Here is a 141,475-nt window from a genome sequence, read left to right as displayed (position 1 = left end):
GAATCATAGACTCAAAGAATGTTAGGGGTTGGAAGGGAGCTCCAGAGAGCAGAGTCCAACCCTCCTGCCCCAGCAGGACCACCTAGGGCAGGTCACACAGGAATGCATCCAGGTGGGGTTTGAAAGCCTCCAGAGAGGGAGACTCCACAAGCTCTCTGGGCAGCCTGCTCCAGGGCTTCAGCACCCTCACAGCAAAGAAGGTTCTCCTCACACTGAGGTAGAAGTTTCAGGGTTCAGGTTTGTAGCTGCTGCTCCTTGCCTTGTTGCTGTGGACCACTGAGAAGAGCTTGGCCTCATCCACTGACACCCACCCCCAGATATTTATAGGCACTGATCAGATGCCCTCCCAGCCCTCTCCTCCCCACACTAACCAGCCCCAGGGCCCCCAGTTGTTCTGCACAGCAGAGATCTTCCAGTCCATTCATCATCCTCATAGCTCTCCATTGGACTGTCTCCAGCAGATCCTCCTCTCCCTTGGACTGGGGGGCCCAAAACTGGACACAGCATTTCAGGTGTGGTCTCAGCAGGGCAGAGAGGAGGAGAAGGAAAGCATCTGCCTTCACAACTGAATTCTTACAGGGTGGGCATCAGCCTGCTGCCTCTAGGCAGGTTGTCACCAGCACAGAGAGCAAAACCAAGGAAGGTGTTGTGGACAGAGAAATCAGTGCAGCCTCAGCAAGTCTGCAGATGGCACCAAGCTGTGTGGCACAGTCGACTTGCTAGAGGGCAGAGATAAATCCAGAGCGACCTGGACAGGCTGCAGAGCTGTGCCCAGGCCAACCTCAGGGCATTCAATAAGGTCAAATGTAAGGTCCTGCACCTGGGTGGGTGCAATCCCAAGCACAGCTCCAGGCTGGGTGGGGAATGGCTGAGAGCAGCCCTGAGGAACAGGACCTGGGGCTCTGGGGTGGTGAAAAGCTCAACAGGAGCCTGCAGTGTGAGTGCAGCCCAGACACAACCCTGTGCTGGGCTGCAGCCAGAGCAGTGTGGGCACAGGGCAAGGGAGAGGATTCTGCCCCTTGGCTCTGCTCTCCTCACACCCCACCTGCAGTCCTGGGGGCAGCTCTGCAGCCCCCAGCACAAGCAGCACATGGAAGTGTTTGAGCCAGTGCAGAGGAGGCCACCAAGATGCTGAGAGGGCTGCAGCAGCTCTGCTCTGAGCACAGGCTGAGAGAGTTGGGGCTGTGCAGGCTGGAGAGGAGAAGGCTTCCAGGAGAGCTTGGAGTGGCCTTGCAGGATCTGCAGGAGGCTCCAGGAGGGCTGGGGAGGGACTATTGACAAGGTCTGATAATGACAGGATGAGGGGGAATGGGTTTGAACTGGCAGAGGGGAGATTGAAAGTGGATGTGAGGAAGAAGTTGTTTGCAGTGAGGGTGGTGAGACACTGGCACAGGTTTCCCAGGGAGGTTGTGGAGCACAGAAGCCCCCAGTGTGATCAAAGATCACATTGGGGGCTTCTGTGCTCCACAACCTCCCTAGAGGTGTTCAAGGCCAGGCTGGATGAGGCCTTGAGCAACCTGTTCTAGTGGAGGTGTCCCTGCCTATGGCAGGAGGGTTGGAACTGGCTGATCCTTGAGGTCCCTCCCAACCTAAACCCTTCTATGTTTCACCCTCCCAGGAGGCTATGCTGTGGGGCACTCTCCCATCAGGATGAGCTGCAGGGAAGGTTACTCACACAAGTGGTCTGGACTTGTGCAAGTAAGGCACTGAGGCTTAGCCTGCAGCACTCCAGCCTAGATTGCAGGCTGCTGGCTCCCTGTAAGTGGATCCCCTTTGGGCGCTGGAGATGCACTCCAGGCTGCGCTGAATTATTCCACTGCTGTTACAGTTCAGCAAGAAGCCTTCCCCGTTGCAGGGCTCGTGGCTATTTTTGGATGTAACCTAAATATTGAATGTGGAGTCACAGAGAGGTCACTACACTCTGAATACAGCAATATCTGGCAGCCCTCTGGAGCAGCACAATGGCCAACAGCAGCAAACAAAAGGGTTGCAGCCATCCGCAGCCACCTCACGGTCCCAGAAGTGCTCTGTGACATGCTGCCTGCTGGAGCTAGCCATGGAATGGGTCAGGTTGGAAGGGACCTTCAGGATCCTACTGTGTCCAGTTCTGGGCTCCTCAAGTCAAGAGAGAAGTTGAGATATTGGAACATGTCCAGAGAAGGGTGATGAAGCTGGTGAGGGGCCTGGAGCACAGCCCTGTGAGGAGAGGCTGAGGGAGCTGGGGGTGAGGGCAGGCAGGCAGAGAGGGCCCTGGGGAGCCTGGGTGGCAGAGAGGAGCTGCAGAGGAGGCAGCAGTGTGCCCAGGTGGGCAGCAGAGCCAAGGGCATCCTGGGCTGGCTCAGGAGCAGTGTGGGCAACAGGACAAGGGAGGCTGTAGCCAGCTGGGATTGGGCTCTGCTGCCAGGCAGCCAGAGACAGAAGAAGGGGCCCCAGGCTGAAGCTGTGGCAGGGCAGGTCTGGGCTGGCTGTGAGGAGGAAGCTGCTGGCAGAGAGAGTGATTGGCATTGGAATGGGCTGCCCAGGGAGGGGGTGGAGTGGCTGTGGCTGGAGGTGATGGAGCCAAGCCTGGCTGGGGCACTTAGTGCCATGGTCTGGTTGGTTGGGCAGGGCTGGGTGCTAGGCTGGGCTGGGGGAGCTTGGAGCTCTCTTCCAACCTGCCGATTCTATGTTTCTACGATCATGCAGTGCCATTCCCCTGCCATGGGCAGGGACACCTCCCACCAGCCCAGGTTGCTCAATGCCTCATCCAAGCCAACCTTGACCACCTCCAAGGACAGGGCATTCACAACCTCTCTGGACAACCTGTTCCAGGGTGGTGTCTCACCAACCTCACAGGGAAGAATTCCTTCCACATCTGCTGTCTACATCTCTCCTCTCCCAGCTCAAAGCCATTGTTTCTCACCCTCTTACTACAAGTCCTTCCACAGCTCTCCTGTAGCTCCTTCAGGTACTGGAAGGCTGCTCTGAGGTTTTCTTGGAGCCTTCTCTTCACCAGGCTCAACAGCCCCAACAGCCTGTCCCCACAAGGGGAGGTTCTCCAGCCTCAGATCATCTTCATGGCCTCCTCTGGACTAGCTCCAGCAGCTCCATGTCCACTTATGCTGGGAACACCAGAGCTGGAGGCAGTGCTGCAGGTGGGGTCTAATCAGAGCAGAGGGGCAGAATCCCCTCCCTGTGCTGCTGCTCTCCCTGCTCTGGATGCAGCCAGCACACAACTGTGAGCTGCCAGCAACCAGTGCTAGCTCCTGGGCAGTTTGTCAGCAACTGACACCCTCAAGTCCTTCTCCTCCAGCCTACTCTCAAGCCACTCCCTGCCCAGGCTTTGGATTTGGATTGCCCTGACCTAACACAGGACTTTGCACTTGGCCTTGTTTTACTTTATGATGTCTCTAAATATCTAAGGGGAGGCTGTCAAGTGGATGAGGCCAAGCTCCTTTCAGTGGCCCACAGCAATAAGCCAAGGAGCAGCAGCTACAAACTGCAACAGAGAAGGTTTCAGCTCAGCATGAGGAGAAATTTCTTTACAGGGAGGGTGCCAGAGGCCTGGAGCAGGCTGCCCAGAGAGGCTGTGGAGCCTCCTTCTCTGGAGACTATCAGACCCCTCCTGGATGCATTCCTGTGTGAACTACCCAAGGGGATCCTGCTTAGCAGGGGGGTTGGACTTAATGATCTTTGAAGGTCACTTCCAACCTCCAAGGTTCTGTGATTCTGTTGGCTTGAGCCCACCTCCCAAGCCTGTCCAAGTCCCCCTGGGTAGCATTCCTTCCACTAGCCCAGATTGCTCCAGGCCTCATCCAACCTGGCCCTCAGCACCTCCAAGGAGGAGACATCCATGGCCTTCCTGGGCAACCTGTTCCAGTAATCCCACTGGCACCTTCTTGTCTCTAATGCAGCACAGCAGCAGGGACACTGTCCTGTGCTTTTTTATTTTGCTGTCAGTTGTGCTGTGCTGCAGAAAGACACAGGGAAAGGCTAAAGGAGCTAGAACTGGAGTTACTGTCCTGATGGTACAGCCCAATGTAGTTCTCTTTCAGCTCAAACACAAATGGAAGACATAAAAGCATGAAAGGGTCTCAGGCATCTGTTACAATTCTCAAAGCACAGAATTGTTTCAGTTGGAAAAGCTTCCTGAGATCATCCAGTCCAAATCATCAACCCAACACCACCATGGCCACGGAGCAGTGTCCCAAAGGGCCATATCCCACATCTCCTGAACAGCTCCAGGCACTGTCACTCCACCAGCAACCTGCTCCACTGCCTGACCATTCTTTGAGTCAATAATTTACTCCTAATATCCAACCTAACCCTCCCCTGGCACAACTTCAGGACATTTCCTCTCCTTCTGTCTCTTGACACTAGAGAGAAGAGATCAACCCCATCTCACTGCCACCTCGTTCCAGGGAGCTGCAGAGAATCATTCAAGCCTGATGTATAATTCAGTAGTAAAATAAGAACAAGAAGAAGGAAGTTAACCTAAATCTTGAAAATATGCTCCATTTCTGGGATTTCAGTTACCTCTGGACACATGTGGCCAAGAGAGCCAATGGCATCCTGGCCTGCATCAGGAGCAGTGTGGCCAGTAGGTCAAGGGAGGTTATTCTGCCCCTGTACTCAGCACTGGTCAGACCACACCTCGAGTGCTGTGTCCAGTTCTGGGCTCCTCAATTCAAGAAGGATGTTGAGGTGCTGGAACATGTCCAGAGAAGGGCAACAAAGCTGGTGAGGGGCCTGGAGCACAAATCCTATGAGGAGAGGCTGAGGGAGCTGGGCCTGTTCAGCCTGGAGAAGAGGAGGCTCAGGGGTGATCTTATTACTGTCTACAACTACCTGAAGGGACATTGTAGCCAGGTGGGAGGTGGCCTCTTCTCCCAGGTAACCAGCAATAGAACAAGGGGACACAGTCTCAAGTTGTGTCAGGGTAGGTATAGGCTGGATATTAGGAAGAAGTTCTTCACAGAGAGAGTGATTGGCATTGGAATGGGCTGCCCAGGGAGGTGGTGGAGGCACCGTCCCCGGGGGTCTTCAAGAAAAGCCTGGATGAGGCACTTAGTGCCATGGTCTGGTTAACTGGATAGGGCTGAGTGCTAGGTTGGACTGGCTGAGCTTGGAGGTCTCTTCCAACCTGCTTGATTCTATGATTCTATACACCTTCTGATGCCTTCCACACACTAAAAGCTGTAATCTCCCCCTCAGAAACACACAAACTCCCAGGGAGACCCCAACCCTTAAGTTCCACTGAAATGGAGCAATCTCCTGTGCCCTGACTGGAACTGTTCCCAGTGCCTTTTCAATAGAATCACAGAATGGCTTAGATCAGGGGGGACTCAGAGATCTTCCACTCCAGTCCCCCCCTGCCATGACTTGGGATGCCTCCCAACTAGACTGGGTTGCCCAAGACCTCATCCAGCCTGGCCGTGAACACCTCCAGGGAGGAGGCATCCATGACCTCCCTGGGCAACCTATTCCAGAGTCTCAGCACACTCACGCTGAAGAACTCCTTCCTCATCTCCAGTCTAACTCTGCTCTGCCTCAGCTTCAAACCATTTCCCCTTGTCCTGTCTCTAGACACCCTTAGGAAAGGTCCCTCTGCAGCATTCCTGTAGGATTCCTTCAGAAGGCAGCTCTAAGGTCCCTCTGGAGTCTTCTCTTCTCCAGGCTGAACACTGCCAGCTCCCTCAACCTATCCTCACAGCAGAGGTGCTCCAGCCCTTGGATCATCCTTGTGGCCCTCATCTGGACTCAAACAGTTCTATGTCCTGATGCAGGACAGAATTGGATGCAGTACAGATGTAAAATGTAGTGGATTCTCCACTTGGTTCTCTGGAATCATCATCTCCAGATTAATAACAGCTGATATGTTTGAGCCTGCAGGGTGAGTGCAGCCCAGACAGCAACTCTGTACTGGGCTGCAGCAAGAGCAGAGTGGCCAGCAGGGCAAGGGAGGGGATTCTGCTCCTTGCCTCTGCTCTCCTCAGACCCCACCTGGAGTGCCAGGGGAGGTTCAGACTGGATGTGAGGAGTAAGTTGTTGGCAGAGAGAGTGATTGGCATTGGAATGGGCTGCCCAGGGAGGTGGTGGAGTGGCCATGGCTGGAGGGGTTGAAGCCAAGGCTGGCTGGGCACTGAGTGCCATGGTCTGGTTGATTGGCCAGGGCTGGGTGCTAGGTTGGGCTGGATGAGCTTGGAGCTCTCTTTCAACCTGGCTGATTCTATGATTTGCCCTCAAAACACATGGAACAGCTCTTATCACTGAGCATTGGTCTAGAAGGGACCTCAAGAGATCATCAAGCAGGACCCCCTAGGGCAGTTCACACAAGAATGCATCCAGGTGGGTTTTGAAAGTCTCCAGAGAAGGAGACTCCACAACCTCTCTGGGCAGCAAAACATCTCAGAAGTTCAAAAAGCTACAGAAATAAACTCACAGCACCTATTGAAAACTACAACCAGCCTTAGTGTGCATCTATGAAAACTGAATCATGGACAAGCGAGACAGCAACACCCCCACAGATCAGACCTGCAGTCATATTCCACCTTGCAGCCCTACTCTGCGGTGAAAGTGAGATACTTTCTGCTGCAAATTCATCCATCACACTGCTGAGAGGAAAGCAGCTTGGTGGGAGGCTCCCCAGAGGCTGACAAAGGCTGTGGCTTGTTTGGAGAGAGAGATGAGCACTACAACTTATGCTCCCTAAAGTAGTGCTGGGTATTGAATTCCTGCTCTTTCGCCTCAGACCCATCCCCGCCAGTGTAAACGAGCACCTCGAGTAAGCAAACTACTCACATGTGGGGGGAGGGAGGGAGGGAGGGAGGGAGGGAGGGAGGGAGGGAGGGAGGAAGGAAGGAAGGGAGGAAGGGAGGGAGGGAGGGAGGGAGGGAAGGAAGGAGGGAAGGAGGGAAGGAGGGAAGGAGGGAAGGAGGGAAGGAGGGAAGGAGGGAAGGAGGGAAGGAGGGAAGGAGGGAAGGAAGGAAGGAAGGAAGGAAGGAAGGAAGGAAGGAAGGAAGGAAGGAAGGAAGGGAGGAAGGAAGGGAGGAAGGAAGGGAGGAAGGAAGGGAGGAAGGAAGGGAGGAAGGAAGGGAGGAAGGGAGGGAGGAAGGGAGGGAGGAAGGAAGGGAGGAAGGAAGGGAGGAAGGAAGGGAGGAAGGAAGGGAGGAAGGAAGGGAGGAAGGAAGGGAGGAAGGAAGGGAGGAAGGAAGGGAGGAAGGAAGGAAGGGAGGGAGGGAGGGAGGGAGGGAGGGAGGGAGGGAGGGAGGGAGGGAGGGAGGGAGGGAGGGAAGGAGGGAAGGAGGGAAGGAGGGAAGGAAGGAAGGAAGGAAGGAAGGAAGGAAGGAAGGAAGGAAGGAAGGAAGGAAGGAAGGAAGGAAGGAAGGGAGGAAGGGAGGGAGGAAGGGAGGGAGGAAGGGAGGAAGGAAGGGAGGAAGGAAGGGAGGAAGGAAGGGAGGAAGGAAGGGAGGAAGGAAGGGAGGAAGGAAGGGAGGAAGGAAGGGAGGAAGGAAGGGAGGAAGGAAGGGAGGAAGAAGGAAGGGAGGAAGAAGGAAGGGAGGAAGAAGGAAGGGAGGAAGAAGGAAGGGAGGAAGGAAGAGAGGAAGGAAGGAAGGAAGGGAGGAAGGAAGGGAGGAAGGAAGGAAGGAAGGGAGGGAAGAAGGAAAGGAGGGAAGAAGGAAGGGAGGGAGGAAGAAGGAAGGGAGGAAGGAAGAGATGGAGGAAGGACGGGAGGAAGGGAGGAAGGGAGGAAGGAAGGGAGGAAGGAAGGGAGGAAGGAAGGGAGGAAGGAAGGGAGGAAGGAAGGGAGGAAGGAAGGGAGGAAGGGAGGAAGAAGGAAGGGAGGAAGGGAGGAAGAAGGAAGGGAGGAAGGGAGGAAGAAGGAAGGGAGGAAGAAGGAAGGGAGGAAGGAAGGAAGTCAGTTTACAGTCTCCGCAGAGTGTAAATCAGAACCACCCATGGATTAGAAACTTGCAGTCTGTTACCTTGCCTCTAGTTAGCTAACTGCAGGCAATGGCTCAGCTTCCAGCTTTAGTTCTCACATTTTCTTTATGGTGTTTCTCACTTATCTCTTCTCTACCTAAATATCTGGGTGTGGGGAATCATTTTTGTCATCTCATAACCAATTTCACCCACAAAGATCTTGGCTTTGAGGAGGATACACAAGGAGCAGGCGCCACAAAATGACACCAACCCTCCTGGCAATACCCTCAGTACCTTCCTCCACGGTGACACAAACCCAGTGTAAACACAAGGCCATGTGCCTGGGGGAGAGGCAAAGCGAAAAGAAGCAGTACTTACCACGAGGACAGCGCTCAAACGGTCACTTTGGACCTGCTGCACTTGGATGCAAGGTCCTGGCACTTGTAACCTTGAGCCACTGCGAACGTTCCCAGCATCACCATTTGGGACGTTGCTGTTAGGCCCGAGACCAAGAGATGCCCTGTACAAGTAGGTGTGAGTCAGTTTCCCCACACCAGTGACCTCCAGCATATCCGGCGGGAGGTGGGAGCTGGGAAGCATGTGCACACTATAGCAGTACTTTTTATACTCATCAGCCGGGCAACAGCAGGCACAAGCCTGGCAGCGGCAGAGCCGCACGACGGCGAAGAAGAGGAGGAACGCCACGAAGACGAAGGAGACGCAGGCGAGGGAGGCGATCAAGTAGATGTTGGTAGCGTTGAGCAGCGGTGGGGGCTGCCCGCTGTCGTCAAAGTCAGGCAGCACCTGGGGCAAGGTGTCGGCCAGCAGGATGCCCACCGTCACCGTAGAGGAGAGCGGCGGATCCCCGTGGTCCTGCACCACCACGACCACCTTGTGCTTGAGGAAGTCGGTGGAGCTCATGGAGCGGGTGGTGCGCAGCTCGCCGGTGTGCGGCGACAGGCGGAACAGGGTGGAGTCGGAGGAGTAGGTAAGGTGATAGGAAAGCCAAGCGTTCTCTGCATTGTCCTCATCATCTGCCACCACTTTGGTCACCAGGTAGTCCTCATCAGCCAGGCGGGGCACAACCTCGACAGCTACTGAGCCGTTCTGGCTGGTGGGGTACAGGATGGCTGGAGCGTTGTCGTTCTGGTCTGAGATGTAAACATTCACAGTTATGGCAGCACTCAAAGCTGGTAACCCACTGTCCTTGGCTTCCACTTGGAAAGAGAAGCTCTTCAGCTGCTCGAAGTCAAAGGCACGTTTTGCATAGATGCTTCCGTTGGCCGTGCTCACAGACAGAAGGCTGGCCAAGGGACTGCCTGCAACTGTGGAGTTCCTGAGCGTGTAGGAGACCCGTCCGTTCTCCCCGGTATCAGGATCAGATGCTGAGACCTGGTAAAGAAAAGCACCGAGTGGATTGTTCTCCTCCACAAACACATCAAAGTTGTCAGCACTGAAGACAGGAGGATTGTCGTTGACGTCAGAAATCTGCACCCAAAGTGTCTTCTGAGTGCTGATGGGTGGAGAACCCAAGTCTGTGGCAGTAATGGTGATGTTGTACTCGCTGAACAGCTCTCGGTCCAGAAGCCCACTGGTGACCAGGCTGTAGTAGTTTTCAAGGGAAGGCTTTAGCTGGAAGGGAAGGTTGTCAGGGATTTTGCAGGTGATTTTCCCATTCTCCCCAGGGTCCTTATCCAAAATGCTTAGCAGAGCTATCACTGTGCCAGGAACAGCATCCTCAGGAATGGGACTGGAAAGGGTCGTAACTGTTATCTCTGGGCCGTGGTTGTTCACATCAGTGATCTCCACCAGTAGCTTGGCTGTGCTGGACATGCCAAACGCTCCATTATCCTTTGCTTCGATGAGCAGCTCGAGGAGAGGTCTCTGAACAGCTAAAACGCCATTGACTGTCACCTCCCCGGTGTGCGGGTGAATGGAGAACATTCGCTGCAGATCAGCAGAAGTAGTATTGCTAAACGAGTACCTGATCTCTCCGTTTGGACCCTCATCCAAGTCCGTGGCGTGCACTTGCGCTACCAAAGTGCCGCTGGGGGAGTTTTCCAAGACACTCGCCCTGTAGACCGAGTGCTCGAATTCTGGGGCATTGTCATTGGTATCCAGCACGGTCACAATGACCGAGGCGTTACCGGACTTCGGGGGATCCCCACCGTCTTTGGCTGTAAGGACAAGCCTGTGGGTGGCTTGCTGCTCCCTGTCTAAGGCTTTTTTCAGCACCAATTCAGGATATTTACTCCCATCCCCACGTGTCTGCATTTCCAAAAGGAAATGTCCATCGGAGCTCAGAGTGTAATTCCGGACGCTGTTGGTACCTTCATCAAGATCCTGGGCACTGGGGAGCGTAAACCGTGCCCCGGGTGACAGGAACTCAGGCATACTTATATGATACTCACTCAAGGGAAAGATGGGGGAGTTGTCATTTACGTCCAAGACTTTAAATTCCATCCTGTAAAGCTCCAGAGGGTTTTCTAACACGAGTTCATAATTCAGAAGACAGGCAGACTTCAACTCGCAAAGCTGCTCTCTGTCTATGGGCTCGTTAACCGACAAAGCCCCCGTGCTGGCATTGACAGTAAAATACTGCTTACTTGAACCGGTGAGCATGCGAAATTTCCGAGCTGCGAGCGTAGCTGCCTCTATCCCTAAATCCTTCGCTATGTTCCCTACTGGCGCTCCGCGCTCCGTCTCCTCGGCGATGGAATACACCACTTGCCCGTCCACGGTGCAGCAAATAAGGCAGAAGACCATCCAGGAGACCCGCATTCTTCCTCCCCTGGCTCAGCTCCCCGCAGACCGGCTCAGCAGGACCATAATCCAGAACTCCAGCGGTTCCCCTCAAACAAGTTCCCAGCGCGGGGGGAACAGGCAACCGCGGGGCGCAGCGGGGCGGCGAGGCGAGAAGTTTGAGGGTGCGGGCGCGGGCGGCGCCGGGGCTCCGCGGCGGCTCCCCCGCCGCCGCCGCTCGCTCTGACCGGCGCCGGGGCTCTGAGGAGAGCGGGGCCGCCGCTCCGGTCACACCGAGCGGCGGCCGCGCCCCCTGCAGGCGGCGGCGGCAACTGCGCTGCCGGAGGAGGGGGATGAGCTCCCCTCACTGCTGCCGACTCGCAGGACGGTAACTGCTCTCCTCCCTCACTCCCCTTTCTGGGTCTTTTTTCCCCCTGCCTTGACGCAGATCGGCGACGGGGGGCTCCGAGCCCCCCAGTCCGCGGCACGGCTGCGTTTCGTGAAGGGGGGATGAGAAGCAGCATCCCCCCCGCCGCGTCCTCCTTCCCTCCGCTCCTTGCGGGAGAGGCAGCGAGAGGATGCGCTGCCGCCGCTGCCAGGGTTCGGCGGTGGAGGGGAAACGCGGATGAGAAGTGACAGGCGTCGGCTAAACATGGGTCAGCACAGTCCAGGCACGCTCCGGCTGAGCACAACATCTCCCAGAGGGGTTTTAAGAGCACAATTAGAGCAGGCAGTCGACTCTATCCCTCTTCAACGTATTTTAAAAAAACAATAATAATAATAAAGGGGACCGAGAGGAATAATGAGGAGGGGAAGGAAAAAGGGAGAAGGGGGAAGTAAAAAGGAAATAGAAAGAAGGGGGGAAAGGAAAGGAAATGAAAGGAGAAAAGAAAAGAGAGGAAAAGTAGGGAAAGAGTGAAAAAAATATTAAGAGGTAAAAAACGGAGGCGAGCGGGAGGAGGCAAAGCCTCTTTTCTGTTTCTCCTTCTGACCAAGGTAAATCAGTACAGATTATCGGAGACAAGAAGGGTCTCTCCTCTGACAACCCCCAGTCGTGTTCCCCGCAGCCACAGACGATCTCCCATTCAGCCCATTCAAGCAGGATGGGGATGGTTCGAGGGTGGCGGGGGCAAGCAGGAGGCTTCAGCTGCCGAACTACAGGCAGAGAAATAAAATTCGGCGCCAGAGAAGGTTTTGTGTTTAGGACGTGCCCAGGAACCAGGAGACGAGCTCGCAGAGGTCTCCACTCCCAGACTTCCTGCACAGTTAGCAATCGTCCCCGAAGGAGGTGGGAGAGGGTAGAAAGCTTTTCAGTATCTCCTCGATTGACCTTCGGCAGTAATTTACACAGAAGAACCTCCAACCCTGGCAGCCCCTTCAGGCTTCTCCATTTACAGCTTTCTTCTATGAGGATTTATTGTCATGAGATACTTGATCGATTAAAAGCAAGAGGCTATAAACGTATGGGAAACGCCAGTTCTTAACCCTTCCTGTGTTCGTTGTGGGGTTTATGCACCTGAGAATTTCCGAGCAAGTGAAAAAGAATGCTTCAATTGCACACAGTATCAGGAGTTTTCAAGAAATAAGGAAAAGAAAACAAGGAAAATAAAAAATGAGGGGGGGGGGGGAGGAAAAGAAAAAAGGAATGAAAAACAAAGGAAGAGAAAAAAAAGGAAAAGAAATTAAGAAAAGGGGGGGGGAAGAACACAAAGGAAAAGAAAAAGATAAAGAAGAAAAAAGGAAAAGAAGAAAAAAGGAAAAGAAGAAAAAAGGAAAAGAAGAAAAAAGGAAAAGAAGAAAAAAGGAAAAGAAGAAAAAAGGAAAAGAAGAAAAAAGGAAAAGAAGAAAAAAGGAAAAGAAGAAAAAAGGAAAAGAAGAAAACAGGAAAAGAAGAAAACAGGAAAAGAAGAAAACAGGAAAAGAAGAAAAAAGGAAAAGAAGAAAAAAGGAAAAGAAGAAAAAAGGAAAAGAAGAAAAAAGGAAAAGAAGAAAAAAGGAAAAGAAGAAAAAAGGAAAAGAAGAAAAAGGGAAAAGAAGAAAAAAGGAAAAGAAGAAAAAGGGAAAAGAAGAAAAAAGGAAAAGAAGAAAAAAGGAAAAGAAGAAAAAAGGAAAAGAAGAAAAAAAGGAAAAGACGAAAAAATGAAAAGACGAAAAAGGAAAAAAGGAAATGGAAATAAAGGAAAAGGAAAAAGAGGAAAGGAAATAAAGGAAAGGGAAATAAAGGAAAGGGAAAAAGAGGAAAGGAAATAAAGGAAATGACAAAAAGGGAAAAGACAAGAGGAAAGGGGGGAAAAAGGAAAAGGAAAAAAGGAAAATGAAAAGGGAAATTAAAAAATAAAGGAGCACAGAAAAAAAAAGTCTATTCAAATGGAAAGGGAAAAATAAAACTGATACATCTGTTTGCTTCCTCAGACTCAGCAAAACCTGCCTCGCTTTGGGTCAGTCCCAGCACAACTATCTGCAGATACTACGATTTGGTTTTTAAACTCCAGTTGCTCACTGCGGTACCTGGATGCGTTTTACTTCTACTGCATAAGTCAGAGCTGGGGGAGTGGGTACTGGGTCTGAGTTCAGGAGCTGGGGAGCTCGTTTGTAACCACCCTAATTCACACAGTAGGTAAATTCGTTCCGTGGAGCGTTAGGCACAGCGTGAGGATTCACAGTATGCTGTTTGCCCTGTTTGGAGTCGGTTTTTTTTTTCCTTGATCCTTAACTGTAGAAAACCACAGTTCCAAACTCCTCACCAAAAAAAATGTGACCCAGATCCCCCCCCGCCCCAAATTCACCCTAGATTCCTCTTCTGGCAAGCTACGTCACCTACAATACGTGAAAGGTGCTCTGCAGTAACGCGGTATCATTACAAATACCCTGACCCTACACAGTTAACACCCATTGAAGCCACAGCAAAGACTGCTAAACTTCTGTTAACACTGCAGAGAAGACCAATACCAAATCCACCCCTCTGGAAAGGGCAGCAGATGTTGCTGTCCCAGCCCCACACACACATGTTAAACACTCAGACTCTACTTACAACAAAGAAACGCAAAGAATTCGGGGTCCGAGGCGCTCAGGAAAACCCACTCAAAGGCAGATTTCTTTTAAATCTTAGTATTGGATTAACATTGGTTACCGGTGCCTGAAACACCACCAGCGCAGAAATGGATTAACAAAGAATAACCAAAATCAGTCAAAAAAATTGCAAGTTTGCCTCTTTCCAGGATACACTCACATTTTGAAAAGGATCTGTCAGCCTACTGCCAGATTTTATCTTTAATTAATTCATTTGCTACTCATTTACCATCGAAACAACCTCTTCAGCTTTCTGCTACAGCTCTTAAATTGCATAGCTTTGTCTAATGCTTGTTCGTAGTGGTCTAAAGGAACTTGTCTTTGATTCTCTTTCTCCTTAACAATATTTTAAGCCTTACAAGCCTTCTCTGTTTGGCATCCCTTATCCTAACGTCATTTCCCACACTGCCTGTGGACAGTGTGTTCCAAACAGTCAGATACTGGAACACGTTTATTGCCAGCACCATCTCCACACGCAGCTCCCACCACAGCATCTTCCTAGTCCATCCTGGACTGGATACACATTGCTCAGGTAGACAGCTCTGGGTCACGGCCAAAATCCAGTGCTTGGCAATATTACGTATCCAGGGTCAGTATCCACCACATGGGCGTCCCTGCCACGAAGGGAGTAACACTGTGAAGGCAGAATTCAGCCGTGGCTGGTGTGTGGTCTCCATTCTCGAAGACTTCCTCTCCTCTCTCATTTACCCTAATTACGTTATCTGCACATCTATTAGAGGTATTCAACACCTCTAATGTAGACACTTCCCTTGGTTATCAGAGCAGATAACGCAATGTTAACTCACTCTTAGACATCATTTTATCCGAGTCGATGATGAATTCAACTTTTATGAGCTCCCGAGAGCAGGATGTCTGACGTCACACCTACTCACAGCCCTTCTCATCATCTCCTACTTCCCGACGTGCTCATGAAGTGCTTTCTCCACGTCCCTCCGCCCGACAGGCACCACCTCAGAGCCCCAGGTATCCCTTAGGTATTCTTTCCCCCACCCCATCTTCCATTTGCAGCCAGTAATCTCTTCTTCTGGCAAGCAGACGTCATTACTCCAGCCGCGCACGTCATGTTCAGAACAATGTTGCTGGCCAGAAGAAACTGCCTTAGAATCATAGAATAGTTTCATTTGGAAAGGACCTTAAAGAGCATCTAGTTCCACCACCCCCCCCACGGGCAGGGACACCTCTCACTACACCAGGTTGTTCAAAGCCTCATCTAGCCTGGTCTTAAAACTCCCAGCAATGAGGTGTCCCAACTTCTCTGGGCAACCCGTTCCAGTGTCTCCCCACCCTCACCGTAAAGGACTTTCTCCTAACGTCCAATCTAAATCTACCGTGTTCTGCTTCGAAACTATCCTCCCCTGTCCCGTCGCCACAGGTCCTTTTAAGTAGCGAAAAGTGAAAGGTAAATGATAATAAACCCTAGTTACCTCGGGGCTGCAGGGCACACGGCTGCACCACGCGAACAGCCGCTCGTGTTTGTGTGTCATCGGCTACGTCAGAGACAGATTTAAGGCGCCGTTTCTTCGGACAATACACGAAAAGCCGCCTACGGGTGCCTTTAGAAGAGCTTTACAGGACGCGTCCTGTTCGGTACTGAGGATTGGGAAAATCCCAGGGACGCTCACCAGAAACCAAGGGACTTCCACTAGAACCCAGCGGGATTCGTTCGGGGAAGTAGTGGGAACGCGGAGTCCTGCGGTTTCACCTCCAAGAGGAGCCGATGGGCTCTCCGTGTCGGCAGCTGTCCCCGGACCGCCTGGCAGCCCCAGTCCTCATCTGTTCCCACGGAAATGAGCACACAAAAAGCTCGTACACTGACGAGAGCCTGACAATTAAAAGCATCTACCTACGAGCTGGAGAAGACGCCCCCTCCTCCTCGAACCGAGCAAAAATCGCCAGCGCGGGGCCGCCGCCGGCGGTGCAGAGACTCCGTTATCGCCCCTCGCCTGTGGGCTGCTCCGGGCAGAGATGAGAGCAACGGCAGTCGTACCGACACTTGCCACTCCTCTCGCTGGGCACCCGGCGTGGCAGGCAGCCCGAGCTGCCCCTCCTGGGTCCTATCGTCCCGTGCCCCCTACACACACACCCACACACCTCCCCCGGCAGAAGGAACGGACGAAGCAGCTCTGCTCCTGGCACAGCTCCGGGATGATTCGTAACTGTTCTCAGAGGTCCGACACCACCACCCCCCCGTCCGTAGAGGCAGCCCGTGCCTCCGGCAACGCAGGCAGCAGTGCCAGGATGCCCTCCAGCAAGCCATGGAAGCTCGCAGATGCAGTGTGGGGACAGAGGGAGCCGAGACGACTAAAAGGAGCTCGGGGGAACGTTCTCATACGCAGAGGATTTCTAGATTTCGGCAAACCTCATGGAAGTTCTCATTCTCCACATCAAGCGGCAGACGTCCGGAGCCACGACGTGCTATTCAGTACATCGCAGGCAAGAACTCAGTTCTTGAACGCGAGTGCAAACCCGATTCTGTTTGACCCAAGTCAGAGACCACAGGACTCGGAAGAAGCTGCTGAGGGGGACATCAGCAACAGCGGATTGATAGAGATGAGATCCGCTCTTCTCGCAGAGCAGCTCCTGCCATCTCTCACAACTCCCCTGGCAGCCTTGCCGGGCATTTCCCTGCCTGTAAAATCTCCGGTTGTACGGCTGCAAAACAGCCTCCCACCAGCACGGTGGCACAGGCGCTGCAGCCTCTGCTCCGCCGCTCCCCGCGCTCCTCCCCCCGCCAATGAACCACCGCACGGCGCGCCCAGCCGCCAGCCTGGATTCGGCCACCTCCATTCACACGGCGCCTGGTGACGTCGCTGCTTGTCAGCATCATTCTCCAGGACAACGTGCAGGAGGAATGAGAGATTGGTCTGGCGGCAGCTGACAGCCCTGCGCAAACACGTTCTCTTTTATTCAAAATGCTAACGGCATATTCTAGAGCCTTCCACTTCTCCTGCCCAGACTATGCCACGAAGTTAAAGCATCCACGAGCTCTGTTTCTAAAGCCAGGATTGCTTCATATCCATAAAGAAATACGGATCAACATCTCCTGACAGTGACAACCAACAATAAATCTCGTTCAGACCTTCAGTTAATTGCTGCAGTCACAGAAACGAAGAAAAATGGTACGGAAGGCAAAGCTTCCCCTGCCCAAACGACCAGCATGCCGAGACCCTTAATCACAGCCCAAGGACACGAATTGTTTCCCAGCCCTGTGTGCAAGTGCTGTTTTTCCATCTTCTTCAACAGAATTAGCTAAACCTTGATAGAAACATAACCAGAGGATTTTCCTCTAGGAGGTCGCCGTTTGCTGTTCCTGCCTCTACCATGCCCGTGTGAATCAGGGAAAGAAAGCGCTCTACAGCTCTGGGATTAGCCCTGCTACTCGCCAGTGAAGGTAGTCCACACATATTTAAGAATGCACTGACCCTAAGCCCATAATTGAGCACGAACATAATCAAAGAAGATGCCAGCAGATAACAGAAAGAACTGGAAACCCAATCCCTTACTAAATCACTTGAAATAGAAATAGGAAATAAAAAAAAATGAGTGTGACAGGTCCAAATGGATCAGTGGGAGATGACTCACTCCTACGATTTTTTTAATTGGACATGTTTTTACCTTTTTTTTACCGGTTTCCAACACCCTTATAAGCATCTTTCTTGTCAATTAACAACGAACGACCTGAGATTTTACTTTTTTAGTCCATTTCTTTCCTCTAAGACCTATCTAAAGTGAAAAAGAATGACACCAAAGTGCTACTGGTTCTTAATACGGCGGCAGCCCTACATATTTCGATTTTAAGCTATGAAGAAATTGAAACGGATCTACAGCTTTTCTTCTCCTTGTAGAAGATGGATCCAGTTTCAAACATCGAGAAAGGATCATAAACACTACCTCAAACTCCCATTTCAAACCGAGATATAGAGCTTCGATACTCGTCTCAATGAGAATGGAGGTGACTCAAGTGTTATCAGTGCGCGGCCAGAATCATCTGCTTCGATAGTGGTGTTTAAACAACTCGGTAATTAATCAATCGCTCTGCACGCAGGGAAATCACTGTGGGAAGGAACACGGGAAAGGTTTTTGTAGCAGAACAATCTGGTTTTCTGCTTCTTCTGCTTTCCTGGCAGTTGAATCAGAAGTTTTCCACCTACCACCTCTGGAGTATTCAATACTGCAGGCAGAACTTCTCCCTTTCTACTTTCCCCTCGCTCTCCCTTTCTCGATTCCCACGCTAGTTTCCACAGCGCATTTTCACCGGGGGTAGGCGGAGAAGGCTTATGAAGACACCGGGATCAAGTCGTGGGAAGAAGCACAAGCGGATAGGGAGCACCCCGTCCCTCAAACACTCTATCCTGAAGCATCCCGTATCACGCTCCACTTTCCCCCACGTTTTCCCCGAACTTCCAGAGGTGAAACGGTTCGCGCGACCTCATTAAAGTTTCTTGTCCTCACCGCAGAGTTTTCCCTGCATCTATTTCAGCTCCATGAACTCGGCGAAATCCAAATCCAGTAAGTTTCTAAATTCATAACATTTTCAACGAACATAGGCACACGACTTTCATCAACCCAACCGTACTCTTGGTTCTAGAGACATTCAGTACCCTAATCATAGTCACCCTGAAGGAATTGCCAAGCACCTGCCGGATGTTTTCACACCTTGAAAAGTAGAACAAAAGGGAAATTGAAGATCCGCTAACATCCACTAGTGCTGTCAGATGCCTACCAGGGAGAGGGGAGAAAATTATAATGCCGAGAATATGCTTAACAAAAACGTTCTACGAATGCAGAAATAAAACCAAATGAACATCAAAATATCGAACAGACTAGACGAAAAATTGACATTAATCATCAATGAAATCTCGAGAGGTGAGCACGATTGTCTGACGCAGATCACTACGGCCACACAAGGCTGTAACAACTCAGATAACATTATTCCTCCGGAAAAGATGCTATGGTAGCTAGATAATCGATGAAAACTACTAAACAGACAAAAACAGGCAAGGGGCGAAGGAAAAAAAATCACACGTTACCGAATACACTTACCAAGCCTGAAGTGAGTGGGGAAGGAGACGGCCCATTCCCGGTAGAACCGTTTTCCGCCGCGGGACCGGACGGTGGCGGCGGCAAGTTGGGGCTGAAAACTATCAGGTCGCTCTTGCCCGCCCCATCCGCCACGCACAGGCTCCGGCTCTGGCGCTGCGAGTACGACCAGCTGCCCACTTCGCTGGCGCACACCAGCGTCGCCGCGGCGGGCCCCGACAGCACGGCCGCCCGCGGAGCACAGCGCGACGCCCCGTACAGCACCAGCGCCAGCACGAACACGCTCGACACCGCGCAGATGGACACCACCAGCCACACGTTGGTCGACGCCGAAGCCATGCCCACCGCTGCGCCGCTCTCCGACGGCAACAGCACACCCGGCAGCGACGATGAGCCCGCCACTGCCAGCGCCTTCTCGCCGCCCTCCACCAGAGACACGCTCAGCGTGGCCGTGGCCGAGCGCGGCGGCTCGCCGTGGTCCCGCACCACGATCACCAGCCGCTGACGCGGGCCATCCGCCTCCTCCAGCGCCCGCGCCGTGCTCACCTCGCCGCTGTACACACCCACGCGGAACGGGCCCTTCCCCCGCGGCTCCAACACCTCGTAGCGCAGCCACGCGTTGTAGCCCGAGTCCGCGTCCACCGCACGGATCTTCGCCACCACCTGACCTGCCCCAGCGCCCCACGCCGCCCACGCCCACAGCGTCTCCGAGTTCGGCCCCGGCACCTCCTCTACTGGCGACCCGAGAAACGGATCCAGACCCGGAGCACCGCCCGCGGCCGGCAGCAGCACCGGAGCGTTGTCGTTCTCGTCCACCACGAACAGCTGCACCGTCGCGTTGCCCACCAGCGCAGGCTCCCCCGCGTCCACCGCGCGCACCTCGAACTGCAGCACCTGCAGCTCCTCGTAGTCCAGCGCCTGCACCGCCCACACGCGCCCGCTCTCCCCATCCACCGACACGTAGCTCGACGCCGGGCGCCACCCCACCGCCGCCACCGACGCACCTCCAGCGCCGCCCTCCCACAGCGAGTACCTCACGCGACCGTTCTCCGCCTCGTCCGGGTCCCGCGCCCACACCCGCGCCACCTCCGCGCCCGCCGCGTTGTTCTCCCGCACCAGCACCGTGTACACGGCCTGCGAGAACGCCGGCGCGTTGTCGTTCACGTCACACACCGGCACACGCACAACGCGCCTCGCACGCAGCGGCGGCTTCCCGCCGTCCTCCGCACGCACCTCCACCTCGTACTCCCGCACCCGCTCCCGGTCCAGCGCCTCCCGCAGCACCAGCGAGAACGAGCCCGGGAACCTCGACTCCAGAACGAACGGCGACGGCGGCCACACCGAGCACTGCACTCGCCCGTTCGCCCCCGAGTCGCGGTCCGACACGCTCAGCAGCGCCACCACCGTCCCCACCGACGCGTCCTCCGACACCGGCACCGACAGCGACGTCACCCACACCTCGGGCGCGTTGTCGTTCACGTCCAACACCTCCAACAACACCTTGCAATGTCCCGAGAGCGGAGGAGTCCCCTTATCTCTCGCTTCTATTGTTATCTCGTAATTATCCATTTCTTCGTAGTCTAATTTCCCCCTCAGTCTTATTTCCCCTTTGTTTTCGTCGATGCTGAACATTTCTTTAACTTGAGTACCAACACGCCTGCTAAACAAATACAAAACGTCACTATTGCTCCCTTCGTCCAAATCCGTAGCACTCAGAGTTATTATTGGTGTTCCAACTTCGGAGTCCTCTAACACTTTAATTCTATACACCGACTGGTTGAACTGGGGCGCGTTGTCATTGGCGTCCAGCACCGAGATCACCAGCTCCATAGTGCCGGTCAGAGATGGCCTGCCCCCGTCCGTCGCCGTCAACACCAGCCGGTGCACAGGCACCGTCTCCCTGTCCAGAGGTTTTGTTAGAACAAGAGCCATGGAATCGCTCTGGTCATCAGTCCTCTGGTGATCCAGTCGGAAATGCTCGCTGGGGCTGAGCGTGTAGGAGAGCTGCGCGTTCGCTCCGATATCTGCATCCGAGGCGCCCTCCAGCGGGAAACGGGAGCCCGGCAGAGACAGTTCCGCGATGTTAAAGGCTTCTTCGCTCACGGGGAAGAGCGGGGCGTTGTCGTTAATGTCGGTCACCTCCAGCTCCACGTGGAAGACGCGCAGCGGCCGCTCCTGCAGCAGCTCCAGGCGCAGCGAGCAGGGAGCGCTCTTCCCGCACAGCTCCTCCCGGTCCACACGCGAGCTCACCACCAGCGCCCCGCTCGCCCCGCTCACCTCCACGCCCGCCCGCCGGCCCTGCCACACCACACGCAGCCGCCGCGCCTCCGCATCGCCCACACCCAGCTCCTGCGCCAGCCGCCCCACCACCGTCCCGACCTTGGCTTCCTCCGGCACCGAGTACCGCACCTGCCCCGCCACCAGCGACCAGGTCCGCATCAGCACCAGCAGGCTCACTGCGGCCCTCCTACCCGCTCCCATCGCCATGGCCGCCGGGCCCCTCACGGGCCACGCCGTTGCTTGAATGCCTGCCTTAACGGCCTCCGATCAGAGCCGGGGGCCCTCTCCGCTCACCGCTGCCCCTCCCGGCCCTGCTCGCCGCATCCTGCATCCTCCAGCCTCTTCTCTTGCGCCGCTCGGTGACGCCGCCGTTGACCGCGGCTCGGGGAGGAGCTGCCGCATCCCCCCGCGGCGAGTTCACGTCGTCTTCGCGGACAACAGCGGCACCTGGTGTGCGGCCGCCGCTCCGCGTCGCGGCGTTCGCCGTTAAAGGAAGAGCTGTCGCTAAGCTCCGTTGACCAACAACCTCCTCAATTTCCCTTCGCAGCATTTCCCTTCCTCAAAACCAGCAACAGCTGCTGTTTCTCCTTCTCTTCCCTCTTTTATCTTGTCTTCGTTTCTATATGCTTCACAGCAAAAAGCCAATTCAACTCCTGATCTCTTGGGTTTGTCTTGCCTACACGTTGCTGAGGCTGTATCACTCAGTTTGATCGCTCTTTTCTTTTTTCAAGAGGAGAACTTCAGTTTCCTCTACAGAAAGTGGCTGTACTTCTGGTCTCCCATGTATGGAAGATACCCAGGCCTCCAGAAGACATGGATTCACACAGCATTAATTTGTGCCTCTTGCAGCAACACTAAAACCAAGCAGAAAGGGATTGTTTTCCCATGGATTCATGGCAATGGTGTGGCTGAGCAACGCTATGCACTCACTTTTCTTACAGGATATAAAAGGCAGACATGGCAGTCAATGTCTGCATCTGTAACAGATCAGGTTTGCCTTTTGATGTGTAGATCCAACCTAAGAAACCAGCAAGGAATACAAATTCCAAAGACTTTCCAACTCCACCAGTGACTCTGTGTCAGACTAAACACAACCCACAAATCTTCTTGAAAGTGAACCTGAGCTCTCTGCTCGTGTTTATGTGCCTGAGTAAAGCCTTTCCTGTCACTTTGGTGCCCCTCATGCAACTGCACAACGAATGACAAATTTTTTCTTACATTTTTAGGCAGATTGTCACTCACCATGGACACATTACTGATGAAGACTAGGGGCTGCAGGATGTAAAACATCATCCATCCATAAAATAACTGAGGACAACTCATAGCCCATTTTGCCTTACATGTTCCCCAGGATCCTCCACTGGTATAAACACACCAGGGGCTCTTCTCCACACAGCTACATCTGCTTGCTGCTGTCCCACCACTCAGGCCAGGCAGCAAAACAGAACAGATGATTTCATACAACAGTGAGTTGCTGGTTGTACCATAGGAGCATCAATGATGCAACAGGAGGTTAAAACAACATTAAGATATCAAATGCTAAAAAAAAACAAAACAAACAGGTAGGTCTGTTGATAGATCATTTAAAATTACATTTTCCATCATTGAAACAGAGATCTTGATTTATTTCTAGGTCTTCATTGTCAGGGGGTTATTCAAGAACCACTGTTCAAGATTCCAGGGAAGCAGGGTTGGAAAAGCAAGCAAGTTTTCTTCAGCTTCCCAGACGCCTGCTGTATCACCAGCGTTTCTCTACCCACTACCATGAAAGCAGAAACAGAAATTAAGCTCTTGAGTTAAACCTCATCTCAAGAGGCTAAAAGAGAGTGAGCCACCATGATAGCAAGGGGCCATCTGAAATCCAGCAGTTAACAGTATCTGCCAGTATGGCTCTCACCCACAGTTGCTGACATATCTGCTGAGAAAGGCAAGCTAAGCCATGGGGCTTTTTTATTTGGGGCGGGGGGGAGGCAATTAGGAGCGTCAGGTGTTGTCCCAGTACATACTCACATCATTATCACAAAGCACACAATGAGTCATAAAGTAACAATTTATTTTTAGAACTATTCTCAGGAAGGAAAAAACAAAGCAAAGTAAATGCAAAGGCTACCACTGCAGGGCACTTGGATCTAGCAGTCAAGAATTATAGCTGAGGAGCTTCTACAAACATGTTAAGTCATCAGAATCAAGTCTTTTAGCAACACAACCTGCCTAACATAGCTCTACAGATGCACGGGTTTCACACTTACCTTGGTTTATGCTTAAGCCATCAAGTATCATAGAATCAAGCAGGTTGGAAGAGACCTCCAAGCTCATCCAGCCCAACCTAGCACCCAGCCCTATCCAATTAACTAGACCATGGCACTAAGTGTCCCATCCAAGCTTTTCTTGAACACCTCCAGGGACGGAGACTCCACCACCTCCCTGGGCAGCCCATTCCAATGCCAATCACTCTCTCTGCCAACAACTTCCTCCTAACATCCAGCCTGTACCTCCCCTGACACAACTTGAGGCTGTGTCCCCTTGTTCTGCTGCTGATTGCCTGGCAGAAGAGCCCAACCCCCACGTGGATACAGCCTCCCTTCAGGTTGTTGTAGACAGCAAAGTATTTTGCGTTGGGAAGTATATCTATGTCATACTTGAAAAGGGGCAACGTGAAACACTTCTACAACCATTTCCATGTTCTGTAGTATCCCATTCTATAGTATCCCAGAATCTAGTATCTACCATGCTAGGTGAACAGAGAAGAACTCAGAGAACCAACTGCAGGCACCTTCCCATGACCTCTGTTTCAGAGGAAAACCAAAAAGCAGGACAGAATTCTGACTAAGACCAGAAACAAGGAGTTCACAGCAGCCAAAGGCAAAAAGTTCATTACAGCTCTCTTGTAACATACACAGATGAAAGCACTTCCTACAGACTTAAGGAAGGCTGAAAGGGGCTATTTGAGCTGTGATTGACTACACGGGTGGCAGAAAAAGCAAAGCTGGTCACTGAAGCAAGACAATAAGGTTAATGCTGAGATCAGAGAAAGGGTTTTTATGGAAAATTAATAGCTCACCAAGAACCACAACAAGTCATCGAAAGAGATCATAGAATCATAGAATCAGACAGGTTGGAAGAGACCTCCAAGATCATCCAGTCCAACCTAGCACCCAGCCCTATCCAGTCAACCAGACCATGGCACTAAGTGCCTTTTCCAGTCTTTTCTTGAAGACCCCCAGGGACGGTGCCTCCACCACCTCCCTGGGCAGCCCATTCCAATGCCAATCACTCTCTCTGTGAAGAACTTCTTGCTAATATCCAGCCTATACCTACCCTGGCACAACTTGAGACTGTGTCCCCTTGTTCTATTGCTGGTTGCCTGGGAGAAGAGGCCAACCCCCACCTGGCTACAATGCCCCTTCAGGTAATTGTAGACAGTAATAAGATCACCTCTGAGCCTCCTCTTCTGCAGGCTAAACAGGCCCAGCTCCCTCAACCTCTCCTCATAGGATTTGTGCTCCAGGCCCCTCACCAGCTTTGTTGCCCTTCTCTGGACATGTTCCAGCACCTCAACATCTTTCTTGAATTGAGGGGCCCAGAACTGGACACAGTACTCAAGGTGTGGCCTGACCAGTGCTGAGTACAGGGGAAGAATAACCTCCCTTGTCCTGCTGCCCACACTGTTCCTGATGCAGGCCAGGATGCCATTGGCTCTCTTGGCCACCTGGGCACACTGCTGGCTCATCTTCAGCTTACTATCTATCAGTTCCCCCATAGATGCAAGGAAGATTACAGGAGAGATTACTCCACAGAGCAGAGTTAAAATATAGGTCTAGTGAGATCTGCAAAGACATTTAACCAACCTGAAGACCCAGGTGGAAGAATGGTAAAAGATTTTCCATGCAAAACACTACTAAGGTTTTTCAGGCAAGGAAAAAAAAATTACTTCGACAAAGGCTGTGACTGACATTAAATCAACTTCTTAAGGTACTGCAATGACATCTTTGGCTGAGAGAACATAGTGACATGGATATAGATTGGTCTGTTCTCAGTGCCTATGAAAAGACCAAGGAAGAAAAGAGCATTTCAGCCATGTTTGCAGAAACAAAAGGTTCACCAAAACTCTGAATACGTTCCTGATGTCCTCTTCTTAATATGGCAACAACGAGGGTGGCAACAAGAAGAGCTTCAGAAGTAGCCAGGAAGATGATCAAAGTTTTAGAACACCTTCACTTTCCAGAATATATCCTCGTATTAAAAACGAACGACACACACAAGCAAACAAACCAACCAATCATAAGCCTCTTACAAAACACACCCAAACCCCCACCAAAACCCAACACCAAATCAGACAAAAAGGAAATAGCATAGAGGTTTTTGAGACAGAAGTACCCCTTTTGATCACAGTTAATGTTCTCGATTTCCCGACCTGCTCCACATAAACAGGGGCTAGGAATGAAGCAATCCACCCTGTCACACCTCATTCAGAAAGTAGCAAACGATCACATCACCATGGTCAGGACACAACACTACAAGAAATGGACGGAGAACGGCTCCCAAACTCCCAATCCCTGAGGCAATAAATGTTGGAAGACAAAACGAGCTTGAAGAGCCACAAGACACAAGGAACACTGAATAAGCACTGAAAAAGAGCCTCTATAAAGTCCCTACAGCAGAGAGATTACGGGTTCCGATAGCGTCTACTCGGGGGAAACCGAGAAGTGAGAGGGTGGAGAAGGGGAGTCTTAGGATGCGGGGGCAAGCAAGAAAGCAAGGAAGGAAAGGTGGGAGGGTGCGTGGGTGAAGAGACAAGGAAGGGAGGACCACTAACCGTGTCCAGCAGAGCGGAACACTCCGCCTGAGAGGTGTCCTTAGGTGCGGGGACGGAAGGTGGTGGCGGCAAGTTGGGGCTGAAAACCATCAGGTCGCTCTTGCCCGCCCCATCCGCCACGCACAGGCTCCGGCTCTGGCGCTGCGAGTACGACCAGCTGCCCACTTCGCTGGCGCACACCAGCGTCGCCGCGGCGGGCCCCGACAGCACGGCCGCCCGCGGAGCACAGCGCGACGCCCCGTACAGCACCAGCGCCAGCACGAACACGCTCGACACCGCGCAGATGGACACCACCAGCCACATGTTCGTTGACGCAGAGGCCATGCCCGCCGCTGCGCCGCCCTCCGAAGGCAACAGCACACCCGGCACAGAGGATGAGCCCGCCACTGCCAGCGCCTTCTCGCCGCCCTCCACCAGAGACACGCTCAGCGTGGCCGTGGCCGAGCGCGGCGGCTCGCCGTGGTCCCGCACCACGATCACCAGCCGCTGACGCGGGCCGTCCGCCTCCTCCAGCGCCCGCGCCGTGCTCACCTCGCCGCTGTACACACCCACGCGGAACGGGCCCTTCCCCCGCGGCTCCAACACCTCGTAGCGCAGCCACGCGTTGTAGCCCGAGTCCGCGTCCACCGCACGGATCTTCGCCACCACCTGACCTGCCCCAGCGCCCCACGCCGCCCACGCCCACAGCGTCTCTGAGTTCGGCCCCGGCACCTCCTCTACTGGCGACCCGAGAAACGGATCGAGCCCCGGAGCACCGCCCGCGGCCGGCAGCAGCACCGGAGCGTTGTCGTTCTCGTCCACCACGAACAGCTGCACCGTCGCGTTGCCCACCAGCGCAGGCTCCCCCGCGTCCACCGCGCGCACCTCGAACTGCAGCACCTGCAGCTCCTCGTAGTCCAGCGCCTGCACCGCCCACACGCGCCCGCTCTCCCCATCCACCGACACGTAGCTCGACGCCGGGCGCCACCCCACCGCCGCCACCGACGCACCTCCAGCGCCGCCCTCCCACAGCGAGTACCTCACGCGACCGTTCTCCGCCTCGTCCGGGTCCCGCGCCCACACCCGCGCCACCTCCGCGCCCGCCGCGTTGTTCTCCCGCACCAGCACCGTGTACACGGCCTGCGAGAACGCCGGCGCGTTGTCGTTCACGTCACACACCGGCACACGCACAACGCGCCTCGCACGCAGCGGCGGCTTCCCGCCGTCCTCCGCACGCACCTCCACCTCGTACTCCCGCACCCGCTCCCGGTCCAGCGCCTCCCGCAGCACCAGCGAGAACGAGCCCGGGAACCTCGACTCCAGAGCGAACGGCATCGACGGCCACACCGAGCACTGCACTCGCCCGTTCGCCCCCGAGTCGCGGTCCGACACGCTCAGCAGCGCCACCACCGTCCCCACCGACGCGTCCTCCGACACCGGCACCGATAGCGACGTCACCCACACCTCGGGCGCGTTGTCGTTCACGTCTAGCACCTCCACCACCACCTTGCAGTGACCGGACAGCGGCGCGTTTCCCTGATCTGCTGCGTCCACTTGAAGGCGATATAGACCAACATCCTCAAAGTCCAGGTCACCCCTCAGGCGGATCTCGCCGCTCTGTCTATCAATCTCGAATACGTCCCTCCCATCATGAGGGAACAGCTTCTGGAGAGAGTAATCGATATTGCTATTTGTTCCCTCATCCAAATCGGTGGCATTCAGTCTGAGCACCAAAGTGTCACGTTCCGTATTTTCCGGCAGCTGCACTTTATACACTGACTGGTTGAACTGAGGAGCGTTGTCATTCACGTCCAGCACCGTGATCACCAGTTCCATCGTGCCGGTCAGAGAGGGGCGGCCCTCGTCACTCGCCGTCAGAACCAATCGGTGCACAGGCACCGCCTCCCGGTCCAGAGGTTTCCTGAGCACCAGGAATAAGGACTCGGCGTCTTCCTCTGCTTTTTGTAAATCCAAAGCGAAATGCTCGCTGGGGCTGAGCGTGTAGGAGAGCTGCGCGTTCGCTCCGACATCTGCATCCGAGGCGCCCTCCAGAGGGAAACGGGAACCGGGTGGGGAGTTCTCCGATAAACTGATGTTTTTCCGCGCGGCGGGGAAGAGCGGGGCGTTGTCGTTAATGTCGGTCACCTCCAGCTCCACATGGAAGACGCGCAGCGGCCGCTCCTGCAGCAGCTCCAGGCGCAGCGAGCAGGGAGCGCTCTTCCCGCACAGCTCCTCCCGGTCCACACGCGAGCTCACCACCAGCGCCCCGCTCGCCCCGCTCACCTCCACGCCCGCCCGCCGGCCCTGCCACACCACACGTAGCCGCCGCGCCTCCGCATCGCCCACACCCAGCTCCTGCGCCAGCCGCCCCACCACCGTCCCGACCTTGGCTTCCTCCGGCACCGAGTACCGCACCTGCCCCGCCACCAGCGACCAGGTCCGCACCAGCACCAGCAGACGAACCGCGGCACCCCAACGCACGCCCATCACTACCCATGGGCCCTGCATGGCTCCCCGCTGCTTTCCGCAAGCGCTGTTTCTCCTGCCTGATCTGCCTTTACGGCGCCGCTCCTCCCCACGCTCATAGCCGTGCTCTCCGCCGCACCGGGGCGGAGCCGCCGAGCCGTTCAGTCGCCGTTTCTGAGCCTGCAGCGACACCGTGTGCTGCTGCGCCTCCTCGCACGCTGCCGACATTAAGAGCGTGGGGGGGTTGTTTGTTTTAATATACATACATATATATTTTTATTTCCGTTTTTCTTCCATTTGCTTTATTTTTTTTAATAGACTTCTGTCTTTCTTCCACCTTACCTCCTCTGCCCTGCTCTTACACCTTGTTCTCTCTGTGTCGTCTTCTCTTTTCTTCTTTAGTCTCTTCGGTTTCATTTCCTTTCTTGCTCTGCTGTCTTTGCTTTTTTCTCCTTCCCCTTCCCTTATCTTTCCAGCCTCTCTCTAATTAATGCCTCTGTCTCAGCTCCCCAGTCGCGGCGGCACAGATCCTCAAAGTTGGCGCTGTCAGCGCTAAGTACCGGCTATCAGCGGTGATTACGGGACAGCAACTCTGAAGCGCGGTTTTCTAACCAGGGCAGAGGCTGTTAGTGTCCGGAGGTAAGGTCCGTGCATCCTGGTCACCTTTACGGTTTCTCTACTTTCTCCTCTTTATCATCTTCCTTATTTCTTTGCTTCATTCCTTTCTAGCATCTTTATTTCTTCCTTTCTTTCTCCTCCCTTTATCTTTCTCCTTCCTTCTTTCATCACTCATCACATTTCTGTCTACAGTGGCAGCCCTGCTATCACTTATCACATCTTGTTTTTCCTCTTTTTGTTTTCTGTTGCTGGCTTCGTCCTTCTTTACTGTTCTTTCTTTGCATTGTTCCCTCCTTCCTTCAATTGTATTATTTCCCTCACTTCTCCTTGTCTTCTCTCCATGTCATGTCCTCGCCTCCTCCTTTCTTTGCCTGTGCTTTGTCTTCTTAACCAACACATTTACTATCTGATTCTATCACTCTCGCCATGAAGCACAGACACGTCCTTTGCCACAACTTCTCATTTCTCTTCCCTGACACCTTCCATTTCTCCAGACAACGAACAACCTTCCTTCTTTCCTGCTGTCCATGCAAGAGAGACTGCCTCTGCACTTTCCCTTCTAGAAGAAGACCACACCCTTCAGCCCCCATCCTCTGAAGGAATAGAAGTCACTACCCTGTGCAACAGAAGACCAAGCCCCTGGTACTTGGTCATCCACACAAATAGACTCCAATGAATCCAAATAACCCAGGGCAGTCTTTTGTTTGCAAAATCAAACCTGTCACAGACCAGCACACTGATTCTCTAGAAATGTGAAGAATCGTGAAGCAGCCACAAGTCCCAAGCCCTCTTCGTGTTCCTCTGACCTCATTTTTCAGCTGCATGATGACTGTCGGGCTCTTACTTTCCCTTTCAGGCTGGCACGCTCTGCCAGAGGAACACAGCAAGAACCCCTCATACCCAGGGCCATTAATTCCCACAGAACGCTTGTTACTCATTAGCCTGAGTCACACATCAAAATCCACAAAGGTCACACCGTGCACCATTTTCACTGGGAATACCTCCTTGAGACCCAACACTTCCACTCTGAATAACACATTCTGGGCCCTCCTCCATCTGTGTTTGCTGCCAGTTACTCACACTGTGCCTGGAGCAGCAAGAAAGGAATCAGAGCACACAGCAGTGCTTTGTTGGTCCAGCAACGGAATATCTCAAGTTGCAGGGAACTCCTAGGGGTCATCAATGCCTACTCCCAACCCAGTCAACATTCAGTCAATCCAAGAGGATGACACCAGGACTAAACAGGAATAAAAGTGCATCCATCTCTCAGACTTACATTCTTTAGGTTGGAGCAACTTACCGGTAGCATTGCTGGCTCCTTCTTCAGAAAATCAACATTTTCATGGGAGGGGAATTGGTTGTAAGGAACAGTTCATTTTAATGTTATGATAACACTAATGGGCAGACTTCTTGAGAAGACGGATAAAGGAAGTTGACTCACATCCTGTAAAGGCTCTGAAATCACTGGACAGTGCACAGTACCTCTGTGAACATTTCTATCACAGGAGAAGCAGGAGGGACACCTGGAAGCTAAGAACATTTTCTCAATGGCAGTGCCAGCTCAAGAGGAAAAGCCACCCTGACATTGATGCCTGAGACTCTGCCACCCAACAGCTACCAAACCTTCATCTCATCCACTGTTACCAACGCATCACTAGTGAGAGACAAGAGACAACAAAACTGGAAGGTTTTGGTAAGAGGGTGAAGAAACCCAAAGGATCCCACTCCACTGTACTGAAGCACAAGGTTTGCCAACCTCATGAATGTGGAGAGCATTTCTTTCTCTCTCTAGCCAGACTAAGACCAGACTGAGGACATGTGCAGGGAAGGCTAAGAGCCATAATCAACATTTGGAAAAGCTTCCATTTGACCAGCACCATTCTGCATCAAACCCAACTGACCAAGAGTGTGTATGGTAGTTATCTTCACAGCGAGTAATACCAGGGAGAAAAGCAGGGTACAAAGGACCGCTTCAGGTGGTCCTGAGAGGATCCCATGCAAGACTGCTGGACTTTTCCTGAGGATTTCTCCCAGCATCCTCTGCCCTACTGCACTGGAAATGGGATCTCCAGCTAAGTGGAAACTCTCCAGTCCTTCCCTAGTGACTCGGACCACATTTTACCCAGCATCTCCAGAAGAAACACTTCTCCCAATTAAAAGTCAGCTTCCCTTTGACAGATTCCCAGGTCCCATCTTGTGCCACTGAAAGGATCACTGCCACAATACCCAGACATTGCTCCACCACAGGACCATGCCCTCTACATTGCACTCCAAATGTTACCCAGTCCTTCATACATCCTCACCTCCTCATAATCAGCAAAAAGACCCTTTGGAGGGATGCAAAGCCACACAGTTCTGGAAGACTCTTCCAAAATGCATGAACTTGAATACTTGGCAGATTTCTGGTAAGGTCAGATGGAAACACCTCAAAGCTGTGCACCAGTGTTCTTAAATGGTTCTATGATTAGAGCTGTGACAGCTCTGATCACAGATCTTATTCTTGGACAGAACAAAAAGTGCTGAAACATAAGTGATCTCCAGGTATAAACCGAGTGGAAGAAGCTCTACTACAGAAAACCAGGGCTGCTCTGGTCTGGAAGGTTTGCTGTGTCCATCCAGGTATCAGAATGAGTTATGTGTGACCACACAACTGATCTCTACCGAGGCCAGTTGTGCAGTGGCACAATTAGAAGTTAGGCTGCAAAAACTGATAGAGCTTCCAACCACTACACAAGGACAACAAACTTAAACACTGCCCTCACACAACACCTCCATCAAGACAAGAGGGAAAAGGTCCATCGGACATAATCTGGCAGACTCCATCTCTTCCCAACTTACCTACACATTGCCTACTTCAGGCAGACAGCAGCAAAAGGGACAATCACTTCCTAATCACAGAGGGTATCATAGGCATTTCACTACTGCCTGTTTCAACATCCAGAGGAGCTTTAACTTCAGACCCTTGGAGCCTGGAAAAGGATCCTGCTCAGGAAAACACTGTTTCCATCCTGCCTTCTGCTTTCATCCAGGAATCCTCCATTTCCTACTCTAGGACCTGTGTTCTCAGGACAAACGCATCATCTCCCATTACTGTTTTCCCTGTGGTCCTCCCAAGGACTTCCACTTTCTGCAGACATGTCTTCCCACTGTTCGAGGTCACCCAAATCCTACTCGGTGACACTGCCACATTGACCACCATGACATGCCAGTTTTCTCTGGCACATTAACACTCAAATCAGCTTTTGAAGACCCTTCCTTTCAATGACAGCATCATAAAGCCCACAGTGTTCATTGTATATGCATACCCACGGTGTCCAGAGCAGTCTCAATGATAGCATCATAAAGCCCCTCAATGATAGCATCGTAAAGCCCATAATGTTGATTGTATATGCATACCCACGGTGTCCAGAGCAGTCTCTGCAGCTGACCTAGTGCTTTTGCTCTCTCTGATGGAAAGGTGGCAAACTCAGAAGCAATGTTCTTTCTAATGGTGACTTCAGGAGAGCAAGCAAATAGTCCTGAGCGGCACTGATGAGCACCTCAGAGTAACAGAAGGTATTGAATGTGCTGGTTTAATCTTTGTGAATTTGTATTGTTTGCTTTTTAGTTCTGGTTTGATTCGTAGGTTTATTTTTTTTTATTGGTGGTGATTGTTTCTTTGTGTTTTGCTTTGCTTTGTTTCATTTGTTTGGCTGTTGGGGCTTTTGTTTGCTTGGTTTGGGTTGGGTTTGTAAGAAAAAGATTCTGTATGCATGTGGCTATTGATTATAACTTAGAAGAACAACAAAACAGGCTAGTGTGCATCACACCACTTCTGTGGTCATGAAGGACCTGTCTTGTCAGGTGAACGTTTTAGTCTAGCAATCATAACTACAATATTCTTGGGAATGGATCACGGGGGGAAAAAATATTTTCTTTCCTAAATTAACTATGATTCGTGGAAGCATCAATACTGACAAATCACATGAAAGAGAGAGAAATTACAACAGAGATGGAGAAATCTCTTAGCATCTAACTTTTACCTTTTTTGTTTGTATGTTTGTTTTAAGATAATTAATGTCCAGTAGGACAGATGTTTCGGGAAGAAATCACAGTGGAGCCAGTACTAGTACAGCCAGCATACAGCAAAGGCAAAAAGCACTACAGTGCCTGAGAGAACGTCAGCAGTATTGTTTTAGAGAGCACGAGTGTAAAGGCCACACACCACCAAAAAGAGCCTCTGGAAAATTCACGTCGTCGCAAACGGCAATGATTTCATCTTGCGGGAGAACAATTCACAGTCAAGACGCAGAAAACCACAACTGCCTATGCCCCATGATACTCGATCCAGCAAAACTCCAATGTCAGCTTCTCTCAGATGAAGGTGACAGGCAAAGATGTCAGGAAGATTCTTAAGCATGAGCCAAGCGCCCACCCCCGCAGACCCTGAGAGTTCAGCTCAGCTCTGAGCAATATCTGCCCTAAGGGCGAGGGACTCACAGATTGTGGGGGGAAGCGAGGAAAGGAGAGTGGAAGGGTGACAGGCGAGAATGGTAGGGCGACTGACCGTGTCTAGCAGAGACGGAGGCTCCACCTGAGAGGTGTCCTTGGCTGCGGGGACAGACGGTGGCGGCGGCGGCAAGTTGGGGCTGAAAACCATCAGGTCGCTCTTGCCCGCACCATCCGCCACGCACAGGCTCCGGCTCTGGCGCTGCGAGTACGACCAGCTGCCCACTTCGCTGGCGCACACCAGCGTCGCCGCGGCGGGCCCCGACAGCACGGCCGCCCGCGGAGCACAGCGCGACGCCCCGTACAGCACCAGCGCCAGCACGAACACGCTCGACACCGCGCAGATGGACACCACCAGCCACATGTTCGTTGACGCAGAGGCCATGCCCGCCGCTGCGCCGCTCTCCGACGGCAACAGCACACCCGACCCCGATGAAGACAACGACCCCGACAGCGCCTTCTCGCCTCCTTCCACCAGAGACACGCTCAGCGTGGCCGTGGCCGAGCGCGGCGGCTCGCCGTGGTCCCGCACCACGATCACCAGCCGCTGACGCGGGCCATCCGCCTCCTCCAGCGCCCGCGCCGTGCTCACCTCGCCGCTGTACACACCCACGCGGAACGGGCCCTTCCCCCGCGGCTCCAACACCTCGTAGCGCAGCCACGCGTTGTAGCCCGAGTCCGCGTCCACTGCACGGATCTTCGCCACCACCTGACCCGCCCCAGCGCCCCACGCCGCCCACGCCCACAGCGTCTCCGAGTTCGGGCCCGGCACCTCCTCTACTGGCGACCCGAGAAACGGATCGAGCCCCGGAGCACCGCCCGCGGCCGGCAGCAGCACCGGAGCGTTGTCGTTCTCGTCCACCACGAACAGCTGCACCGTCGCGTTGCCCACCAGCGCAGGCTCCCCCGCGTCCACCGCGCGCACCTCGAACTGCAGCACCTGCAGCTCCTCGTAGTCCAGCGCCTGCACCGCCCACACGCGCCCGCTCTCCCCATCCACCGACACGTAGCTCGACGCCGGGCGCCACCCCACCGCCGCCACCGACGCACCTCCAGCGCCGCCCTCCCACAGCGAGTACCTCACGCGACCGTTCTCCGCCTCGTCCGGGTCCCGCGCCCACACCCGCGCCACCTCCGCGCCCGCCGCGTTGTTCTCCCGCACCAGCACCGTGTACACGGCCTGCGAGAACGCCGGCGCGTTGTCGTTCACGTCACACACCGGCACACGCACAACGCGCCTCGCACGCAGCGGCGGCTTCCCGCCGTCCTCCGCACGCACCTCCACCTCGTACTCCCGCACCCGCTCCCGGTCCAGCGCCTCCCGCAGCACCAGCGAGAACGAGCCCGGGAACCTCGACTCCAGAGCGAACGGCCACGACGGCCACACCGAGCACTGCACTCGCCCGTTCGCCCCCGAGTCGCGGTCCGACACGCTCAGCAGCGCCACCACCGTCCCCACCGACGCGTCCTCCGACACCGGCACCGACAGCGACGTCACCCACACCTCGGGCGCGTTGTCGTTCACGTCCAGCACCTCCAACAACACCTTGCAATGCCCCGAGAGCGGAGGCGTCCCCTTATCCTTAGCCTTAATTTGTAGCTCGTAGAAATTAACTATTTCAAAGTCCAGGGCTCCCTTCAGTCTGATCTCGCCGCTCCTCTCATCAATTCTAAATAGGTCTGAGGCCGAAGTAGGAACAAAATTATTGATTTCGTAAGCCACTTCACTGTTGCTACCCAAGTCCGGATCCGTGGCATTTACACGTACCACAAGTGTCCCTTCTAAAGCATCTTCAAGCAAATGTACCTTGTAAACCGACTGGTTGAACTGAGGAGCGTTGTCGTTGGCGTCCAGCACAGAGATCAGCAGTTCCATGGTGCCCGTCAGAGACGGACGGCCTTCATCACTAGCCGACAACACCAAACGGTGTACAGATGCCGCCTCCCGGTCTAGAGGTTTTGTAAGCACCAGAAACAAGGATTTACTGCGCGAGTCGCTGTTTTCTTCCTCTATTCTGAAGTGCTCGCTGGGGCTGAGCGTGTAGGAGAGCTGCGCGTTCGCTCCGACATCTGCATCCGAGGCGCCCTCCAGAGGGAAACGGGAGCCCGGTACCGTGGTTAATTCCGCCATGCTGATGTTTTTCCGCGCGGCGGGGAAGAGCGGGGCGTTGTCGTTAATGTCGGTCACCTCCAGCTCCACATGGAAGACGCGCAGCGGCCGCTCCTGCAGCAGCTCCAGGCGCAGCGAGCAGGGAGCGCTCTTCCCGCACAGCTCCTCCCGGTCCACACGCGAGCTCACCACCAGCGCCCCGCTCGCCCCGCTCACCTCCACGCCCGCCCGCCGGCCCTGCCACACCACACGCAGCCGCCGCGCCTCCGCATCGCCCACACCCAGCTCCTGCGCCAGCCGCCCCACCACCGTCCCGACCTTGGCTTCCTCCGGCACCGAGTACCGCACCTGCCCCGCCACCAGCGACCAGGTCCGCATCAGCATCAGCAGACGAACCGCGGCACCCCAACGCACGCCCATCGTTACCCATGGTCCCTGCATGGCTCCCCGTTGCTTTCCGCCAGCACCGGCTCTGCTGCCTTCTCGGCCCGGCGCCGCCTCGCTCCCCCGCGCCGCGCCTCTCCCAGCTGTGCTCTCCGCCGCACCGGGGCGGAGCCGCCGAGCCGTTCAGTCGCCGTTTCTGAGCCTGCAGCGACACCGTGTGCTGCTCCGCCGTCTCGCATGCTGCTCGCCACGGACACCGTCATTCGGCTCAGGCGGCTCACCTCCGCTTAAGCACTTCCCTGCCCTTCCACTTACGCTTCATGTTTGTTTTTAAATTCCGTTTTGTTTTTAATTGTTTGCTTGTTCTGTTTTGTTTTTCATGGATTCCTTTCCTCCTTCTTGCTCTTCCTTCCTCTGCTCACCGATTCTCCTGCCTCCACAGATTTCTTTCTTTCATTCGTTTCACTTTCTTTTCCTTCATCTCTCTCATTTTCCTTTTTCTCACATTATTCCTTTCTTTTTCCTAATGTCTTCCTTCTGTGTCCATTTTATTATCCACCCAACTTCTTTCTGCTTGCTTATCTTTTCTCTTCCTGCTGTATTTTTGCCTTCCTGTTACTTTTCTTCTTTCCTCCGCTCGTTTTGCCCTTTTCGGTTTCCACTACTGTCTCTTTACCTCCATACTCAGCTCCCCAGTCCTCTCCGGCGCCACTCGAACATCGTCAAAGTTGCATACATCACTGCTAAATACAGGGCCTTAGCGCCGAGCATAGGTCTCTAATCAGGACGGTATCTCTTGGGAACCAATAGCCTTCGACATCATCTTGTTAATGCCTTTGATGTCCTCTATCTTTTCTCCTTTCCTGCTTTTCTCATCTTCCTCGCTTTTTACCTCTGTAAGTTCCTTCCTTGACTTCTTCTCTTTCTTCTGCCATTCATTGTCTCTCTATATCCATTTTTATACCTTATCCTTTCCCACGTTCTTTCTCTTTCTTCTACCTTCTCTTTACTTCACTCCTCTCTTTCCTTCTTTCCTCATCCTTCCTCATCTTTCTGTCCTGATCTTTCCTGTTCCTACAAAACCAGGTGAGCTCTTCTCTCCAACTTTTTCTCCTCACACATAGATTCCTTCCTTGCTTTCTCTATTCTACTTTTCTTCTCTTGTCTTCCTTTTTCTCCTGCCTCCTCCTTGCCTTCCCTTCTCTTTCACTTTCATCCTGGTTGCTTCTGCTCGCTTTTCCATTACCAAACTCTGAGATGTTTACACCACTCTGGCCATGAAGCATGAACATGTGCTTGTCCTTCCACCTGATCATTCCAAACTTTCCCATTTTGTCCCAGTCTATGAATCTTCACCTCCTCTTCTGGAAGAACATCACACTCCTTACCATTGAAACGGACACAGCAAAGTACAGAGCAAGGCAAAGGACACTTCTGCTACATCAGAACACAATCCACTGCCATAAGAACCACAAGCCCAAGATGTGTGTGCTTGGTTCTCTGATATTAAAAGGCTGTAAAGAATTTTGTCTGCATTGTTTGGATTAAATCCATCACAGACCAGCAGAACAACCCTTCAGGAAGGCTGAAAAACACAGCACATCCACACCTCCCAAGTATTCTTCATACACCTCCATTCTTCCAGCCTCACTCTTCCATATGCATGCTGCAAGTCAAGCTCTTGCTTTCCCTTTCAGGCAGCAACACTCTGCCAGAACAACACAGCAAGAACCTCTGGACCCAGGGCATTTGTTACTTCAGAACAGAATGCCCTCACATCACACAGCCAAACAAATCCCACATGGGTAGCACCATGGCATTTCTACTGAGGACATCCCATTGAGGCCCAACTCAATCCACTCCCAGGAAAATATTTGGGACGTCCTCCTTCCTCCTGCTTGCTGACTGCTCACACTCTGCTCGGAGAGGCAGGAAAGGAACAGGAGCAGGCAGTGGTGCTTTGCTGCTCCAATCCTACAAGCATTTAAATGCAGGCAACACTGGGACAATCCAGCATGCAGACACCGTTACTGAGCAGGAATAAAAGTACATTCGTCTCTCAGACACAGCTTCCATCAGTGACTTCCACCAGGCATCAGTGACTTACCTGCAGCATTGCTGGTGGCTTCTTCAGAAAAAAATATTTTCAGAATATGAGAACTGATTTAAAGGGACATCTCCCCTAAATATAGCCAGAGATTTTGGTGGAACCTGACCAGGAGAAGCACATTGCATTCTGCAAAAGCCTTGGAAACACTGAACAGTGCTCACTGGTCACTTACTTTAACCACAAGGAAGTTAAGAGAGATATCTGAAAGCAAAGAACATTCTATCAGTGTCAGCCTCTGCTCAGGACACTGGAAAATCCAACCCCACACTGAACACAAATTGTTCCTATGTCTAAAGCAGGCAGGTGACAAAATTCTGCAATGGGAAAGAAAATAACACAAAAGGGCAGGACTTCTTGGTAAAGTGAGGGAAGAAAACCAAAGGATCCCCTTCTGCTCTATTGCCATGCAAGCAAACAACAGGGCACAAGGATATGCAGAAACCCAAAGGCCCTGAAAGGATCCCACTCAATTAGCACTGCACATGAAGGCTTTTCTTGACACATTCTACTGCAATCCTCCACCCCAAACAAAAGCAAAAGGCATCTCTGTTTAAGAGGACACAGATCAGGTTCCTCCCAGCACCTCAATTTCCCACAGTCAAAGTTTTCCCCACTCACAGTCTTAATTGCCATGAAGGATGCTCAGGCATGCTTCACCCACTCAAGGGATTCCTGCCACACTACCCAGGATGGATCCAGCCCAACAACATGTCCCACCACCAAACACCAACCTGAGGATGAGCCAGGCTTTCACATGTCCTCACTTCCCCTCACAAATGGCACAAAGAACAGATGGAGAACTGCAAAGCCATCCAGTGTCTGCCAGACTGTTCTCAGCTGTCTGAACTTCACCCTGACTGCTTTGTGACTTTTCAGCAGTCTCAGATGGAAACAACAGAGCTTTAGAACTTAGAGATTCTGTGATCAGCGTGTGACAGCACTGGTTCCCAAGCATGTGGATATCATTCTTTGAGAGAACCACACCCAACGCTGAAGCAGAAGTGCATTAATGATGCCAGCTGTGTGGAACAACTTGTACCAGGGAAAAGCACAGCTGGGTTGCTGTGCTGGGTTTGGCCCCTGCACACACGTACCTGAAGGAGTTAAGCATAACAGGCTGAAGCACAGCTTCCCCTCAAAACCACTCCCAAAACAGCACTGAAAATCATCACCAGACAACATACAGCAGTCCGCATCTCACCTCCTTTTACCTACATCTTGCCTAAGTCAGGCATGCAGCAGCACAAGACGCACCTCAAAAGACACTGTAAGCATTTCAGATACCACATATTACCTCAAGGTCTAGAGAAGGCCTCAGCTAGGGGCACCTTGGAGCCTGGGAAAGGACACTGGGTAGGAACACTCCACACTGCTCCATCCTTTTCTCTCGGCATCACAGGCTTACAAGACGTTAGGGGTTGGAAGGAACCCAAGGAGATCATTGAGTCCAACCCCTGCCAGAGCAGGACAATTCTATCTAACACAGATCACAGAGGAAAACATCCAGACAGGCCTTGAAAGTCTCCAGAGAAGGAGACTCCACAGCCTCTCTGGGCAGCCTGTGCCAGGGCTCTGTGACCCTTACAGTAAAGAAGTTGCCCCTTGTGTTGAGCTGGAACCTCTTTTGCTGCAACTTACACCCATTGCTCCTTGTCCTATCATAGGGAGCAGTGAGCAGAGCCTGTCCCTCCCCTTCTGGCCAGACCTCAGATATTTATAAGCATTTACCAAACCCCCTCTAAGTCTTCTCTTTTCCAGACTAAAAAGTCCCAAGTCTCTCAGCCTCTCCTCATCAGCCATGCCCTCCAGTCCCCTCATCATCCTCTTAGCCCTTCCCTGGACTCTCTACAGCAGATCCCTGTCCTTCTTAAACTGGGGAGCCCAAAACTGAACACAGTACTCAAGATGGGGGTCTCACCAGGGTAGAGTAGAGGGGGAAGAGAACCTCCCTTGATCTGCTCCCTTGAGGCATCCTTCATTCTGCACAGCAAGACGTGTAGCCATGACATCAGCCCCCAGAATTGCCTTCTTATGACACACACAGCAGGCTTCCCAGTTGTTTCCAGACCCCTCAGACAAATCTGTCTACTGTGCAAGTTCAGCCTTCACATCAGAAGACAGCCAGGCTCCATCATTTCCAGTACGACATTGTTTGCAGACCCTTCCACCAATGAGAGCACTGTGACAAAACATACAGAGCATAGCACATACTCTGGGTTTAGCAGACTATCTACTGCCTCTATAAGTGACGCTAGGGCAGCTCAAAATGGCAACAGCATCCAGTTCATGCTGTGAGAGAACAATCCAAATGCTGACAAGAACAGCACAGCTACAGATTCATCTGTGTAGTAGAATGCAGCCTTGGGGTTCTTTTCGCACATAGTTAATGATCAAACGAAGGTTTCTAAGTCCTTGGCATCTGTGCAGATGCTGAAACAAATAGTGAAAAAAACACCAAATGAAGCCAGTGTACATCAGGTCACTTCTCTGGCCATGAAAACAAATCGGCAACAAGGGCATGGTGGGGAGCGGGAAAGCAAAAAGGAAACTCCCGATTCTAACACCAATACGGCATTGTATAAACTGCCTGAACATTTCAGACAACTAACCACACCTCCCTGACGTTTCCACAAGGAATCAGATCTGCTGTCAGCATGGTTAGCAGCCAGCAGTGCTAACAGAGCATCTAAAAACGCCTCGGGAACTCTCACCGCCACAGCCTGCGCTTCTTGCACTGCTTCAGCAAGCTCACATCGAAATGCGACATGCAAGCAAGCAGGAGAATTTACTTCATTCTGCAGGAGAGCAATTCACACCCAACACAGAAAAACACAGCTGTGAGCAGTAAATCCTGAGGGGTGCCACGAAAGGCTGAATTCGAGTGAAACGCGTCGAAGCAAGAGCCGATGAACAAGGACTCACAGGCAGAAGCGAAGTACTATCACCAACATTCAGCACCTGCCAAGTACCCACCACTCGCCAGCCCTGCAGGTTCAGCCAGGCTCACAGTAGCGCCTGCCCGGGGAGACCTAAGAAGGACGAGAGCGGGGAAGGAGGAAATGAAACTGTCCAGGAAAACTGTGCCTATTCTGCTTCATATTTTCATTTAGGTAAGCACCGTTCCTGGCTATGAGATACGCAATACCAAGGCTTGCAGAACCTCTACTATCACCTTCTTATGACATAGCTCATGATGTTTCCAGACGTTTTGAAACACAGAATGAGTCACTTAATGACTTATGCATACAGGCGTGTATATACATCTCCTTCCTTCAATTTCCATTGCTCAAGGTCACTGAACAGGAAACAGCCAGGCCCTATTCAGTGCCACTCATAAATTACACTCACGATACTCCACTCCTTCCTTTCCCACTTCAAGGCCCATTTCAGCTTTTGCAGAACCTTCCATCAATAAAAGCCTAACGAAAAAGCTCACACGTGATAGCATACACACAGGGTTCAACAGAGTTTCTCTTTCAATAGGTGATACGGAGACATCTCTGAAGACCAACGGCACTGATGTCATGCTGGGGGAGAACAATCAAAATGCTAACGAGCACAGCACCGCAGCAGATTACTTTGAGTGTGTGGACGATGTGGGAATGGGGTTTTGTTTCAAAGGGCGTGTGTTTGGTTCTGCTTCTTTATAGTCAGGAGTGGAGCATTTCTGGGTCTTTTGTACCTGCGTGGCTGCTGATGTAAATACTGAAAGAACATAAACCATGGCAGGGTACATCACGTCGGTTATCTCAACGGCAAAGCGGGGAGCAGGAAAAGGAATACAAGAATCCTGTTTCCAAAAGCTACCTTCCATCCCATCCCTCTCCTTTAAAACATGATACTTCTAAACATGACTAGAATATACTGGGGGAAAATCCATACGGTCTTCCCCATCTACACACTGCCGCTGGCGGGATAAGCTAAGTGGAGGTATTATGCCTTGGGTCTCACTAAAATGGAATCGAAAGGGGCGAGAACGGAGATAGAGACCAACACAATCACCACTGATAAAGGGTAATAAGGTACTTCAAAGGGCCTCTAAAGCTCTATAAAGAGGGTGAAAGCATCTCGAAAACTGATGCTGTCTCAATAGGCAGTCATTGAAAAATTCACACCCAAGCTACAGTCAGGATAATTACTGCGGGGTACCACAAAATCACGTTGTTTCACCCTTCCACAAAGCGGGAAGATACAGCAAGGAGGTGCAAGCAGAGGCAAAGACAGGTGATGGCACAAGCGAAAGGTGGCAAAGATGACATCAAGATCCTTAAGCACCCAAACCGCCAGGCCCTCGGGGCTCAGCCTGGCTCCCAGCAGCGAATGCTGAGGAGGACGCAAGAAGTGAGAGAGCGAGGGAGCTGAACGTCAGGCTTCGCGGCAAAGAAAAAAAGGAAAGAAAGGGTGTGTGCGTGGGTGTAAAGGCGAGAAAAGAAGAGCCACTGACCGTGTCCAGCAAAGCGGGAGCTTGCGGTTGCGAGGATTCTTTGGGTGCGGGGACGGAAGGTGGTGGCGGCGGCGGCAAGTTGGGGCTGAAAACCATCAGATCGCTCTTGCCCGCACCATCCGCCACGCACAGGCTCCGGCTCTGGCGCTGCGAGTACGACCAGCTGCCCACTTCGCTGGCGCACACCAGCGTCGCCGCGGCGGGCCCCGACAGCACGGCCGCCCGCGGAGCACAGCGCGACGCCCCGTACAGCACCAGCGCCAGCACGAACACGCTCGACACCGCGCAGATGGACACCACCAGCCACACGTTGGTCGACGCAGAGGCCATGCCCGCCGCTGCGCCGCCCTCCGCCGGCAACAGCACACCCGGCACCGATGAAGACAACGATCCCGACAGCGCCTTCTCGCCTCCTTCCACCAGAGACACGCTCAGCGTGGCCGTGGCCGAGCGCGGCGGCTCGCCGTGGTCCCGCACCACGATCACCAGCCGCTGACGCGGGCCGTCCGCCTCCTCCAGCGCCCGCGCCGTGCTCACCTCGCCGCTGTACACACCCACGCGGAACGGGCCCTTCCCCCGCGGCTCCAACACCTCGTAGCGCAGCCACGCGTTGTAGCCCGAGTCCGCGTCCACCGCACGGATCTTCGCCACCACCTGACCCGCCCCAGCGCCCCACGCCGCCCACGCCCACAGCGTCTCCGAGTTCGCGCCCGGCACCTCCTCTACTGGCGACCCGAGAAACGGATCGAGCCCCGGAGCACCGCCCGCGGCCGGCAGCAGCACCGGAGCGTTGTCGTTCTCGTCCACCACGAACAGCTGCACCGTCGCGTTGCCCACCAGCGCAGGCTCCCCCGCGTCCACCGCGCGCACCTCGAACTGCAGCACCTGCAGCTCCTCGTAGTCCAGCGCCTGCACCGCCCACACGCGCCCGCTCTCCCCATCCACCGACACGTAGCTCGACGCCGGGCGCCACCCCACCGCCGCCACCGCCGCACCTCCAGCGCCGCCCTCCCACAGCGAGTACCTCACGCGACCGTTCTCCGCCTCGTCCGGGTCCCGCGCCCACACCCGCGCCACCTCCGCGCCCGCCGCGTTGTTCTCCCGCACCAGCACCGTGTACACGGCCTGCGAGAACGCCGGCGCGTTGTCGTTCACGTCACACACCGGCACACGCACAACGCGCCTCGCACGCAGCGGCGGCTTCCCGCCGTCCTCCGCACGCACCTCCACCTCGTACTCCCGCACCCGCTCCCGGTCCAGCGCCTCCCGCAGCACCAGCGAGAACGAGCCCGGGAACCTCGACTCCAGAGCGAACGGCGACGGCGGCCACACCGAGCACTGCACTCGCCCGTTCGCCCCCGAGTCGCGGTCCGACACGCTCAGCAGCGCCACCACCGTCCCCACCGACGCGTCCTCCGACACCGGCACCGACAGCGACGTCACCCACACCTCGGGCGCGTTGTCGTTCACGTCCAGCACCTCCAACAACACCTTGCAATGCCCCGAGAGCGGAGGCGTCCCCTTATCCTTAGCCTTAATTTGTAGCTCGTAGAAATTCACTGTTTCAAAGTCCAGGGCTCCACTCAGTCTGATCTCGCCGCTCCTCTCATCAATTCTAAATAGGTCTGAGGCCGAAGTAGGAACAAAATTATCAATTTCGTAAACCACATCTCCATATGCTCCCAAGTCCGGATCCGTGGCATTTACTCGAGAAACCAATGTTCCCTCCACAGCGTTTTCCGGCAAAACCGCGTTATACACCGACTGGTTGAACTGCGGTGCATTGTCATTCACGTCCAGCACCGAGATCAGCAGCTCCATCGTCCCTGTCAGAGATGGCCTGCCCGCGTCACTCGCTGTTAGCACCAAACGGTGTACGGGCACCATCTCGCGGTCCAGAGCTTTTGTAAGTACCAGAAACAAGGATTTACTGCGCGAATTACTGTTTTCCTCCTCCACCCGAAAATAGTCACTGGGGCTGAGCGTGTAGGAGAGCTGCGCGTTCGCTCCGATATCTGCATCCGAGGCGCCCTCCAGAGGGAAACGAGTACCCGGTACCGTGGTTAACTCCGCCATGCTGATGTTTTTCCGCGCGGCGGGGAAGAGCGGGGCGTTGTCGTTAATGTCGGTCACCTCCAGCTCCACATGGAAGACGCGCAGCGGCCGCTCCTGCAGCAGCTCCAGGCGCAGCGAGCAGGGAGCGCTCTTCCCGCACAGCTCCTCCCGGTCCACACGCGAGCTCACCACCAGCGCCCCGCTCGCCCCGCTCACCTCCACGCCCGCCCGCCGGCCCTGCCACACCACACGCAGCCGCCGCGCCTCCGCATCGCCCACACCCAGCTCCTGCGCCAGACGCCCCACCACCGTCCCGACCTTGGCTTCCTCCGGCACCGAGTACCGCACCTGCCCCGCCACCAGCGACCAGGTCCGCACCAGCACCAGCAGACGAACCGCGGCACCCCAACAAGAACCCATGACTGTTCGCGTTCTCGCACGGGTCCCCGCTGCTTTCCGCCAGCACCGGCTCTGCTGCCTTCTCGGCCCGGCGCCGCCCCGCTCCCCCCCGCCGCGCCTCTCCCCGCCGTGCTCTCCGCCGCATCGGGGCGGAGCCGCCGAGCCGCTCCGGTGTCTTTTCCGAGCCTGCAGCGACACCGTGTGCTGCTCCGCCGCCTCGCACGCAGTTCGCCGCTGACCGCTCTCTGCTCTCTTCCTGCCCTTATTTCATTTACTTCTTTTGCTTTTTTTCTCCCTCCCTTCCCCCTATCCAGTTCTCGGTGGCTCTTTTTGCGTGAGTGTTTTGGTTTTGTGGGTATTTTCCCTCCCTTCTGCTTGCGATTTTTTTTTTCACTTCCAGAGATCATTCCTTCACCCTGACAACCTTACAGACCCACCATTGCTAATCACGAGGCATTAACCCTATATTAATTAACCCCAGTTTATTAATATATTAACTATATTTCTTCCTTTGTTCTTGTTGACTTTTATTTCATCGAGTTACTCCCTTCTTTCTTCTTTTTCCTAACCTCTTTATTCCTTATCTTCTCTTACCTGTCCTGTCTTCCCCTTTTTTGGTATATCAACTTTTTTCTATCTGCTTACATTACACCCACCAAGGAGCATGAGCTCTTTCCTCTTCCTTGCCCCTTCAGATCAGGCCTTCAGTGGTGCATTACTCGTGCAGGATTAACTTTGCTGTATCCTGCTGTCTCCTCTTACCATCTCTTCCATCTTTCTTTATGGTCTGGTTGTTTCTTCCACTGATTATTTGATTTTCTTCTTTCTTTCAGTCTTTGTTTCCCTTCTTTCTCTTCCATATCTTCTCCTACTCTCTCTTCCTTTTCTATTTTCTCCTTCTTTTCTTTACCCTTCTGTTTTTCTTTCTTGGTCTGTTCTCCTTTTCAAGTCTTTAAATTTCTTCTGCTTTCATCCTTGTTTCTTCTTCTCATTTTCCCCTTTAATAACGTGGTTTCCACATGACTATGAAGCGTGGAAATGCTCTTTGGCCCACCTTCCATGCCTCTGGAAGGGGAATAAGCTTCCTGCTTTCCTCCAGTGCATGCTAGACAAGACAGACCTTTCACCTTCCCTTCCTCTGGAATAAGATCCACTGTCCTCTCAAGGACCTAGCAAATATCAGAGCAAAAACCATATCACAAAGACCATCTCAGCTACATTCCAATAGAACCCGTTCCAATCTGAAACTCAGGCCCAAGGCTCAGGCACTTTGATGGCTGTGCAAAGAGGTTTAAATGAGTCAAAAGAACCCAGAGGAGTCTCTCATGCTGGAAAACAAAACCAGCATAGCCCAGCATAAGAGTCATAGAATCATTGAATCAACCAGGTTGGAAGACACCTCCAAGATCATCTAGTCCAACCTATCCCCCAGACCTATGAACTCAACCACACCATGGCACTAAGTGCCTCATCCAGGCTTTTCTTGAAGACCTCCAGGGACGGTGACTCCACCACCTCCCTGGGCAGCCCATTCAAGAGGGCTGAAAAAGCACAGGACAACCACAGCTCCCTAACACTCTTCACGTTCCTCGATGAAGATCTGTTCTTTCTGCCTCACTTTCCACCTGCACAGTGAACACCAAACTCTTGCTTCCCCTTTCACACAAGAATATTCTGCCAGAACACAGCACAAGCCTTATTACCCGAGTGATTTAGTTCACACAGAGCACTGATGTGATCATCACATCACAGAGCCAAACAAAAGCCATGAAGGAAACACCATGACGTTTTCAAAGAGAACACCCTCTCAATACCCAACACATCCACTCCCAGAAACACACTGGAGTCCCTCTTCCATCAGTGCTGGGAGCCATCTGCTCATGCTGTGCCTGGGAGTAGCAGGAAAAGGAGCAAACAGTAGTACTTTGCTGTCCAACTCTACAGACCATTACAATGCAGAAAGCCCTGAGACAATGCACCATGAAGATACCATTACTGAACGGGAGCAAAAGTGCATCTTCCATAGGTATCATTGACTTACCTGTAGCATCTCAGGTTTCTTCTTCAGAAAGAGAAATATTTTCAGGACAGCAGGAATGGTTGCAAGGAACATTTCCCTTGAACTTTATCAAGGGTTTCTGAAGAAGATGTATAGGAAAAAACAAATACCCACACCCTGTGAAAGCCTCAAAATCACAAGACAGTGCAGAGCTGTCCTGTAAGCACTTCTGTCACAGGGGTAGCAGGAAAGACACCAGAAAATTAAGGAGACCCTCTCAAAATGAGCTTCACTTCGGGAGGCTGGAAGAACCATCTTTGACTTTGATGGCAAATGGTCCAAAGCTGCTACCCAATGGCTACCAAAATTCTGCTGTCTGCATCTCATCCACTGTCACCAACACATTGCTAATGGGAGATAAGAAAGCCAAAGAAACCAAACAAAAAACCATGGAGGGCTTTGATAAGAGGAGAGAAGAAAACTAAAGGATCCCACATGGAGGGTTTTGATAAGAGGAGAGAAGAAAACTAAAGGATCCCATTCCACCATACTGAAACACAAGTTGTGTCAACCTCTTGAATATAAAGAACATTCTTCTGCTCCCTAGTGAGGCTAAGAGCAGAAATGTAACCAACAGGAGCTTCAGAGAAGGCTGCCCAAATGTGATTGTAAAGCATCTGTTTGACCAGTACCATTCCCTGCCAAAACCATGACACCAAAGTTGGGTGGGGTTTTTTGTGGCAGATGTCTTCACATCTGATAGGAACAGCACAGTGAACACCAGGGTGTGAGGATGTGCAGTACCCCTGCAGGTCCTGAGAAGGTCCAGAGCAAGAAACACTGAGAGTCAAATATGTTCCCAAGATTCTCTACTGAAATCCTGTCCCTCCAGCCCTAGGAAATGCCATGTCCAGCTAAGCAGACATTCCCTCGTTTTTACACCAAAGACACAGTCTGTGCCACACACTGCACCTCGATTTCTTCAGGGAGACCCCAAAGTCACCCTCCCCTTGACAAACACATCAGGATTTACTCTGTGCCACTCAGACCTGTGACTGCAGTAGCCAAACTTGATATCTCCTGGCACAACTTCAGGCCATTCCTCTTGTCCTATCAGTTGCCACTTCAAAGAAAAAGAGGCTGACTCCCATCTTGCTCTAACCTCCTCTCAGGTAGCTGCAGAGAGCAAGAAGGTATCCCCTCAGACTGCTTTCCTCCTGTCTAAACAACCACAGTTCCCTCAGCTACTCCTCACCAGACTTGTGCTCCAGACCACTCAGCAGTTTCATTTCTCTTCTCTAGAAGTGCTCCAGCACCTCATTTTCCTTCTTGGAGTGAGAGCCCCAAAACAGAACCCAGTTTTTGATGAAGATCAGGATCACCATCAGTGCCATGTACAATGCGATAATTATTGCCCTGGTTCTGCCAGGCACAATCCTGCTGATTCAGGCCAGGATGCTGGTGATCCTCTGGGCCACCTGAGCACATGCTAGCTGATCCTCAGTTGGTTGTCAACCAACACCCCAAGCATCTTTGGAAATAATTCTGCCTGCAACTCTGCAGATCAAAACCAAATGATTGAAGGTGTGCATGGCAGTTACCTTCAAAAGCAGTAACACCAGAGAGAACAATCAGGCATGAGGAAGTGTAAAACATCTGGAGGTCCAGAGAGGATCCTGGACAAGGAGCACTGTACATGAGAACACCTCTCAAGATTTTCTGCTGGCATCCCCTATGATGTGCCACTAGAAACTGGATTTCCACAGCTAGGCAGACACTGTCCATTTCCTCCCTAATGACACACATTATGTCCTGCCCAGCATCTCCATTTCCTCAGGCAACACTCTCACAGCCAATCTCTCTCTCTTTGTGGTGCATTCCAAGGCCCTGCTCAGTGCCCCTTGGAACCATCAGGGCCACTGTACCCAGACATTGCCTTACCACAACGACAAGCCCCAGCTCTAAACCCCTCTCTAAGCATGACTCAGGTTTTTTCACATCCTCACCTTCCCTCATAATTGCCACAAAGATCACGAGGTGCTGCAAAGGCAGTGTGAGATCCTTTCCAACTGCCTGGATGTTCTTCAGCAACGTCAAATAAACTGAGTTCTTCGAGTTTCTCTGATGGCAGCTGTGACAGCTCTGATCCCAACCCACTGGATTTTATTTTTCAGGAGAACTACACCAAATGCTAAAGCACAGGAATATTCAAGGCATCAGCTGGCTAGGAGAATTTCTACCACAAGGAAAACAGAACTTGGCTGCTCTGCAGGGTTTGATGTATATGGGTGCACATAAGAGCAGGACACAGCATCTCTCCTGAGGTCAGCTGTGGAAGTTCACAAGCAGAGGAAGTCAAGCACACAAAGATTCCACCCACCTCATCATATGACCTTACAAATCTTTCCTGAGAAGGACCATCAACCCACCAACAGCTGTGGAGGCTGCCATTGATGCCCACTGCTACATGTGTGCAGCAAGTTAAAGTGCTCTCCTCCTACAACACCTGTCTTCATCACCTCAAAAGAAATTGTAAGCATTTCAATACCATGTTTTATCTCAAGATTTAGAAGGTCTTCAAATCCAGGCCCTTAAAGCCTGGAAAGAAGTCCAGGCAGGAAACTTCATACCTATCCTGCCTCGTGCTTTCCTGAGAAATTCCATGCTATAGGATATGTCTTCTTACAAAAAACACATCAATTCCCATTCTTCTCTTCTTATGGCATGGCAAACAGACTTCCTGAGCACTTCCAGTTCCCTCAGACAAGTCTTCTCACTGTTCAAGGTCATCCCTCACATCAGACAAAGCCTATGCCAAACTTAGTGCCACTGGCACATTTAGCTCACAGGACATCAGAAGTTGGAAGGGACCCAAAGAGATCATCAAGTCCAACCCCTTTGCCAGAGCAGGACCATTGGATCTAGATAAGGTCATAGAGGAATGCATCCAGACAGGCCTGGAAAGGCTTCAGAGAAGGAGACTCCACATCCTCTCTGGGGAGCCTGTGCCAGGGCTCTGGGACCCTTACAGTTGAGGTGGAACCTCCTGTGCTGCAGCTTCCATACATTGCTCTTTGTCCTATCACAGGGAGCAGTGAGCAGAGCCTGCTCCCACCTCCCTCCTGCCCCCCAGCCCTCAGATATTTAGAAACATTGATTAAATCCCCTCTCAGTCTTCTCTTCTCCAGACTAAGCAGCCCCAGGTCCCTCAGCCTTTCCTCACCAGGCAGTGCTCCAGTCCCTTCATCATCCTCATAGCCCTCTACTGGACCTCCTTCAGCAGATCCCTGTCCCTCTTAAACTGGGGGGCCCAAAACTGAAGGCAGTGCTCTGTATACTCACAAAGGTACTGAACACTACTTCTGTGACGTGACACAATTATCTCTCCCATCTCAAGGCTCAATCTTACTTCTGCAGATCATAGTATCATAGTATCATCAGGGTTGGAAGAGACCTCACAGATCATCAAGTCCAACCCTTTACCACAGAGCTCAAGGCTAGACCATGGCACCAATCCTTCCAATCAGTAACAGAACCATATAACACACAGAGATGATATCACATACACTGTGTCCTACAAGCAGTCTGAAGGTGAACATTCAGGTCCTGCTCTGGAATTGCTGAAGCTTTGCCAAAGTTACAGAGCTGAGACCAACCTTCTTTCCAGAAGTCAGGTGGGGATAAGTTAAAAAGAACTGGGCAATGATTTCATACTGAAAGAGTACAATCCCCATGTGGATGAGACCACAAATGAATCTACTTGATGGCATCTACTGTATAGCACAATGTGTTTGAGGAGCTTTTTTATTGCTGATGAAAAGAGGATTTTGAGGGTCTCTGTAAGGATGAGGCTACTCATGCAATCTTTTTTAAGTCAGGCTGCATCAACCCACCTTCCATCCAGGAACACAATGTCAGGATGCAGGCAGGGTAGTATCAGAAGAAAAAGAAAACTCCCATTTCCAACATTGTTTAGGGTCACACTTCTCATCCAGAACACTTTATGCTACTAACCATGATTACAACACCCCTGTGAAAACAATCAATCCACCAAAAAAAACACAGAACAAGGCTATAAACCTATAACGTCCACACAGCTTTCATAACAGCTGAGACAAGTACACTGCAGAAACGAAAGTGTGGACACAGAAAATGCGTCAGAAGCCACCACTGTCGCAGAAGTCTCTTAAAGAGAAGAACGAAAGAAACTGAGAACAAAGAAGAAACGACTTCTGCTCCTGAGTGTCCAAATAACTCTAATTCAACCATCATTACGGCAGTAGCGGAGGGGCTCTGGCAAGCAGGCACAGTCAGAGGCAGCTGCCATCAAGATCGTTAAGGACCGGCCAAGCATACAACGCACGCAGGACCGGCGGAGTAAGCGCGACCCTCAGCACCGAATGCCTGAGAGAATATGAGAAGGGCAAGAACAGAGAAAAGAGGTTTCCGATAGTGGAGACAACAAAGGAAAGAAAAATAATTGGGTAAGGTGAGGTTACGAAGGGAGGGCCACTGACCGTGTCCAGCAAAGTAGAAGACTCCGCCTGAGAGGTGTCCTTGGCTGCGGGGACAGACGGTGGCGGCGGCGGCAAGTTGGGGCTGAAAACCATCAGGTCGCTCTTGCCTGCCCCATCCGCCACGCACAGGCTCCGGCTCTGGCGCTGCGAGTACGACCAGCTGCCCACTTCGCTGGCGCACACCAGCGTCGCCGCGGCGGGCCCCGACAGCACGGCCGCCCGCGGAGCACAGCGCGACGCCCCGTACAGCACCAGCGCCAGCACGAACACGCTCGACACCGCGCAGATGGACACCACCAGCCACACGTTGGTCGACGCCGAAGTCATGCCCGCCGCTGCGCCGCCTTCCGCCGGCAACAGCACACCCGGCAGCGATGACGACCCCGACAGCGCCTTCTCGCCACCTTCCACCAGAGACACGCTCAGCGTGGCCGTGGCCGAGCGCGGCGGCTCGCCGTGGTCCCGCACCACGATCACCAGCCGCTGACGCGGGCCGTCCGCCTCCTCCAGCGCCCGCGCCGTGCTCACCTCGCCGCTGTACACACCCACGCGGAACGGGCCCTTCCCCCGCGGCTCCAACACCTCGTAGCGCAGCCACGCGTTGTAGCCCGAGTCCGCGTCCACCGCACGGATCTTCGCCACCACCTGACCTGCCCCAGCGCCCCACGCCGCCCACGCCCACAGCGTCTCCGAGTTCGGCCCCGGCACCTCCTCTACTGGCGACCCGAGAAACGGATCCAGACCCGGAGCACCGCCCGCGGCCGGCAGCAGCACCGGAGCGTTGTCGTTCTCGTCCACCACGAACAGCTGCACCGTCGCGTTGCCCACCAGCGCAGGCTCCCCCGCGTCCACCGCGCGCACCTCGAACTGCAGCACCTGCAGCTCCTCGTAGTCCAGCGCCTGCACCGCCCACACGCGCCCGCTCTCCCCATCCACCGACACGTAGCTCGACGCCGGGCGCCACCCCACCGCCGCCACCGACGCACCTCCAGCGCCGCCCTCCCACAGCGAGTACCGCACGCGACCGTTCTCCGCCTCGTCCGGGTCCCGCGCCCACACCCGCGCCACCTCCGCGCCCGCCGCGTTGTTCTCCCGCACCAGCACCGTGTACACGGCCTGCGAGAACGCCGGCGCGTTGTCGTTCACGTCACACACCGGCACACGCACAACGCGCCTCGCACGCAGCGGCGGCTTCCCGCCGTCCTCCGCACGCACCTCCACCTCGTACTCCCGCACCCGCTCCCGGTCCAGCGCCTCCCGCAGCACCAGCGAGAACGAGCCCGGGAACCTCGACTCCAGAGCGAACGGCGACGGCGGCCACACCGAGCACTGCACTCGCCCGTTCGCCCCCGAGTCGCGGTCCGACACGCTCAGCAGCGCCACCACCGTCCCCACCGACGCGTCCTCCGACACCGGCACCGACAGCGACGTCACCCACACCTCGGGCGCGTTGTCGTTCACGTCCAGCACCTCCAACAACACCTTACAGTGGCCGGACAGGGGTGGAGTGCCTTTGTCTTTTGCTTCTATTCGGAAATCAAACACACTGACTTCTTCAAAGTCCAGGGCGCCTGTCAGTCGGATCTCACCCGTATTTGGATTGAGGCTAATCACATCTCTTCCACTCGGAGGAAAGAAGTTGGTCACAGTGTAGGTCACCTCACTATTACTTCCCAAGTCTGGATCCGTGGCGTTAACACGAGCCACCAGAGTCCCCTGTGCAGCGTCCTCCGTCAGTTTCACTTTGAACACCGACTGGTTGAATCGAGGAGCGTTGTCGTTGGCGTCCAGCACCGAGATCAGCAGCTCCATTGTGCCGGTCAGAGACGGGCGGCCCTCGTCACTTGCCGTCAGCACCAGCCGGTGCACAGACACCATCTCGCGGTCCAGAGGTTTTGTTAGAACAAGATCGGGAACGGTATTTCCCTCATCCGATTTTTCTAAATCCAGTCGGAAATGCTCGCTGGGGCTGAGCGTGTAGGAGAGCTGCGCGTTCGCTCCGATATCTGCATCCGAGGCGCCCTCCAGCGGGAAACGGGAGCCCGGTACCGTGGTTAACTCCGCCATGCTGATGTTTTTCCGCGCGGCGGGGAAGAGCGGGGCGTTGTCGTTAATGTCGGTCACCTCCAGCTCCACATGGAAGACGCGCAGCGGCCGCTCCTGCAGCAGCTCCAGGCGCAGCGAGCAGGGAGCGCTCTTCCCGCACAGCTCCTCCCGGTCCACACGCGAGCTCACCACCAGCGCCCCGCTCGCCCCGCTCACCTCCACGCCCGCCCGCCGGCCCTGCCACACCACACGCAGCCGCCGCGCCTCCGCATCGCCCACACCCAGCTCCTGCGCCAGACGCCCCACCACCGTCCCGACCTTGGCTTCCTCCGGCACCGAGTACCGCACCTGCCCCGCCACCAGCCACCAGGTCAGCATCAGCAGACGAACCGCGGGACCCCAGCGCCCCTCCATCGTCATTCACGGGTCCCGCACGGCCCCGGCACCGCCGGCCGCCTCTCTGGTTCTGCTGCCCGCGCCGCTCTGTGCCGCGCCGCGCTCCCCCTCCCTTGCTTCCAGCCGTACTCTCCGCCGTACCGGGGCGGAGCCGCCGAGCCGCTCCGGTGTCTTTTCCGAGCCTGCAGCGACACCGTGTGCCGCTCCGCCGCTTCGCACAGCGGCCGACATCAACCGCGCGGCTCAGGTGAGGTCACTCGTCCTCTTCCCTTTCGTTTCTTTTTCCTATTGTGTTTTTCTCCTTTTTTTTTTTTCCCCCCTCCCTTCTCTCTCTCTTTTTATCTTCACCATGATGCTTGCTTCGTTATTAGAAACTCAGTTTCCTTCTTTTTTTTTTTTTTTTTTCTTGACACATCCTGACGGAGACATCCGCACTAATTACGAGGCATTAGCACGGAAGTGTGTGTCTGTAATCAGGACCAAAGCCATTAGGGACCAATTGTGTTCAGCAACCAGAGAAAATATCGTTACACCTGAGCTGACATTTTCCGTGTGGCTCACACCGATCTTCTTCCCTTTTCCTCTTTTCCTTCCTCTTCCTTTTTCTCCATATTCTTTCTTTCTCAGGTTTTTTCCTTAGTTGCTGTTTTCTTGCACAGTTTTGTCTTCCCTATTTCCTAAGCTTCTCCTACTTCCCTGTCTTACTTCGCTCTGCTTTCTTCTCCTTCATTCTGTTTATTCTTTCATGTCTTCTTCTCCTTTTCCTTCCATCACCTTTCTTCCTCTCTTCTTTTTTCTTTCATCCTTCTCTCCTCCTTACCCCGGCTCTCAGATCCCCAGTCCTCCCTGGCACCGAGACAAAATACTGAAGTTATAGGCATCATCACTACTTAAGCGATACGGGATGGAGGCTGTCAGATGTTAACTGTATCCACCGACTGGAGAGAACATTGCTGTTATTCTCTCCCTGTTATTCTCCTCTTTGTCATCTTTCCTCCTTTATTTTTCCCTTGCTTGAGTTATTTTTTCTTTACATTTCTTCTTTATCCCCCCCCCCCCTTTTTTTTTCTTTCTTTCTCTCCCACTCCACTTACTTTTTATAGTGAAAATCTCTCTCCTTTTCTTCTTTCCCCTTTTTCTCCACGTTTTCTTTTCCCTGTCCTGCCTTCTCCTTCTCTCCTGTTTCATTGCTTCCCTTTGCTTTGTCTCCTCTCTGAGAAGCTTTCTGTATGGTTTCATCACACCCTCCATGAAGCACAGAAATGTTCTCATGCAAGAGATCTTTCCTCTTCCTCAGGACTTTTCATCATGAGTTGAACACCATACCATAGTACCAAGGGTACCAAGGTACTCAGCCCATCAACCATGCAGGGCTAACATCAGTGCCTGCTATTAATCTCTTCTTGTTGTCATTTCCTTCCCTCCTTCTATCTTTGCTTCCTTTTTCTTTCCAGAGATGTCTTCATTTCCTTCTTTGTCTCTTCTTTGTTTTCCTTCGTTCCTCTTTCATGTCACCTCTTCCACATGACTCTACCACACTTGCCATTGAGCACAAAGAAGTCTTTGGTATGAATTGTCATCACCCTTCCCTTCATCTTCCATATTTCTGGATGGAGAAACATAGAAGATGAAGCGTTTCCTGCTTTCCTCCAGCCTATGTGAAGCAGGACAGACAGACCCTTTCACCTTCCCTTTCCTCCTTTCTGCAATAACACCTCACTCTTCAGCTACTGTCCTTTCAGGAACCCAGCAAATAACAGAGCAAGGCAACCATATCACAAAGATTGGATACATTAGAACAGAATCCATTCCAATCTGAAAAGTCCAAGTCCCAGGTAATCAGACAACTACGCAAGCAGGCTCCAATGAGTCCAAGCAACCCAAGGGAGTCCCTCATGCTGGAAATCAAACCTATCACAGCTCAGAAAAACAGTCCTTCAAGAGGGCTGAAAAAGCACAGGGTAACTGCAGCTCCATAGTACTCTTCAAGTATTTGAGAACAATCTGTTCTCCCTGACTCATTTTCAACCTGTATAGTGAATATCAAGTTCTTGCTTCCCCTCTCACAGTCATGCTCTGCCAGAACAATACAGCAAGAACCTTGTTACCCAGGGCCTTTAGTCCCCACAGCACATATCTCTTTCATTAACATGATCCTTGCATCACACAGACAAATAAAAGCCATGGAGGAAACACCATAACTTTTCCACTGAGAGAGCACCCTTGGCAGCCAACCCATCCACTCCCAGAAACACACTGGGGTCCCTCTTCCATCCACGCTGGTTGCCATCTGTTCATGCTGTGCCTGAAAGTATCAGGAAAAGAACAGGAGCAGGCAGTGGTGATTAGCTGCTCCAAACCTACAGGCATTGCAATTCAGGCAACATTTGGTCAACTTACTATGAAAGTAGCATGAGTGAAGAGCAGCAGAAGCACACCTGCCTCTCAACACAACTTCCATAGGTATCACTGACTTACCTGTAACATGGCTGGGAGGTTCCCCAGAACAAGGAACATTTTCAGGGGAAGAAAAATGGTTTTAAGGGACATTTGCCCTGAACTTTATCAGAGGCTTCTGGGGAACCTGAACAGGAAAAAATTGCTTGTCCTCTGCCAAGAGCCTCATAATCACTGGGCAGTGCAGAGCTCTCACATAGACACTGCTATCACAGGGGGAAACAGAGGGATGCTTGAATATTAAGGAGATCCTCTCAAAATCGATCTCACATCAGGAGGCTGGAAGAAATGAACTCTCTCAACATCAACCTCAGCACAGGAGTCTTAAAAAGCCGCCTGCACCCTGATGGCAAAGCTCTCATACCTCTGCAACCTGGAAGCCACTAATATTTACCAGCCCATCTCAACCAGTAGCCATCACATTGCCAATGTGTCAGAAGAGAAACCAAAAGAGGTGGCAAGTTTTGTTGAGAGAAGAAAACCAAAGGAACACATTCCACTGAACTCAACAGCAGTGTCTGCCAACATCTTGTATACAGAGAGCATTTCTTCCACTACCTAGCAAGGCAGATGAGCAGAGAGATGACCAAAGACAGTTTTAGAGGAGGCACACAGAAGCCTCCTGCCTGAGCAACAACAGAACACAGATTTGTAAAGGAGCCTATGGCAGATATCTTCACACCAGGCAAGAACTCCATGTGGGACAAAGAGATGAGCAAAGATGTGTGAACAGGATCCCAAGCAAGTAGATCTCTGTTTCAGGGCTCTTTTCAAGGGTCTCTACTGACATCTTCTATCCCAAGGCCTGGGAAATGAGACCTCCAAGTCAGCAGTCCCCAGCCCTTCCCCAGTGACACAGATCATGTTCTACCTAGCATCTCTGTTTTTTACATGAAAGACTCTCCCCACCTGACATTCACCCTTGCAGTGACATATGCCCAGGCCCTGCTCCATGCCACTACAGGTATCACTACCACAATACCCACACACTGCTCCACTGCCCAGCTGTAAACCCTGCATTGAGCATGACCCAGGCCTTCACTCATCCTCACCTTCCCTGATGTGGACAGATGCAAAGAAATTCCACACCCAGCAGACTCTTTCCAGCTGTATGAACTTCACTCTAACTACATTGTGCCTTTTCAGCAATTTCAGATGGAAACTCTTCAGAGCTGCACGTTGGAATACTTAAAAACCTGAGCTCAGAGCTATGACAGCTCAAATCCCTTTCCACATGGATTTTAGTCTTCAAGAGAACCACACCAAACGCTGAAGCACAACGACAGTCACAGTATCAACTGGGTAGCAGAATTTGTGACATGGAAGACCACAGCTGGGCTGCTATGCAGGGCTTGACTTGTACATGTAGACATCAGAATGGGCCATGTCTGATAGACACAGCAGCTATAGCAAGGCCACCTCTGCAAGTGCACAAGTAGACAAAGCCAACTGCACAAATATTACTTTACTTTGACCACAACATTTGCCTTGGAAAATCACAGAATCATTCCAGTTGGAAAAGACTCCTGGGATCATCAGCCCTAAGTATTAATCCCACCCTGCAGTGTTGACCCCTAAACCATAGCCCCAAGCACCACACCTAAATGACTTTCAGACACAGCCAGGGGTGGTGACTCAACCAGCTCCCTGGGCAGCCTATTCCAATGTCTGACCACTCCTGGGAAAAAAAGTTTTCCTAATGTCCAGTCTAAGCCTACCCTGTTGCAGTTTGAGGTCTTTCCCTCTTGTTCTATTGCCAGTTACCTGTGAGAAGAGACCAGCAACAACCTCTCTGTAGCCTCCTATCAGGTAGTTGTGGAGAGTGATGATGTCTCCCCTCAGCCTTCTCTTCTTCAAACTAAACAGCCTCAGCTCCTGCAGTCACTCTTCATAAGGTTTATTCTCCAGGCCCTTCACCAGCTTTCTTGCCCTCCTCTGCACTTGCTCCAGCACCTCCACATCTCTCCTGTACTGAGGTGCCCAAAACTGGACCCAACACTCGATGTGTGGTCTCACCAAAGCACAGTACAAGGGAACAATCACCTCCCTGCTCCTGCTGGACACAGAACTTCTAATCCAAACCAAGATGCCATCAGCTTTCTCAGCCACCTGAGCACACTGCTGGCTGCTTGATTAGAACCTCCAGGTTACAGCCAGATGCTTTCCGGCCACACAGCCCCAAGCCTGTAGCACTGCATGGAGTTGTTATGGCCTAAAGGCAGGACCTGGCATTTGGCCTTGCTGAAGCTCATCCTGTTAGCATTAGTCCATGGGTCCAATCTATCCAAGCTCCTCTAGAGAGCCTCCCTACCCTTGTGCAGATCAACACTGTCACCTAACTTGGTGTCATCTGCAAACTCACTGCTGATGCACTCCGTGTCCTTCTCCAGATCATCAGTAAAGATGTTAAACAGAAGTGGTCCCAACACTGAGCCCCGAGGAACACCACTTGTGCTCAGCTGCCAGCTGGATTTAATTCCATAAACCATCACCCTTTGGGCCCATCCACCCAGCCAGTGCTTTATCCAGCAGAGCTGCACTCATCCAAGCCATGAGCAGCCAGTTTGACCCTGTGAATCCTGTGGGAAACAGCATCAAAGGCTTCTCCAAAGTCTAGGTAGACAATGTCCATGGCCTTTGGGCAGGTTGTCTTGCCATAGGAGGAGGTCAGGTTTGCAGAGCAGAACCTACTTTTCATAAATCCACGCTGACTGGGCCTGATCTCCTGGCTGTCATCTATATGGTGTGTAATGGCACTTGAGGTGACCTGCTCCATGACCTTCCCTGGCACCAAGGTCAGACTCACTGGTCTGGATCCTCCTTTCTTCCCTTCTGGTAGATAGGTGTCACATTTGCTACTCTCCAGTCCACTGGGACCTCTCAAACTAGCCAGGACTACATCTAAGTAACAGAAAGTAACCCATCCAGCCTGGTGAGACTTGTGTGCATCTCAGTGTTGCAGCAGGTCACTGACCACTTCTTCATTTATTATGATGACTTCATTCTGCTTCTCCTCCCTGTGTTCCAGCTCATGATGCTAGGTGCCCAGGGAACTGCTGGATCCAGAGCTAAAGACTGAGACAAAGTATAGAATCAGAGAACCAACCAGGCTGGAAGAGAGCTCCAAGCTCACCCAGCCCAACCTAGCACCCAGCCCTGCCCAACCAACCAGACCATGGCACTCAGTGCCCCAGCCAGCCTTGGCTTCAACACCTCCAGGCACAAAGACTCCACCACCTCCCTGGGCAGCCCATTCCAATGCCAATCACTCTCTCTGCCAACAACTTCCTCCTAACAGCCAGCCTCAACCTGCCCTGGCACAGATTCAGCCTGTGTCCCCTTCTGTTGCTGGCAGCCTGGGAGCAGAGACCAACTCCTCCTGGCTACAACCTCCCTTCAGGTAGTTGGCATTGTACACCGCAGCCTTCTCCTCATTCTTAGCCACTATGTTTCCCTTTGCATCCAACAAAGGATGGAGATTTCCCCTCCTCCTCCTTTTGTTGCTAATGCGTTTGTAGAAGCATTTTTTGTTTTCCTTAAGGTCTGTAGCTAGGTTGAGCTCTGGCTGTGCTTTGGCTCTCCTAATTTTCTCCCTACATAGTTTCACTATGTCTTTATAGTCCTTGTGAGAAGTCTGTCCCCTCTTCCAAAGGCCAGAGACTCTCCTTTTGTTCTTGACGTCCAGCCAAAGGTCCCTTTTCAGTCAGGCCAGGTTTGTATTTCAGCATGTGGGGACAGCCTGCCCCTGTGCCTTTAAGACTTCCCTCTGGAAGTATGTGCAGCCTTCCTGGACTCCTATATCCTTCAGCCCCCCCACAAGGGGCTTTGTTAATCAGTCTCCTCAACAGGTCAAAGTTTGCCCTCCAGAAGTCAAGGGTGGCAGTTTTACTAACTTCTCTCCTTCTTCCCCAAGGATGAAACTCAATCATCTCATGATCACTGTGCCCTACCTACCCTACAAGGTCTTCCCTCTTCACAAGAAGCAGATCCAGGAGGACACCTTCCCTGGTTGGCAGCCTCACCACTGTGTCAGGAAGCTATTTTCCACACACTTCAGAATCCTCTGTGAGCCTTCTCTCCCTGCAGACATCTGGGAAGTTGAACTCCCCCATGAGAACAAGGGGCAGCAACTGTGAAACCTCTCTCAACTGCTTATAAAACATTTAATCTACCTCTCCATCGTGGGTGGTCTGTAACAGATTCCCTCTTGCCGGCCTGACTCCTCATTCTTACCCATATGGACTTACCCAGAAGGACCTGGGGGTCCTGGTGGATAGAAAGGTGACCAGGAGCCAGCAATGTGCCCTAGTGGCCAAGAAGGCCAATGTCATCCTGGCATGTATTAGAAGGGGAGTTGTTAACAGGTCAAGAGAAGTTCCCATCCCCTTCTACTCCGCCCTGGTGAGGCCATGTCCAGAATATCGTGTCCAGTTCTGGGCCCCTCGATTCAAAAAGAACCTCTGGGAACTGCTTTAAAAAGTCCAGCACAGAGCCCCAAGGATGATTAAGGGAGTGGGGACATCTCCCTGCTGAGGAAAGGCTGAAGCAGCAGAGGCTCTTTAGCTTGGAGCAAAGGAAACTGAAGGGTGACCTCATTCATGTTTATGAAGATGTGAAGGGTGAGTGTCAGGAGGACAGAGACAGGGACAGGTTCTGCTCAGTGATGCCAAATGATAGGGCAAGGGGCAGGCATCAGATGCAAGTGGGAGCACAGAATGTTCCATTGTGAACACAAGGAAAATGTTTCACTGTGAGGGTGACAAAATACTGGAGCAGGCTGCCCAGGGAGGTTGTGGAGTCTCCTTCTCTGGAGGCTTTCAAAACCCACCTGGGTGCATTCCTGTGTGACCTGTCCTGGCATTCTCTATGGATGGATATTGCCCATGTCTTCCTAAGACTTCCAATTCCCTCAGAGAAGTCTTCCCATTGGTTAGGGTCACTTTTGACATGAGTTAAAAATAGAATCATAGAATGCATTGAGTTGGAAAGGACCTTAAAGATCATCTAATTCCAACCCCCCTGCCATGGGCAAGGACACCTCCTACTAGGCCAGGCTGATCAAAGCCTTATTCATTCTGGTCTTAAACACAACTTCTCTGGGCAACTTGTTCCAATGTCCAATCTAAACCTACCCTTCAAATGGTTCTAAACCGTTGTCCCTTGTCCTGTCATCACAGGCCTTTATAAAATGCCCCTTTCCAGTTCTCCTGTAGCCCTCTTCAGGTAATGGAAGGCCTCCATGGAGCTTTCTCTTCTCCAGGCTGAGCAGACACAACTCCCTCTGTCTGCCTCCATACAGGAGGTGTTCCAGCCCTCCAGTCATTTTGGTGGCCCTCCTCTGGCCCCTCTCCAGCAGGTCCATGCCTTTCTTGTGCAGGGGGCTCCAGAGCTGGATGTAGTATGCCAGGTGGGGTCTCACAAGTGTGGAGTAGAGTGGCAGAATCACCTCCCTTGACTCAATCACCACATATCTTTTGATGCTTTTGGGGATGCTAGAGCACATTGATAGCTCATGTCAAACACTGCATCAGCCAGCATCCCCAAATCATTTTCTGCAGGACTGCTTGGTTCTTCTGTCATCCAGCCTGTATTTGTGCTTGCAATTGCCTCCAGCCAGGATGTAGGACCCTGCACTTTGCCTTGTTGAACATTATGAGGTTGGCATGGGCCACCTCTCCAGCCTGTCAAGATCCTTTTGGATGGCATTGCTTTCCTTCTAGTGTGTCAATGACACCACACAGCTTGGTACATCAGCAGACATGCTGAGGGTGCCTTGCTCCCACTGTCCTTGTCACCAACACAGACATCAAATAGCACCAGTCCCAGTACCAATGCCCAAGGCTCTCAAATTATCAAATGGCCAGGCCTTACTCCATGCCACTGCCACATTCACTTCTGGGGTGTGCTAAAGCTTCCTGTACTACCTCAAGACTCAATCTCAATACTGCAGACCCTTCCCTCATAGTCAGCAATAAGCAGAGCCTGGGAGAATGTTACCACCACAGTCTGCAGGTCTTCCCCACCCCCTCAGCAAGCAGCCGTGGAAAAGCCACAGGACAGCAAAAAAGAGCCACTCAAAAGCAGTCAGCAAAGCTTCCTTCACAGGAGAGAACAATTCACACCCTCCACGAGAAACAGCAGCTGCAAATGATACATCTCTCAGAAACAGATGAATGTCACTGGCAGTTACCTCGTTTTACAGGTGAAAAATTCACACCCAGCAGAGAAACCTCAGCTGTGAACAGCTGCCACAGTAGGTTTACCTCCCGTTCGCATTAAAGAGCTAAGGAGGCAAATTATGGCGGAGCAAGCAGAGACAAAGGTGTCATCACAATCATTAACCCCCCCAGTGCAGGCCCTCCGTGCTCGGACCAGCTCCCAGTACTGCAAGTTCAGAGCTGGAGGAAAAGGGGAGGGCAAGGAAGAGGTGTATCAGGCCCTTGGGGCCAGTAAGGAAGGAAGGCGAGAAAGGCAGAGCTACTGACCGTGTCCAGCAGAGAGGAAGGCTCCGCCTGAGAGGTGTCCTTGGCTGCGGGGACAGACGGTGGCGGCGGCGGCGGCAAGTTGGGGCTGAAAACCATCAGGTCGCTCTTGCCCGCCCCATCCGCCACGCACAGGCTCCGGCTCTGGCGCTGCGAGTACGACCAGCTGCCCACTTCGCTGGCGCACACCAGCGTCGCCGCGGCGGGCCCCGACAGCACGGCCGCCCGCGGAGCACAGCGCGACGCCCCGTACAGCACCAGCGCCAGCACGAACACGCTCGACACCGCGCAGATGGACACCACCAGCCACACGTTGGTCGACGCAGAGGCCATGCCCACCGCTGCGCCGCTCTCCGACGGCAACAGCACACCCGGCAGCGACGATGACGATCCCGACAGCGCCTTCTCGCCGCCTTCCACCAGAGACACGCTCAGCGTGGCCGTGGCCGAGCGCGGCGGCTCGCCGTGGTCCCGCACCACGATCACCAGCCGCTGACGCGGGCCGTCCGCCTCCTCCAGCGCCCGCGCCGTGCTCACCTCGCCGCTGTACACACCCACGCGGAACGGGCCCTTCCCCCGCGGCTCCAACACCTCGTAGCGCAGCCACGCGTTGTAGCCCGAGTCCGCGTCCACCGCACGGATCTTCGCCACCACCTGACCCGCCCCAGCGCCCCACGCCGCCCACGCCCACAGCGTCTCCGAGTTCGGGCCCGGCACCTCCTCTACTGGCGACCCGAGAAACGGATCGAGCCCCGGAGCACCGCCCGCGGCCGGCAGCAGCACCGGAGCGTTGTCGTTCTCGTCCACCACGAACAGCTGCACCGTCGCGTTGCCCACCAGCGCAGGCTCCCCCGCGTCCACCGCGCGCACCTCGAACTGCAGCACCTGCAGCTCCTCGTAGTCCAGCGCCTGCACCGCCCACACGCGCCCGCTCTCCCCATCCACCGACACGTAGCTCGACGCCGGGCGCCACCCCACCGCCGCCACCGACGCACCTCCAGCGCCGCCCTCCCACAGCGAGTACCTCACGCGACCGTTCTCCGCCTCGTCCGGGTCCCGCGCCCACACCCGCGCCACCTCCGCGCCCGCCGCGTTGTTCTCCCGCACCAGCACCGTGTACACGGCCTGCGAGAACGCCGGCGCGTTGTCGTTCACGTCACTCACCGGCACACGCACAACGCGCCTCGCACGCAGCGGCGGCTTCCCGCCGTCCTCCGCACGCACCTCCACCTCGTACTCCCGCACCCGCTCCCGGTCCAGCGCCTCCCGCAGCACCAGCGAGAACGAGCCCGGGAACCTCGACTCCAGAACGAACGGCCACGACGGCCACACCGAGCACTGCACTCGCCCGTTCGCCCCCGAGTCGCGGTCCGACACGCTCAGCAGCGCCACCACCGTCCCCACCGACGCGTCCTCCGACACCGGCACCGACAGCGACGTCACCCACACCTCGGGCGCGTTGTCGTTCACGTCCAGCACTTCCAGCTCCACGCTACAGTGACCGAAGAGAGGAGGTGTCCCTTTGTCTCTCGCTTCTATTCGGAAATCAAACACACTGACTTCTTCAAAGTCCAGGGCACCTGTCAGTCGGATCTCACCCGTGTGAGGATTGACACTAATAATGTCTTTTCCACTTGGTGGTATGAAATTCGTTGCCGTGTAGGTCACAGCACTGTTGATTCCTTCATCGGGATCCGTGGCATTCACCCGCACCACCAGCGTCTGCTCTGTGGCATTTTCCAGCAGCTGCACTTTATACACCGACTGGTTGAACTGAGGAGCGTTGTCGTTTGCGTCTAGCACCGAGATCAGCAGCTCCATTGTGCCCGTCAGAGACGGGCGACCTCCGTCACTCGCCGTCAGCACCAGCCGGTGCACAGGCACCGACTCCCGGTCCACTGCTTTTATTAGAACAAGATCGGGAACGGTATTTCTCTCATTCGATTTCTCTAAATCCAGTCGGAAATGCTCGCTGGGGCTGAGCGTGTAGGAGAGCTGCGCGTTCGCTCCGACATCTGCATCCGAGGCGCCCTCCAGCGGGAAACGGGAGCCCGGTACCGTGGTTAACTCCGCCATGCTGATGTTTTTCCGCGCGGCGGGGAAGAGCGGGGCGTTGTCGTTAATGTCGGTCACCTCCAGCTCCACATGGAAGACGCGCAGCGGCCGCTCCTGCAGCAGCTCCAGGCGCAGCGAGCAGGGAGCGCTCTTCCCGCACAGCTCCTCCCGGTCCACACGCGAGCTCACCACCAGCGCCCCGCTCGCCCCGCTCACCTCCACGCCCGCCCGCCGGCCCTGCCACACCACACGCAGCCGCCGCGCCTCCGCATCGCCCACACCCAGCTCCTGCGCCAGACGCCCCACCACCGTCCCGACCTTGGCTTCCTCCGGCACCGAATATCGCACCTGCCCCGCCACCAGCGACCAGGTCAGCACCAGCAGACGAACCGCGGGACCCCAGCGCCCCTCCATCGTCATTCACGGGTCCCGCACGGCCCCGGCACCTCCGGCCGCCTCTCTGGTTCTGCTGCCCGCGCCGCTCTGTGCCGCGCCGCGCTCCCCTTCCCCTGCTTCCAGCCGTACTCTCCGCCGTACCGGGGCGGAGCCGCCGAGCCGCTCCGGTGTCTTTTCCGAGCCTGCAGCGACACCGTGTGCCGCTCCGCCGCCTTTCTCGCTCACCGACACTGACCGCGTTCATCTTCGCTCCCCGATCCTGCTGTCTTTCAGCTCTTTAGGATTTCGGTGGTGAGGTTTTGTTTGTTTAGATTTGGGCTTTTTCTCTCTCTTTTTTTTTCCCCCGTTACTTGCTCTTTTCTTGCACAAACTCATTCATTTTTTTCTTCCTTATTCTGTCTTCATTTCTTTTCCACTTACTACGTTGTCTTCACTCGCAAATATTGTTTTGTTTCATTCCTCCTCTTTCTCTCTTAACTTCTTTCCTGTTAGTCTTTTTCGTAATTTCTTCATTCCTGTTTTTTTTTCTTAGTTTTCTGTCTTCCTTTTGTTCGATTCCTTCTGCTTTGGATTTGTGTTTCTCTAGTATTTACTCTCTTTTCTTTCTCTTTCCATCTTTTCATCTTTACTCTCCTTCTAAGCTCTCTCCAGTCGCCTCCGGCGTCGGCACCATCAGTGCTAATCACAGAACTTCACCCCGGAGCACGGTTCTCGAGGTGGAAATTTAGACATCACTTTGTGTTAGTCGTCTCCTTTATCTTCATTTCTATCCTTCCTTTCTCCATGCCTTGCTTTTTACTTCTATAGTCTTCCTTTCTTTTTCCTTTACCTCTTTATTTCCTTCCGCTATTTTTTTCCTTTAATTTTCCATGCTTCCCAAAAGCACATACCATGCCTTAAATGAAGGATGGGTATTTTTTTTTCTTCTCTCTCTCTCTTGTTTTCTGCTCTGCTGTGCCCTACCTTTGCCTCCCCTTCTCTTCTGTTTCATCCTTCTACATTCTTTTCATTTTTCCTGTTGCCAGTACTTTATTAAAATAGTTACACCATGCTCCCCGTGAAGAATGGAAATGCCCTGTCAGAGCTGCCTCTCGTATTTCTTACTCCCTTTGGACAGGAAAAAAAAACCTACCTGCTTTCCTATGGTCCACACACCTGCAAATTCTCTCCCTTCAGGATGAGCACCACACTCTTCAGCCTCAGTCCCCTCAAGGACTCAGCTAATACCAGAACAAGGCAATCACGTGGCAAAAGCCTGCTCTGCTACATCAGAACAAAATCCACAGCCCTCTAAAACACAAGAACATGCCACATATACCTGAGCGTCTATACAGAATAGGCTCCAGAGAGTCCAAACAATGCAGGAACTCAAATCTATCATAGCTCAGCACAGCAGTTCTCCGGGAAGGCTGAAAAAATGCAGGGCAAACCACAGCTCCCAAGAACTGCCTGTGTCTCTTGATGAAGATTTCTCCATCCTGTATGCTGAAAATCAAATTCTTGCTTTCTCTCTCAGGCAAAAATGCTCTGGCAGAAGAACAGTAAGAACCTCCATAGCCAAAGGCTTCTGTTCCCATGGAACATCTCTCACTCGATAGCATGATTTGTTTGTCATAGACCCAAACCCCACAACAATAATGCACATCCTTTTCACTCGAATACCCTCTTGAAACCAAGTGTATCTGCCCCAAGAGCCACACTGTGGTCTCTCCTCTATCTGTCCTTGCTGCCACCTGCTCAAACTCTGCCTGGAAGCAGCAGGAAAGGAATGAGAGCAGGGCAGTGCTGCTTTGCCACTCCACAGCTGGAGATTTCACATGTCAGCAGGAACGAAAGTGCTGCTGTCTCTCCAATTCATCCTCTTTATTGATGGACTTACCTTGTAGCATTGCTGGTGTCACTTTCAGAAAAAGACATGTTTAGAGGAATTTCCTTTAAGGGACACTGTCCCTTCACTTTATCAGCAATTTTAGGGTATGCTGGAGAAATAAAATTGTGTTCTCCACAAGTGATGAAAACTCTGTGCAGTGCCCTCACATGCACTTCAAACACGAGGGAAGCAGAAGGGAGACCTGAAAGCCAACAATGTTCTTCCAACATCAGCCTCAGCTAGGGAGAGAGGAAAAACCCTTCCCACATACTGGTGGAACTGCCCCAAAATCTACAAGCTGGCAGCTCTAAATCTTCCACTGTCTCAGTCTCATTGAGAGTTACCAACACGTGGCCAATGGGAAAGAAACAAATGAATGGGAGTTTTGGGGAAGAGCAGAAACCCAAAGGATCCCATTTCAAGTTGCTGAAAGGACACGTTTGCAAACGTCTTGAATATAGAGAGCAATTCTTCCCCTGTCTAGCAAGACTAAGGTCAGAGGCATGACTGAGGAGACACAGAGAGAAGGCTGGTAGCATGATCCAAATCTGGAAAAGCTTCTCTTTGACCACCACTCCATGTAAAAAACAATTAAACACATGTCTGGCAGATATCTTCAAAGGTGGTAACACCACAGAGAACAACCCTGGGAGGGTATGCAGAACGTCTGGAAATCCTGAGAGAGAAGCCCTGTGCACCAGGCTGCCCCCTAAGGTTTTCTGCTGGCATCTTCTATTCCACACCACGGCAAATGGCATCTCCACAGCTAAGCTAATGTTCCACAGTTCTTCCCCCGTGGCACAGAACCTGTTTGACCTGGCACCTTCATTTCCCTGGGGCAATGCTCTTCCTCGCCCAAAAGTCACCCACCCTATGACACATACTCAGGGCCTACTCAGTGCCACAAAATCACTGCCAAAATACTCAGATTTGTTCCATGAACAAATTTGTTCCGCTCTAAACCCCACTCTCAGCATCACCCAGGCCTTTGCGCATCCTCATCTCTCCTCACAGTCAACACAAAGAACATATGGAGAGAGGCAAAGCCACACAGCATGAGACAGGCTCTTCCTGGGTGTCTGAACTTCACCATGAATGCTTTGTGCTTTTTCAGCCATTGCAGGTAAAAGCACTACAGAGCTGCATGACACAGTTCTTCAATAGTTTGTGATGAGAGCTGTGGTAGTTCTGATTGCAGTCCACACAAATTATACTCTTCAAGAAGACCACACCAAATGCTGTGATGGTTTGGGTGCTACTCGCCCCTCCACAGTTAAGAAAAATCACCCAGACTAGACTCAGAGGCTCTAGAAATTAAATGAAGCTTTATATTTACAGCTTAGCACAAGAAACAAGCAGATAGTTACAATATCTATGGCTAGAGACAGAAATATACAAGTTAAAAGGTAATACGGAAACACAGCAGCCCTCCCAGAAACCAGAGTCCCCAGGAGGGGCTCCCAACCACCCTTCCACCTTCTTCCCACCCCTCTAACTTGCTCCATATTTTGCCTTATATTGAAGGGGAGTTTGGAGGGTTGGCCAGGGGAATTAGGAATCAGGATTAGTCAGGTAGATGGCAGGTTAGAGAAAATGCAGGCAGCCCAAAAGCCAGAGAGCAACTCCCTTATGTATGTTTGTGTTCTTGTTCTTATACATCTCAGCAAGCCTATGAGACATTGTTTCCTTTTCACAACCTGTAACCTAATTTCTCTCACAAAAATATCCCAGCTAGGCTCAAGCTAGCACAAATGCTGAAGCAGAAGTCCTCTCACGGTATCAACTGAGTAGGAGAATCTGTACCAGAGAAAACCAGAGCTGGGCTGCTGGGCTGCTGTGCAGGGTTTGGTGTGTACGTCAGGAAGAGCCATGCATGACAACAGGACACACCAAGTCTACCAAGATCACCTGTGAAAGAGTAGAAAGAGGGAGCATTGAGAGCCCCCAAATTATACCCACTTAATTGGTGTCCTTGTAAATCCTTCCCGAAGCAGAGCGAGGAATCACCACAGTAGCATCAATGGCTGTAGAAGCTACAGTGGATGTCCACCGCTACAGGAAGACACCAACTGAGGCACTACTGTCTTACAACACCTTGCCCAAAGCAAGAGTTTCATCAGACAACATTCAGCAGTCTGCACCTCACTACCTGTAACTTACACATTTCATACATCCAGCAGACAGCAGCAAAAGGGATTGTCCCTGTTGGGGACATCTTCATAACCTCAAAAGGGATGGTGGGCATTTCAGAACTGTGTAACTGTTTTAAGAGGATCTTCTGTTTCAAACACCTCAGACCCTGGGTAAGGACCCTGGGAAGGAAAACAATGTTTCCATCCAGCCTCATTCTTTCCTTGATGCAACATCCATCCCCCAGTGTAGGATGTCCGTTTTTATGACAAGGACTTCATCTCTCATTACTGCCTTAGGATATAGCCCATTGTCTTCCCAAGGATTTCCAGGTCTTTCAGATAAATCTTCCTACTGCTCAAGTTCACTCTTCATATCATACCAACCCACCACATCTGGCAACTCTTCTGCTACCTCAGGTGGAAATGTGACAGACCTGGGAACAACGGTGATGCCAGGACAGATCTGAAGGGCAATAGCACTGATTTCATGCTGTGACAGAATGAGTCAAAGACTGATGAGTGACCTGCTGCAAAGGAAGATTTCTCTAAGCATGTGATTGCTGATCCAAGTGTCAGAAGAACACCAAAGCAGACCAGCATTGCATCACATTACTTGTCTGCCAACAACAGATCAAAACCTGGGATATGGTGCAAAGAGGAAAACAAAGATTCCAACATCTTATACCTGCCTTGCTGTGTAACAGTCTTCTGCACGAACACTTTGTTCTACTAGCTGCAATTAGATTATTTGATAGGAACCCACAGCTGTTACCAGCAGTCACCAGCCAGCAGCGGTAATAATATCACACTAAATAGTGCCTGTAGGATTGTCACAATCACAGCTTGCATAGCTCTCACTCCCTTAGCATAGATCAGCTGGAAATGCCACACACATACACACAGAAGATGGTCTGCAAAGCAGATGTTGTGGCACCTGTCACTGCAGCCAGTAGCGACTTCATTCAACAGGAAAACAACTTGCACCCACCAGAGCAAATCTCAGAGGAGGAGGGGAGCTGCTTTTGAGTGCAGCAGCAGATTTCTTTCTCGCCACTCCCCTAAAAGCAAGAGCTGAGAGGGTCTGTAAAGGAGAGAAAGGCAGAGGCAAATCTCCCATCAACATACTTGAGCACTCCCAAGCATCCAGCACCCACAGACAAGTCTTCCTACTGCTCAGAATCACCATCCCCATCAGGAAATGACCAGTTCCTACTCAGTGACACAGATGCATTCACATCCATAAACCGACACAGCTTCCTTGGCCACCTCGAGGCTCACTCCAGCTTTTGCTGACCCTTCCATCACTAAGAGACCAGTTGAAGAAAAATAAGAACCCTTCCTTCGTGTCGAGACAGCTCTGAATATTAATGGTGCTGATTTTACGCTGTGAGAAAACAATCCAAAGGCTGTGGCATTGTTTTGACCGTGTAGGAGAATGTCTGTGTGGGGGAGGTGATTTGGTTCTTTTTGTTTTCCCTGAGTGGCTGTCTATGATTTTGTTTGTTATTTATCATAAAAATGACACTGCTGTGCCTTCCTGCAGGGCTGTGGATCCAAATATTGCAAGAACCTTAAAACAGGTCAGCTTATGTCACATCACTCAAAAACACAGCAAAATAGGGAGCAGATCTCCACAAATTTCTGTTTCTAAAACCTACCTTGCATCACATTCCTCTGCCTTAAAACGGCACACATCAGTAACACCAGCATTTAACTCGTTCTACAGGACAATTCCCACTCGCAGCAGAAAAACTCAATGCAGATGATAACGTCTACTTGAGGTGAAAGTATCTTTATTTCCCAGGCTCGGCAAGAGCCGAGGAGTTCGGGTAAGGAGAAGACAGGAGCGAAGGCTCTTAAGCACCCACTGACCGCAGATCCCTGGGGGCTCACCCCGGCTCCCAGCAGCATAATCCCGGAGGGAAGCGAGAACGGCGACACAGGGGAAAGTGTGGGCGCAAGGAAAGAAGGAAACGAGATGGAAAGAGACGAAGGCCACAGATAATGACGTCGTTCCATAGGAGAAACATTCACACCCATGAGAGCATCAGATATGAACCGCTAAATGCTTAAGGCTGCCACAACAGGTTTATTTCCCATTCTCACATCAAAACAAGAGCTGAGAAGGTAAATGAAAGGAGGAATAAACACACACACAAGTAGTCACCAAAACGAAAATGAACCCGCAAAGCACCCACCGCACGCAGGACTTCAGCGCTCAGTACCACGTGAAACGGATAGAGCCAGGGAGAGGTGGATAAGGCTGTGGGGTCAACTAAAGAAGGAAGGCTAGGTGGAGAGCGAGAAAAGGAGGGGCACTGACCGTGTCCAGCAGAGAGGAAGGCTCCGCCTGAGAGGTGTCCTTGGCTGCGGGGACAGACGGTGGCGGCGGCGGCAAGTTGGGGCTGAAAACCATCAGGTCGCTCTTGCCCGCCCCATCCGCCACGCACAGGCTCCGGCTCTGGCGCTGCGAGTACGACCAGCTGCCTACTTCGCTGGCGCACACCAGCGTCGCCGCGGCGGGCCCCGACAGCACGGCCGCCCGCGGAGCACAGCGCGACGCCCCGTACAGCACCAGCGCCAGCACGAACACGCTCGACACCGCGCAGATGGACACCACCAGCCACACGTTGGTCGACGCAGAAGCCATGCCCGACGCTGCGCCGCCCTCCGACGGCAACAGCACACCCGGCACCGACGATGACGACCCCGCCACTGCCAGCGCCTTCTCACTGCCCTCCACCAGAGACACGCTCAGCGTGGCCGTGGCCGAGCGCGGCGGCTCGCCGTGGTCCCGCACCACGATCACCAGCCGCTGACGCGGGCCGTCCGCCTCCTCCAGCGCCCGCGCCGTGCTCACCTCGCCGCTGTACACACCCACGCGGAACGGGCCCTTCCCCCGCGGCTCCAACACCTCATAGCGCAGCCACGCGTTGTAGCCCGAGTCCGCGTCCACCGCACGGATCTTCGCCACCACCTGACCTGCCCCAGCGCCCCACGCCGCCCACGCCCACAGCGTCTCCGAGTTCGCGCCCGGCACCTCCTCTACTGGCGACCCGAGAAACGGATCGAGCCCCGGAGCACCGCCCGCGGCCGGCAGCAGCACCGGAGCGTTGTCGTTCTCGTCCACCACGAACAGCTGCACCGTCGCGTTGCCCACCAGCGCAGGCTCCCCCGCGTCCACCGCGCGCACCTCGAACTGCAGCACCTGCAGCTCCTCGTAGTCCAGCGCCTGCACCGCCCACACGCGCCCGCTCTCCCCATCCACCGACACGTAGCTCGACGCCGGGCGCCACCCCACCGCCGCCACCGACGCACCTCCAGCGCCGCCCTCCCACAGCGAGTACCGCACGCGACCGTTCTCCGCCTCGTCCGGGTCCCGCGCCCACACCCGCGCCACCTCCGCGCCCGCCGCGTTGTTCTCCCGCACCAGCACCGTGTACACGGCCTGCGAGAACGCCGGCGCGTTGTCGTTCACGTCACACACCGGCACACGCACAACGCGCCTCGCACGCAGCGGCGGCTTCCCGCCGTCCTCCGCACGCACCTCCACCTCGTACTCCCGCACCCGCTCCCGGTCCAGCGCCTCCCGCAGCACCAGCGAGAACGAGCCCGGGAACCTCGACTCCAGAGCGAACGGCCACGACGGCCACACCGAGCACTGCACTCGCCCGTTCGCCCCCGAGTCGCGGTCCGACACGCTCAGCAGCGCCACCACCGTCCCCACCGACGCGTCCTCCGACACCGGCACCGACAGCGACGTCACCCACACCTCGGGCGCGTTGTCGTTCACGTCCAGCACCTCCAGCTCCACGCTGCAGTGACCGGACAGCGGAGGCAATCCCTTATCTTTCGCTTTAATGTTTAGCTCGTAGAAAGTAACTGCCTCATAATCCAGGGCGCCTGTCAGTCTGATCTCGCCGCTGTTCGCATCGATGCTGAACGGATCAGAACTCGAGGCAGGAACAATATTATCAATTTCGTAAACCACATCTCCGTATGCTCCCAAGTCCGGATCTGTGGCGTTCACTCGCAACACCAGCGTCCCCTCCAAGGCATCTTCGGGTAATTTCACTTTGTACACCGACTGGTTGAACTGTGGGATGTTGTCGTTCACATCCAGCACCGAGATCAGCAACTCCATCGTTCCCGTTAGGGATGGTCGGCCCTCGTCACTTGCCGTCAGCACCAATCGGTGCACTGGCACCGTCTCCCGGTCCAGAGCTTTCAAGACGACCAGAAACAAAGATTTCCTGTTCTCATCAGGAGATTTAACATCCAGGGTAAAGTGCTCGCTGGGGCTGAGCGTGTAGGAGAGCTGCGCGTTCGCTCCGATATCTGCATCCGAGGCGCCCTCCAGCGGGAAACGAGTACCCGGTACCGTGGTTAACTCCGCCATGCTGATGTTTTTCCGCGCGGCGGGGAAGAGCGGGGCGTTGTCGTTAATGTCGGTCACCTCCAGCTCCACATGGAAGACGCGCAGCGGCCGCTCCTGCAGCAGCTCCAGGCGCAGCGAGCAGGGAGCGCTCTTCCCGCACAGCTCCTCCCGGTCCACACGCGAGCTCACCACCAGCGCCCCGCTCGCCCCGCTCACCTCCACGCCCGCCCGCCGGCCCTGCCACACCACACGCAGCCGCCGCGCCTCCGCATCGCCCACACCCAGCTCCTGCGCCAGACGCCCCACCACCGTCCCGACCTTGGCTTCCTCCGGCACCGAGTACCGCACCTGCCCCGCCACCAGCGACCAGGTCCGCACCAGCACCAGCAGATGCACCGCAGCACCCCAACAAAAACTCATCTCTGCTCGCGGTCTGCACTGGTCCCCGCTGCTTTCCGCCAGCACCGGCTCTGCTGCCTTCTCGGCCCGGCGCCGCCCCGCTTCCCCCCCACCGTCGCTGCCAGCCGTGGTCTCTGCCGCACCGGGGCGGAGCCGCCGAGCCGCTCCGATGTCTTTTCCGAGCCTGCAGCGACACCGTGTGCTGCTCCGCCGCATTGGACATTGACCGACACCGAGCGCGTCTCCGGACCAGAGCATCTCAGCTAGGAAATTCTCCTCGCCTTCAGCCTTTACCTTCCCCCCCCTTCTCTATTTTTCCTTCTTATCTCGTTTTTATTCTCCACAACAGATTTCTTCCCTTCTTTCTTCTTCCTTTCTTTCTCGTTCTTCTTGTTTCCTTTTCCTTCATCTCTCTCTCTCATTTCCCCCTTTTCTCGCATTCTTCCTTTCTCTTTCCTAATGTTTATGTTCTCTATTTTGATATGCATCATCTTCTATATGGTTTCTTATCTTTCTTCTTTGTTCTCTTCCTTCTTCCTTTGTTTCTTCTTCTGTCTGGCCTTGCTTGTGCTTCCCTTTTCAAATTCCATCACTGTCGCTGTAGCTCTGCTTTCAGCTCCGCAGTCCTCCTGAGTACTGTAGAAATTGGAGCCATCATCGATAAGTACAGGACCTCACCGCCAGAGCGTTGGTCTCTAACCAAAGCGGTGTCTTGCAAGGATCAAGTGCGTCCAGCATCCAGATGTGATGTGGTCCTTTTCCTGTCTTTCTCCTATTTTCTCTTCCTTCCTTGCATTTTACATCCATACCTTATTTCCTTCTCTTCTTCTCTCCCTTCTACCATTCTGTTTTCTCTTTCCACCTTTCTGCATCTTTCAATTCTGATCTTTCTCTTCTCTTTCCTTTTCCCCCTGCACAAAAAAATGTTTTCTATATATCTACACCACCCTCATGGTGGAGCATGAGCATGAACACCCCTTCAAGGACCAGAGCTCATTCATCTTCCTCGTCATTTTTCATCAAGCCTTACACAGCATCCATCAACATATTGACCTCTGCTCTATTTGTCAGGTCAATATAATGTTGCTGGCTGTTAGTGATCTCCACTAACATCTCCACCTTCTTTCCTGTTCCTTCTGTCTTTCTTGCTCCTTTTCTTTCTTCCTCAGATAGTTCTGACTTACACTTTCTCCATTCCGCTCTTCTTCTTTCATCTTCCTTTTTCTCCTGTCTCCTCCTTGTCTCCCTTTCTCTTTCACTTCCATCCTTGTATCTTCTGTTGATTTCTGTTACCAATCTTTAACATGCCTACACCACCCTCACCATGGAGGACAGATATGCCCCTCGGCCACCGGTCTAATTCTTCCACCCTATCACCTTCCATCCCTTTCAGATAGTGCTTTGCTCCAGTCCGTGATTCTGCACCTCCTCTCCTGCAAGAGCACCAGACTTCTCACCATTCCAATGGACTCAGCAAATAACAGAGCAAGGCAAAGAATAGCTCTGCTACATCAGAACACAATCCATCACCCTAGGAAACACAAGCTCAAGGACTGTGTGCTTGGATGTCTGATAAAAAAAAAAAAAGCTCTAAAGAGTCCAAACAATGCAGGGGAACTGGAACTCATCAGAGACCAGCACAAGAACGCTCCAGGAAGGATGAGAAAGCACAGCAGCACCACACCTCCCAAACGTTCTTCATACATTTCACCCCCTCCAACCTCATTTTCATGTGCCTGCCTAAAGCCAAGCTCTTGCTTTCTTTTTCAGGCAAAACCACTCTGCCAAGACAACACAGCAGGAACCTCAATATCCAGGGAATTTATTACCTCGAAGTGAAATGATCCAACTACCAGACAGTCAAACAATCTCCACAAGGGTAACACCATGGTACTGAGAACCTCCCTTTGCTGTGCAGCCCATCGACTCCCAGAATCACACTGGGGTGTGTCTTCTATCCATGCTGGCTGCCATCTGCTCTCACTATGCCCAAGGTGGCAGGAAATTAAGAGGGGCAGGCAGTGGTGCATTGCTGCTCCAAACTTAAAGGCATTTAAATCCAGGCAACACTGGCTCAGTCCAACATGCAGATACTACTGAATAGAAACAAAAGTACATCTCTCTCTCAAAGCACATCATCCATAATCACCACTGACTTACCTGTAGCATCTCTGGTTGTTGCTTCTTCAGAGAAAGAAATATTTTCAGGATATGATAACTGGGTTTAAGGGACATTTGCCCTCAACTTTGTCAGAGATTTCTGGAGAACCTGAACACAAGACTACATTCTGGAAAAGCCTTGAAAACACTAAACAGTGCTCACTGCTCACTTACTACTATTACAGGGAAGCTGGGGGAGATATCCGATAGCAAAGAACATTCTGTCAACGTCAACCTCAGCTCAGGACATTGGAAAATCCAACCCCACACTGATGGCAAATCATTCCAATGTGTGCAAGCAAACAGCTGCTAAAATTCCACGACCTACATCTCATCCTCTGTTGCCAACACACTGCCAAATGGAAGACAGGAAAACATGAAAGGACAGGACTTGTTTGCTAAGAGGAGAGAAGAAAACCAAAGGATCCCATTCCCCTGTGTTGACACACAGGAACAGAACAACAGGGCACAAGGATATGCAGAAATTCTGAAGGCCCTGTGTATAGGGTTAACACTCCTGGGGGAGTGACCCTGAACCTGACTCTAGGGGTCTTGGCCCCTCCTCAGGGGTGGGCCACACTCCAGGTGATGGTTAGCCCACTCCCCCCACTTCCTGTGGTATAAAAGAGACAGGACCTCCCTGTCTCTCCCTCTTTCTCTCTTCCTGCGTTCATGATCACACACACACTGATACTGCATACCAGCACAACACGTGGCAGCCACAAGGCAGAGACACCATCACACTACTCGGGTTGTATCCATCCCTGTTTTGTATTTTGCTGTTTTCCCTTCCTTATCCTTTGTAAACTCCCCTACCTCCAATACCCTTTTCTAAGTTATTGTTAAACTTTTCCTTTTTAACTTCCAAATCGAGTGAGATTGATTTATTTGGGTGTCCCTACCTTTATCTCTCTCCCTGTCTTTTGGGGAAAGGAGGGGGAAGAGGGGAGGGCACTCTATAAATTCTATAAATTGTCATTGGGTCTACCAAATTTATAAGAGTCTCTGGGAACCTGCATTTGAACCCAAGACACCCTGGTAGGATCTCATGCAAGCACTGCTGTGTGTTGAACCTCTCCTTGAGCTGTCCTACTGGCATGCTCTAGCCTACACAAGAGGAAGAAGCATCTCCAGCTAAGTGGACATTCTGCAGTTCTTCCCCAGTGACACAGGCCATGTTCCACCCAGCATCTGCATTTCCCACAGCCAAGAAATTCCCCATTCTGGGTCCAATTGCCATGACAGATGCCCAGGCATGCTTCAGTCACTCACAGGACTGCTGTCACAGTACCTGAGACTGCTCCAGCCCAACATCAAGTCCAGCATCCAAACCCCCACCTGAAGATGAACCAGGCCTTCACAAGTCCTCACCCTCCCTCACAAACAGCACAAATGGAAGACTGCAAAGCCACCCAGTGCCTCACAGACTCTTCCCAGCTGCCTGAACTTCACTCTGAATGTTTTCTGGCTTTTCATGAGTCTCAGAGGGAAGCAACAGAGCTATGCTTTAGAACTTCAGTGATTAGTGATTGGTGGTGGTGATTGCTGTCCACAGACATCTTAGTCTGTGAGAGAACCATACTGAAACAAAACCTCAGTGATGATGTCAACTCAGTGGGAGAATTTGCACCAGGGAAAAGCAGAGGTGCACTGCTGAGTAGGGTTTGGCCTGTGTGTGCACATATCTGAATGAGTTAAGTGTAAGAACAGGCTGAAGCACAACTCTCCCACAACACCATTCTCAACACAGCAGTGAAAACATTCATCAGACAACATTCATCAGTCTCCACCTCTCCCCATCTTACCAGTGTCCTCCCTAAGTCAGGCAGGCAGCACAATTAGAGACTCTAGGGTGGTTTGAGGCTAACTGGAATATTTTAATGAGTGAAATTAGATCACTGGCTGTGAAAAGAAAATAATAATGGTGTCTGTGTCACCCACTGGGTTTGCTTAGAGAGATAAACCCAAGAAATGATAACAAAGTTTCTCAGTCAGGCACTGGTTGCTGCTTGCCACGTTAACTGTCTGTGATGGTTTGGGTGTTACCCACTCTCCCACACCTTGGAAAATCACCCAGACTAGACTCAGAGGCTCTGGAAATTGAATGAAGCTTTATATTTACAGCTTAGCACAAGAAACAAGCAGATAGTTACAATATCTATGGCTAGAGACAGAAATATACAAGTTAAAAGGTAACACAGAAACTCAACAGCCCTCCCAGAAACCAGACTGTTCAGGAGGGGCTCCCAACCACCCTTCCACCTTCTTCCCACCCCTCTACCTTACCCCAGACTTTGCCTTACATTCAAGGTGAGATTGGAAGGTTGGCCAGGGGGGCTAGACAGAAGGATTAGTCAGGCAGATGGCAGGTTAGAGAAAATGCACACAGCCCAAAAGCCAGAGAGCAATTCCCTTATGTATGTTTGTGTTCTTGTTCTTATACATCTCAGCAAGCCTATGAGTGAAGTAGACATCACCACTGTTTCCTTTTCACAGCCTGTGATCTAATTCTTCTCTGCTTGAATCTGTGTAACTCAATCTAATCATTCTCCTTGCAACCTCTTGTTGGCTTTTTGCACCTCACCCCTGCATGTAAGGCTTCTGAGATAAGGGAAGAGGCGTGAAGAAGGAGGGGACCTAGTTCAAAGCCCCCCTGGGTGGGTCTGCTGTTTGGGAGGGGTTTTGAATCTCTGCATTACTTTTAACTTGCATGTAATTGTATATAGTTGTACATATCTGTGTATATATGCCTGTAAATTTGTGCTAGGCTGTAAAACAGAGCTTCAACCTTAGCTTCCAGCCCTCTGAGTTAGTCTGGTGAATCTCGAGGTTAAGGGAGGGGACTCCCAGATCACTACATGCTCTCTGCTGGACGTTGTTCATAGCCTCAAAAGACACTGTGAGCATTTCAATGTCACAAATTATCTTAAGGCCCAAAAGGCCTCCAACTCCACACATCTTAGAGCTTGGGAAGTGATCATGGGTAGGAACACTCCATGCTTATCCTCTTCATGCTTTCCTCTAGGCATCCTTCATTCCCCACATAAGGCAGGGGTTGTCCAGGCAAACACATCAGACCCAATACTTATCTTCTCATGATACAGCTCATGGGCTTCCCAAGGTTTTCAAGCTCCTCAGACAAAGCTTCCCAATCTAAAGGGTCAAATTCCAGGTCAGTTCCAGTGCCACATCTGCCTCCCACAACATTGCTGCTTCTCTTCCCACCTCCAACGTTCACTCGAGCCTTTGCAGACCCTTCCATCAATGACAACACCATGACAAAACATAGAGAGGCTATCACAGACTCTGGGTCTAGGTCACAAACACTGGGTCTAGGTCACAAACACTGGGTCTAGGTCACAAACACTGGGTCTAGGTCACAAACACTGGGTCTAGAAGACTCTGCTCTTTCTACAGGTGATTAGCACAGCTCTGAATGGCAACAGCATTGGTTTCATGCTACAGGAGAACAATTCAAATGCTGGCAGGCACAGCCCTATAACAGATTTTATTGACTATGTAGGAGAGTGCAGGTTTTGGTTCCCACATAGTTCCTCATGAAATGAAGGTTTCTAAGTCCTTGGTATCCTAACTATAGGGAAGTAGTCAGGGCTTGTGTGAATACAAGGAAAGCCAAAGCCCTCTTGGAACTGAAGCTGGCAAAGGAAGTAAAACAGAACAAGAAAAGCTTCTACAAATACATCAGTAGAAAAAGGAAGCAGAGGGAAGGTGTGGAGGCAGTGCTGAACGAGGAGGCCACCTTGATAACTGAGGGTGCAGAGAAGGCAGAGCTGCTGAATGCCTTCTGTGCTTCAGTCTTTACACCTAAGGCTGAACTCCCCTATGGACTCCAGACTCTGGATGAAGGAGAGGAAGCCTGGAGGAGGGAATGCTCCCCACTGGTCAGTGCAGACTGGGTTAGGGATCAGTTACACACATTGAACAGCCACAAGTCCCTGGGCACTGATGAGATACACCCAAGGGTGCTGAGAGAACTGCCTGAGGTTGTCACTCTGCCACTCTCCATCATCTTTGCCAAATGGTGGCAGACAGGAGAGGTGCCTGAGGGCTGGAGCAGAGCCAATGGCACTGCAGGCTTCAGAAAGGGCAAGAGAGAGGTTCCAGGGAGCTACAGACCAAGCAGCCTCACCTCCAGCCCTGGAAAATGATGGAGCAGCTCCTGCTGGAGGGCATCTCAAGGCACTTGGAAAAGAAGAAGGTTATCAGGAGTAGTCAGCATGGATTTACCAAGGGGAAGTCCTGCTTGGCTAACCTGAGAGCATTTTATGATGTCATAACTGAATGGGTAGATTCAGGGAGAGCATTGGATGTAGTCTGCCTTGGCCTTAGCAAGGCCTTTGACACCATCTCCCATGACATTTTAGTGAGCAAGCTGAGGAAGTGTGGCATGGAAGAGCAGGCAGTGAGGTGGGTTAGGAACTGGTTGCAAGATACAGTTCAGAGGGTGGTGATCAATGGTGCCAGGTCCAGCTGAAGAGTTGTGACCAGTGGCGTCCCCCAGGGATCCGTGCTGGGGCCAGTCCTGGTCAACAGCTTCATCAGTGCCACTGATGAGGGCACAGATAGACAGACAGAGTCTGCTCAGCAAGTTTGCTGCTGACACCAAGCTGGGAGGCTTGGCTGAGACAGCCAAAGGTGTGCAGCCATCCAGCGAGACCTGGACAGGCTGAGAGCTGGGCACAGAGGAACCAGCTGAGGCTCAACAAGGACAAGTGCAGAGTCCTGCACCTGGAGAGGAATAATAAACTCCACCAGTACAGGCTGGGAGGTGATCTGCTGGAGAGCAGTCCTGTGGAGAGGGACCTGGGGGTCCTGGTGGCTAAAAAGTTCCCCATGGCACAGCAATGTGCCCTGGGGTCCAAGAGGCCAATGGGATCCTAGGGTGTATTAGGAAGAGTGTGTCCAGCAGATCAAGGGAGGTTCTCCTCTCCCTCTACTCTGCCCTGGTGAGATCTCATCTTGAATACTGCCTTCAGTTTTGGGCTCCCCAGATGAAGAGGGACAGGGATCTGCTGGAGAGGGTCCAGCGGAGAGCCACATGGATGATGAGGGGACTGGAGGGCATGGCTGATGAGGAGAGGCTGAGGGCCCTGGGGCTGCTTAGTCTGGAGAAGACTGAGAGGGGATTTGATAAATGTTTATAAGTATCTGAAGGCTGCCAGGAGGGAGAGGACAGGCTCTTATCACTTGCTTCCTGGGATGGGACAAGGAGCAATGGGTGTAAATTGCAGCACAGGAGGTTCCAGCTGAACACAAGGGGGAACTTCTTGCCTGGAAGGGTCACAGAGCCCTGGCACAGGCTGACCAGAGGTTGTGGAGTCTCCTTCTCTGGAACCTTTCCAGGCCTGTCTGGATGTGTTCCTCTGTGATCTGTGTTAGATAGGATTGTCCTGCTCTGGTAGGGGGGTTGGACTGGATGATCTCCTTGGGTCCCTTCCAAGCCCTAACATCCTCTGATCCATGCAGCTACTGAGGCAAAATAACAAAAAGGCATTAAAATAAGCCAGCAAAGTTCAAACTGATTTGGACAGGACTGACATCCTGGAACCAGGGTAGGAAAGAAAGAAAACTCCTGTTTCTAAAGCCTACCTTGGGTCTCACTCCTGTGCCATGATGCTGTGTAATTATAAATATCACAGAATCACAGAATTGTCAAAGTTGGAAAGAACCTCAGGGATGATCTAGTTCCAACCACGCTGCCATGGGCAGGGACAACCTCTACTAGATCAGGTTGCCCAGAGCCACATCCAGCCTGGCCTTTACAAACATCCAGGGATGGGGCTTCCACCATCTCCCTGGGCAACCTGCCCCAGTGCCTCATCACCTTTACGGTGAAGAACTTCTCCTAACATCTAATCTAAATCTACTCTCCTCTAGCTTGGATCCATTCCCACTAGCCTTATCACTACCCAATACCCTAAGAAGTCCCTCACCTGCTTTCTTGTAGGCCCCTTTCAGATACTGGAAGGCTGCAATAAGGTCTCCTTAGAGCCTTCTCTTCTCCAAACTGCACAACCCCAACTCTCAGCCTATCCTTAGAAGGGAGCAGCTCCATCCCTCTGATCATCCTTGTGGGCTTTCTCTGGACATGTTGCAGCATGTCCATAGCTTTCTTGTAACAGGGGTTCCAGAATTGGACACAGTACTCCAGGTGGGGTCTCACAAGAGCAGTGAGAGGTGGAGAATCACCTCCCTCAACCTACTGACCGCACTCCTCTAGATACAGCTCAGGATATGGTTGGCTTTCTGGGCTGCAGGTGTACACTGGCAGTTTGTATTCACAGTATCACCAAGGTTGGAAGAGACCTCATAGATCATCAAGTCCAACCCTTTATCACAGAGCTCAAGGCTAGACCATGGCACCAACTGCCATGTCCAGCTTCTCATCCACCAGCACCCCCATATCCTTTTCCTCAGGGCTGCTCTCAAGCCAGCCACTGCTCAGTTTATATCGGTGCTTGGGATTGTCCTGACCCAGATGCAGGATTCTGCACTTGGTTTTGTTGAACATCGTGAGTTTGATATGAGCCTACCTCTCCAGGCTGTCAAGGTCTCTCTGGATGTGTCCCTTCCCTCTAGCATGTCATTACAACACACACACAAAAAAAAGAGTCTGTGTTGTCTTCCTAATGTTCATACTGACCCTGGTAGGACAAGTGAAAACTGAAGCATTGTGACATCCTGTGCCTAGTGAAAGACACTGAGAGTGGAACAGGACAGTTTTCCACAAGAAACCACATCAAATATCAGCGCGGTCACCATTTACAAAGCCTGATAGCCGACCAAAAAGTGCCTGGGGAGTTGTCACCAGTACAGCTTCTGTGTCTTGGGCTCAAGAAAAACGCCACACACCAGAGAGAAAAAGCTTCTGGACTCATCCCTCACCACATTCGGTCGTGATTTCGTTTCCAGAGAGAAAAAGGCTCACACACCAAACTCCAGCTGCTGCGGGAGACAGACCCTTTATTTCCCCACATACCAAAACAAGAACCAAAAATCCCCGACAAGAAAGCACAGGCAGAGCCGAAGGCGTCAATAAGATACTTAAGCACTCGCAAACTACCCAATTCGGGCAGGCGTAGCCAGGGGGCCAGGAGAGATTTTTCCACAATAGATACCAGCAGGATCACTTGTGACAAAGGGCAATGAGGCGCTGAAAAGTAACAGAGGGACCGTAAAGGAAAAAAAAAAAAAGTATTAAAAAAAAAAGAAAAAAAGAAAAAGCACTTCGACAAGTGATGTTGTCTCAGCCGGCAGGCACGCCACGCCACGAGGGAACAACCCACACCTAGTACAGACGATGATTAGCTGCTATCAGTAACCAACAGAGCAAGCCGCAAAAAAACAAGTTATTTTACCTTTCTACAAGGAAACAAGCGGCAGGTCCTAGCAAGGAGGCACAGGCAGAAGTGAAGTGGCACCTGAGAAGCATCCACTGAATGCAAGCAGATGTTGTGGCACCTGTCACTGCAGCCAGTAGCGACTTCATTCAACAGGAAAACAACTTGCACCCACCAGAGAAAAATCTCAGAGGAGGTGAGCTGCTTTTGAGTGCAGCAGCAGATTTCTTTCTCTCCACTCCCCTAAAAGCAAGAGCTGAGAGGGTCTGTAAAGGAGAGGAAGGCAGAGGCAAGTCTCCTATCAACATACTTAAGCACTCCCAAGCATCCAGCACCCACAGACAAGTCTTCCTACTGCTCAGAATCACCATCCCCATCAGGAAATGACCAGTTCCTACTCTGACACAGATGCATTCACATCCATAAACCGACACAGCTTCCTTGGCCACCTCGAGGCTCACTCCAGCTTTTGCTGACCCTTCCATCACTAAGAGACCAGTTGAAGAAAAATAAGAACCCTTCCTTCGTGTCGAGACAGCTCTGAATATTAATGGTGCTGATTTTACGCTGTGAGAAAACAATCCAAAGGCTGTGGCACTGTTTTGACTGTGTAGGAGAATGTCTGTGTGGGGGAGGTGATTTGTATCTTTTTGTTTTCCCTGAGTGGCTGTCTATGATTTTGTTTGTTATTTATCATAAAAATGACACTGCTGTGCCTTCCTGCAGGGCTGTGGATCCAAATATTGCAAGAACCTTAAAACAGGTCAGCTTATGTCACATCACTCAAAAACACAGCAAAATAGGGAGCAGATCTCCACAAATTTCTGTTTCTAAAACCTACCTTGCATCACATTCCTCTGCCTTAAAACGGCACACATCAGTAACACCAGCATTTAACTCGTTCTACAGGACAATTCCCACTCCCAGCAGAAAAACTCAATGCAGATGATAAGGTCTACTTGAGGTGAAAGTATCTTTATTTCCCAGGCTCGGCAACAGCCGAGGAGTTCGGGTAAGGAGAAGACAGGAGCGAAGGCTCTTAAGCACCCACTGACCGCAGATCCCTGGGGGCTCACCCCGGCTCCCAGCAGCATAATCCCGGAGGGAAGCGAGAACGGCGACACAGGGGAAAGTGTGGGCGCAAGGAAAGAAGGAAACGAGATGGAAAGAGACGAAAGTCACACACAACGACGTCATTCTGCAGGAGAAAACTTCACACCCATCAGAGCATCAGATGTGAGCCGCTAAATGCATAAGGCTGCCACAACAGGTTTACTTCCCATTCTCACACCAACACAAGAGCCGAGAAGATAAATGAAAGGAGAAATAAACACACACACAAGTAGTCACCAAAACCGTAAGGAACCCGCAAAGCACCCACCGCACGCAGGACTTCAGCGCTCAGCACCAAGTGAAACGAATAGAGCCAGGAAGAGGTGAATAAGGCTGTGGGGTCAACTAAAGAAGGAAGGCTGGGTGGAGAGCGAGAAAAGGAGGGGCACTGACCGTGTCCAGCAGAGAGGAAGGCTCCGCCTGAGAGGTGTCCTTGGCTGCGGGGACAGACGGTGGCGGCGGCGGCGGCGGCAAGTTGGGGCTGAAAACCATCAGGTCGCTCTTGCCCGCCCCATCCGCCACGCACAGGCTCCGGCTCTGGCGCTGCGAGTACGACCAGCTGCCCACTTCGCTGGCGCACACCAACGTCGCCGCGGCGGGCCCCGACAGCACGGCCGCCCGCGGAGCACAGCGCGACGCCCCGTACAGCACCAGCGCCAGCACGAACACGCTCGACACCGCGCAGATGGACACCACCAGCCACACGTTGGTCGACGCAGAGGCCATGCCCGCCGCTGCGCCGCTCTCCGCCGGCAACAGCACACCCGGCACCGACGATGACGACCCCGACAGCGCCTTCTCGCCGCCCTCCACCAGAGACACGCTCAGCGTGGCCGTGGCCGAGCGCGGCGGCTCGCCGTGGTCCCGCACCACGATCACCAGCCGCTGACGCGGGCCGTCCGCCTCCTCCAGCGCCCGCGCCGTGCTCACCTCGCCGCTGTACACACCCACGCGGAACGGGCCCTTCCCCCGCGGCTCCAACACCTCGTAGCGCAGCCACGCGTTGTAGCCCGAGTCCGCGTCCACCGCACGGATCTTCGCCACCACCTGACCTGCCCCAGCGCCCCACGCCGCCCACGCCCACAGCGTCTCCGAGTTCGGCACCGGCACCTCCTCTACTGACGACCCGAGAAACGGATCGAGCCCCGGAGCACCGCCCGCGGCCGGCAGCAGCACCGGAGCGTTGTCGTTCTCGTCCACCACGAACAGCTGCACCGTCGCGTTGCCCACCAGCGCAGGCTCCCCCGCGTCCACCGCGCGCACCTCGAACTGCAGCACCTGCAGCTCCTCGTAGTCCAGCGCCTGCACCGCCCACACGCGCCCGCTCTCCCCATCCACCGACACGTAGCTCGACGCCGGGCGCCATCCCACCGCCGCCACCGACGCACCTCCAGCGCCGCCCTCCCACAGCGAGTACCTCACGCGACCGTTCTCCGCCTCGTCCGGGTCCCGCGCCCACACCCGCGCCACCTCCGCGCCCGCCGCGTTGTTCTCCCGCACCAGCACCGTGTACACGGCCTGCGAGAACGCCGGCGCGTTGTCGTTCACGTCACACACCGGCACACGCACAACGCGCCTCGCACGCAGCGGCGGCTTCCCGCCGTCCTCCGCACGCACCTCCACCTCGTACTCCCGCACCCGCTCCCGGTCCAGCGCCTCCCGCAGCACCAGCGAGAACGAGCCCGGGAACCTCGACTCCAGAACGAACGGCCACGACGGCCACACCGAGCACTGCACTCGCCCGTTCGCCCCCGAGTCGCGGTCCGACACGCTCAGCAGCGCCACCACCGTCCCCACCGACGCGTCCTCCGACACCGGCACCGACAGCGACGTCACCCACACCTCGGGCGCGTTGTCGTTCACGTCCAGCACCTCCAGCTCCACGCTGCAGTGACCCAACAGCGGAGGCAATCCCTTATCTTTGGCTTTAATGTTTAGCTCGTAGAAAGTAACTGCCTCATAATCCAGGGCGCCTGTCAGTCTGATCTCGCCGCTGTTCGCATCGATGCTGAATGGATCAGAACTCGAGGCAGGAACAATATTATCAATTTCGTAAACCACATCTCCGTATGCTCCCAAGTCCGGATCTGTGGCGTTCACTCGCAACACCAGCGTCCCCTCCAAGGCATCTTCGGGTAATTTCACTTTGTACACCGACTGGTTGAACTGTGGGATGTTGTCGTTCACATCCAGCACCGAGATCAGCAGCTCCATCGTTCCCGTTAGGGATGGTCGGCCCTCGTCACTTGCCGTCAGCACCAATCGGTGCACTGGCACCGTCTCCCGGTCCAGAGCGTTCAAGAGGACCAGAAACAAAGATTTCCTATTTTCACCGGGAGATTTAACATCCAGCGTAAACTGATCGCTGGGGCTGAGCGTGTAGGAGAGCTGCGCGTTCGCTCCGATATCTGCATCCGAGGCGCCCTCCAGAGGGAAACGGGAACCGGGTGGGGAGTTCTCCGATAAACTGATGTTTTTCCGCGCGGCGGGGAAGAGCGGGGCGTTGTCGTTAATGTCGGTCACCTCCAGCTCCACATGGAAGACGCGCAGCGGCCGCTCCTGCAGCAGCTCCAGGCGCAGCGAGCAGGGAGCGCTCTTCCCGCACAGCTCCTCCCGGTCCACACGCGAGCTCACCACCAGCGCCCCGCTCGCCCCGCTCACCTCCACGCCCGCCCGCCGGCCCTGCCACACCACACGCAGCCGCCGCGCCTCCGCATCGCCCACACCCAGCTCCTGCGACAGCCGCCCCACCACCGTCCCGACCTTGGCTTCCTCCGGCACCGAGTACCGCACCTGCCCCGCCACCAGCGTCCAGGTCCGCACCAGCACCAGCAGATGCACCGCAGCACCCCAACGAAAACTCATCTCTGCTCGCGGTCCCGCACGGGTCCCCGCTGCCTTCAGCCAGCACCGGCTCTGCTGCCTTCTCGGCCCGGCGCCGCCCCGCTCCCCCCCCGTCGCTTCCAGCCGTGGTTTCTGCTGCACCGGGGCGGAGCCGCCGAGCCGCTCCGGCGTCTTTTCCGAGCCTGCAGCGACACCGTGTGCTGCTCCGCCGCATTGGACATTGACCGACACCGAGCGCGTCTCCGGACCAGAGCATCTCAGCTAGGAAATTCTCCTCGCCTTCAGCCTTCACCTCCCCCCCTTCTCTATTTTTCCTTCTTATCTCGATTTTTTTCTCCACAACAGATTTCTTCCCTTCTTTCTTCTTCCTTTCTTTCTCTTTCTTCTTGTTTCCTTTTCCTTCATCTCTCTCTCTCATTTCCCCCTTTTCTTGCATTCTTCCTTTCTCTTTCCTAATGTTTATGTTTCTATTTTGATATGCATCATCTTCTATATGGTTTCTTATCTTTCTTCTTTGTTCTCTTCCTTCTTCCTTTGTTTCTTCTTCTGTCTGGCCTTGCTTGTGCTTCCCTTTTCAATTTCCATCACTGTCGCTGTAGCTCTGCTTTCAGCTCCGCAGTCCTCCTGAGTACTGTAGAAGTTGGAGCCATCATCGCTAAGTACAGGACCTCATCGCCGGAGAGCTGGTCTCTAACCAAAGCGGTGTCTTGCAAGGACGAAGTGTGTCCAGCATCCAGATGTGATGTGGTCCTTTTCCTGTCTTTTTCCTATTTTCTCTTCCTTCCTTGCATTTTCCATCCATACCTTATTTCCTTCTCTTCTTCTCTCCCTTCTACCATTCTGTTTTCTCTTTCCACCTTTCTGCATCTTTCAATTCTGATCTTTCTCTTCTCTTTCCTTTTCCCCCTGCACAAAAAAATGTTTTCTATATATCTACACCATGCATGAGCATGAACACCCCTTCAAGGACCAGAGCTCATTCATCTTCCTCGTCATTTTTCATCAAGCCTTACACAGCATCCATCAACATATTGACCTCTGCTCTATTTGTCAGGTCAATATAATGTTGCTGGCTGTTAGTGATCTCCACTAACATCTCCACCTTCTTTCCTGTTCCTTCTGTCTTTCTTGCTCCTTTTCTTTCTTCCTCAAATAGTTCTGACTTACACTTTCTCCATTCCGCTCTTCTTCTTTCATCTTCCTTTTTCTCCTGTCTTCCCTTCTCTTTCACTTCCATCCTTGTATCTTCTGTTGACTTTTCTATTACCAATCTTTAAGATGTCTACACCACGCTCACCATGGAGGACAGATATGCCCCTCGGCCACAGGTCTAATTCTTCCACCCTATCACCTTCCATCCCTTTCAGATAGTGCTTTGCTCCAGTCCGTGATTCTGCACCTCCTCTCCTGCAAGAGCGCCAGACTTCTCACCATTCCAATGGACTCAGCAAATAACAGAGCAAGGCAAAGAATAGCTCTGCTACATCAGAACACAATCCATCACCCTAGGAAACACAAGCCCAAGGACTGTGTGCTTGGATGTCTGATAAAAAAAAGCTCTAAAGAGCCCAAACAATGCAGGGGAACTGGAACTCATCAGAGACCAGCACAAGAACCCTCCAGGAAGGATGAGAAAGCACAGCAGCACCACACTTCCCAAACATTCTTCATACATTTCACCCCCTCCAACCTCATTTTCATGTGCCTGCCTAAAGCCAAGCTCTTGCTTTCTTTTTCAGGCAAAACCACTCTGCCAAGACAACACAGCAGGAACCTCAATATCCAGGGAATTTATTACCTCAAAGTGAAATGATACAACTACCAGACAGTCAAACAATCTCCACAAGGGTAACACCATGGTACTGAGAACATCCCTTTGCTGTGCAGCCCATCGACTCCCAGAATCACACTGGGGTGTGTCTTCTATCCATGCTGGCTGCCATCTGCTCTCACTATGCCCAAGGTGGCAGGAAATTAAGAGGGGCAGGCAGTGGTGCATTGCTGCTCCAAACTTAAAGGCATTTAAATCCAGGCAACATTGGCTCAGTCCAACATGCAGATACTACTGAATAGAAACAAAAGTACATCTCTCTCTCAAAGCACATCTTCCATAATCACCACTGACTTACCTGTAGCATCTCTGGTTGTTGCTTCTTCAGAGAAAGAAATATTTTCAGGATATGATAACTGGGTTTAAGGGACATTTGCCCTCAACGTTGTCAGAGATTTCTGGAGAACCTGAACACAAGACTACATTCTGGAAAAGCCTTGAAAACACTAAACAGTGCTCACTGCTCACTTACTTCTATTACAGGGAAGCTGGGAGAGATATCCAAAAGCAAAGAACATTCTGTCAACGTCAACCTCAGCTCAGGACATTGGAAAATCCAACCCCACACTGATGGCAAATCATTGCAATGTCTGCAAGCAAACAGCTGCTAAAATTCCACGACCTACATCTCATCCTCTGTTGCCAACACATTGCCAAATGGAAGACAGGAAAACATGAAAGGATAGGAGTTGTTTGGTAAGAGGAGAGAAGAAAACCAAAGGATCCCATTCCCCTGTGTTGACACACAGGAACAGAACAACAGGGCACAAGGATATGCAGAAATTCTGAAGGCCCTGGTAGGATCCCATGCAAGCACTGCTGTGTGTTGAACCTCTCCTTGAGCTGTCCTACTGGCATGCTCTAGCCTACACAAGAGGAAGAAGCATCTCCAGCTAAGTGGACATTCTGCAGTTCTTCCCCAGTGACACAGGCCATGTTCTACCCAGCATCTGCATTTCCCACAGCCAAGAATTTCCCCATTCTGGGTCCAATTGCCATGACAGGTGCCCAGGCATGCTTCAGTCACTCACAGGACTGCTGTCACAGTACCTGAGACTGCTCCAGCCCAACATCAAGTCCCACATCCAAACCCCCACCTGAAGATGAACCAGGCCTTCACAAGTCCTCACCCTCCCTCACAAACAGCACAAATGGAAGACTGCAAAGCCACCCAGTGCCTCACAGACTCTTCCCAGCTGCCTGAACTTCACTCTGAATGTTTTCTGGCTTTTCATGAGTCTCAGAGGGAAGCAACAGAGCTATGCTTTAGAACTTCAGTGATTAGTGATTGGTGGTGGTGATTGCTGTCCACAGACATCTTAGTCTGTGAGAGAACCATACTGAAACAAAACCTCAGTGATGATGTCAACTCGGTGGGAGAATTTGCACCAGGGAAAAGCAGAGGTGCACTGCTGAGTAGGGTTTGGCCTGTGTGTGCACATATCTGAATGAGTTAAGCTAAGAACAGGCTGAAGCACAACTCTCCCACAACACCATTCTCAACACAGCAGTGAAAACATTCATCAGACAACATTCATCAGTCTCCATCTCTCCCCATCTTACCAGTGTCCTCCCTAAGTCAGGCAGGCAGCACAATTAGAGACTCTAGGGTGGTTTGAGGCTAACTGGAATATTTTAATGAGTGAAATTAGATCACTGGCTGTGAAAAGAAAATAATAATGGTGTCTGTGTCACCCACTGGGTTTGCTTAGAGAGATAAACCCAAGAAATGACAACAAAGTTTCTCAGTCAGGCACTGGTTGCTGCTTGCCACGTTAACTGTCTGTGATGGTTTGGGTGTTACCCACTCTCCCACACCTTGGAAAATCACCCAGACTAGACTCAGAGGCTCTGGAAATTGAATGAAGCTTTATATTTACAGCTTAGCACAATAAACAAGCAGATAGTTACAATATCTATGGCTAGAGACAGAAATATACAAGTTAAAAGGTAACACAGAAACTCAACAGCCCTCCCAGAAACCAGACTGTTCAGGAGGGGCTCCCAACCACCCTTCCACCTTCTTCCCACCCCTCTACCTTACCTCAGACTTTGCCTTACATTCAAGGTGAGATTGGAAGGTTGGCCAGGGGGGCTAGACAGCAGGATTAGTCAGGCAGATGGCAGGTTAGAGAAAATGCAGGCAGCCCAAAAGCCAGAGAGCAACTCCCTTACGTATGTTTATGTTCTTGTTCTTATACATCTCAGCAAGCCTATGAGTGAAGTAGACATCACCATTGTTTCCTTTTCACAGCCTGTTATCTAATTCTTCTCTGCTTGAATCTGTGTAATCCAATCTAATCATTCTCCTTGCAACCTCTTGTTGGCTTTTTGCACCTCACTCCTGCATGTAAGGCTTCTGAGATAAGGGAAGGGGAGTGAAGAAGGAGGAGACCTAGTTCAAAGCCCCCCTGGGTGGTTCTGCTGTTTGGGAGGGGGTTTGAATCTCTGCATTACTTTTAACTTGCATGTAATTGTATATAGTTGTACATATCTGTGTATATTGTGTATATATGCCTGTAAATTTGTGCTAGGCTGTAAAACAGAGCTTCAACCTTAGCTTCCAGCCCTCTGAGTTAGTCTGGTGAATCTCGAGGTTAAGGGAGGGGACTCCCAGATCACTACATGCTCTCTGCTGGACGTTGTTCATAGCCTCAAAAGACACTGTGAGCATTTCAATGTCACAAATTATCTTAAGGCCCAAAAGGCCTCAAACTCCACACATCTTAGAGCTTGGGAAGTGATCACAGGTAGGAACACTCCATGCTTATCCTCTTCATGCTTTCCTCTAGGCATCCTTCATTCCCCACGTAAGGCAGGGGTTGTCCAGACAAACACATCAGACCCAATACTTATCTTCTCATGATACAGCTCATGGGCTTCCCAAGGTTTTCAAGCTCCTCAGACAAAGCTTCCCAATCTAAAGGGTCAAATTCCAGGTCAGTTCCAGTGCCACATCTGCCTCCCACAACATTGCAGCTTCTCTTCACACCTCCAACGTTCACTCAAGCCTTTGCAGACCCTTCCATCAATGACAACACCATGACAAAACATAGAGAGGCTATCACAAACTCTGGGTCTAGGTCACAAACTCCGGGTCTAGGTCACAAACTCCAGGTCTAGGTCACAAACTCCGGGTCTAGGTCACAAACTCCGGGTCTAGGTCACAAACTCCGGGTCTAGGAGACTCTGCTCTTTCTACAGGTGATTAGCACAGCTCTGAATGGCAACAGCATTGGTTTCATGCTACAGGAGAACAATTCAAATGCTGGCAGGCACAGCCCTACAACAGATTTTATTGACTATGTAGGAGAGTGCAGGTTTTGGTTCCCACATAGTTCCTCATGAAATGCAGGTTTCTAAGTCCTTGGTATCTTAACTATAAGGAAGTAGTCAGGGCTTGTGTGAATACAACAAGGAAAGCCAAAGCCCTCTTGGAACTGAAGCTGGCAAAGGAAGTAAAACAGAACAAGAAAAGCTTCTACAAATACATCAGTAGAAAAAGGAAGCAGAGGGAAGGTGTGGAGGCAGTGCTGAACGAGGAGGCCACCTTGATAACTGAGGGTGCAGAGAAGGCAGAGCTGCTGAATGCCTTCTGTGCTTCAGTCTTTACACCTAAGGCTGAACTCCCCTATGGACTCCAGACTCTGGATGAAGGAGAAGAAGCCTGGAGGAGGGAATGCTCCCCACTGGTCAGTGCAGACTGGGTTAGGGATCAGTTACACACATTGAACAGCCACAAGTCTCTGGGCACTGATGAGATACACCCAAGGGTGCTGAGAGAACTGCCTGAGGTTGTCACTCTGCCACTCTCCATCATCTTTGCCAAATCGTGGCAGACAGAAGAGGTGCCTGAGGGCTGGAGCAGAGCCAATGGCACTGCAGGCTTCAGAAAGGGCAAGAGAGAGGTTCCAGGGAGCTATAGATCAGGCAGCCTCACCTCCAGCCCTGGAAAATGATGGAGGAGCTCCTGCTGGAGGGCGTCTCAAGGCACTTGGAAGAGAAGAAGGTTATCAGGAGCAGTCAGCATGGATTTACCAAGGGGAAGTCCTGCTTGGCTAACCTGATAGCATTTTATGATGTCATAACTGAATGGGTAGATTCAGGGAGAGCATTGGATGTAGTCTGCCTTGGCCTTAGCAAGGCCTTTGACACCATCTCCCATGACATTTTAGTGAGCAAGCTGAGGAAGTGTGGCATGGAAGAGCAGGCAGTGAGGTGGGTTAGGAACTGGTTGCAAGATACAGTTCAGAGGGTGGTGATCAATGGTGCCAGGTCCAGCTGGAGAGTTGTGACCAGTGGTGTCCCCCAGGGATCCGTGCTGGGGCCAGTCCTGGTCAACATCTTCATCAGTGCCACTGATGAGGGCACAGACAGACAGAGTCTGCTCAGCAAGTTTGCTGCTGACCCCAAGCTGGGAGGCTTGGCTGAGACAGCCAAAGGTGTGCAGCCATCCAGCAAGACCTGGACAGGCTGAGAGCTGGGCACAGAGGGATCAGATGAAGTTCAGCAAGGACAAGTGCAGAGTCCTGCACCTGGAGAGGAATAATAAACTCCACCAGTACAGGCTGGGAGGTGATCTGCTGGAGAGCAGTCCTGTGGAGAGGGACCTGGGGGTCCTGGTGGCTAAAAAGTTCCCCATGGCACAGCAATGTGCCCTGGGGTCCAAGAGGCCAATGGGATCCTAGGGTGTATTAGGAAGAGTGTGTCCAGCAGATCAAGGGAGGTTCTCCTCTCCCTCTACTCTGCCCTGGTGAGATCTCATCTTGAATACTGCCTTCAGTTTTGGGCTCCCCAGATGAAGAGGGACAGGGATCTGCTGGAGAGGGTCCAGCGGAGAGCCACATGGATGATGAGGAGAGGCTGAGGGCCCTGGGGCTGCTTAGTGTGGAGAAGAGAAGACTGAGAGGGGATTTGGTAAATGTTTATAAGTATCTGAAGGCTGCCAGGAGGGAGAGGACAGGCTCTTATCACTTGCTTCCTGGGATAGGACAAGGAGCAATGGGTGTAAATTGCAGCACAGGAGGTTCCAGCTGAACACAAGGAGGAACTTCTTGTCTGGAAGGGTCACAGAGCCCTGGCACAGGCTGAGCAGAGAGGTTGTGGAGTCTCCATCTCTGGAACCTTTCCAGGCCTGTCTGGATGTGTTCCTCTGTGATCTGTGTTAGACAGGATTGTCCTGCTCTGGCAGGGGGGTTGGACTGGATGATCTCCTTGGGTCCCTTCCAAGCCCTGACATCCTCTGATCCACGCAGCTACTGAGGCAAAATAACAAAAAGGCATTAAAATAAGCCAGCAAAGTCCAAACTGATTTGGACAGGACTGACAGCCTGGAACCAGGGTAGGAAAGAAAGTAGAAAACTCCTGTTTCTAAAGCCTACCTTGGGTCTCACTCCTGTGCCATGATGCTGTGTAATTATAAATATCACAGAATCACAGAATTGTCAAAGTTGGAAAGAACCTCAGGGATGATCTAGTTCCAACCACGCTGCCATGGGCAGGGACAACCTCTACTAGATCAGGTTGCCCACAGCCACATCCAGCCTGGCCTTTACAAACATCCAGGGATGGGGCTTCCACCATCTCCCTGGGCAACCTGCCCCAGTGCCTCATCACCTTTACGGTGAAGAACTTCTCCTAACATCTAATCTAAATCTACTCTCCTTTAGCTTGGATCCATTCCCACTAGTCTTATCAGTACCCAATACCCTAAAAAGTCCCTCACCTGCTTTCTTGTAGGCCCCTTTCAGACACTGGAAGGCTGCAATAAGGTCTCCTTAGAGCCTTCTCTTCTCCAAACTGCACAACCCCAACTCTCAGCCTATCCTTAGAAGGGAGCAGCTCCAGCCCTCTGATCATCCCCGTGGGCCTTCTCTGGACATGTTGCAGCATGTCCATATCTTTCTTGTAACAGGGGTTCCAGAATTGGACACAGTACTCCAGGTGGGGTCTCACAAGAGCAGTGAGAGGTGGAGAATCACCTCCCTCAACCTACTGACCGCACTCCTCTAGATACAGCTCAGGATATGGTTGGCTTTCTGGGCTGCAGGTGTACACTGGCAGTTTGTATTCACAGTATCACCAAGGTTGGAAGACACCTCATAGATCAAGTCCAACCCTTTATCACAGAGCTCAAGGCTAGACCATGGCACCAAGTGCCATGTCCAGCTTCTCATCCACCAGCACCCCCATATCCTTTTCCTCAGGGCTGCTCTCAAGCCAGCCACTGCTCAGTTTATATCGGTGCTTGGGATTGTCCTGACCCAGATGCAGGATTCTGCACTTGGTTTTGTTGAACATCATGAGTTTGATATGAGCCTACCTCTCCAGGCTGTCAAGGTCTCTCTGGATGTGTCCCTTCCCTCTAGCATGTCATTACAACACACACACACACAAAAAAAAGTCTGTGTTGTCTTCCTAATGTTCATACTGACCCTGGTAGGACAAGTGAAAACTGAAGCATTGTGACATCCTGTGCCTAGTGAAAGACACTCAGAGTGGAACAGGACAGTTTTCCACAAGAAACCACATCAGATATCAGCGCGGTCACCATTTACAAAGCCTGATAGCCGACCAAAAAGTGCCTGGGGAGTTGTCACCAGTACAGCTTCTGTGTCTTGGGCTCAAGAAAAACGCCACACACCAGAGAGAAAAAGCTTCTGGACTCATCTCTCACCACATTCGGTCTTGATTTCGTTTCCAGAGAGAAAAAGGCTCACACACCAAACTCCAGCTGCTGCGGGAGACAGACCCTTTATTTCCCCACATACCAAAACAAGAACCAAAAATCCCCGACAAGAAAGCACAGGCAGAGACGAAGGCGTCAATAAGATACTTAAACACTCGCAAACTACCCAATTCGGGCAGGCGTAGCCAGGGGGCCAGGAGAGATTTTTCCACAATAGATACCAGCAGGATCACTTGTGACAAAGGGCAATGAGGCGCTGAAAAGTAACAGAGGGACCGTGGGGAAAAAAAAAAAAAAAAAAAAAAAAAAAAAAAAAAAAAAAAAGCACGTCGACAAGTGATGTTGTCGCAGCCGGCAGGCACGCCACGCCACGAGGGAACAACCCACACCTAGTACAGAGGATAATTAGCTGCTATCAGTAACCAACAGAGCAAGCCGCAAAAAGCAACATATTTTACCTTTCTACAAGGAAACAAGCGGCAGGTCCTAGCAAGGAGGCACAGGCAGAAGTGAAGTGGCACCTGAGAAGCAGCCACTGAATGCAAGCCCCGCGGGAACAGCCCAGCTCAAAGAACCGCCTGCCCACGGAGATAGGAGAATCCCGAAAGCAGGGAAAGGAAAGCACACGTTGGGGGGCAACCAAGTAAGGGTGGGTGGAAAGATGAGAAGGGAGGAGCACTGACCGTGTCCAGCAGAGAGGAAGGCTCCGCCTGAGAGGTGTCCTTGGCTGCGGGGACAGACGGTGGCGGCGGCGGCGGAGGCGGCAAGTTGGGGCTGAAAACCATCAGGTCGCTCTTGCCCGCCCCATCCGCCACGCACAGGCTCCGGCTCTGGCGCTGCGAGTACGACCAGCTGCCCACTTCGCTGGCGCACACCAGCGTCGCCGCGGCGGGACCCGACAGCACGGCCGCCCGCGGAGCACAGCGCGACGCCCCGTACAGCACCAGCGCCAGCACGAACACGCTCGACACCGCGCAGATGGACACCACCAGCCACACGTTGGTCGACGCAGAAGCCATGCCCGCCGCTGCGCCGCTCTCCGACGGCAACAGCACGCCCGGCACCGACGATGACGATCCCGACAGCGCCTTCTCGCCGCCTTCCACCAGAGACACGCTCAGCGTGGCCGTGGCCGAGCGCGGCGGCTCGCCGTGGTCCCGCACCACGATCACCAGCCGCTGACGCGGGCCGTCCGCCTCCTCCAGCGCCCGCGCCGTGCTCACCTCGCCGCTGTACACACCCACGCGGAACGGGCCCTTCCCCCGCGGCTCCAACACCTCGTAGCGCAGCCACGCGTTGTAGCCCGAGTCCGCGTCCACCGCACGGATCTTCGCCACCACCTGACCTGCCCCAGGGCCCCACGCCGCCCACGCCCACAGCGTCTCCGAGTTCGGCCCCGGCACCTCCTCTACTGGCGACCCGAGAAACGGATCGAGCCCCGGAGCACCGCCCGCGGCCGGCAGCAGCACCGGAGCGTTGTCGTTCTCGTCCACCACGAACAGCTGCACCGTCGCGTTGCCCACCAGCGCAGGCTCCCCCGCGTCCACCGCGCGCACCTCGAACTGCAGCACCTGCAGCTCCTCGTAGTCCAGCGCCTGCACCGCCCACACGCGCCCGCTCTCCCCATCCACCGACACGTAGCTCGACGCCGGGCGCCACCCCACCGCCGCCACCGACGCACCTCCAGCGCCGCCCTCCCACAGCGAGTACCTCACGCGACCGTTCTCCGCCTCGTCCGGGTCCCGCGCCCACACCCGCGCCACCTCCGCGCCCGCCGCGTTGTTCTCCCGCACCAGCACCGTGTACACGGCCTGCGAGAACGCCGGCGCGTTGTCGTTCACGTCACACACCGGCACACGCACAACGCGCCTCGCACGCAGCGGCGGCTTCCCGCCGTCCTCCGCACGCACCTCCACCTCGTACTCCCGCACCCGCTCCCGGTCCAGCGCCTCCCGCAGCACCAGCGAGAACGAGCCCGGGAACCTCGACTCCAGAACGAACGGCCACGACGGCCACACCGAGCACTGCACTCGCCCGTTCGCCCCCGAGTCGCGGTCCGACACGCTCAGCAGCGCCACCACCGTCCCCACCGACGCGTCCTCCGACACCGGCACCGACAGCGACGTCACCCACACCTCGGGCGCGTTGTCGTTCACGTCCAGCACCTCCAACAACACCTTACAGTGGCCGGACAACGGGGGCCAGCCTTTGTCTGTGGCTTCTATTCGGAAATCAAACACACTGACTTCTTCAAAGTCCAGGGCGCCCTTTAATTCGATCTCGCCTGTCTGCGGATTGACGCTAATCACATCTCTTCCACTCGGTGGAATGAAATTGGTCGCCCTGTAGGTCACCTCGCTGTTACTTCCCTCATCCGAATCAGTGGCGTTCACACGCACTATCAGCGTCCCCTCTGTAGCGTTCTCCAGCAGCTGCACCTTATACACCGACTGATTGAACTGGGGAGCGATGTCATTCGCATCCAACACTGTAATCAGCAGCTCCATTGTGCCTGTCAGAGACGGGCGGCCCTCGTCACTCGCCGTCAGCACCAATTGGTGCACTGGCATCGTCTCCCGGTCCAGTGGCTTTCTGAGTACTAGGTCGGGTACGATATTTCCCTCATTCAGTTTGTCTAAATCCAAAGCGAAATGCTCGCTGGGGCTGAGCGTGTAGGAGAGCTGCGCGTTCGCTCCGACATCTGCATCCGAGGCGCCCTCCAGCGGGAAACGGGAACCGGGTGGGGAGTTCTCCGGTAAACTGATGTTTTTCCGCGCGGCGGGGAAGAGCGGGGCGTTGTCGTTAATGTCGGTCACCTCCAGCTCCACATGGAAGACGCGCAGCGGCCGCTCCTGCAGCAGCTCCAGGCGCAGCGAGCAGGGAGCGCTCTTCCCGCACAGCTCCTCCCGGTCCACACGCGAGCTCACCACCAGCGCCCCGCTCGCCCCGCTCACCTCCACGCCCGCCCGCCGGCCCTGCCACACCACACGCAGCCGCCGCGCCTCCGCATCGCCCACACCCAGCTCCTGCGCCAGCCGCCCCACCACCGTCCCGACCTTGGCTTCCTCCGGCACCGAGTACTGCACCTGCCCCGCCACCAGCCACCAGGTCCGCACCAGCACCAGCAGACGAACCGCGGCACCCCAACGCGCCTCCATCGCCGCTCACCGGACCGGCGCTGTCTTCCTGCCGCCTCCCGCAATCAGCGGCTCTGCTGCCTTCCCGGCCTCCCGCCCCTCTCCGCGCTTACAGCCGGGCTCTCCGCCGCACCGGGGCGGAGCCGTATCGCTCCGACACTGTTTGTGAGCCTGCAGCGACACCGTGTGCTGCTCCGCCGCCTCGCACGCTCATCCAAACTGATTTCTCCACAGGACCTTTCTTCCCTATTTTTCCCTCCCACCTTTCTTTTTGGTAACTTGCTGTTTGCTTCCACAGATTTCTTCCTTTCCTTCTTCCTTATCTTTTCTTCCTTTCTCTTTTCTCCTCTCCTCTACTTCTTATTATTTTTCTAATTTCGTGGGGGTTCTTTTCACCTCTCTTCAATTTCCTCCTTTTTTTCTTTGGTCTTTTCCTTTCATTTTCCTTCTTGCTTTGCCATTCCCTAGTTTTCACACCTCCCTAAGGAATTCTCACATTCTTCTCTCTGATTTACTCCAGCTGACACCTCTCCAAGTCGCCTCCGGCGACACTACAGAGGCCATCAGTAACGGAGCCATCAGCGCTAAATACGGGGCATAAGCGCCCGAGCGTCGGTCTCTAACTGGGACAGAGACTGTGAGGGACTAAATGGGTTCAGGGCGTAGAGAAAATATTGCTGCGCCTTGGCTGACATCTTCTTTCTGCTGTTCCTTCCTTCCTTCCTTCCTTCCTTCCTTCCTTCCTTCCTTCCTTCCTTCCTTCCTTCCTTCCTTCCTTCCTTCCTTCCTTCCTTCCTTCCTTCCTTCCTTCCTTCCTTCCTTCCTTCCTTCCTTCCTTCCTTCCTTCCTTCCTTCCTTCCTTCCTTCTTTCTTTCCCGCTCTTTTTCCGTCTCTGCACTCTTTCATCCTCCTCTCCACTTTACAGCAGACTTTTAACAACATCCCAGAGAACCAAAGGTGTCGATGTCCTTGTCTCCATTAATACCGGAGGGGTAGCAAGTGGACATCCTGATAATCTCCTCTTTCGTTCTTCTTTTCTCTTTACCTGTGCTTCATTAACATGATCCACACGTCACATAGTCAAACAACCTCCACAACGGAAACGCCATGACATTTTCACTGAACATACCCTTGACAACAAACCCATCCACCCCCCAAAACACACTGTGGTCCCTCCTAATTTCATGCTCCCTGATGCCTGCTCATATTGTGCCTGGAAGCACTGGGAAAGGAACAGGCTGTGGTGTTTTGTTGCTCCAAACCTACAGACACTGCAATCCAAGAAATATTTGGTCAATCCAACATGCAAAAACCATGACCAAACCAGAACTTCTGTCTCTCGAACACATCTTCCTGTAAGTATCATTGACTTACCTGTAGCATCAGTGAGAGCTTCATCACAACAAGAAACGTTTTCAGGACAAGAAAATCGGTTTTATGGGACACCCCCCCTGATATTTTCAGAAGTTTCTGGGAAATCTGAACAGAAATATAATTGCTCACATTCTGCTAAAACCTCACAATGACAGGACACTGCAGAGTGCTCCTGTAAGCACTTCTATCACAGGGAAAGCAGAAAGGATACCTGAACATGGGAACCTGAAAGGATATTCTCTCAACAACCACCTCAGCATGGGAGACTGGAAAAGCCACCACCCACACCGAGGGTCAAACCTTTGTAACCTGACGAAGGTCAAAATTCTGCCATCTGCATCTCAACCAAGTTGACACTGACAGAGGGAGAAAGAGAAATCTAAAGGATAGCAGAAGGAAACAGGTTTCACTGAATTGAACCACGAAGTTAGCCAACATCTTTCAGCCAGAACACTTCTTCCCCTGCCTAGCAAGAGAGATGAGCAGAGATGTGAGTGAAGCACTTCAGAGAAGGCACACGGAGTAACCTCAACTTTAAAAGCCTCCTGTTTGACCACCAACAGAACACATCCAGGAGCAATTTTTTTAAAGGAATTTATGGCAGGTGTCTTCCCACCACACAGGAACCCCACGCACAGAGCATCCTGAGCAAGTAGCTCTGTGCATCAAGCTTCTTCTCGAGGATTTCTACTGGTACCCTCTATCCCAAAGCCTCGAAAATCAAACCTCCCAGTGAGGTGACAATCTTCAGGTTTTCCCTCATACCACAGCCCATGTTCTACTCAGCATCTTCGTTTCCCTCAGGCAACATTTCACCATTCAAAATCGCCCTTCCAGTGTCCAGGACATCCTCTATGACACTAGAAGCATCACTGCTATAACACCTATATCCTGCTCCATCACAAGAACATGTCCCAGCTCTAAACCTCAATCTGAGCATGATCCTTCCTCATTTTCCCTTGTTATCAGAGCAAAGGAAATATTTGTGGATCCAAAGGTCCTGCCTGGAAGATTCTTCCCAGCTCTGTGAATTTTACTCCAATTACTTTGGGCTTTTTTACCAATTTCAGGTGGACACTTCACAAAGCTGCACATGAGAGTTCTGAAAGTGCACCTAGATTTTATTCCTCAGGAGAAGGCTGAAGCACAAGAACACTCACAGGATCGCCTGGATGGGAGGCTCTGTGATATAGAACATTAGAGCAGTCTGTGCATGCATCCATTAAATGAGCCGTGTCTAATAAGACACCACAGTATTGGTACCAAAGCCAATATGTAAGATGCACAAGTAGGAGAAGTCAGGAGCAGGAAGACTTCACCTGTCTCCTCATGTGCACTTAACACTCCCACCAGAGGAGGACCAGTGAACCATCACGGAAATATCAGTAGTTGTGGAAGCTACTACCAATGCCCACCACTACGCAAGCACAGCACAAGGGCCACACTCTCCGTGCCACATGCCTAGGTCCTACTTCAGCTGCTCACAGAACCATTGTCATAGCATCCAAGACTGCTCTAGCCAAACAACAGGCCCCATCTCCAAATGCCACTCAGGGGATCACCCAGGCCTTCACGTGTTGCCATCTGCCCTCACAAATAGCATGAAAAATAGATGGAGGACTGCAAAGCCACTCGGAAGCAAATAAAGTCTTCCCAGCTGCTTGCACGTCCTCTTAAATGCTGCGTGACTTTTCACCACTCTCAGGTGAAAACAAGAGAGCTCTGCTCTGGAACTTAGAGATTATTAGAGGTCGAAAGTGATGATTCCAGGCCACACAGATTATCTTCTTTTAGAGAGTCACACCAAATACCGAAGCACAAGTGTACTCGTGGTGTCAGCTCTGTGGGACCACTTATACCACAGCATGGCTGCTCTGCAGGGTAGGACCAGAGCATGAACGTATCTGAATGAGTTATCATCTCCACCAGGGCCACGTGTGCAACTGAAGACTGCGCCCACCTCCTTACATTCCTTTGCTAATCCCACCTATAGAGGAGAAAGCAGTAATCACGGAGACGTGGACAGCTATTGAATCTGGTACTGACACCCAGCACTGTTGAAGCTCAACAAATTGAAGCACTACCTCCCAAAAGCGCAGTGAAAACATTTATCAGTCAACATGCATCAGGCTGCATATCACCCTCCATTACCAACATAGCGCCAGTCAGGCAGCCAGCAGGACTGTCACTGGTGTGAGATTTTCATGACCTCAAAGGACATTGCGAGTAACATGTAACAATCTCAAGATCCAGAATGCCTCCAACTCCAGACACCTTGGAAACGCTACACACCAGTAACCGACAGCGTTGATTTCATTCTACAAGAGAACAATTCACACTAACCGGGAATGAGCGCAGCTATGAATGGTCACTGCTGGGTGGTGCCACAACAGGTTAACTTCCCATTCACACATCAAATCAAGAGCCGAGGCACTGCTACAAGAACGTGCCGGCAGAATCATTGGTGTCATCAAAATCCTTCCTAAATGACCCAACGAACTCAGGACGCGGAATCTGAAACCGGGTCCCAGCAGCGGCTGCGCTGGGGGATGTGAGGAGGACGAAGAAGAGTGATAAACCAAAAACTACTAACCGTGTCCAGCAGAGAGGAAGGCTCCGCCTGAGAGGTGTCCTTGGCTGCGGGGACAGACGGAGGCGGCGGCGGCGGCAAGTTGGGGCTGAAAACCATCAGGTCGCTCTTGCCCGCCCCATCCGCCACGCACAGGCTCCGGCTCTGGCGCTGCGAGTACGACCAGCTGCCCACTTCGCTGGCGCACACCAGCGTCGCCGCGGCGGGACCCGACAGCACGGCCGCCCGCGGAGCACAGCGCGACGCCCCGTACAGCACCAGCGCCAGCACGAACACGCTCGACACCGCGCAGATGGACACCACCAGCCACACGTTGGTCGACGCAGAAGCCATGCCCGCCGCTGCGCCGCCCTCCGACGGCAACAGCACACCCGGCAGCGACGATGACGACCCCGACAGCGCCTTCTCGCCGCCCTCCACCAGAGACACGCTCAGCGTGGCCGTGGCCGAGCGCGGCGGCTCGCCGTGGTCCCGCACCACGATCACCAGCCGCTGACGCGGGCCGTCCGCCTCCTCCAGCGCCCGCGCCGTGCTCACCTCGCCGCTGTACACACCCACGCGGAACGGGCCCTTCCCCCGCGGCTCCAACACCTCGTAGCGCAGCCACGCGTTGTAGCCCGAGTCCGCGTCCACCGCACGGATCTTCGCCACCACCTGACCCGCCCCAGCGCCCCACGCCGCCCACGCCCACAGCGTCTCCGAGTTCGCGCCCGGCACCTCCTCTACTGGCGACCCGAGAAACGGATCCAGACCCGGAGCACCGCCCGCGGCCGGCAGCAGCACCGGAGCGTTGTCGTTCTCGTCCACCACGAACAGCTGCACCGTCGCGTTGCCCACCAGCGCAGGCTCCCCCGCGTCCACCGCGCGCACCTCGAACTGCAGCACCTGCAGCTCCTCGTAGTCCAGCGCCTGCACCGCCCACACGCGCCCGCTCTCCCCATCCACCGACACGTAGCTCGACGCCGGGCGCCACCCCACCGCCGCCACCGACGCACCTCCAGCGCCGCCCTCCCACAGCGAGTACCTCACGCGACCGTTCTCCGCCTCGTCCGGGTCCCGCGCCCACACCCGCGCCACCTCCGCGCCCGCCGCGTTGTTCTCCCGCACCAGCACCGTGTACACGGCCTGCGAGAACGCCGGCGCGTTGTCGTTCACGTCACACACCGGCACACGCACAACGCGCCTCGCACGCAGCGGCGGCTTCCCGCCGTCCTCCGCACGCACCTCCACCTCGTACTCCCGCACCCGCTCCCGGTCCAGCGCCTCCCGCAGCACCAGCGAGAACGAGCCCGGGAACCTCGACTCCAGAACGAACGGCCACGACGGCCACACCGAGCACTGCACTCGCCCGTTCGCCCCCGAGTCGCGGTCCGACACGCTCAGCAGCGCCACCACCGTCCCCACCGACGCGTCCTCCGACACCGGCACCGACAGCGACGTCACCCACACCTCGGGCGCGTTGTCGTTCACGTCCAGCACCTCCAGCTCCACGCTGCAGTGACCGGACAGCGGGGGAGTCCCTTTGTCTCTCGCTTCGATTTGTAATTCGTGTAAACGAACGTCTTCATAGTCCAGGGATTTCGTCAGTTTTATCTCGCCCGTCTTTGGATCGATGCTGAACAAACCTCTGCTATCGCCAGGAACCGCACTCACGATGCTGTATGAAAATTCCTTATTTAGACCCTCGTCAGGATCCGTGGCGTTCACACGCACCACCACCGAGCCCTCTGCAACGTTCTCCGGCAGCTGCACTTTATACGCGGACTGGTTGAACTGGGGCGCGTTGTCGTTCGCGTCCAGCAACGAGATCAGCAGCTCCATCGTGCCCGTAAGCGATGGTCTGCCCGCGTCAGTCGCCGTTAGCACCAATCTGTGTACAGGCACCGTCTCCCGGTCCAGAGCGTTCAAGAGGACCAGAAACAAAGATTTCCTGTTCTCATCAGGAGATTTAACATCCAAGGTAAAGTGCTCGCTGGGGCTGAGTGTGTACGAGAGCTGCGCGTTCGCTCCGATATCTGCATCCGAGGCGCCCTCCAGAGGGAAACGGGAGCCCGGTACCGTGGTTAATTCCGCCATGCTGATGTTTTTCCGCGCGGCGGGGAAGAGCGGGGCGTTGTCGTTAATGTCGGTCACCTCCAGCTCCACATGGAAGACGCGCAGCGGCCGCTCCTGCAGCAGCTCCAGGCGCAGCGAGCAGGGAGCGCTCTTCCCGCACAGCTCCTCCCGGTCCACACGCGAGCTCACCACCAGCGCCCCGCTCGCCCCGCTCACCTCCACGCCCGCCCGCCGGCCCTGCCACACCACACGCAGCCGCCGCGCCTCCGCATCGCCCACACCCAGCTCCTGCGACAGCCGCCCCACCACCGTCCCGACCTTGGCTTCCTCCGGCACCGAGTACCGCACCTGCCCCGCCACCAGCCACCAGGTCCGCACCAGCACCAGCAGACGAACTGCGGCACCCCAACGCGCCTCCATCGCCGCTCGCCGGACCGGCGCTGTCTTCCTGCCGTCTCCCCCGATCACCGGCTCTGCTGCCTGCCCCCCTCCGCTCTCTCAGCTGTGCTCTCCGCCGCAGCGGGGCGGAGCCGTACCGCTCCGAAACCGTTCCTGAGCCTACAGCGACACCGTGTGCTGCTCCTCCGCCTCGCTCGCTGCTCGCCACCCTTCGGGTCACCGGATCCGCTCGGCACGGCTCTGCTGTCTGTCCTTTTCTTATTTTTCTTCTTTATTTTCTTGTCTCTTTTTTCCCCTGCTGTTTGCCTTCAATTTGCTTCAACAAATTCCTTCCTTTTGTTCTTCCTGACACATCCTGAGGAAACCATCAGCGATAATTAAATGGCATCAGCTCTAATTACCGGGCATCAACGCGGGCACCTGACGAAGGTGGACGCTCCTAGGGAGTAGCACGTCAGTTCAGGCACTAGAGAAAATGCCGCTGATCTCCACAGGACATCTTTCATCCGTTATTACCTCCTTATTTTATGCCTTTCTTCTTTCTTTTTCCTCCTTGACATCCTTTCTGTGGACAGTGATGTCATCAGCACATGCCAGGAAACTCTTTTCTCCTTTCTTCTTTCCATGACTTCATTCTCTCTCTTTCTCCCTCCCCTTCATTCTTCTTGGCTTTTACTTTTCTCATTTACTGCCTTTTTATTTCTCTTGTCTAACTCCTTATTCCTTCTCTTCCCTGTCCTGCCTCCCTCTTCCTCATTTTATGAACTTGGCTTGTATATAATTTCTTTATGCCTACATTACACTGACCATGGTCAAAGATCTCTTTCCTCTCCATCATCACTTTAGGTCAGGCACACTTGTCCCAGAGTATCCTCACCCCAGTTAGCCGTGCTGCATCCTAGCAATCTCCTCCATCTCCTTTTACTTTCTCTTTCTTTATGCTTAAGTTGGTCTTTCCATGCATAGGTTTTATTTGTTTCTGTCTTCCTTTCACCTTCATTCTGTCTTTCTTCTCTTCATTCTGCTCATTCTCTTCCTCCCTTTCTTCATTTCTTTTCCTAGTCTCTTTTTCTTTCATTTATTTCTCTGGCTTGGTCTGTTCTGCTCTTTCCTACCCTCTTCATCTCTTCTGCTTCTACCCTTTACATTTTTCCTTACATGGAGAATACTTCAATGGCTGCACCACACTTGCCATGCAACACAGAAATACTCTTATTCCTCTCCCCTTCATCTTCCGTGCTTCTGGATGGAAAATAAACTCCCTGCTTTCCTCCAGACCATGACATAAAAGGCAGATGGACACTTCGCCTCCTCCTCCCCTGGAATAACATCACACTCTTCTGTCACTCTTCTCTCAACGACCCAGCAAACACCAGAGCAAGACAATCATATCCCAAAGACCAGCTCAGCCACATGAGAATAGAATTATCACAACCTGAAACTCAAGCACTTGGCACTCAAGTCCCAGGCACTTGAGACTTGAGCCGCAAAGTGGCTTCAGTGAGTCCAACTAACCCAGGGAAATCTCTCATGCTGGAAAACAAGCCCAGCCCAGCACAACAGTCCTTCAAGAAGGCTGAAAAAGCACAGGGCAACCACAGCCCCCAGGCACTTCCACGTACCTCTTCCCGATTCATTTTCCACCTGCGTGGTGAACACCAAGCTCTTGCTCCCCTTTACACAGGCATATTCTCCCAGAAAAAACACAGCAGGAACCTTGTTACCCAAAGAGATTTAGTACCCACAGAATATCTCCACCTCATTAACGTGATCCACACCTCACACAACCACACAGAAGCCACAATGGAAACACCAAGGCATGTTCACTGGCACACCACCTGAGCACTCAACGCATCAACTCTCACCTTCCATGCTTGCTGCCACTTGCTTATGCTATGCTTGGCAGCAGCAGGAAAGAAACAGGAGCAAGCAATGCTGCTTTGCCTCTCCAGTCCCACAGGCATTGCAATCCAGGCAACATTTTTCAACCCAGTATGAGGGTAACATGACTAAAGAGGAACAAAAGTACATCTGTCTCTTAAACACATAGAATCATAGAATCTCAGGGGCTGGAAGGGACCTCAAAAGATCATCTGGTCCAGCCTCCCTGCCAGAGCAGATCACACTGGAATGCATCCAGACAGTTCTTGAATGTCTCCAGAGAGGGAGACTCCACAACCTCCCTGGGAAGCCTGATCCAATGCTCTGTCAACCTCACAGTGAAAAAATTCTTCCTCAGGTTCACATGGAACCTTCTATGCCTCAGCTTCCACCCATTGCCCCTTGCCCTGTTGCTGGGCATCACTGAGAAGAGGCTGACTCTGCAGCCTTACATATTTATAAACATGAACAAGGTCACCCTTAGTCTCCTCCTCTCCAAGCTCCCAGTACCAGCTCCCTCAGTCTCTCCTCATTAAAAAGGAGATGTTCAACTTCCTTAATCATTTCTGTGGCTCTGTGCTGGACTGTCTCAAGCAGCTTTCTGTCCTTCTTGAGCTGGGGGCCCCAGAACTGGATACAATACTCCAGAGAAGGCCTCACTAGGACAGAGTAGAGGGGCAGGAGAACCTCCCTCAACTTACTAGCCAGAGCCCTTGTAACAGACCCCAGAATGGCACTGGCCTTCCTTGCCCCAAGAGCACACAGCTGGTTTATGGCCATCCTTCCATCCACCAGGACTCCAAAGTTCTTCTCCCCTTCATTGCTCTTCAGTAGGTCAGTCCCCAACCTGTACTGATCCCTGGGATTGTTCTTTCCCAGGAGCATGACTCTACACTTGCCCCTGTTGAACTTCATTCAATTCCTCCCTGCCTAACTCTCAGCCTAAGTCTCTCTGAATGGCAGCACAACTCTCTGCTGTGTCAGCCACTCCACCCAGCTTGGTGTTGTCAGCAAACTGACTTACCTGTAACATCACTGCAAGCTTCTTCAGAACAAGAAACATTTTCAAGGCAGCAGAAATGGTTGCAAGGGACATTTTCCCCTGAACTTTATTGGGGGTTCTGGGGAAGACATATAGGGAAAAAAAGTGACCCATATCCTGACAACAGGAACAAAAGTACATTTGTCTCTCAAACACATCTTCCACAGGTATCAGTGAGTGCAGCTTCATTGGTTTCATCTTCAGAATAAGAAACATTTCCAGAGAGTTGAAAGACATTTTCCCAGATAGTTTTAAGGACATTTCCCCCTGAACTTCATCAGAGGTTTCTGGGGAACCTGAAAAGGGGAAAATTACTCACACTCTGCAAAGAGCCTTGAAGTGAGTGGGCATTGCAGAGTGCTTCTGTAAGCATTTTTATCACATGGGAAACAGGAGGGACATGTGAACACTGAGGACATTCTTTCGGCAGCAAAGTCTGCATTTGCTGCTACCAACATCTTGCTGGTGGCAGAGAAGAGAATGGGCTGGAAACTTAACCAGTGTCCCATGCCACCACTCACAACATCATCCTGGGCCTGGAAAAACAAGTCTTATGGAGACATGGCACCCTAGAAAGGATTCAAACTCATTCTTGAAACAGGTCATAGACACACGGGACAAGGAGCAGGGCACTGAGTGTGTGTATTGCATCCCTTACCACACACAGGTGGCTGGGAAGATTGAACACTGCAAGGGACTGCTAAAAGCTTCACTGAGAGCAATGGGAGAAGAGACCTTTAAAAACTGGGACAGGCATTAAGCACACCTGCTTAGTTCACACTAGAGGATTTGCCAGTTGAGCTGGCTCTACAAAGACAAAACTCCCACACACTGTAGAAGGAGATAAAGTCCCTGCAGTGCACCTTAACAATACAGTATGGAAGATGGTCTGGGTGAGTCCTGCTTCAGGCAAAGGCAAACCTGTCCACAAGATCGTTTTTGATCAAGGACCTGAGTGTACATGCTGGGTGATGTGGCAGGATGCACAAGGCCTCTGTGTACCACAAAGTGATCTCACTGTGAGTGAGAAGAGCCACTGAATGATGGATGATGCCTTCAGGCAGCCAGCTGAACCAGCCAATGGGACATTCTCTTTACATGGACAGAAACCTCTTAAATTCCAACTGCCACCTTGAATCAATTCTCAGCAGAGGACAATCACAGAGAGGGGACATTTTTCACTCAAAGGACAACCACAGAGAGTGAGGACAGTTTTCACTGAGAAACCACAGCTGTGAGCAGCACGATCAGCAATGCCACTGATGCAGTGAATAGTGCCTGGGGGATGGTTAAGACCACAGCCTGCATGTCTTGCAGTGCTTCAAACTCAGGTGGAAATTATGCAAACTAGCAAGGAGGGAAGCACTGATTTAATTCTACAGTAGAACAGCAGCAGAAGAAATAATTTTAGGGCCATGTTCAGTTATCATGAGAGGTGTGCAGAAATTCTGGAGGCTCTAAAAGGATCCTGCACAAGTAGCACTTTCTGCAGAAAGGTTTTCTACTGCCATCCTCTGTATCATTCATGGAGAAAAGTAATCTCATCTCAGAGGACATGCTGAAGTTCTTCCCAAGCAGCACTCACCATATGCCACCCAGCAACTCCTTTTCCCACAGACATTTCCCCACTCAGAGTCTTTATTGCAACGACATGTGCCAAGTACCTACTTCAGCCATGCTCAGGACCACTGCCAGAGTAGCTGACACTGTGCCTGTCCAACGCCATGTCCCACCCCAAAACACCAGTCTGAAGACTACCAGGCCTTCACATGTCCTCACCTCCCCTCACAAATGGCACAAAGAATAATGCAGGACTGCAAGGCCGTCCAGTGTCTGGCAGGCACTTCCCAGATGCCTGAACTTCACCCTGACTATTTTGTGATTCTTCAGCACTCTGAGGTGGAATCGACAGAGTTATGCCTTAGAACTCAGAGGTTCTGTCATCAGAGGTCAACTGTGAAACTGAACATGGTGACAGTTAAGCACTGACAGTTGCACCCACCCCCTTACAAATCCTGCCTGGAGAGGAGAAAACTGCAATCATGGCAACGTGGACAGCTATGGAATCATAGAATCAGGCAGGTTGGAAGAGAGCTCCAAGCTCATCCAGTCCAACCTCGCACCCAGCCCTAGCCAATGAACCAGACCATGGCACTAAGTGCCTTATCCAGGCAACCCCTTCAGGCACTGCGACTCCACCACCTCCCTGGGCAGCCCATTTGTGCTAGTTTGAAGCAGGCTAGAATGTTTTGGTGAGAAGAACCAGATCACAGGCTGCGAAAGGAAAACAATGGTCATGTCTATTTCACCCCCCATTGGGGGATGGGGTCGGGGAGCTGTGTGTTCCCCTGGAAATTCATGAAGAAGTAGTTCAGAACCTGCTGAGCCATCTGGACACCCACAAGTCCACGGGACCAGATGGGATCCATCCCAGGGTGCTGAGAGAGCTGGCAGCTGAGCTGGCCAAGCCACTCTCCATCATTTTCCAGCAGTCCTGGCTCACCAGAGAGGTCCCAGGAGACTGGAAACTGCCAACGTGGTCCCCATCCACAAGAAGGGCTGGATGGAGGAACCTGGGAACTACAGACCTGTCAGCCTGACCTCAGTGCCAGGGAAACTGATGGAGCAGGTTATCTTGGGGGTGATAAGAGCGCACCTGAGGGATGGCAAAGGGCTCAGGTCCAGCCAGCATGGGTTTAGGAAGGGCAGATCCTGCCTCTCCAACCTGATCTCCTTCTATGATCAGGTGACCCACTTGGTGGATGTGGGGAGGCCTGTGGATGTGGTCTATCTGCACTTCAGCAAGACCTTTGACACTGTCCCCCACAGCAAACTGCTGGCTAAGCTGTCAGCCCAAGGCTTGGATGGCAACACTCTGTGCTGGGTTAGGAACTGGCTGGAGGGCCAGACCCAGAGAGTGGTGGTGAATGGTGCCACATCCAGCTGGCAGCTGTCACTAGTGCTGTCCCTCAGGGATCAGTGCTGGGCCCCATCCTCTTTAACATCTTCATAGATGATCTGGATGAGGGCACCGAGTCAGTCATCAGCAAGTTTGCAGATGACACCAAGCTGGGGGCAGATGTGGCTGGGTTGGAGGGCAGAAGGGCTCTGCAGCAGGACCTTGACTGCCTGGACAGATGGGCAGAGTCCAATGGGATGGGGTTCAATAGCTCCAAGTGCAGGGTGCTGCACTTTGGCCACAACAACCCCATGCAGAGATACAGGCTAGGGTCAGAGTGGCTGAGAGCAGCCAGACAGAGAGGGATCTGGGGGTGCTGATTGATACCCACCTGAACATGAGCCAGCAGTGTGCCCAGGTGATCAAGAGAGCCAGTGGCATCCTGGCCTGCATCAGGAATGGTGTGGTCAGCAGGAGCAGGGAGGTCATTCTGCCCCTGTACTCTGCACTGGTTAGACCACACCTTGAGTACTGTGTTCAGTTCTGGGCCCCCCAGTTTAGGAGGGACATTGAGATGCTTGAGCGTGTCCAGAGAAGGGCGACGAGGCTGGGGAGAGGCCTTGAGCACAGCCCTACGAGGAGAGGCTGAGGGAGCTGGGATTGGTTAGCCTGGAGAAGAGGAGGCTCAGGGGTGACCTTATTGCTGCCTACAACTACCTGAGGGGAGGTTGTGGCCAGGAGGAGGTTGCTCTCTTCTCTCAGGTGGCCAGCACCAGAACGAGAGGACACAGCCTCAGGCTGCGCCAGGGGAGATTTAGGCTGGAGGTGAGGAGAAAGTTCTTCCCTGAGAGAGTCATTGGGCACTGGAATGGGCTGCCCGGGGAGGTGGTGGAGTCGCCGTCCCTGGAGCTGTTCAAGGCAGGACTGGACGTGGCACTTGGTGCCATGGTCTAGCCTCGAGCTCTGTGCTAAAGGGTTGGACTTGATGATCTGTGAGGTCTCTTCCAACCCTGATGATACTGTGATACTCACAGTCTTGCTGAGGAGTATGGGAACAAGAAATGAAAACTTTAGATAACACTCTCACCATTTTTTTCTCTCTCTCTCACCTGGGCTGCTGGCTGAGCTGCATCTCTCTAGTCCTTTTGGACTAACCCACCTTTGCTTTTCTTAACCTCTAGCCAAACCTCAATTCTTCCTTGGGACTGGGGTAAGGTTGAGAGGGGCTGGGGGAAGGTGAAGGGGTGGTTGAGAGCCCCTCCTGGGGACTCAGGTTTCTGGGAGGGGAGTTGTGTTTCTGTGTCACCTTTTGCCTTGTATATTTCTGTGTATAACTGTATCTACTGTAAATGTCTGCTTGTCTGTTGTGCTAGCTGTAAATAAATAGCTGCATTTATACTCCCAGAGCCGGCTGAGTCTAGTCTGGGTGATTTCTAAAGTGTGTGTGGGGGGGGGAGGGCAGGGAACACCCAAACCACCACACCATTCCAATGCCAATCACTCCCTCTGGCAAGAACTTCCTCCTAACCTCCGGCCTGAACCTGCCCTGACACGGCTTGAGACTGTGTCCCCTTGTTCTGTTGCTGGCTACTTGGGAGAAGAGACCAACCCCACCTGGCTATAGCCTTCCTTCAGGTAGTTGTAGACAATGTAGATGTAATGAAATCATCCCTGAGCCTCCTCTTCTCCAGGCTAAACCCCAGCTCCCTCAGCCTTCCCCATGGGGCTGTGCTCCAGGCTATGCTATGGATACCCACCAGTGAGCAAGAATAACAGGCAGCACTACAAGAAGCTGTCTCTGGTGCAAGATCTTCATGACCTCAAAGGACACTGAGTATTTCAAAATCCATACAAGAATCTCAAGGTCTAGAAGGTCTCTAACTCCAGACCCTTAGCAGCCGGGGAAAGGATGCTGGGTGAGACCACTCTACGCCTCATGCTTCCTTCAAGGCACACTCACTTGCTGACAACGAAAGAAGCATTCTCAAGACAAGAAGTGCATTGCTGTCTGCTTATGACATGGCCTATGGTCTTCCCCGGGATTTCCAGTCCCTTCAGGCCAGTCTTCCTTCACATCAGGAAACAGCCGTGCCCAACTCAGTGTCACAGACGCAGACTGTCACATGCCACAGTTTGATTTACCACCTCAGGGTCCACTCCAGCTTTTGCAGGCTTTTCCATCACTCAGAGCCCAATGAAAAAACACATGGCTGATATCACACACAGGGCGTACAGAAGACTCCCTACTCTTTCTATTGGTGATGTCAGGACAGCTCTGAACAGCAATGACATCGATTCAGTGCCATAGAACAATGACCACAGAGCTGATGAGCTCCTCGCTGGAAGAATTATTTCCATTTTCTATGAGAATCTGGGGTCTCAGTGTTTTCTGAGGAGCTGTCCTTCATGCTGTTTGGAGGGGTTTTAAACCACAAAGCAAACACTTCTAGGTCTTAGTACCTCTGTGGCTGCTGATTCAAACACTGAAACACTACTAAAACGGTCAACTTATTTCATTCATCAAAAGGTGGCAGAGGTGGGAAGCAGAAAAATAGGCTAAAAATAGCCATTTCCTAAAAGCACCTTCCATAAAACACCTCTGCCTTAATATTTAATACTAATAAACATGTCAGCAACATAACCAAATCTGATGCCACCACGGTCTGTATCCAGCAACGATATTAAGGCACTAAAGAGTACGCTGCTTGCACACCTTCAGCAAGCTCGACAGCAAATGCAACAGACCAGCAAGCGATAAATTTGTTTTTATCCTAGTGCAGAAAAATTCACAACCATCAAGGACGCGCACGTAGAGGCAAAGGTGTCATCACGGTGATTAAGCACCTGAAAAGCACCCGCGAGTAGCGGGCTAAGCACAGCTTGCACCGGCTACCCCCCGGGGCGATGCAAGAACAACAAAGACAGGGAAAAGCAATCAGATGTGTGGGTGCAACTAAGGAAAAAAGGTGGGTGGAGAGGAAGGAAAGAGAGCCACTGACCGTGTCCAGCAGAGAGGAAGGCTCCGCCTGAGAGGTGTCCTTGGCTGCGGGGACAGACGGTGGCGGCGGCGGCAAGTTGGGGCTGAAAACCATCAGGTCGCTCTTGCCCGCCCCATCCGCCACGCACAGGCTCCGGCTCTGGCGCTGCGAGTACGACCAGCTGCCCACTTCGCTGGCGCACACCAGCGTCGCCGCGGCGGGCCCCGACAGCACGGCCGCCCGCGGAGCACAGCGCGACGCCCCGTACAGCACCAGCGCCAGCACGAACACGCTCGACACCGCGCAGATGGACACCACCAGCCACACGTTGGTCGACGCAGAGGCCATGCCCGCCGCTGCGCCGCTCTCCGACGGCAACAGCACACCCGGCAGCGACGATGACGACCCCGACAGCGCCTTCTCGCCTCCTTCCACCAGAGACACGCTCAGCGTGGCCGTGGCCGAGCGCGGCGGCTCGCCGTGGTCCCGCACCACGATCACCAGCCGCTGACGCGGGCCGTCCGCCTCCTCCAGCGCCCGCGCCGTGCTCACCTCGCCGCTGTACACACCCACGCGGAACGGGCCCTTCCCCCGCGGCTCCAACACCTCGTAGCGCAGCCACGCGTTGTAGCCCGAGTCCGCGTCCACCGCACGGATCTTCGCCACCACCTGACCTGCCCCAGCGCCCCACGCCGCCCACGCCCACAGCGTCTCCGAGTTCGGGCCCGGCACCTCCTCTACTGGAGACCCGAGAAACGGATCGAGCCCCGGAGCACCGCCCGCGGCCGGCAGCAGCACCGGAGCGTTGTCGTTCTCGTCCACCACGAACAGCTGCACCGTCGCGTTGCCCACCAGCGCAGGCTCCCCCGCGTCCACCGCGCGCACCTCGAACTGCAGCACCTGCAGCTCCTCGTAGTCCAGCGCCTGCACCGCCCACACGCGCCCGCTCTCCCCATCCACCGACACGTAGCTCGACGCCGGGCGCCACCCCACCGCCGCCACCGACGCACCTCCAGCGCCGCCCTCCCACAGCGAGTACCTCACGCGACCGTTCTCCGCCTCGTCCGGGTCCCGCGCCCACACCCGCGCCACCTCCGCGCCCGCCGCGTTGTTCTCCCGCACCAGCACCGTGTACACGGCCTGCGAGAACGCCGGCGCGTTGTCGTTCACGTCACACACCGGCACACGCACAACGCGCCTCGCACGCAGCGGCGGCTTCCCGCCGTCCTCCGCACGCACCTCCACCTCGTACTCCCGCACCCGCTCCCGGTCCAGCGCCTCCCGCAGCACCAGCGAGAACGAGCCCGGGAACCTCGACTCCAGAGCGAACGGCCACGACGGCCACACCGAGCACTGCACTCGCCCGTTCGCCCCCGAGTCGCGGTCCGACACGCTCAGCAGCGCCACCACCGTCCCCACCGACGCGTCCTCCGACACCGGCACCGACAGCGACGTCACCCACACCTCGGGCGCGTTGTCGTTCACGTCCAGTACCATCACTTCCACCCTGCAATGACTCGACAGAGGAGGCATCCCCTTATCCTGCGCCTTAATTTGCAACGTGTACAAATTAACTGTTTCAAAGTCCAGGGCGCCTCTCAGTCTGATTTCACCGCTCTTCTCATCGATGCTGAATAGATCTGAACCCGAGGCAGGAGCAATATTATCAATTTCGTAAATCACATCTCCGTATGACCCCAGGTCCGAATCTGTGGCGTTCACTATTACCAGAAGTGTCCCCAGTAAGGAATCCTCTGGCAGCTGCACTTTATACACGGACTGGCTGAACTGAGGAGCGTTGTCATTCACATCCAACACGGTAATCACCAGTTCCATGGTGCCCGTCAAAGAAGGCCGTCCCCCGTCAGTGGCTGTCAGCACCAATCTGTGCACAGGCACCGTCTCCCGGTCCAGAGGTTTCGAGAGAACCAGAAACAGAAATTTCCTATTTTCATCAGGAGATTTCACATCCAGGGTAAAGTGCTCGCTGGGGCTGAGCGTGTAGGAGAGCTGCGCGTTCGCTCCGACATCTGCATCCGAGGCGCCCTCCAGAGGGAAACGGGAGCCCGGTACCGTGGTGAATTCCGCCATGCTGATGTTTTTCCGCGCGGCGGGGAAGAGCGGGGCGTTGTCGTTAATGTCGGTCACCTCCAGCTCCACATGGAAGACGCGCAGCGGCCGCTCCTGCAGCAGCTCCAGGCGCAGCGAGCAGGGAGCGCTCTTCCCGCACAGCTCCTCCCGGTCCACACGCGAGCTCACCACCAGCGCCCCGCTCGCCCCGCTCACCTCCACGCCCGCCCGCCGGCCCTGCCACACCACACGCAGCCGCCGCGCCTCCGCATCGCCCACACCCAGCTCCTGCGCCAGCCGCCCCACCACCGTCCCGACCTTGGCTTCCTCCGGCACCGAGTACCGCACCTGCCCCGCCACCAGCCACCAGGTCCGCACCAGCACCAGCAGACGCACTGCGGCACCCCAACGCGCCTCCATCGCCGCTCACCGGCCCCGTTCTGTTTTCCTATCGCCTCCCGTTAGCAACGGCTTCTGCTGCCTTCTCGGCCCCGCGCCGCCCTCCCCCGCCTCCGCCGCTCTCAGCCGTGCTCTCCGCCGCACCGGGGTGGAGCCGCTCCGACACTGTTTCCGAGCCTGCAGCGACACCGTGTGCTGGTCGCACGCTCCTCACCGACACAAACCGCATCACCGGACCTTACTTCCCTTCCGCGTTTGTTTCTGCTTACCCGCTCTTTGCTTCCACAAATTCCTTCTTTTCCTTCTTCTCTCTTCTCTGCCTCTTAGGCTTCTTCTTCTGATTCACTGTTTCCTTCTCTCTGCGCTGTTTTCTCTCTCTTATTTTCGTTTCCTTCCCCTGTTACTGTCCTTGCGTTTCTTGCTTGGCCGTTCCCTAGTCTTCAGTCCACTTCCAAAATTCCTTCGTTCTATTACTTCCTTCATTTCCTCCCACTCTCAGCTCCGCAGCTGCTTTCAGTGCCGCGACTGAAACCGTGAACAACAGAGCCATCAGCGCTAATTACAGGGCAATTAAGCGCCCGATTGAGGATCTCTAATAGAGGCAGAGTCTGTTAGGGACTTGTTGCTTTCAGTGAGCAGAGAAAGTTCGCTGCACTCTGGTTGACATCTTCCGCTTCTATTTCATTCCTTCTATGCCAATGGAGGAGCAGCCTGGTAGCCTGTTGGCATTCTCTTCTTTTCCTCCCTTTCTCTTCCCTCTTTCCTATCGTATGTTCCTTCATAGCCTTCTTCCTTTCTCTTTTGTTTCCCTTCGGACTTTTGAGTCAGCTCTCCCACATGACTGAACCACACTTATGATCAAATACAGAAATGTCTTTGGCATGAATTCTCATTTCCTTGCCCTTCGTCTCCATGTCTCTAGACACAGAATAAACTCCTTACTTTCCTCCAGCCAAGACAAGACAGGTCGACGCTTTCCCTGCCCTTTCACCCCTTCTGTAAAAACACCACAGTCTTCAGCCACTCTCCTCTCAGAGACAGAACAGATACCAGAGCACAGCAGCTATGTATCTCAAAGACCAAAGCAGCTACAACAGAATCCAGTCCATTCTGCAACAGCACCCTGAGACCCACCTACTGTGACATCTGTGTGAACAAGCTCCAGTAAGTCAAAACGATCCAGGAAAGTCTTTCTTTTGAAAGTAAACGAACCCATCACAGAGCAGCACAACGAAACCCTTCAGGAAAGCCAAAAAAGCACAGGGCAATCACAGCTGCCAAGCACACTTCCATGTGTTTGAGGAAGATCTGCTCTTCCTGACTACTTTTCTGCCTGCATGGTGAGTGTCGACCTCCTGCTGCCTCAGTCAGACTGGTTTGTTTTGCCACAACACAGTAAGAACATTGCTACCCCAGGGATTTAGTCCCCACCTCACACAGACCATAAAAGCCACAAAGGAAGCATCCTCATGGTGACGTTTTCACTGAAGACATCCCCTTGACGCCCAACGCAAACACACTGGGGGCCCTCTTCTATTCATGCTGTCTGCTCTCTGCTCATGCTCTGGAAGTGGAAGGAAAGGAACAGCAGAGCAGGCAGTGGTCCTTTGCTCCAGTCCTACAGGCATTGCAATCCAGGCAACATTGGGTCAATCCAATATGAAGGTACCGTGACAGAACAGGGACAAAAGCACATCTGTCTCTCAAACACACCTTCTATAGGTACCATTCACTTACCTGTAGCTGCACTGTTTGTTTTTTTCCTTCAGAGTAAGAAACATTTCCAGGATAGAAGCAGTGCCTTTATGGGACATTTTCCCTGAACATTAGCAGAGATTTCTAGGAAACAGGAAGAAATTGCTCACTTTCTGCAGAAGCCTCAAAAACAGTGGGCAGTGCAGAGTGCTCCTGTAAGCACTTCTAGCACAAGGGAAATAGAAGGCACACCTGAGCACTGAAGATACTCTTTCAACAACAAATCCTGTTCAGCAAGGTCTGTGTCTCATCCACTGCTACTAACACATCAATAGTCAGAGAAAAATCAGTTGCTGGAAACATACCCAGTGCCCTGGGCCACCACCCACGACACCACCCTGGGCCTTGAAAAGCAGCTCTTACAGAAACATGACAGTCTAGAAAGAACTGAGTCAGGAAAGGGGCAAAGCTGCACTAATAGAAATGAGAGGAGGGACCTTTAAAAACTAAGACAGGCCTTTAACATAAGCGACCTGATGAGTTGACACCAGAGGATTTGCCATCCAAGCTGGCCATACTCAGTCAATACTCCCACACACTGTAGAATAGCACACAGCTCCTGCAGTGCACGTTAAGAATATCCTGAGGAAGATGGTCTGGGTGAGTCCTGCTTCAGGCCACAGCAAAACCACCCACAAGATTGCTTTTGATCAAGGACCTGGGTTCACATGCTGGGTGAAGCAGGAGGATACCTGAATACTTTATGATGTTTCAGCAGTCTGAGGTGGAATCAACAGAGCTATGCTTTAGAACTCAGAGATTCTGTGATCAGAGTGTGATGATACTCATTCCTGTGTCTGTGCATGTCGTTCTTTGAGAGAACCACACCAAACACTGAAGAAGAAACACACTCAAGATGTCAGCTCTGCGGGAGAAGTTGTGCCAGGGAGAAACCGAGCTGGGCTGCTGTGCAAGGTTTGACTCATCTGAACGAGTTAAGGATAACAACAGGACAACAGGATACTCCCCACTGTGCAAGGACCGCAGGCAGTACCACTAGAGACTGTCTCTGGTGCAAGGTTTTCATGACCTCAAAAGGAAATCGTATTTCAAAATCCATGTAATAATTTCAAGATCCAGAAGGCCTCCAACTCCAGACCCTTTGCAGCCTGGGAAATGCTTCTGGGCAAGAACACTCCGTGCCTCGTGCCTTCTTCAAGTCACACTTAATCACAGGTCACAAAACATGCATTCTCAAGACAATAGTATTTAACATTGTTGCCTTCTTACGACATGGCCCACGGTCTTTCCAAGGATTTCTATTCCCTTCAAACAAGTCTTAATGCTCAAGGTCACCCTTCACATCAGGAAATGGCCATGCCCTGCTCAGTGCCACAGACACATTCAGATCCATGAAATGCCATGGTTTCATTTACCACCTCAAGGTGTACTCCAGTTTTTGCCGACCTTTCCATCACTACAAGCCTAATGAAATCCACACAGCTCGTATCACACACACAGCATGCAGCAGACTACTTTCTATTGGTGATGTCAGGACACTTTTGAGTGGCAAGGACACTGATTTAATGCTATGGGACAACAATCAAAGTACTGATGAGCACCTCACTGTGACACAGTATTTTAATTTTGCGGTAGAATTTGGGGTCTGGGTGTTTGGTTGGTTGGGGTTTTTTGGCTTTTTGTTTTGTTTTATTTCCGAGGGGCTGTCTTTGATGTTTGTTTTTATTTTTTAATCACACCCCCAACGTTTCCAGGCCTTTGTACTTATGTGGCTCCTGATTCGAACAGTGAAATAACATTAAAAGAGATCAGCCTGTTTAATCCACTTCTTTGAAAAGTGGGAGAGGTGGAGAGCAGGTAAAGAAATAAAAAAGTTCCCATTCCTAAAGGCACTTTCCATAACACTCCTCTGCCTTAATATTTTATGCTAATTAGATAATCAATTCTGATGTCAACACAGTCCACAGGCAGCAATGATGCTAAGGCACTAATGAGTGCAGCCTCAGTGTCTTGCACACCTTCAGCATGCTCCAGTGCAAATCCTACAAACCAGCAAGCAACAGAATTTATTGCACCCACAGCTGAAAAATTCACACCCAGTAAGGAGGCGCAGGGAGAAGCAAAGGTGCCGTCAAGATCCTTAAGTACCCGCAAAGCGCTCATCAACAACAAGCACCAGAGGCGAGGCGAGGCTTCGGTTAGCGCCTCAACGAGGGGAAGCAAGAGGGGCAGGAAAGGAGCGTCTCAGGCCGTGGGGGCAAGCAAGGAAGGCAGACGTGGCTGTTGATTCAAACGTTGTAAGAACATTAAAAGAGGTCGTATTGGGACATACCACTTGAAAAAGTAAAATTCTAAAGGGAGCAAAAAAAAAAGGTTAAAAAGTCCTGTTCCTAAAAACTGCATTGCACCACCCTCCTCTGCCTTAAACTGGATCAGTAAATCATAGAATTGAGTGCATCGTAAGAGACAACAAATCCAGACGAGAAAACGTAACTGCTCCTGGACGTCAGAATCATTCTATTTTTCACGCATTAAAGGACATCCGGCAACTACACGCAGGCAGAGGCAACAATCCCGTTAGGATCCTTAAGTACCCACACACCTGCAGGCTCAGCCTGGCTCCAAGCACAGCCTGCCCAGGTGGATGCGAGAGGCAGAGAGCAGGGAATGAGCGAATCAGACTGTGGGGGAAAGCAAGAAAAGGAAGCACGAGGGGAGAAGCGAGAAAAGGAGGGGCACTGACCGTGTCCAGCAGAGAGGAAGGCTCCGCCTGAGAGGTGTCCTTGGCTGCGGGGACAGACGGTGGCGGTGGCGGCGGCGGCGGCAAGTTGGGGCTGAAAACCATCAGGTCGCTCTTGCCCGCCCCATCCGCCACGCACAGGCTCCGGCTCTGGCGCTGCGAGTACGACCAGCTGCCCACTTCGCTGGCGCACACCAGCGTCGCCGCGGCGGGCCCCGACAGCACGGCCGCCCGCGGAGCACAGCGCGACGCCCCGTACAGCACCAGCGCCAGCACGAACACGCTCGACACCGCGCAGATGGACACCACCAGCCACACGTTGGTCGACGCAGAAGCCATGCCCGCCGCTGCGCCGCCCTCCGACGGCAACGATGAGGACAGTGATCCCGTCAGCGCCTTCTCGCCTCCTTCCACCAGAGACACGCTCAGCGTGGCCGTGGCCGAGCGCGGCGGCTCGCCGTGGTCCCGCACCACGATCACCAGCCGCTGACGCGGGCCATCCGCCTCCTCCAGCGCCCGCGCCGTGCTCACCTCGCCGCTGTACACACCCACGCGGAACGGGCCCTTCCCCCGCGGCTCCAACACCTCGTAGCGCAGCCACGCGTTGTAGCCCGAGTCCGCGTCCACCGCACGGATCTTCGCCACCACCTGACCTGCCCCAGCGCCCCACGCCGCCCACGCCCACAGCGTCTCCGAGTTCGGCCCCGGCACCTCCTCTACTGGCGACCCGAGAAACGGATCGAGCCCCGGAGCCCCGCCCGCGGCCGGCAGCAGCACCGGAGCGTTGTCGTTCTCGTCCACCACGAACAGCTGCACCGTCGCGTTGCCCACCAGCGCAGGCTCCCCCGCGTCCACCGCGCGCACCTCGAACTGCAGCACCTGCAGCTCCTCGTAGTCCAGCGCCTGCACCGCCCACACGCGCCCGCTCTCCCCATCCACCGACACGTAGCTCGACGCCGGGCGCCACCCCACCGCCGCTACCGACGCACCTCCAGCGCCGCCCTCCCACAGCGAGTACCTCACGCGACCGTTCTCCGCCTCGTCCGGGTCCCGCGCCCACACCCGCGCCACCTCCGCGCCCGCCGCGTTGTTCTCCCGCACCAGCACCGTGTACACGGCCTGCGAGAACGCCGGCGCGTTGTCGTTCACGTCACACACCGGCACACGCACAACGCGCCTCGCACGCAGCGGCGGCTTCCCGCCGTCCTCCGCACGCACCTCCACCTCGTACTCCCGCACCCGCTCCCGGTCCAGCGCCTCCCGCAGCACCAGCGAGAACGAGCCCGGGAACCTCGACTCCAGAACGAACGGCCACGACGGCCACACCGAGCACTGCACTCGCCCGTTCGCCCCCGAGTCGCGGTCCGACACGCTCAGCAGCGCCACCACCGTCCCCACCGACGCGTCCTCCGACACCGGCACCGACAGCGACGTCACCCACACCTCGGGCGCGTTGTCGTTCACGTCCAGCACCTCCAGCTCCACGCTGCAGTGACCGGACAACGGAGGCGTTCCCCGATCCTGCGCCTTAATTTGTAACATGTACAAAGTAACTGCCTCAAAGTCCAGGGCTCCCTTCAGCCTGATCTCGCCGCTCTTCCCATCAATGCTGAAGAGATCTGAACCCGAGGCAGGATCAAAAGTATCGATTTCGTAAATCACATCTCCGTATTGTCCTAAGTCCGGATCTGTGGCGTTCACTCGCACTACAACTGTCCCCTCTGGAGCACTCTCCGTCAGCTGTACTTTGTACACGGACTGACTGAACTGGGGCGCGTTGTCATTCACGTCCAGCACCGAGACTACCACCTCCATAGTGCCTGTCAGCGAAGGACGACCTCCGTCACTTGCCGTTAGCAGCAACTTGTGTATGGGCACCGCCTCCCTGTCCAGTGGTTTCGTGAGCTCCAGGAACAGAAGTTTCCTGTTTTCATGTGGAGATTTCACATCCAGGGTAAAGTGCTCGCTGGGGCTGAGTGTGTACGACAGCTGCGCGTTCGCTCCGACATCTGCATCCGAGGCGCCCTCCAGCGGGAAACGGGAGCCCGGCAGAGACGATTCCGCCATGCTGATGTTTTTCCGCGCGGCGGGGAAGAGCGGGGCGTTGTCGTTAATGTCGGTCACCTCCAGCTCCACATGGAAGACGCGCAGCGGCCGCTCCTGCAGCAGCTCCAGGCGCAGCGAGCAGGGAGCGCTCTTCCCGCACAGCTCCTCCCGGTCCACACGCGAGCTCACCACCAGCGCCCCGCTCGCCCCGCTCACCTCCACGCCCGCCCGCCGGCCCTGCCACACCACACGCAGCCGCCGCGCCTCCGCATCACCCACACCCAGCTCCTGCGCCAGCCGCCCCACCACCGTCCCGACCTTGGCTTCCTCCGGCACCGAGTACCGCACCTGCCCCGCCACCAGCGTCCAGGTCCGCACCAGCACCAGCAGATGCACCGCGGCACCCCAACGGGAACCCATCGCTGCTCACGGGCTTTACACGGCTGTGCTGCCGCCTTCCGCACTCACCGGCTCTGTTGCCTGCCCTTGCCCCCGCCGCACCCCCCTCTTCTCCGCCGCTCAGAGCCGTGGTCTCTGCCGCACCGGGGCGGAGCCGCTAATCCTCTCCGTCGCCGTTTCCGAGCCTGCAGCGACACCGTGTGCTGCTCCTCCGCCTCGCACTCCCACCAACACAAACCGCGCCGCCGGACCTTTCTTCCTTTTTTTTTCCGTTCCACATTTGGTTTTGCTTACTCTCTGCTTGCTTCCTTCCTCTTCTCTGCTTATTAGGTTTATTCTTCTAATTCAATGTTTCCCTTCTGTTTTCTTCTCTTTCGTATTTCTCTTCTTCCTTCCCCCCTTCTTGTCTTTTTCTTTCTTGCTTTTCCATTCCCTAATCCCTTCCCCAAAATCTTTCGGTTTTCTCCATCTCTCTCCCCTTTCTTTTTCCTATTTTTTTTAATTAAAAAGTATTATTTTCTTCTACCCAGGAGCACGCTGCTAAGCTCACGTATCAGTGCTTCATTTCACGATCTTCTTTCTCTGCTTTCCTCCTATGCACTTCTTTGCTTTTATTTCTCTCCATTGTTGCTTTATTCCTTCTCTTCCCTATTTCGCACTCCTCTTCTCCATCCCTTTACTCTTCTGACTTGTAGCTGACTTCTACAAGCCTATGTATCACAGCCATCACAGAGAAACAGCTCTTTCCTCTTCCTCTCCACTTTACATCGTGCTTTCAAGTGCAGACCAGAGCACCATACTTGTCAATGTCCTTGGCTGCATTAACAACACAGGGGTAACACCGATGTGTGCTGGTATATTCGTCTTTTCCTTCCTCTCTCTCCCTTCTTTATGATTTGCTTCCCTTTTACTGCCACATGTTTCCCTTTGGACTTCTCTTGCGTCAGCTCTCCCACATGACTGAACCACACTTATGATCAAATACAGAAATGTCTTTGGCCTGAATTCTCATTTCCTTGCCCTTCGTCTCCATGTCTCTAGACACAGAATAAACTCCTTACTTTCCTCCAGCCAAGACAAGACAAGACAGGTCGACGCTTTCCCTGCCCTTTCACCCCTTCTGTAAGAACACCACAGTCTTCAGCCACTCTCCTCTCAGAGACAGAACAGATACCAGAGCACAGCAGCTATGTATCTCAAAGACCAAAACAGCTACAACAGAATCCATTCCATTCTGCAACAGCAGCCTGAGACCCACCTACTGTGACATCTGTGTGAACAAGCTCCAGTAAGTCAAAACGATCCAGGAAAGTCTTTCTTTTGAAAGTAAACGAACCCATCACAGAGCAGCACAACGAAACCCTTCAGGAAAGCCAAAAAAGCACAGGGCAATCACAGCTGCCAAGCACACTTCCACGTGTTTGAGGAAGATCTGCTCTTCCTGACTACTTTTCTGCCTGCATGGTGAGTGTCAACCTCTTGCTGCCTCAGTCAGGCTGCTGTGCTTTGACAAAACAACACAACGAGAATGTTGTTATTGCAGGAATTTAGTCTCCACCTCACATAGAGTATAAAAGCCACAAAAGAAACAACTTAATCCTGATGTTTTCACTGAGAACATCCCCTTGACATCACACATCCACTCCAACAAACACATTGGCAACCCTCCTCTATTTATGCTGTCTGCTCATGCTTGGAAGCAGGAGGAAAGGAACAGAAGAGCAGGCAGTGGTGCTTTGCTGCTCCAGTCCTACAGGCACTGCAATCCAGGCACCATTGGGTCAATTCTACATGAAGATACCATGACAGAACAGGGACACAAGCACACCTGCCTCTCCAACACATCTTCCACAGGTATCATTCACTTACCTGCAGCTGCACTGGTTTCATCTTCAGAATGAGAGTCATTACCAAGACAGCAGAAGTGCCTTTAAGGGACACTTCCACTGAATGTGTCTGTGTCTCATTCGCTCTTACCAACACACTGCCAGTGGGAGAGAAGGGAAAGATGGAGGGCTGGAAACTCAAGCAGTCTCCCATGCCACCACCCACAATACCATCTGGGGCCTTGAAAAGCAGCTCTTACAGAAACATGGCAGCCCAGAAAGAATCGAGTCAGCAAAGGGCAAAACTGCACAGACAGCAATGGCAGGAGGGACCTGTAAAAATCAGGACACAGACTGAGCACAATGCACCTGGTTGGCTCACACCATACAATCAGCCAATCAGGCTGGCCCTGCTCAGTCCAAACCCACACACACTGCAGAAGGGGATAAAGTCTCTGCAGTGCACACTAAGAATATAGTAGCTGGGACGGTCTGGGTGAGTTCTGCCTCAGGCTAAGGCAATCCCATCCACAAGATTGCTTTTGCCCAAGGACATGAGTGCACATCTCATTTTGGGTGAGAACAGCCAGTGACTGATGGGTATTTTGGGATGTTCTCAGGCTGCCAGCTGAACCAGCCAGTGGGAGGTTCTCTGCACACAGACAGAAGACCCTTAAATCCCAAGTGCCACCTTGAATCAAGTCTTGGCAGAGCAGAATCACAGAGAGCAAGGGCAGTTTTCACTCAGAAACCACAGCTGTTACCAGCTTGGGCAGCAATGCCACTAATGCAGTGAATAGTGCCTGGGGCATGATCAAGAGCACAGCCTGCATTGTCTTGCAGCCCTCCAACAAGCTCAGGTGGGAAAGATGGAAAACAGCAAGGAAGGAAGTGTTGATCTCATTCGACAGTAGAAAAACAGAAGTAATGTTAGGACCATTATGAGAGACTTCTAGGGAAGCTGGGCAGAAAAACAGTCCTCATGTTCTGCAAGAGCCTTGACAGCACTGGACAGTGTGCACAGCTCATGCACTTCTACCTAAAGGCAAAGAGAAGAGAGACCTGAAAGCTAAGGACATTCCACCAGTGTCAGTCTCAGCACAGGAGTGTGAAAAAGCCATTCCCAAGACTGATGAGAAACCATCTGCATATCTGCCACCAAACAGCTGCAGTCAGTGTCTCATCCCCTGTTACCAATTCATTGCCAGTGAAGAGAAGAAAGCACAGAGCAGGTGAGTTTGGGAAGGGAGGGAAGAAAGCCAAAGGGTCCCATTCCACTGTACTGAATTGTAGGGAGCGACAAAGGCAGAAGGATATGCAGAAATTCTGGGGGCCCTGAAAGTATCCCATGCAAGCAGCACTTTACACACAGCCTCTTCATGAGATTTTCTACTGAGATCCTCTCCATCTCAGAGGACTTTTTTATGTCCTTCCCCAGTGACATGTGCCATATTCTACCCAGATCTCCCTTTCCCTCACCTATATGCTCTTCCACCTCACACTCCCTGTGACACATACTCCACCTAATTCAACAGGACTGTTGTCACAGTGCCCAGGTACTGTTCAGCCCCATAAATGCTCTCTGCTCTCTGTGAATTTTCAGCACTGAAAATGTTCATCAGACAACATCCAGCAGTCCTCATCTCTCCTCCTCGTTCCAACATGTTACCTACACCAGGCAAACAGCAGCACAAGACATTGCCCCTGCCGTCAGATTTGCACGACCTCAAAGGACATTGTAAGCATTTCATTACCATGTAACCATCCCAAGAGCTAGAAGGCTTCCAGCTCCAGACCCTGTGGCGCCTGGGAAAGACTGCTGGACAAGAACACTCTGTGACTCACCCTCTCTTCTATGCACACTTCATTCCCGACGTTGAGATATGCTTTCTCGGGACAGAAAGAATAGCTAATATTCTTAGCTTCTTATGACACAACTCATGGTCTTCCCAAAGAGTTTTAATTCCCACAGACAACTCTTCCCACTGCTCAAAGACACATCAGGAAATGACAACGTCCTGCTCTGTGACAGACACACTCACATCCATGAAATGCCACAGTTTCATTTGCCACCTCAAGGTTCACTCCAGCTTTTGCAGACTCTCTTCAATAAGAGCCCAGTAAAAACCCACATGGATGATATGAATTACACAGTGTGCAGAAGACTCTACTTCTTCCTTAGGTGATGCCAGGACAGCTCTGAGTAGCAATGGCTTTGATATCATGGAATCATAGAATCAGTCAGGGTTGGAAGAGACCACAAGGAGCAGCCAGTTTGAACCTCCTCAACATAGGCAGGGACACCCTACCCTAGAGCAGGCTGCCCACAGCCCCATCCAGCCTGGCCTTAAACACCTCCAGCCATGGGGCCTCAACCACCTCCCTGGGCAACCCATTCCAGCCTCTCACCACTCTCCTGCTCAACAACTTCCTCCTCACCTCCAGCCTCACTCTCCCCACCTCCACCTTTGCTCCATTCCCCCCACTCCTGGCACTCCCTCACAGCTTCAAAAGTCCCTCCCCAGCTTTTTTGTAGGCTCCTTTCAGATCCTTGAAGGCCACAAGAAGGTCATAGAATCATAGAATCATAGAATCAACCAGGTTGGAAGAGACCTCCAAGATCATCGAGTCCAACCTATCACCCAGCCCTATCCAGTCAACTAGACCATGGCACTAAGTGCCTCATCCAGGCTTTTCTTGAACACCCCCAGGGACGGTGCCTCCACCACCTCCCTGGGCAGCCCATTCCAATGGGAAATCACTCTCTCTGTGAAGAACTTCTTCCTAACATCCAGCCTATACCTACCCTGGCACAACTTGAGACTGTGTCCCCTTCTTCTATTGCTGGTTGCCTGGGAGAAGAGGCCAACCCCCACCTGGCTACAATGCCCCTTCAGGTAGTTGTAGACAGTAATAAGATCACCCCTGAGCCTCCTCTTCTCCAAGCTAAACAGGCCCAGCTCCCTCAACCTCTCCTCATAGGATTTGTGCTCCAGGCCCCTCACCAGCTTTGTTGCCCTTCTCTGGACATGTTCCAGCACCTCAACATCTTTCTTGAATTGAGGGGCCCAGAACTGGACACAGTACTCAAGGTGTGGCCTGACCAGTGCTGAGTCCCCTGGGAGCCTCCTCTGCTCCAGCCTGCACAGCCCCAACTCTTTCAGTCTGTGCTCACAGCAGAGCTGCTGCAGCCTCTCAGCATCCTCCTGGCCCTGCTCTGGACACACTCCAACATCTCCACATCCCTCTTGTAATAGGGGCTCCAGAGCTGGATGCAGGACTCCAGGTGGGGTCTCAGCAGGGGGAGAATCACCTCCCTAGCCCTGCTGGCCACACTTCTGCTGCTGCAGCCCAGGCTCTGGTTGGTTTTCTGGGCTGCAAGTGCACACTGCTGGCTCCTGTGGAGCTTCTCCTCCAGCAGCACCCCCAGGTCCCTCTCCTCAGGGCTGCTCTCCAGCCCAGCACTGTCTGGCCTGAATTTGTGCTTAGCATTGCCTCAACCCAGCTGCAGGACCTTGCACTTGGTCTTGTTGAACCTCCTGAGGTTGGCTTGTGCCCACCTCTGCAGCCTGACCAAGTCCCTCTGGATGGATCCTGCCCTCCAGCCTGTCTGCTGCACCACACAGCTTGGTGCACTCAATGCCTCTGTCCATGGCACCCACAAAGATGCTGAACAAGACTGGTCCCAGGACTAATCCCTGAGGGTCTCCACTTGTCACTGGCCTCCATTTGGGCATGGAACCCATTGACAGCCACTCTTTGGGTGTGGCCACCAAGGCACCCATCAAACCCATGTGTCACCAGCTTGGAGAGCAAGATGTGGTGCAGGAGAGTGTCAAAGGCCTTGCTCAGGTCCAGGTAAATATCATGCTGTGGAACAATGACCCAAATGCTGATGAGTACCTCATTGTAATTAACTATTTTGATTATGTAGGAGAAACTGGGAAGATGGCTTTTGGGAGTTATGTGTGTTTAATTTACTTGTTTGATTGGTTTCCTAGGGGGTGTCTTTGATTTTGTTTGTTTTTTATCACAAAAAAAAAAACAAAAAAAACCAAAAAAAAAACACCTCCAACATTTCTAGGTCTTTGTACCTGTGTGGCTGCTGATTCAGACACTGAAAGGATGCTAAAAGTTTTCTTTGATATCTGGGAGAGGTGGAGAGCAGGAAAAGGAATCCAGAACTCCCTCCCTTAAAAACCGTCTTGCATCACACTCTCTGCCTTGATATTTTGTACTAATAACCATGGTTATAACATACTTAGGGCAAAAGAAGAAAGGAAAAGTCCATCTCGTCTTCCCAAGGCTCATAAAGATGCTATTAGGACAAACCAAATGGAGTTATTAGACCATCAGGACTCAGAAGAGAATCCTAGAAGAGGAGAGGACTTTTGCATAAGAAAAATTTGGTGCCAGCACTGTCAGCAGCCACCAAAAATGCTAAGGCACCGAACAGTACCCGGGGGAATTGTCACCACAGCAGTCTGCGAGTCCCCCACACCTTCAGCAGACCCGAGCTGCTTACACTTGCACACCGGTAAGAACAGCACAGATTTCGTTCTGCGGGACAGCAATCCACACTCATCACAGAAAACCAGAGACGCGGAGAGTAGCTGCTACTGGCTGTAAAACTCACCGAACAAAATCACGATCCCTGCATCCAATAAACACCGACCGCCCGCAGCCCCGCGGGCTTAATCCGGCTCCCTGCAGCCCCTCCCTGGGATATCAGAGAAAGTGCGTCTCAAAGTGCGCAGGTAAGCAAGAAATTAAGGTGGGTGAAGAGGAAAGAAAGAGAGAGCCACTGACCGTGTCCAGCAGAGAGGAAGGCTCCACCTGAGAGGTGTCCTTGGCTGCGGGGACGGAAGGTGGTGGCGGCGGCGGCAAGTTGGGGCTGAAAACCATCAGGTCGCTCTTGCCCGCCCCATCCGCCACGCACAGGCTCCGGCTCTGGCGCTGCGAGTACGACCAGCTGCCCACTTCGCTGGCGCACACCAGCGTCGCCGCGGCGGGCCCCGACAGCACGGCCGCCCGCGGAGCACAGCGCGACGCCCCGTACAGCACCAGCGCCAGCACGAACACGCTCGACACCGCGCAGATGGACACCACCAGCCACACGTTGGTCGACGCAGAAGCCATGCCCGCCGCTGCGCCGCCCTCCGACGGCAACAGCACACCCGGCAGCGACGATGACGACCCCGACAGCGCCTTCTCGCCGCCTTCCACCAGAGACACGCTCAGCGTGGCCGTGGCCGAGCGCGGCGGCTCGCCGTGGTCCCGCACCACGATCACCAGCCGCTGACGCGGGCCGTCCGCCTCCTCCAGCGCCCGCGCCGTGCTCACCTCGCCGCTGTACACACCCACGCGGAACGGGCCCTTCCCCCGCGGCTCCAACACCTCGTAGCGCAGCCACGCGTTGTAGCCCGAGTCCGCGTCCACCGCACGGATCTTCGCCACCACCTGACCTGCCCCAGCGCCCCACGCCGCCCACGCCCACAGCGTCTCCGAGTTCGCGCCCGGCACCTCCTCTACTGGCGACCCGAGAAACGGATCGAGCCCCGGAGCACCGCCCGCGGCCGGCAGCAGCACCGGAGCGTTGTCGTTCTCGTCCACCACGAACAGCTGCACCGTCGCGTTGCCCACCAGCGCAGGCTCCCCCGCGTCCACCGCGCGCACCTCGAACTGCAGCACCTGCAGCTCCTCGTAGTCCAGCGCCTGCACCGCCCACACGCGCCCGCTCTCCCCATCCACCGACACGTAGCTCGACGCCGGGCGCCACCCCACCGCCGCCACCGACGCACCTCCAGCGCCGCCCTCCCACAGCGAGTACCTCACGCGACCGTTCTCCGCCTCGTCCGGGTCCCGCGCCCACACCCGCGCCACCTCCGCGCCCGCCGCGTTGTTCTCCCGCACCAGCACCGTGTACACGGCCTGCGAGAACGCCGGCGCGTTGTCGTTCACGTCACACACCGGCACACGCACAACGCGCCTCGCACGCAGCGGCGGCTTCCCGCCGTCCTCCGCACGCACCTCCACCTCGTACTCCCGCACCCGCTCCCGGTCCAGCGCCTCCCGCAGCACCAGCGAGAACGAGCCCGGGAACCTCGACTCCAGAACGAACGGCCACGACGGCCACACCGAGCACTGCACTCGCCCGTTCGCCCCCGAGTCGCGGTCCGACACGCTCAGCAGCGCCACCACCGTCCCCACCGACGCGTCCTCCGACACCGGCACCGACAGCGACGTCACCCACACCTCGGGCGCGTTGTCGTTCACGTCCAGCACCTCCAGCTCCACGCTGCAGTGACCGAAGAGAGGAGGTGTCCCTTTGTCTCTCGCCTCGATCTCCAGGTCATACGAATGAACGTCCTCGTAATCCAGGACCCCAGCAGTTCGTATTTCCCCGGATTTTGTTTCAATTATGAAGAGGCTCTGAATCCTGACAGGAACAGTGTCACTAAAGGAATACTCTATCTCGCGATTAATTCCCTCATCTTCATCTGTCGCTGTTTGCTGGAAAAATACAGTTCCTGGAGCAGCGTTCTCCAGCAGCTGCACTTTATACACCGACTGGTTGAACTGGGGCGCGTTGTCATTGGCGTCCAGCACTGTAATCACCAGCTCCATCGTGCCCGTTAGCGATGGTCGTCCCCCGTCACTTGCCGTCAGCATCAAACGGTGCACAGGCACCGTCTCGCGGTCCAGCGACCTTGTTAATATAAGAACTACAGAGGTTTTAGTTTCATCTTTGCTTTTCACTTCCAGACGGAAATGCTCGCTGGGACTGAGCGTGTAGGAGAGCTGCGCGTTCGCTCCGACATCTGCATCCGAGGCGCCCTCCAGCGGGAAACGGGAGCCCGGTACCGTGGTTAATTCCGCCATGCTGATGTTTTTCCGCGCGGCGGGGAAGAGCGGGGCGTTGTCGTTAATGTCGGTCACCTCCAGCTCCACATGGAAGACGCGCAGCGGCCGCTCCTGCAGCAGCTCCAGGCGCAGCGAGCAGGGAGCGCTCTTCCCGCACAGCTCCTCCCGGTCCACACGCGAGCTCACCACCAGCGCCCCGCTCGCCCCGCTCACCTCCACGCCCGCCCGCCGGCCCTGCCACACCACACGCAGCCGCCGCGCCTCCGCATCGCCCACACCCAGCTCCTGCGCCAGCCGCCCCACCACCGTCCCGACCTTGGCTTCCTCCGGCACCGAGTACCGCACCTGCCCCGCCACCAGCGTCCAGGTCCGCACCAGCACTAGTAGACGAACAGCGGGACCCCAACGCGCCTCCATCGCTGCTCACGGTCTAGGCATGGGCTCCTCCACTGCTCCCACCGGCTGTGCTCTCTGCCTGGCCCCACGTCGCACCGCCCTCCCACTCCCCGCGCTTACAGCCGGGCTCTCCGCCGCACCGGGGCGGAACAGCAGAGCCGCTCGGTCGCCGTTTCTGAGCCTGCAGCGACACCGTGTGCTGCTCCGCCGTTCCGCACGCTGCTCTGCTCTTCCACTCATGATTTTTCTTATTTCTTTTTCTTTACTATGTGTTCTTTGCTTTCCTTCTTTTCATTCGTCCTCTTTCTTCTGCTCACCCTTTCTTCCTCCAGTTCTCCTCTTCATCGTTTCTTTTCATTCTCTTTTTTACATCCTGTTTTCACTAGCTTCTCTTTCCTCCTCCTCCTCTTCCATCTCCTTTCTATTTTCCATTTCCCTTTTCCTTCCTGCCCTTCCGTAGTTACTTTCTTTCTCTCCTCCTTTTCTTTTCCGGCGCTGGCACCTCCAGTTCCGCCGTGGGGACCATCAAAGCCGGAGCCATCAGCGCTAATTACTGGACGCAACGCTGCAGCGCTGGTCTCTAACCAAGGCGAAAGTTGTTAGGTACCAACTATTTTCAGCGACTAGAGGCTATTTTGTTCACTTCTGCTCATCCCGCCTCCTTCTTTCTTCTTCGCTCCCTTTCTTCTCCTTCCCTTTCCTTCTCTCTACCATCCCGTACAGTGATATCTTCAGTGCACGCTCATTAACTTCTTTATCAGTTCTTCCTTTCTCTCTTCTTTCTCCTTATGCTGTCTTCGTCCTTCTTTGCTTTTCTTTCTTTCCCTTGTTCTTACTTTCCTACATTCTACTCTTTTCTCTCTTTATCCTCTTCTCTCTTTGTCTCTGCTTTGTCTCCTTAACCGGGACGTTTCCTATAAGATTATATTGCTCTCGCTGTGGAGCACAGACAAACTGGCTTTGCACCACCCTTCTGGAAGAAGACCGCAGCATGCATATCGTCTGCTCTCAAAGAAGGCAACTCGCTACCCTCTGCAACAGAATCCCAAACCCCAAGTACGTGGACGTTTGTGCAAACCAGCTCAAATGAATCCAAACAACGCAGTGAAGTCTTTTCTTCATGAAATCAAACTCATCACAGCCCCATTCACAAACACAAAGGCTGACGAAGCCCGAAGCAACCACAGGTCCCAGACACTCTTAGCTCCTGATGAAATGCTCTACTTCTGGCCTCATTTTCACCTGTATGATGAATGTCCAGCTCTCGCTTCCCTATTCAGGCAGCTATGCTTTGCCAGAGCAACACAGCAAGAAACTCAGTACCCGGGGGCATTAGTGCCCTTGAGACTCTTCTCATTCACCATCACAAGTCATGTGGCTACAGCCACGAATGTCACACCACGACACTTTCACTAAACGTCTCTTTTATGCCCATCCACTTCAGAGTCACTCCTTCATCTGTGCTTGCTGCCTCCTACAGCAAGAAAGGAATCAAGAGCACACAGTGGTGCTTTGCTGGTCCAAACATAGAAGATCTCAAGTCGGAAGGATCTCATAAGTATCATCAAGTCCTACTCCTAGTTCAGTCAACACTCAGTCAGTCCAAGAGGACAATACCAGGACCTAACAGGAACAAAGGTACAGCTCTCAGACTCATCTTCTTCAAGTGGAAGTAACTTACCTGTAGAATCACTGCTTGCTTCTTCAGAAAAGAAACATTTTCATGGAAGGGGAATTGGTTCTAGGAGTCGTTTTCCTTAGCAGGGATTTCTAGGGAACCTAGACAAAGACTCACATTCTGCAGAAACCTGGCGATCACTGGGCAGTGCAGAGTGCTGCCGCATGCACCTCTACCATGAAGGAAGTGAGACGGACACCTGCAAACTAAGAACATTCTCTCAACGTCAGCATCGGCTCAGGAGGTCCTAAGAGGATCCTGGGCAAGCAACCCTGTGTGCCAAGTGTCTTCTCAAGGTTTTCTATTGCAATCCCCTATCTGACATCCTGGGAAATGAGATCTTCAGCTAAGCAGACATTCCTTACTCCCTCACCAATGATGCAATCCATGTTCTACACAGCATCTCCACTTTGTCAGGGAAGACTTTTCCCCAAAGTCAACCTCCCTATGACAGGTGCCCCAAGCCCTACTCTGTGTCACTGTGATGACACACAGTAGCCATACACTGCTCCACCACATCAGCCTGCTCCATCAAGAAATGAAAAAGTCCCACCAATGTACCACCTTTCACTCCTCAGCTCCAGTAAAGCTGAGTGCACAGCTGTTGGGAGGATTTTCAACTACCATTTGAAGCTTCAGACCAAAATCCACAGCCTGCCCACGAAGCTCTCATCTGTTCTACTCTTCCCTCTGCAGCTCACATACACAGGTCACAGTGCAAATGCATTGAACACAATTTTGTCCACTGACCTTTTGTGTGCCCCTGCCAGACTGTTCTCCACAGAGTTGCTGGTTCATATGGAAATCTGCCGCTGAAGGTAGACAGGCATTCTGTGGACAGCAGCATTGTCTGGATTCCAGATCCATTCCTCATACCGTTTTATTTATGGCATTTGCATTTAAAGTGCAAGGATGAACTCTTCCTTCTGTGGTTTTATAACCTACCTGCATTTCCTTATCCCCAATAGTGACACAGGAAGACATTCAGGCAGATCACTATTCACATCCTAAATCCTTCTCGAAGTTCAGTCTTTGAAGATGAAGAGTGGAGTGGGTCTATCACTTCGGTGTTGCTCTTGAGCAAAGCAGTCCAAACAGCAGAAGGGACCTCTAGCAGACACTGCTGCCGTGGGGACTGAGGTTTATTAGATGCACTTATAATGTCCACACAGGTTTTATAATTCTCTTCTATTGTTCAGGTCCACACATGGATTTCCTGCAGTCTCATGCCATCACTACCAGCAGACAGAGACAAACCTCTCCTCCTAAGTAGACCAGCATTTGTTTTTAATGGTGAAGGTGACAGAGCTGATGTTTTTAACAGCAGAAGACCAATGAGTAAGATTCTTACCAGACATTATTTTCACCAGACCTCTTTCCAGCCTCTGAATTTCCAGCATTTTTCTGGCCGTTTTGTGTAGCAAAATGAAACAAAGGTTTGAGTAGAGATCATTGTCTTGACTCGTGGATAGGAGGAGATGCTGGGACAGACCTTTCACCAGCTAATTCATAATGCTTGCTCCATGCAAGTCCAGGACGAGAAAAGTTTAAGCAGCATAAGCTTGGCTGGTTGTCTTTTTCTTCTTGCTTGCTCCATGAGAGTCCAGGACGAGAAGAGTTTAAACAGCATAGCTCGTCTGGCTGTTCTTTTCTTCCTACTTACCCATTTGTTAAGTTAATCCACTTACCTGGAATAAGTAGATCTTCTCTAGAGGAATATTTCATGCTGTATTCATGCCGGGATGAAAATACAGTGCCAACGTCAGCAAAAAGAGCACCATTTCTTTTGCAGGTATCTTCGAGCCGTGCCGAGGTCTGAGTTAAGCTGGCTGTAAAATGCAGTTGGATGTTTTACATCGGTAAAACAGCTGTTAATGAGATGACAAGCACTAGAGACAGGGAAGAACTGCTTCTTGCACACTAAAGATAAAATGCCGATGTTGTCATTCTCACATTCTGACGAAATCCAGCAGTAGGGTAGTGGGTGGCATTAGCAAGTCCTTAAGCGCTGCTGTCACAGAGGTACAACTAAGTTGCCTTTTATACCAACCTGTATCAATGAGAAGCTATGAAGATCATAAGGAAAAGCTGAGATTGCCCTGCAAAAAGCACCCGATGTGGCGGGAAGATACTTCAGCTTGGATCAGACTCAGCACTGCTTCTCCTGTGCTTCTGACTATGCAGAAAGCTACTTCAACTTGGGTCAGACTCATCACGGTGTTTCCTGTGCTTCTGACTATGCAGGAAGGCGTGAGGAGTGGTGGTCCACCTCCAGAAAGGATCTGTACAGAAAAACATCGGTAAAAGCTACTCACCTTTATTTTTACCTTTACACCGAGAGCCCAGCAAGTGCCCGGGCGTTACTCTGATCCTCCACTGTTAGATATAAAGGGATAAAAGCTTAAACTGCTGCCAAAAAATAACCACAACTTTGGGCATCCCGAGCTCAGTTCCTCCACTAGAGCTCACCAGGGAGTGAACGTTGGACTGTGAGAAAAGCAGGTACGGCTCAAGGACAGGCACCAGCCAAAGGTTCGGATCCTGTCGTTCTTTAGCCAGTTGAGGGGCAGATTTTTCCAGGGATATTTGGAAAGTTCGAGTTCAACCCTTGCTGTACTCAAAGCTTCAGTTACGCTTTGAGACAAGAGAGAGAATTGGCAGGAAGGAGAAAAGCAGCAGCTCCGGCGGAATGGCGGCCGCTACGCGGGCCACCTGAAGCCTCAGGCATGGATGGAAAGGGACAGAGATTGGCCAGGTCAGGACTGCTGTCGGTCGGGAAAGGAGAGCCTGTCCCTGCTGAAGGGCAGAAGGGCCCCGAGCTCAAGCTGTCGGGTTCGTCCTCCTGCAAAGCAGGTTCTTCACGCCTCTTTAAGGCAGTTCAGCGGTTAGAGCACGAACAGAAAAAGCAAGGTCTGTGTTTAAAGCCCTCTTCAATAGCTCCCAGCACTCAGAAGTGCCCTAATCGCCGAGTGAGGCACCGCTCGTATCGGCTCCCACGCATCCTGCAGCCCCGGGCAATGCCGATGGAGAGGCCGGGAAGGAGCTGACCTCGTCGCTCACCGCCGCGGGGCTCAGCCTTCGCTTCTGCACATCCCCTTCAGCACCACGGAATGTAACGGAGCAGAGAGCATGGCACGGACACCAAAACCGTCTCTTTCCGCCTCAGTGTTCGGGCAGAGATGGAGTCTCCGCTCCCGCCCCGCCGGTTCTTTGGGAAGCTGCAGACGATGCCCTTTGCCGTGCATCCAACGGCGGCCGCCGCTCTGCCCCTCACTCAGGTGCAAGCAGGACCCGTCGCAGGGTCACGCAAACTCCTTCTTCTCCCCACAGCCGGCCCCGTGAGCCCGGCTCCTGCCTTCGGACTCGCCGCCACCGGCCGCGGGCCCGGTCGGAAAACGCATCAAAACCAACAAAACCGGCCCGGCCGCTTGCAAACCGCTCCCAAGGCAGCGGGAGGGCAACCAGCCGCTTCTTGCTCCCGGGACCCTCCGCGGAGCCCGGACTCTTCCTCCTCCCCGCCCCCTCCCGTTCCTGCCGCCGGCGGAAGTGCCCAGCAGCCCCAGCGCTCGCCGCGCCGCCCCGCACCGGGATCGCGCGCAGTGGCCCCGCACCGGGGTCGCGCGCAGCGGCCCCGCACCGGGCTCGTGCGCAGTGGCCCCGCACCGGGCTCGTGCGCAGTGGCCCCGCACCGGCATCGCGCGCAGCGGCCCCGCACCGGGCTCGTGCGCAGTGGCTGCAGCTGCGTGGAGGGAGATGCCTGCAACCTCAGCCCTACAGCCCCGGCTTTCGGGAGGGGGAAAGCGACGGCTTCGCCCGCCGGCAGCTGCCGCTAGAACGAGGCCGTACGGGCCCCGCCAGGCCGCCGGTGCTTGCTCCTTTCCTGCCTCCCGTGTCCCATCCCTCCGGGTTTCCTCCGCGGGTGGCCTTCATTTAGGCTCCAGTGGGGTCCACGTGAGCTCGATTTCTGAGGGGCACGGTGCTTGCGGGGTGCCCGCCCTTGGGTGCTGCAGACCGCTCCCGTCACGGAGATAGCCTAGAATCATGGAATGGTTCGGACTGAAGGTCTGGGCCAATGATTTGGGTTGAAAGCCGTGGCCCCTTTGCAGCGAGCAGGGACATCTAGGTCAGAGCGCCGCCCAAGCCTGACCTCGAATGGTGGCGGAGATGGAGCATCTACCCCCTCTCTGAGCAACCTGTGCCAGCGTCTCGCCACCCTCAGAGTAAAGATCTCTTCCTTCTAAATCTTCCCTTTTTTAGTTTAAAGCCATCGCCCCCTGCCCCGTCGCAGTGTTCTTGCTCGAGTGAGGTCGTCAGCCGTGTGTGTGTCTTAACGCCGATGTACACAGAGCCCAGGCACCCTGCCTGCAGCCATGGGCACACAAGGTGATGGTTCACCTAAGCGAGCACTGAATCACACAAATGCACGTCTCGGGTTAGTAAATCCTCCCCGCTCCATGCATATTAGTTCATATTCACGTCCTTTATTGGTTCCTCCATTCCTGGCTTCTGTTTAAATAAGAAATAAATTAAAACTCGAGGGGCGTGCCCAAGAGGGGGGTCTCGTCTTCAGGGAGGTTGGGTATCTTAAGAGAGCAGGTGTGTCCATTAGGTGTTAATCACATTCTAATGAGCACCGTTCACACAATCACAGAGAATGACCACTTGGAAGAGACACCTCCAAGCTCATCTAGTCCAACCTTCTACCCATTTTAGGGTCAATCCTAAACCATATCCCTAAGTGCCAGGTCCCCACCTCCATGGATGGCGATTTCACCACTGCCCTGGGCAGCCTGTTCCAATGTTTCATAGCCCTCTCTGTGAAGAAATATTTCTAGCATCCAGTCTGAATCTCCCCTGGCACAGCTTGAAACCCTTCCCTCTAGTCCTGTCGCTTGGCACTCAGGAGAAAAAACTTCCACCTCCTCGCTTCAACCTCATTTCAGGTAGCTGTAAAGAGCAATTAGTTCATCTATTTGTGAATCACCACTAAATCCACTACTTTTTGGCCGAATTTATACTGTCTGTTTAGCAAGGCCTCCTCTTTCGAGGCTTTTCTCATCTCCTTGTTTCTCCTCTCAGCAGTTATTTCACTCATTGTTTCTTAAGACTTATGGTCTTTCGACTGTCATTTGTTCCTTCATTCCTACCCATGGCAGCAACAGGCCCTGCTGTCTGTCCCCATCTTCCTTTTCAGCCTCTTTAAATGCTGGCAGGCCACGAGAAGGTTTCCCCCGGAGCAACATGCTCCAGCAATAAACATTTTGGATATCCACCCTGCGACGAGAGCTGGTGTGACAACCCCTCCAGCCTTCCGGAGTTAACCTAAGTGGCATCTTAGACGTTCGCAGCGCCCCACAGGTCACCATTTACCCAGGCGACAGCGGACATCGAGACCCGATGGTGGGCTGATGATTGGCTGTGGAGCCCGCCCCTTCTGCTGCCCATCACAGGGAGGAGACGAGCTGGAAATCCTCTCCCCCTGCCCGAGAAAACGCATCAGGCACCGTTAGAGGTGAAGGATAAAACCTGGGCTGCAATTACCACCGACCCAGAGGAAAAGTGGGTGGGATCAGCTTCTCCGCCCCGGGGTTGAGGGCACAAGGCTGTCCCCTGGAAGTGAGGCTTTTCTCTGGCCCAGGAGCCTTTGGCTCATCATTACAGGAAAGATGTTAAGGTGCTGGAGCATGTCCAGAGAAGGGCAATAAAGTCAGGGGTCTTGAACAAAAGCCCTATGAGGAGCGAGTGAGGGAGCCAGGGCCGTTCAGATTGAAGGAGAAGAGGTTGAGACCTCATTGCTCTCTAGAACTCCCTGAAAGGAGGTTGGAGTGAGGTGGGGCTTGGGCTCCTCTCCCTAGTATCAGATGATAGGAGAGTAAATGGCCTGAAATTGTGCCAGAGGAGGTTCAGGTTGGGAACAACTCTTCCTTCATCGGGCACTGGAACAGGGTGCCCGGGGGAGCGGCGGAGTCCCTGTCCCTGGAGTTGTTTATCGACGTTTGGACGAGGAGCTTAGAGACGTTGTCTAAGAGCTAGGTTATGGCTGGACTCGATGATCTTAAGGTCTCTTCCAACCAGGAGGTTCTGTGATTCCGTGATTCTGTGTTTGGAGAGACGCCGAAAGGGCTGCCCGACCCTGCGAGGCTGGACAGGCGCTGCCCACGCCCTGCCTTGTGCATCCCTGCGGGATCCTAGCCTGGGAGCGGGAGGGGACTCCCGTGTTGTGCCACCCGGGGCTCCCCGGGAGCTGGCCTGGCCGGTCCGCTTGCTTTTCATTTGCTAAATTCATCGCCCAGACACCATCAGAGCGCCGCGGGGGAGCAGATGGTTCCCCTGCGTCCCGACCTTCATCCCGAGCAGATTGGATACAATTTATTAATAACCCAACAGCTGCTCGGGCACTTCCCGGCTCAGATTATATTTCCTGATTGCTCAAATCCCGGCCGAGGGGGGAGCTGCTCATTTATTTTCTGCCTCTCCTCTTTGTGTCTCACCAGCGCCGACCAGGCACGGAGGGAAAGGCTGAAATTCCTTTCTCCTCTGCCCCGATCCTGTAATTAAGCATCCAGGAACCGAAGAAGGTTTGATGCCAGCCTTGGTTTATCGTAAAATGGCTTGAATTGGAAGGCTTCTTAAAGATCATCTAGTTGCAACCCCCTGCCATAGGGACCCTTCCCACTAGACCTCACCCGACACTTCCAGGGAGGGGACATCCACGAGTTCTCTGGGCAGCCAGTTCCAGTATCTCACTACTCTCATAGTAAAGAACTTCTCAGGGCTGATCTGCTCCCCGCCGGGACCCTCCCCTGCTGCTCTCGGCGGCGGGGCTGGAAGCCGAGGTGCCTGGTAGCAGCCTGCCTCGCCGGTGCCTGGCAGAGAGCGACCTGCCGTGCCTGCCAGCAGAGCAGCAGGAGCGGCGATTTGCGCCCTTTGTTTCCCAGG

General features: G+C 53.3%; 7 protein-coding genes and 1 long non-coding RNA gene across 17 annotated transcripts in view; 1 reads left to right on the top strand and 7 right to left on the bottom strand.

The window, feature by feature from the left end:
• Positions 1 to 66,801, bottom strand: part of LOC135185074 (protocadherin alpha-C2-like) — a 176,689-nt gene extending 109,888 nt beyond the window's left edge. For 2 of the 10 annotated variants that reach the window (XM_064161389.1, XM_064161390.1), the window contains exon 1: positions 25,871 to 30,510. In XM_064161389.1, the coding sequence (XP_064017459.1) occupies positions 25,871 to 28,579 (2,709 nt within the window). In that variant the 5' untranslated portion in view covers positions 28,580 to 30,510. Of the gene's footprint in view, positions 1 to 8,280; positions 10,742 to 18,777; positions 22,595 to 25,870; positions 30,511 to 33,479; positions 38,219 to 42,469; positions 46,697 to 51,242; positions 51,327 to 51,439; positions 56,187 to 62,823 lie in introns of those variants that run through there. The other 8 variants (XM_064161400.1, XM_064161399.1, XM_064161396.1 and 5 more) reach the window with 8 other exon arrangements.
• Positions 40,820 to 41,945, top strand: LOC135185075 (uncharacterized). Its single transcript, XR_010306351.1, has 2 exons — positions 40,820 to 41,135; positions 41,509 to 41,945. It is a non-coding gene; the product is annotated as an uncharacterized LOC135185075 (long non-coding RNA).
• Positions 66,802 to 68,821: 2,020 nt separating the features above from the next.
• On the bottom strand, positions 68,822 to 89,672 carry LOC135185470 (uncharacterized). The gene is made up of 4 exons (XM_064162237.1): positions 85,031 to 89,672; positions 76,211 to 76,268; positions 71,597 to 74,359; positions 68,822 to 69,049 (listed from the first exon to the last, which is right to left on the bottom strand). The coding sequence occupies exons 1-4, from the start codon at positions 87,547 to 87,549 to the stop codon at positions 68,999 to 69,001; spliced, it is 5,391 nt and encodes a 1,796-aa protein (XP_064018307.1). The 5' UTR covers positions 87,550 to 89,672; the 3' UTR covers positions 68,822 to 68,998.
• A 6,859-nt stretch (positions 89,673 to 96,531) lies between these two features.
• Positions 96,532 to 99,901, bottom strand: LOC135185073 (protocadherin alpha-8-like). The gene has a single exon (XM_064161388.1). The coding sequence runs from the start codon at positions 99,203 to 99,205 to the stop codon at positions 96,614 to 96,616; it is 2,592 nt and encodes an 863-aa protein (XP_064017458.1). The 5' UTR covers positions 99,206 to 99,901; the 3' UTR covers positions 96,532 to 96,613.
• A 3,157-nt stretch (positions 99,902 to 103,058) lies between these two features.
• LOC135185469 (protocadherin alpha-3-like) lies at positions 103,059 to 105,667 on the bottom strand. Its single transcript, XM_064162236.1, has one exon. It carries the CDS (start codon positions 105,621 to 105,623, stop codon positions 103,059 to 103,061), a length of 2,565 nt encoding a protein of 854 aa, XP_064018306.1. The 5' UTR covers positions 105,624 to 105,667.
• Positions 105,668 to 108,643: 2,976 nt separating this feature from the next.
• Positions 108,644 to 116,956, bottom strand: LOC135185072 (protocadherin alpha-6-like). Its single transcript, XM_064161387.1, has 2 exons — positions 114,424 to 116,956; positions 108,644 to 108,821 (listed from the first exon to the last, which is right to left on the bottom strand). The coding sequence occupies exons 1-2, from the start codon at positions 116,890 to 116,892 to the stop codon at positions 108,777 to 108,779; spliced, it is 2,514 nt and encodes an 837-aa protein (XP_064017457.1). The 5' UTR covers positions 116,893 to 116,956; the 3' UTR covers positions 108,644 to 108,776.
• A 4,155-nt stretch (positions 116,957 to 121,111) lies between these two features.
• On the bottom strand, positions 121,112 to 123,836 carry LOC135185467 (protocadherin alpha-6-like). The gene has a single exon (XM_064162235.1). It carries the CDS (start codon positions 123,791 to 123,793, stop codon positions 121,112 to 121,114), a length of 2,682 nt encoding a protein of 893 aa, XP_064018305.1. The 5' UTR covers positions 123,794 to 123,836.
• Positions 123,837 to 130,326: 6,490 nt separating this feature from the next.
• On the bottom strand, positions 130,327 to 132,879 carry LOC135185466 (protocadherin alpha-2-like). Its single transcript, XM_064162234.1, has one exon. It carries the CDS (start codon positions 132,877 to 132,879, stop codon positions 130,327 to 130,329), a length of 2,553 nt encoding a protein of 850 aa, XP_064018304.1.
• Positions 132,880 to 141,475: the final 8,596 nt, after the last annotated feature.

This window comes from Pogoniulus pusillus, chromosome 22 (assembly GCF_015220805.1).
Source record: "Pogoniulus pusillus isolate bPogPus1 chromosome 22, bPogPus1.pri, whole genome shotgun sequence".
Classification (NCBI taxonomy): Eukaryota; Metazoa; Chordata; class Aves; order Piciformes; family Lybiidae; genus Pogoniulus; species Pogoniulus pusillus.
The sequence above is the reverse complement of the archived record's forward strand: the minus strand, read 5'-3'. Positions and strand labels throughout refer to the sequence as shown.

Excerpts from the sequence above, each read along its gene's own strand:
- LOC135185469 (XM_064162236.1), bottom strand. The coding sequence starts at position 105,623 with ATGGAGGCGCGTTGGGGTGCCGCAGTTCGTCTGCTGGTGCTGGTGCGG.
- LOC135185073 (XM_064161388.1), bottom strand. The coding sequence starts at position 99,205 with ATGGAGGCGCGTTGGGGTGCCGCGGTTCGTCTGCTGGTGCTGGTGCGG.
- LOC135185467 (XM_064162235.1), bottom strand. The coding sequence starts at position 123,793 with ATGGGTTCCCGTTGGGGTGCCGCGGTGCATCTGCTGGTGCTGGTGCGG.
- LOC135185466 (XM_064162234.1), bottom strand. The coding sequence starts at position 132,879 with ATGGAGGCGCGTTGGGGTCCCGCTGTTCGTCTACTAGTGCTGGTGCGG.
- LOC135185470 (XM_064162237.1), bottom strand. The coding sequence starts at position 87,549 with ATGAGTTTTCGTTGGGGTGCTGCGGTGCATCTGCTGGTGCTGGTGCGG. Across the intron at positions 76,269-85,030 it reads CACCCAGCCTTCCTTCTTTA|TTATCATATCCTGAAAATAT; the intron begins GTTGACCCCACA and ends CCTTAAACCCAG. Across the intron at positions 69,050-71,596 it reads CTTCCTCTCTGCTGGACACG|GTGATCTTGGTAGACTTGGT; the intron begins GTCAGTGCCCCT and ends ACTCTTTCACAG.
- LOC135185072 (XM_064161387.1), bottom strand. The coding sequence starts at position 116,892 with ATGGAGGCGCGTTGGGGTGCCGCAGTGCGTCTGCTGGTGCTGGTGCGG. Across the intron at positions 108,822-114,423 it reads CTTCCTCTCTGCTGGACACG|GTTCCCCAGAAACCTCTGAT; the intron begins GTCAGTGGCTCT and ends TCCCCTTTTCAG.